Source organism: Gallinula chloropus (genome assembly GCF_964237585.1).
Source record: "Gallinula chloropus genome assembly, chromosome: 2".
NCBI classification, from domain to species: Eukaryota; Metazoa; Chordata; class Aves; order Gruiformes; family Rallidae; genus Gallinula; species Gallinula chloropus.
In genome coordinates, this window is record NC_140086.1 from 90,764,645 (window position 1) to 90,908,823 (window position 144,179).

At 41.2% G+C, this 144,179-nt stretch overlaps 2 protein-coding genes across 9 annotated transcripts; one reads left to right on the forward strand and one right to left on the reverse strand.

Moving 5' to 3' along the window:
* The first annotated feature begins 38,747 nt into the window (after nucleotides 1-38,747).
* PRP4K (pre-mRNA processing factor kinase PRP4K) lies at nucleotides 38,748-64,242 on the forward strand. Of its 5 annotated transcripts, none has more exons than XR_014618159.1 (19): nucleotides 38,770-38,822; nucleotides 42,763-43,956; nucleotides 46,945-47,118; nucleotides 47,348-47,503; nucleotides 48,213-48,294; nucleotides 49,939-50,149; nucleotides 52,649-52,722; nucleotides 54,172-54,262; nucleotides 54,633-54,780; nucleotides 55,943-56,080; nucleotides 57,192-57,345; nucleotides 58,268-58,382; nucleotides 58,906-59,057; nucleotides 59,534-59,620; nucleotides 60,282-61,062; nucleotides 61,577-61,622; nucleotides 62,143-62,228; nucleotides 63,046-63,091; nucleotides 64,067-64,242. XR_014618159.1 is itself a non-coding variant. In XM_084280050.1 (15 exons), the coding sequence occupies exons 1-15, from the start codon at nucleotides 38,785-38,787 to the stop codon at nucleotides 60,483-60,485; spliced, it is 3,018 nt and encodes a 1,005-aa protein (XP_084136176.1). In that variant the 5' UTR covers nucleotides 38,770-38,784; the 3' UTR covers nucleotides 60,486-61,828. The 5 variants fall into 5 exon arrangements, 1 of the variants encoding a protein (XP_084136176.1); XR_014618160.1 differs by having other exon boundaries at nucleotides 60,282-60,559; nucleotides 60,928-61,622; XR_014618158.1 differs by having other exon boundaries at nucleotides 38,748-38,822; nucleotides 60,282-61,622.
* Nucleotides 64,243-75,852: 11,610 nt separating this feature from the next.
* ECI2 (enoyl-CoA delta isomerase 2) lies at nucleotides 75,853-110,020 on the reverse strand (the record flags this gene model as incomplete). 4 transcript variants are annotated; one of them, XM_084280524.1, is made up of 11 exons in its annotated part: nucleotides 75,853-76,403; nucleotides 77,225-77,368; nucleotides 79,391-79,480; nucleotides 82,287-82,407; nucleotides 83,932-84,034; nucleotides 84,721-84,790; nucleotides 85,552-85,743; nucleotides 87,372-87,470; nucleotides 90,240-90,402; nucleotides 95,914-95,969; nucleotides 109,850-110,012. In XM_084280524.1, the coding sequence occupies 10 exons, from the start codon at nucleotides 95,922-95,924 to the stop codon at nucleotides 76,248-76,250; spliced, it is 1,149 nt and encodes a 382-aa protein (XP_084136650.1). In that variant the 3' UTR covers nucleotides 75,853-76,247. The 4 variants fall into 4 exon arrangements, with proteins under 4 accessions (XP_084136650.1, XP_084136649.1, XP_084136651.1 ...); XM_084280523.1 differs by lacking the exon at nucleotides 95,914-95,969 and having other exon boundaries at nucleotides 109,959-110,020; XM_084280525.1 differs by lacking the exon at nucleotides 95,914-95,969.
* Nucleotides 110,021-144,179: the final 34,159 nt, after the last annotated feature.

Sequence of the window (144,179 nt, forward strand, 5' to 3'; positions counted from 1 at the left end):
ACTCACTGGTAATACTCAGGTGCAAGCCTGGAGTTTTCAAATATTAAAGCCCTTTCCACAATACAGGTATGGAGTTGTAACACCTTCTACAAAGCCCAATCGACATAATTGGAATTTGTTTTTTTAAAGTGTACAGACCTCCCTCACTCTCTGGAAGTCCACTTGTTCTTCCTGGAAGCCTCCTGTGATGAGCATGCCGATCAGTTCACTGGCGATGGGCTGGTCAGCAACAAAACAGGTGCCAAACCACAGTGGATGTGCCATACCAAATGACTGCAAAATCCCTTTCCATTGGTTCTCACAAGAGACCCCGTAATAGCAAACAGAACTAACCTGAAGGGTAAAATCCAAATTCATTCCCCCTCAAAGGATGTAGGATAATTCTAAAGAAAATTCTTTCTAAAACATAGCATAGGTTACGTAAACTTTGGACCAGCAAGAGGAGCTCATAATCTTGGTCCCACTTATCCCAAATGTTGTTAGCTGGGATGCTTTCCTACGAACAATTTGGACATGCAATGGGTGAGCTGTGGGAGTCAGTCTGGAAGAAGTTCACTTTTCTTGTCTGCTCTTCCTGGATGACACTGGAGAATGCTCCCCACTTCGCTGGATCAGGCCCTAGGATCATTTACTGTATTACACTAAAACTAATTGCTGAGGCTCATTTTCCATCCTTTTGCATTCATGTCATTAAAAATGGGTTTCAGTGTCCCAGATGTGCTGCAGAGCAACAGAGCCTCAAAGTTTCCCTACCAAGGGCAGTTGCTCCGACGCAGCTCTTCCCAGCAGCACTGACTGCTGCAGTTTTCCTGCTGGTACTTTGCTTCACTAGTTCTCCCCCCTCCCACTGCAGATCACACATATAGAAACTTCTTTCTCTTGCCTTTTAGCTCTAGAGGGTTTTTTCCTTCTCTCTTGAATTTTTTCTCTGCAATGCCTTAATCTGGCAACATATTCAGGGAGATGCCATAAGAAGTCAGTGTGAAGGGCCAGAATTAAAAAACTTATCTTAGGCAATAAGAGATATTAAAAATTCAGAGGCTGTTTTATTGCACATTTCAGCAGAAGCCTCGTTTAAGTTTTACTAGTTACTAGCAACAGTCATCAGATGCATGCCCTTGCCGAAGAGTAAGAATCATTACGACCTATCCGATAAGGATTTATGTTACATTGACGGTAATATAACAAATCCCAGACACATGCAGACCATACTTGGAGGGGAGGGATGTGAATCCTTCCAGGCACGCATATAAACCAGAGATTAGTGCTAGTGTGCACATAAGAACAAATTTGTCTCACTTTCCCCATTCTGCCATCCGTATCAGCGCCTAGGTTGTCCAAAACTGACACAAATTATAGAGCAGAAGAGTTATAACTCTCTAAGAATCTCTGTGCTGGAAGCATTACTGCAAATCATGTTGCCAAAATAAAGCAAAAAGCTATAAAAAAGTTAGATTTTCTTATTTTTCTCTAAGAGAGCAGCTTGCTTATTTAATATTATTATTCTTAGCCCTGTTTATTATTCATTTCTCGAACCCTATTTATTTTTAACTAGGAAAAGATCACCAGTACTTTTTTCCAGACAAGCAGAAATGCTCCATAAATAAGGATGGGGAGGGAGAAGAGAACTCTGTTAGATGTGAAGCATCTGCTGTTCCCAGGAAGGTATGTGGTTTTGGGATGGGGTTCACAGAAAAGCTCCAAAAACCCTGGGAGTCAGGTTGCAGGGTAAGCATCTATATCCAGATGAGATGCAAGTATTGCTTCTCCTTCATCATTCAAAACCAAACACTGTTATGCTTTTAAATCCCTGCAAACTATTTCTACTTTCTTTGGTATTATACATCATGTATTTTGGTAACTGGACAACAACCACCTTTGAAAAAAACAAGAAATCCACTGGGTTATGATTAAAATATAGATAACTTTTTAAAAAAACTATTTTGTTTCCACGTTGCGCTAGCAAGGGAGGACTAATTACAGCTTCACAAATGCCTTGACTCATGGGTTGATTTTGGCAGCCCTAACCTGTCTCCCACAGTTTGCTGAAAACTTAGATCCCCTGTTTGCCTAAAGCCTGCTATTTATTAACTGCTGTGATAAAGAACTCGGGTCTTCAAAGGTCTGTATCTGATTTATACTGATAGGACCTTTTGGTGGAGCAACTATGTCAACTTATGCAGCCAGCAGAGCACCCCTGCTGTGGATGTAACTTAACAGCAGCATCACCATTGTATCTGGCAACCCTTCTGAAAGCCACCCTATAAGAATATAGTAGTTACACTGGTGTAACTGCATTTGTTTTGGGAGATTTTCCTAGTGCAGCTCCAGTAGCCAGAGACCCCACCTTTTCACTCCCCTGGCTGAAGACTGCTGTGCCAACAGAAAGCTGTGACATAGATCTTGCTGCAGCTGACCCTGCCACGTGGTTCTCCAAAGGGATTTTGTTCATGCCACACAGGACAGCTCTATTTACAGCAGGTAAAGGGATTTATAAATAGCCACCCTAACTAGACACCATCACTTACTAGAAAGGGAACTGTTGCTCCTTAGAAGTTGCCCAAACACTCCAGTAGAGACAATCGACCTCTTCCCCAGTGCAAGCCCACTAATTTCTTTGGACATGACCCAAATTTATACCAATGCAAGTACAGAAGACAACTTGGCTTTAAATCAAATGCTGCTGCAACATCCAACTCTGAACTACTTCTCATTATTGTGAATGGGATGGGTGGTTGGCAGCTGGACCTCCGTTACATCTTCATCTGAAGACGTGCTGGGTTTTTTACTTAAATTCTCCAAGTGTTTAGGATCTTTGCCTGATGCTAATGAAGACAAATTTCTCTGCAGTTGCCATATCATTTAGAATTAAAGATTACAAGGGAAATGTTGCATCAACATTTCTTTCTACTGTCGTGATTGCTACCAGTTGCAGCCCTGACATCAAAACCCATACTGGTGTACAGTAGAGAGCACGAGTCATACAGCACAACACAGTGCCATCTCTCACAGCACCAAGGCTCCTCCTGGCACCACTGTGCTTCTCACTGTCTTGGTAGACCCGTCAGTGACAAAGTTTGGGGTACACATTAGTTTCTTCTAATTCTGTGGGCTTCCTACTACTTCTGTCAAATGTGCGCAGTACTAGGATCAAATTGGTCCCTTACATGTGCTGTCAGCATTGAGGAAACCAGGAAGCCACATGCCCCTCATGCTTCCCAGCCTTAGCAGTTCCCAGGTTTATTTTTTCAGTGGTTGCTGCATGGAAAGGTGTTTAAATTGTTGTCTCCTTTGCTGGATGGCAGCCAGCACGACACACAATTTCAGGCAGGTTTGATGTGTGAAAGCACTTCATGAGAAGAAAATTTTTTAAAAAAAGAAGGACATTACTTATTTCAAATGGCTTAATACTTTCTGCTTTTTAGCAACTGACATTGTAACTGAACCCAGGAGATTGTACATCAGAAGGCAAAGCCAAAGCCAAAGCCACCTTCTGATGTGGACGTGCACGTCATTCTCTACCAAGCACACGCAGCACAGCACCAGAGCAACATCACAGCCTGAAACAAGTAGAGAAAGATCACAAGGGTGAAAGATGGGTGTGGGGATGGGAAGGTAGGTGATGAAGGGCATAGAACTACACTTCTGAGTGATTTGCTTCAGCATTTGACTGAGTTGTCATTGCCTTACTCATGCCTGAGTCACAGCAGGGCTTGTTTGTTTTTATCCCTGTTCCGATTTAGGGCATCCCATAAGAGACAGTAGGGTTTGTGAAAAGAGTGAGATTATATGACTATCCTATGGAGCTTTACCAATCCAGGTGTATAGAGCCACTCGGTAAGGTCATCCAAATTGCAAAGCTGGAACAAGATGCCTTTAAAAGATCTGTGGCTTTTTACCTGATGAGGAGAAAAACCGCAGCCTTCCAGCAAACCTACCTGAGGATGACCCGGCTCACTCACCACTTGCATGCCTTTTCTATCACACAGCTCTGAGGCATCAACAGCTGGGTCTCTGCAACCAGCACTTTTACTCAAACTCCACTCCTGATCTCAAACTCCTCTCCCAGCCACAAAGCAGTTGGGCATTTCTCCCCAAAACTTCAAATGCTGTTAATGGCTCCCCCAAGCAGCCAGCAGTGAAGTACAGAAATGGAGCTCCTGGATAGAGCAAGACATTTGCTGTTCACTCAGGATTTCTCTACAGGAAGAAGAAACAGTGAAGAAGCATCAGCCTTAGTTAACATGTCGAAGAATCCCTTGCCTAGAGAAGATACAGGGAATGCGTTTTTCACCTTGATTTCTGCCAGTGCACATTACCTCACCCCACCCTCCTTATGCAATCTGGACAAGACCTGAGACACTCCTATCCCAGGTCAAGCACACAATTGTAGAGTTAGATTTTAAATGACTTAAATTGGGAAACAGAGTAAAATGTAGTTTTAAGAGTAAATTAAAATTAACTTTTCATTAGTTTAAATATTAACATTCAAGCAAAATAGCAGAGGGCTGTTTCCACCTTCTAGAGCAAGTTTACATTGTCCAGCAACACGGGCAGACAGCATTTCACCTGGAACACAGGCAATATACCTTACAGCCAGAATTTCCTCAGTTAAACTGCACTCAAACAGCTGACTTAACACTTAGGCTCATGTTTCTGGCACTGCATCCCTACCCAACCACCACCAGCAACCTTCTATCAGACTTTATAGCTCTAGAAAAGAGAGAAATCAGCCAGAACTTGCTGGCATCCAAACTGATACCAGGTTACAAGGAGATATCGTCGGTGTGGTCTCTGTGTTTTCAGTCAGACAGGAGTCCCACGAAACCCACAGGCCATCTGAACACATCTTCAGTGAAGAGTCCTTCATTCCCTTTTCACTAAAGAGCACCTGCAGAACCACAACATCTGATTTGATTGCTCCCATTATTATTTTCCTTCACCATTAGTGTGATAGTCTAAAAACATATTTTTTGAGAACCCTAGGGGGAAACCATGTGGTTCTAACCCACAGTCACGTGCTAGATTTAATGTAAACATGTTCTTAAGACCAGGCTTTTCTTGAACTTAGTATCACTTCTAAGGTGTCAGGAACAGTTCATGGAGGGTCTCACCTAAAACACAAGGTTAACAGATGTCACAGAGAAGTGTTCCTTTTGCTTCTAGCTGCTTAAAAGCTCTGAAGACAGCACACTCTCTAAAAAAGCATTTTCAAAAGAAGCACCAAGAAGAGAAAGAGGAGCTCTAAGTGCAAATGCAAACATACATCAAAATATAGAAAACAGGTCTAGAATTTGTGGTGAGAATTAGAAGATGATTTTAAGGGAGGAGAGAATCCGAACTCCAGAGCAGCTTTCCATTATGTTGGGAAAATGACAACTCTCAAAATGTAATTTGATAAATTAGTCAGAATTCATTTAACTCTTGGGAGAGCAGGGATGAAACTCAATGACCCAAAAGATCCTATGCAGTCCTTTATTTCAGAAGCGATCATTCAGTGATGATTTTCGCTGACCATATTAGAACTTAATTGCATACATAGTTTAATATATTAATGATGCCCACTCCTTCACATCAGGAGTGTCTTCCTAGTATGTCTTGCATGAGATGGGCAAGAAGAGACATTGGCTTCACTCCTACATGACTTTTAAAGGATAGAGGAAGAGTACATTTCTTCTATGTAGGACTCCTGCCAGCAGTTCTGGAAGCTGGAGCTGTTGTCCTTATGCTTAGCAATACAGATACACAACACCGCTTCATTTCACTGGAAGGAACATATGGTCTGTCTAGCATGTGCTTGAACCACTGCCATTTCATTCTAGCCTGGCTGTTTTGTAACAACAAAAGAATCTGATTTTCAAACCATCCATTTTGTCAGTAGCGTTGTCTTAAACCCACACAGCTCATCACCCGGCTAGAGGCACAGCTGTAGCCAGACAAGTTTAACTTTGCCCTGCAGCAGCACACACACACACACCACACACACAAAATGACCTGCCAGCACATAATCACTGAATGCCTAAGGTTAAAATGTTTCTAAAAAAAAAAAAAAGCCCCTAGTAAAGTCTGCATAATTAATGTTTAGCCATGAGGTGAAATGATTAACTTGTATTTATCGATCACCATCGAGACTAAAGATTAAGTGTATCACTGTGTCTGCACGGCACAGTCATCACTCCATGAGCAAGAGGGTTCAGCAGTCAATAAGATGATGCTCTCATGTGTCAGGGGCAAGCAAACAAAACTCTTCCAAGTATTTACCCAAGAAAAACACAATCGGATGAGTAGGATGTTACAGCGAGGTGGGTGTTGGCCTCTAGTAATAAGACAATGGGAAACGGTCTCAAGTTGTACCAGGGGAGGTTCAGATTGGATATTATGAGAAGTTTCCTCACTGAAAGTGTGGTGAAGCATTGGAACAGGCTGTCCAGGGAGGTGGTGGAGTCACCACCCCTGGAGCTGCTCAAAAACCAGGCAGATGACTATTCAGGAGGTAGTTTAGTGGTTATGGTGGTGTAGGGCTAAGGGTTGACTTGATGATCTTGAAGGTCTTTTCCAACCTTATTAATCCAATGTTCTATGACTCTAGGAAAAAAAGACAAACTGTAAACTTAGCCACATTTACTATTGTAATTAATCAAGAAATAATTACTACTTCAGAGAGCATTTTTTAAAGAGGAAAGTCTGGTCAAACACATGTTCTTTATGCTTATGGTTTTAAATCTTCCATGATGTTAGTTTGCCAGACAAGTTAACATAAATGGACAGCCCTGATGCTTTCCCTCTGCAGGGCAAGAAGTTGAATCAATTGGGATCACTAATCACATAAAAAACACACCATAGAATGAAACAGCTGGCAATAATAAATTTAAATTGATTTTCAGAGAGAGAAAAAGGGAAATGTTGTTATAGGCCAACATCTCCGTGAATGCACACACTGCTTGGCTTTGAGCAGGGCATTTGAGGATCTCAAAGGAACAGCATGGTTCAACAAATGCTTGCTAATGAATGCGGGAGTCATAAATGGAAAACTAAAGATAAATATTATAAAGATGCAACTTCATAAATTAGCTGGTTTTACAGCTTGTACTGTACTAGCATCTTCACAGTCACACTGGAAAAAAACCCCAGTTAATGTTGCACATAGGAAACAGGATATTGCTTTCTTTCTGCAGGTTCTGCACCAGCCAGAAAGGATACTGCTGACAGAATCTGACAAGTAATTTATAAATTGCTTTTTTGACCATACTGGTTGCAACTACAGAGTGAAGAGAAAAGCCAGAGTAATATGAAGTCTAGAGAAAATGACCTACCAACAGAGGTCTACAGAGTTCAATGTGCCTCATTTATCAAAAATGAAATTGAGAATGATCCAATTATGGCACACACATATTCATAGTGAAAAACCGCTAGTCTCAGAGGGTTGTCTAACCTAGCAGAGGAATGCCTTGCAAGAATCAATAGTGAAAAATTAAAACTAAAAATAACAACACAAATTTAGAAATAAAATAAGAAACATTTTGACTGTGATGCATTGCTGAGAGAGACTGTGAACAGAAGCAATACATTTCTTTTTAGGTTTAAAGTGATACAGTATTTTCATAAAACACAAGCCACCTCTTGTCTTATGAGAGCTGGCACACAGAAGTTCTGTGGAAGGGAGTACAGGGAATGGCTGAGGCAGAACTGACACAGGCGCCTTTCTGTACTTTTTGGGGCCAACCATACTTGGAAATCAGTCATTTCTCAATACTCTAACACATCACCACACCCCTCACTCTAAATTTGCTGCCAAGTTTCCTATGAAAATAAAACACGTGTCTTTGTGCTCTACATAGACATGGGTCTGTTCACTGCTTTTCAGTAAACCTGGAACCCACTGGCCAATTTTAACCAACTTCAACAGAAAGGTAGGGCATGTAGAAAATGCTAAACCCTTAAATAATTTCTGTGAAAACAGACAAAAGACAGAGGATCTGGCCACAGCATGAGACACAAGAGAATCACAAGGTTGGAAAAGACCTTTAAGTCCAACCATTCCCATCCTATGCTAAACCTAAGTACCTGATCTACCCATTTTTTAAATACATATCAACATGGAAGGAGGAGAAACACACATATATGCATGCTGGAAAGAAGGCTTCATCAGTTTTGCTGTTCAAGGAATTTCTTAAGTGAGAATACTATGAAAGCAGTTTGGTGCCATGGGTACTGCTAGTTTATCTTCTGAGCTCAATGGGGTCTGTACGCTACCTGAGAGATGTTATTCTGATGATCTCTTTTGGCCTTAAAAGCTAGTGTGTTACTTTTTCTTCAAATCTGTCATATAGTAAGGGCTCTTTCACCGATCTTTGTCTGAGGAACTCTCTAAAACATAGCAGAAAAAAGCCAACGTGATGGACAATAAAGCTGTTCTTAATTCCACATTCAGCTGTGGGGACTGTTTGTTTTTAAATACCATTGCAATTTTCAGACAGATCCCCAAAAGGAGCCTTAATAACCAGTCTGAGCATTGACAGCATTTCATCTTGCTGAAAATCTAACTTGGAAGGAGATCACTCTGCAGATCCAGTCACAACATCAGGTTCGCAGAGACTTGAGGTGCTGGCTGTCCAAGTGCCTCATTTGAGATGGAATCTGTGACTTCTTGGGCTACTAAAGCTTGGAAAAATTAAAAACACTTCTGGCTGAAAGAAAATCCCAAATTAATACAGGATCAGGTTGGGAAGATTCAGTAACAGCGAGCATGACCCCTTTTAGCAGGCTGGGGAGGAAAGCCATTGCCTGCAGACATAGTGCATGAAACCCTGGCTACACATTGAATAACATGACTGGTACCAGCACTTAACCATATTTGTCATCTACAGGAAGGAAAGCACAATAGAAGGAAGGGCATGTAAAGTACATCCTTAGGAAGCAGGTTTTTGCCTTAAGAGATTTCCCCAAATCTTCTACAGGCCATATTTGTCTCCGTTCTACTAGAGATGGTTTGTTAAATGACCTGCTTCTGCCTGTTCCTCCAGCAGTGACTAAGGTAGGTTTAATTGCATCCCGCAAAAGGCATTGCTGCATTGCTCACTTTCTGTTAAGGAAAGAGAAATTAAAGCTGCCACATGAAAATGGAGCTGCTGCACTTCCACACAGCAGCTGGCAAGCCAAGAGACAGCATTCCAATCTCCAAGACATCACTTCCCAAATTCAGAAAACAATCAAACGCCCTGAGCCAGTTGCACCAACTATCACCAAGGAAGGGAGGCTTTCTTAGCATGTAAAAAGATTATGTTAGGTTGTTGTTTCCTTGTATTTGAACAGACAGTAACGAAATAAACAGCAATGCAGCCGTTTACCCTTGCATGGCATGTTCTAACACAGGACACACCCACTCCTAAAAACTAGGAGCCAAAGAGAGATGCTGTCTCACAGCAAGTGTCATTAGCAAAAATCTAGTAACAACTCCCCGAGCAAACTCACTCTGGGCAAGAGCTGCCAGTGCACAAAGTCCCAGTGGCAGGGTCACCGGACAGACAGACGGGACAAGGAGCCACGATTTCTTGCCAAGTCATACTGGCAAGAAGAACAAAACTCAGGCCAAAGTACTCCTCATGACACGGATTCCTTTCCCTGGGGATAAGAATTATGAATAATTATAGCAGCAGACTGTTCTCCAGCAGGACTTGAATCAACAAAGCTCCGAGCCCCACCTTTAAAGAGAAAAATTCCTCTGCTCCTGCTAGCAGCTATTAATCAGTAGAATTCAGACCAGAATAAATTAACAGCAATTAGATGCAGTCAGCACTTTCAGCAACAGCTTATAGGCATACCTTTGAATATGCCTGGTTAGGAAGGCAAAGGGAGCTTCCTTCTCCCTGGGCCGTGGCAGCACGTCACTGCTGTGTGACAGTGTTACTCACTGGGTGTGGAGCCATCAAGGCAATGACCCAAAGAACGCTGAACATCAGTTCACAGCGTGGAAGTTTCACCTACCCCTTGTCTGTCAGTTCATGTTTACTTGCCATCTCTTGGCACTTCTTCTGGTTCTGAGAGTCCACCAGCAGCTGCTTAGTGTGAAAATAATCAATAGATTGTAAATGAGGAAACATAATCCATAAATGGTTTAGGGACATTTTCTGCTGACGCTGCTGCTCTGTGTATTCCTGTTGGCCTTTTATTTTTCCTGTTATACACAGAATCACCCTTGAAAAGAGGAATGTCAAGTAAAAAAAACGATTTCAGTTTTCAATAAACTTGAAAAACTATTTGAGATGCTTTCAAGCAATGCAATCCAAGAATGTATATGTATATCTGCAAGTCCTGAGAGACCCCCCTGCCCCATAGAGACCCCCCTGCCCCACAGAGACCCCTGATAAAAATAAATAATAGTAAAACAATGCACTACCTTGCAGGATGTAGAGTTAATGCTTTAACTATCGGTTCTGCAACAAAAATAATGTTTGAGCAATTCCATCTGAGGCAGATTTCTCCTTGCTATCTTCTTAGTTTTATTAGCTATATGAATTTGGTTTCAAGAAGAAAGGAAGTTACCTTTTTTTTTTTTACTACTGTCCTAAGGACAGGTGTATTTGAAAAGACTGATGTATGAGGCAGAACTATTTTTCCCTGTCTGACTTCTGCCCCGGCTCACTTTGCAACCTCAGTGAAGGAAAAAAATTGGAAAAACCTCTTCTGCTTGATGGTATCCCTCAACACTCCTAAAGAAAGGGCCCTGATCTACACAATACAGGATTTAATACATTCTACACAGAATGATGAGACCTAATCCCTGTTCCATTTAAACACAGATTTAACTACTCTCAGGATCAGAAATTAGCAGCCTGATCTCCTCACCCATCAACAACACTTTCATAGGAGCACCTGACAAACCCCATTTCTCAAATGTCTGACCCTTTTCCGCTCCCCTGGGTAACTCCTGTGCAAAGGAGGAGTAGATACCACCACTGCCGTGTGGTATCTACGCACATGCAAATGAATTAAAGTAGAAGCACCAGTGCTTTCCATGGTTGTACTTTGTCACAGCTAACTCCAGCCACCAATCAAGCAGGTAAAAGTTCATGAGTGAATCACAACTAGTTTGGGGGACATAGATCTGAAGATTAGAGGTGAAACTCACTCCTACACTCTGCTTTGCCTCCTAACTAGGAGGATCCCTGCTTGATGTCAGCATGATCTGGATTGGACTCTGTCTGAGGCACCTAGCTCACATCTACCTCAATACTTACCTGGGCTGGGACACAGGATTACTCTAAGCACTCAAAGCATGGGGCCTAGTCTTCCTACAGCATCATTTGAAATCAGCTTCCTGACTGGGGGGTGATACGGTGTGTGTCCTTTACTGTTTTACTACCTATGAGCTACTAAAAAAAAGACCATGCAGGGGGTTGGGGTGGTGTGTATCCTTTACTAGTTTACTATCTATAAGCTACTAAAAAAACCCGTGCAAAATTCATCCTGATACTGTAAAATGAGTTTAGAACAAGATTGGTGAACACACACAAATGGAAATGATCCAAATTCAAGCAAAAATAAATCTATCTCAAAGTAAAGTAATAGCCTACACACAGGTTTGTACGCACACAGTTATGCACCACTTTGGTAACTGTCAGACACCTTTACTAACGTTGGTAGGGTGTTATGCTTAGAAGAGGTCTTAAGGTCTGGATTTAAACCAATTTAATTAAAATAGTACAAAAAGTTGTGCTCATCCTCTTAGATGAGATTAGTCTTCCGGCTTCATGAATTAGGTATCAGTTTAGCTCTAGTAATTGCACATGCAAGCCTAAACCTGTGGCTAACATGAGGCACTGTGTGATTAATCCTATGGAAGTATGGGAAGAAATGTGTATATTTTTTTACCTGCTTGCAAACTCATCCCCTACTAGCAGCTAAATTTACTTTCAGTAGGTACACGATCCCATCAACATTGACCAAGAGAAATGGATTCTACGACTCTCAACATCAATGGGCACCCAGTCTTGTAATAGTGTTTTAGGCAACTTTCACAATATATGGTGATAGAAATTCCCAGGTGATTAGCTGGAGATTACATTTGTCTTAATTTATAGGAAGGAACTCACTAGTGCAGGTATTACTAATAAAAACATCCAACCACAAATTTGGGGACTGTGTTCAGCAGTAAGCAGAATCTGCCCCTTAGAGTTTATAGTGAAATCAACCAGCCTGTAGAGTCTGATATTTCCATGCACAGATTCCAATTAAAATATGCCTTATTTATAGCAACAGAACCTTTGCCTGAATATAACAAGACAAAGAGTCCTTTGTCAATTCTTGTCCCTAACTTGTATGGAGGCTGCACTTTGTGGAATGACGGCTCTACGAAGCGCCTCTCTTGACGTCAAGAGGAAGCAAGGAGGAGGGAGAATGTGAGGGGCAGTTCTTGAGAGGAAGCACAGTTCATTTAATACCTTTGTAACAGTCACATGGAAAACAGCTTTCCCTTGGACACACACCATTGTTTACTGGCTTTACACAGAAAGAAAAGAAAGCACACGAACCCAAGGTGTTCCTAGAAAAATTGTGCTTGGAGCCCAAAGCAGACTTGGAAGATTTGCAAGATATGTGACAGCTGAACTAGATCTAACTATATGACATATTAATGATAGCTGTACATAATAGCTATTTTAAGACTTCCATTAATAGCTACTCCTGAATGACCAGGGTGTGTGAATTTTTGCTAAAAGGCTCATATTCAAAGATGCCTTACACAATAAACAAGAACCATGTCAAAATTATTACTTTCTGTATTTAAACTTTGTTCCTTTTCTAGAGAGTGAGAAAGTAGCTCTGATACTCTGTCTCATTCATATTGAAAGATCACTTATAAGGATGTACCAAAATCCTTCACTTTACTGCAGAATAACTGTACTGCCTCAAGCTAATATATAGAACAGATTAGAATGTGGCTCTATAAATCATACCTTATATGCATAAAACCTGCTATCAGCAGTCAGTCTTCAATAAAGCAGCTAAAGCTTAAGATTTCTGTCTCCCTCACAATAGGCTGATAAATACATTAAAAAAAAAACCAAAACACTGATTTTATATTCAAAACCCCATTCCTAATAAACTCATCAAGCCTATTTTACAGCCTGCACTAACAACAGTGAGGGGAAAAAAAAAACAAGAAAAACACCTCACATCACATTAAAAATTCCAGTGGGCAGGCAGCTGCACCATGCTACGCCTGCAGCTCTGCAACCCCAAGCTGTATGTTCTCTTGCCTGTTCTCAAATGCTGAGGTTGAACTTGGTGCTCAGGCAGAAGATGCAAAAACAGGACAGAATGCTGCCAGAAGTAATCTCTAGTAATTACTAGTAATTTAGTAAGTGGTACAGACTGACCTTCACAACATTATTGAATAAATTCCCCAGAAAAGTAGGTACTAGATTGCTTACACCACAATTGTCAAGGTGACATCAAAATGAAAGCTCAGTTCGCTTACCAACTATTAGAAGTCCCCTCGTGCTTTTTGCAAGATTGGGACTGTTGATCTGAGTTTTGGCTGAATTCCAGTTTGGTTAATTGAATTCCACATATCTACAAACCCTCTGCAGTTCCCATCTTTTGCTACTGCTAAATGCTATTAAACAATCCACACATTAAGCCAATGTCCTCTGGGCCTGACATCAACGAGGATCAAAATATTTCCCCAGACGCAAAGTTAGTGAAAAGCCTCTGGAATCCCTCAGAGTAAAGTACTGCCATTGTCACAAGTGAGTACTCACTACTCAAGCAATTTCAAGTTAAAGGACCATCAGGCTGTTGTACAAACAAGTTACAATGCCGCAATGCAAACTGTAGTAAGGAAAGAACAGAAATACTAATGGGAAATATTTATGTGCTCAGTTGCAAATGTTCAATTACACTTCCAGATAAAGAACTGTTTCACAATGCATTTCCAACCTTTTCTCTTCTAACTGTGCAACAGGAAGATGAGGTCTGTGATGTTCATTAGTGCCTAATAGCATAAGCATTTTCTTCTCTGAAAAAAGTTTCCCCTTAGTTCCTTAATAAAGATTCTACCCACAGTTTGCCAGTAGCTACTCTCCACGTAACTCTTTTATTAACATTTTCCTTTAAATGAAGAGATTACAACTCACCTGAAGGGAAACTTTTATCCCATTGAAGTAGTATATTCTTTACAACTGTGTTTAAGAGGACAGTGGAAGCATGGCTTCAGTAACTATTTGTTTCTCTCTGGTAGGAAGTTGTGATATTAAGTTTTTTATTTTTAGTAAAAGCTACATTTCCTGAGTAACATTTGCAGCTAATAACAGACTCCACAAAACCACTCCAAGCGTGAAGTCTTCAGGCAAATCCAGTCCTCTAAGAACACAAAATTAGACAGCACTCCATTCTTCCAATTTATTTTGTTTTCTAAAGTGAGCAATTTCTATTTGGCTAAATAAGGGACACATGTATTTAATCATGGAAGTTTCATGTCAAATTTATTAGATGTCATATTTCAATAGTTTCTATTTTTATTTTGACATGGGATTATCTTATGACATGACACATTCTGTTTTAAAAATAATCATGAAGAATTTTAATGAAGCTTTTTAACCATATTGAGTACTACAACATCAGTAGATATTTTGCACTATTTACTGCTTTATATAGAAACCTGTATTAAAAGTGAGACATGTAATACAAATACCACCTGTAGGGTTCACTGTCAGCTTTGATACATTTCAAGAAGTTCTGCCCTGAAATATCAAACTCTTCATTTTTAAGCAAGCAGAATATCCCAGCATGAGGTAAACAGAACAAAATCCAACATGTCCACCCTTTGTGCAACACAAACCTCCATGTTCCTCTCCGCACACTGGAGTTACCACCTGTACTGTAATGCACACAGAGCATTTTAGGAAGTCAGTTCCAAGTGCTTTTACTTGCCACATAAGGACCATTTCTTCTCTTCTTCCAGATACCCCTGGATTTCAGCACAGAAGTCTGATAATGCCAACAGCTTCACTTGCTGGGGTGATCTGGTGGAAGTTTAAGCATGAAAAGCCTAATATTCCACAGGAAGTGATTTGAGGGTAAAGGTGGTCTGGGAACTGGTCAGTGAGGTTCCTGAACTCTGGTGGTATGTTTTTGGAGAAGCTACTCATCAGGGGAAGAATAGCAGCAAGAAAACTACAAATGCCTCACCAGTGTGATGTCAGCGTATGCGAAGATCCAAGCTCTTCTTACGAATGCTGAAAAAAAGCAAACAAAGCCATATCAGACATTAGTCCCATCAGTGGCAGTAAGCACTGCATGAACACAGGCAGTCAGTCTCTAGCTGGAATGTTCACAAATCCAAACTAGCCAAACAGTAGGTCAGGAGATGAGCTGTCCCTAGTGAGATCTCATGGCTCTGCCCAGTGGCAGAGCTGGACCAGAACACAGGTCTCCTGACTGCTAGCCTACAGCTAGCTGTATTCCCAGGTGAAAGTTTCTAGACCTACTATACAAGCAAGATTATAATTTCTGCCTTTTTTTCCCCCTACCACTGGAGTAATTTGTGGATTTTGTACTACATCTGCAGTAATATTTCTGGTTTAGTGTCAACTGTACACCTGTGGGTAAATCTATTTTTTAAAAATAAAGCCTCTGTACAGGCAATCAAAATCTAAACTCCTACAAGCACAGGTATCCCAATTTACTTTTTAGTCCTAATAGGACCTATGCATTTACATCCTTAGGACAGAGTTGCACTAGCACACAGCCACACACACCAGAGATGTGCACAACTGCATGAGCATGTGTACCTGGATGCAATTCCAGCTCAGTGTAGTGAAAGCTGCAAAGTAGACTGAATACACGGAAAAGCTTTGGTCTTGCATTTGTCATTTCATTTTACCTATTTTGCACTATGACACATGGATGTACCCTCAAAATAAAGAACTTAACTGTAACACAAATACTGTCAAGGATTCCTTCAATATTAAAATGTGAGGTCTGCTACATACTAACCATGGGTCTAAATCCTTGCCTGAGACAGTGGAATTATCAACTGATCTTAATCAAAATGTCATTGCTTTAAAATTCCAGGAATAATAATTTATAATGTAAACTTCTCTGAATTTACTGTTTCCCTTACACAGATACTGAGGATCTGTTTATTTCGCCAACAACTATTTGCAGTCCTACGAGCTAGGAAATTAAAACAATCACCTACAGTAGTATTTATACCACGTAGTGTTAGCCAACAGGCCTATCTTCTAGACTTCCTCTGTAAAGTTACCTGCAGGCAGGCAGTAAGTAACCCTAGCGGGGATGTATTAGCCCACGCACTGAAGTAATGTCTCACGTGAAATTAAGATGTATTGTGTGAACACTCATCAGTCTCCATCAAGTGCAGGAAGGGATCCACAGAGAGGTCATACTAAACAACTAAGCTGACTAAAATGAATGCTTAGATTTGGCAATGTATACACTAAATGAGTTTAAAAACCTCGAGCTTGGTGCTGCAAATATTTAAGGATTTTCTGTATTTGGGGTTGTGGTGCTTAGTTGCTGGTGTTACATGAGTGCAACAACCAAAAGACTAGACTTGATCTTAAGGTATGCTTTTCTGATTAAGCATACTTGTATCTCCCCTCAAAATAAACAAAACCAATGTAATTGGTTGATCTGGCACGTAGGAGAATATTTTACTACACAGGCATAGAAAAACTTGTGGTTTCAAACAAAGATTTACAAAAAAGATTAAATATTTTCCCATACATTCTTATTAAAGCAGCACAAAACTCTCACTACCTCTATTATCATCAGGAATGCACAGCTTTCAGAAAACCCTCTTGCAGTCTTTGACAGCAAATCTACCAAAACTGTGAACCTGTCGGATGCTGTGCCATCAGCAGCAGTCATCTGAATCTTCCGAGTCACTAAGCAAGGGCAGATCTCAAGCAAATTCACATCTCCTCTTCTACACAGCTCTAAGCTCTTGATAAGACAAAAGCCTTAGAACAAAAAACCCTCTACCTGTGGTAAACAGCCCAGTTACATACAAATTTTAAGTCCTGAGTTCGTTATGCATTCACACACATAAATATATACACATACCAATACACAGAGAGATGCACTTAAAAATTAAATTTCACTGTAATCCTGAATTTCAGTGAGCAGTTGTCCCTGCAGACTTCACTATATTGTTTTTTTTTTTTTTTTTATTCTGGTAAACTCAAAGCCCAATAATGAGCCTGAATAATGAAACTCTTCTCTAATTGAATATATCACTAACCAGTATGTATTTGTTCCCCAAGTAAATCAGAATACCAGAAAAGTTTAGAGATGACACTTTTCCTGAATATTTTATCACAGCAGTTATGCCATCCTTACTCTTGCTTACACTCACATCTGTGTGCTCATGTGTGATTTCTATCCTTTACACTGCACTTTTGAATACAGCCTGCTGAATCAAGTCAATGAGTTCTCTGTAGGTGCAAAGTACATGCTTCGGGACTGGAAAAGGGTTGGGTTTGCTTGGGTGGTTTTTTTTTTTCCTTTCTTTTTTTTTCTTCTTTAGTATTCCTACATTTCATTTTGTTCTTCATACAGTTTCAGAAATAGACTGTGTAACATTCCAGCATACTTAAAAATCTTAAAACCATTACAGACCTTAAATAGCTTACTTAAAGGAAAAAAAACAAAAACAAAAACAAAAAACCACCCTAACTGTATTTACCCAGTTCAGGCAAACTGTTTCACAAGTGGACATTTCAACCACCCAAACTATTTAGAGGTTTGGAATGTGATACAGGCATTTGTAGTTACCACTGTGCAGACAGGAACAAAATGCATTTTAAGGGCAGATTTTATACACAAGACAAGAATATTTTCAGACAACGTTATCAGTTACTCTTACAAATACTGGTTAAAACATTCACTTCCTGATCTCACAGGCGCTCGTTACATAATGTTTTTGACTTACTAAGGAGCAATTATTATTAACTGCAAATGAAACTGGTTCCAGAGCAGAAATTAAGCATGCAAGTGTTTATATTATGATGGTTAACATGCATCTAACAGGGCAAAGCAGGCTGGTGGAATGAGGCACACTGTTAATCTGCAAGCAACAAATTCTTTCATCCCTTTAAGAAGGGCTGACTTGTTACACATAAACAAAAAAGTATATACTTGAAAAGTGGTGCTGCAAAATACCATGACAGGTATTACAGAGTAGTTTATTGGGAAAAAAAAAAAAAAAGAAAAAAAGGAAAAAAAAAGAAGTTTCTTAGTAGTACAAGGCAATGACACCCTCCTGTCATTCTTGGCTGTATCCTATTACTAAAGCTTATCTGATAGGAGAGAAAACTGGGTTTCTTGTGTCCACTACAGTAATGCACACATAGTAGTAGGCAACCAATATCCCACTCTATCGTCTGGAGTTCACCACTAACATTTCCCTCAATTTTTCCAACCACTGTTCTCCTGCTCATGTATTAGGACATAGATGATCCCTCCTAGATAGTAAATATCTGCAAACAAATACCTGTTTAAGTGACCATTTTATTAATGTCCTTTACTTTTTTGTTAAAACACTTGGATAACATCTACAATTCTGCATTTTTACACAGCTGCCACAAAAATAAAAGCTTTTTTTCCTCTATTATTTCATTACCAGATACTGAAAAGCTCTCTGTGAAGGAGGAACTTACTTTAAGTTCAAGGTATCTTATCACTTTTGATAATTTGCAGATTTCAATTCTGGAATCAAAAGATTAGCTTTGTGATCAGAATTATCTTTATCATGACAGATAAAGAAACAGAGCAAGTTAAGCTTTCTTCCATGCAAGTAACTAAAAAAAACCTAATCAAGCCATCTCTCCACCTACCACTGCATACCTCAAGAAGTGACTTGTGGACATTAGCTTATCTTAGTTTAAACCATTCAAGCTTAAAAAAACCCAACCAAAGTAAGCAGTGCATCATTTAACATACAGAGTTTAAACACACGATAATTTAACATTTAAACAGCCTCTAAGGCTGCCAAGTACGTATTTTCAACAGGTACTTCAGCTTTACCAAGACTGGCTGATGCTCCCACTCATCACATGACAGCTCTGCCAACACTGCAACATGAAAGGGGTTCGCACTGTTAGAAATGGGATCGTTTCCCCAATCGGCGGGGGCAGGGGGTGCCATCAGAACACCACAAGCAAAGCTACAGACACAGTCAGTGAAAAAGCAGCACCCTACACCTAATGCAGCAAATTAAGATATACACAGTTAGTGAATGAAGACATTTTTGGTTTTATACAAGTCACTACTATCTATCCCAGTATCCCTTCACACAGAGACAGATACTCTCACCTCCTGCTGGGTACGTTTGCATTTATCACAGTAGCGTTCTGCACATCTTCCAGCACAATCTATGCAGCAGTACTTATGTACAGAAAGAGCTGTAAAGATGGGGCAGAAAACAATCCCTTCAAACAAAAAAAAAATCTTCATAGAGCCAAGCTCCCAAGAGGAACATACTGAAATGTTTGATTTGGACTTTATCAATGGGTAGGGGTGCTGACCGTGAAGTGTGGGGGTTTGTTGATGTTGTTTTGCCAAATCCACCAAATTTAAAGAATTTCCTTGACAGGTTATTTATACTTACCAACTGTGTGAACAGGGTCAGCATTTGCAGGGCCTCTCATAAGCACGTGTTCTAAAGTGCTGCTGCAGAGAGCTTGCATCCATGGAGACATAAGGGCAGACCTCATATTTGACAGGCTTCTCACCGATCAGGACATGGAAAGAGCATGAAGGATGTGCTGTCTTCCATGGGAACACAAAGCCTGTGTGGGAAATTCAAAAGAGCATCAGTGGATTATCATTTACAGAACATCCTCAGAGCCACAGCTCATCTTTCACATGATGGTGTTGCTAATGAAGCATGATGTTATCTCACATAATGGTCTAGGCAGCTAAAGGTTACAGTCTGTTCTACCAGTAGACCTACTGCATCTAAATTCAGCTTCCACCATAAGTCTAGTCAAGAAAAAAACAAGAATCATTTCTAAATTTAGTTTTGGTCTTTTTTTCTGATTCTAAGTTCAAAGGGCCAACTTTCAGGGTACTCTATGTCACCTATTAAATACAAATTCCCTCCGAAAGGGGAAAGGTAGCAGAACAGGAAATTTTTGAGAGGCAAAAGGAAATGACATTAAGGGAAAGTAGTTTTAACTTAATGAAGAAAACACACAAAGAACTTTCTGTAAAGACAGCAGGGACAACATCTAGGTCACAAATACAAGGGAAAACAATGGCTTTCAATAACAAAATAACTAAGGAGTACATTCCTAAAGGACTACCCTCCCTGTTCATCTGCATTCACACCATTTCTAATTGACAGTATTAATATTTTTCTGATGTACTAGAATTCTGAAATATTAGCCTTACAGTGGAGAATATGAAATGAACCCAACCAGAAAGAAGTCACCGACTAACAAAAAAAGAGAAACAGAATCAGAGAACAGTGAATCTTCAGAGGAACCTCTGGAGGCCATTTGGTCCAACCCCCAGACAGACAAACCTATTTTCATTTTTGTAGCCAAATATAAAAACATAAACCAAACAAATGAATGCATTTGACTTAAATAAACATATTTTAAGAATCTAAGTCATAACACCAACCCTTGTATAGTAATAATTCTCCTCCAGACATTTCACACCAACATTATTAGATGTAACTCTCCAGCTCCAGTTTATTATTAGTGTAATCTTTTAAGCATTATTGCAGAGGATATCACATTATGTGATCACAGAACAGGCAGTGTGATGTGGAAATCTAAGGGGATTTTTTATGTTTACCACCAGTTGTCGAGGGGAAGCAACAGGAAGAAGCTGATGACATTTGCAGGAGTTGTCATCAATGGCTTGATAGGTAGATAACAAATTACATTTTCATAGGTTAATAAACACATTCTTTAAACTATTAAAACTCATTAAGTATGTTTGCTATAGGTCAGCTGAACAACATAGAATAGGAGACAGCTCTGGATTTGCAATCCTTCATCTAGACAGTGACATATTTGTTCATTTTTTTGCAAAAATTTAATTTATTTTGCATGGGATTGGTCACTTGCCTACTGAACAGTGACCAGTCATGCTGCCTAGCCAGCCTCCTAGATGCTGGTTCTCTCTCCTTTGGGTATAACTCTCCTCTTCCTGTACTTTTTGAAGCCCTGTCAGTTGCCTTCTACATAAGCTAAGAATGTTTAACAGAGCAAATGTCTGTCTTTGAAGACAGCACACTTGCTACCACAGAGATTGAGAGCCATCTGTCCCTGCAGCACGAGATGTCTATCAGCCTCCTTCACACCTATGCTTCCTGCCAGACATCTGCCTACTCTCCTCCACCGCTACGTGTGACGCCATGGCTCCAGCCCTGCAGGATGGAGCACCACCCACGTTGCTCAGCTGCCGGAGCGCCGCGCTCCTGCCAAGCCACTGAGAATGTATTTCATTTCTCCAACTCACTGAAAAGTTAATTGTGCCAGTAGGGACAAGGGTGGATATTCCCCACTCACTAGGCTGCCATATCCTATAGGACAAGTTCTCCACAAGCTGATTTATCTAAGTATTATCAGAAGCAGTTAATTGGCTCCCTACTGACCTGTCCAGCAACTCACTGCACGCAACTCCAGCAGGTTTCAGAAGGCCATTAACACCACATCACAGTTCCCATCCCATTCATTCAGTTAAACTTATTATCTAATCCTGTAAAATGCTTCGTTTGCAAATAAGGAGAAAGGCTTCACTTGTTAAATACCAACAAGATGGAACAGATCCAACAGTTCCAGGCAGACAGTGATGCAAAGTACGCTCTTCTGTGTAAATTCAGAATTTCTAATGAAAGTGCCCTTTTTTGGCAGACTGATGGACTTAATACAACCATGGCAACACAAAGTCTATGTAAACAAATCACTTGACCACGACAAAAAGAATTCCAGAGCATCAGTCACAGGGAGGCTGGGCCTTTGATAGAGGTTCAACATTAAACTTTAGAACAGAGAACTGAAGCAGAAAGCTTTCCAGAAAATGAAAGTGAACGCAGCCAAGGTGGACAAACAAAAATCTATTATATTAAAAATCCTGAAACACAGCAGTATGTGCAAGTCAATGTAAAAAATTTTGAGCAGACATTCACATTCTTCCCTGGCCATGGATTACGAGAACTGAACAAAAAAAGAAAACCCCAGCCTATGAACTGGCTGAAGCCCACATCCATCTCCACGAGCAAAGGCATCCATCTCCGTTAATGAGCCAAGGTCAGAAGCTGTCCTCATCCTTGCAGTATGACATCCTTTATATAGGAGTCTTCTGAATATAGATTCTAAACCAGGATTTCCATAAATATACCTGTATTCAGGAAGGCAGATCAAACATATCCTTAAAGATCAATATCCCCTCAATGCCACAAGAAACATTTAGCTTAAAAATCTTCCTGTTTTGTTAAATCAGGAGCAGAGTGTTTGGGTTTTGGATAGTCAACACAAGAGGAGAGCTACTATCAATAGCTTAAAAAAATATAATAATCCTTGTTCTCTAGAAATCCCTTTCACAGCACAAAAGCAGCTCTCCTACACAGCATTCAATATCCAACTGCACAGTAGCACGTTTTGTCCCCAAGCAGTTTATCTAAGTGGTAGCAAAGACGATACACATGTAATCCACCTGTATGCATTAACATACGCTGTGTCAGAGTAGGCCTTGAGCCTTGTTTTGTACTCACAGTGCTGGCAGGAAAAGGCTTTGATGCCAGCATGAGCTCCCATGTGTTTCTGCAGAGCTTCCTGTCGGAAAGGAAATGAGCCTTGTCACAGCTGGAAAATCATCATCTATTCTTCCCGTATAACTGGTCTGAAGGGATGACATTGCTCAGTTACTGTGTTAATTGAGGCTTTTAATGCCTTTTATCACGAGTGTTTAAAGCTATTAGTTAGGAAAGATTGATATCGTTATGGGAGAGGTGAGAGCACAAAGACTCCTATCAGAACTGTCTAAAATCAAGTACTTCAGTTATTATCTTTTGACTATTTATTTATATTCCCAGAATGACACACTTTGCTATGGGGAGTAATTTACTGGCAGCCAATACTGAGAAATGGAACATGATTATATTGGATTGTTGATGTTTGATGTTTGAATAGTACACCTAAATGCAAATGTTTTTGTCCAGATGAAGATGACAGCTTCTACTTCCTCAACAGCATGAAGTGCTACTCTTTCAGGCCAGCAGGTAAAATTTATTTAGAAGAAAAAAATGCATTATGAAAATTGTATGTGTGCTTATTCACAAAGCAAGGATTCCTATGGAACAAAATTGTAAGATATCTGAAGAGACCTACACAGATCTGCTGTCCCAAATTCTTTCATTTTCCAGATTCTTCCACATGCCACACTTAGAATACCTCAAAACCACCCAGCACTATGTCTTAAGCACTTAAAACTCCTCAAAACTCAGCAACAAGGAAGCACTGGTTGTTCACAAATTTGCAAAAAAGTCTACAATGCTGCAAAGTCACAGCTGCAACACATAATAATTTCGAAGGGAGAAATAGAAATAAAAGAATGAGTTGAAAATCTTTTTCCTGTGGAAGTCAACGAAAACAGGTGTAAATGGCACTTCCAGCTCTATCCAAATTATTGATCAGCACTCAGCAAAAGGAAGCAATGCCTTTTTGAATCATACCTGTAAATAATTAATTAGTAGGTAAATACTACTTCAAGTACATGCACTACACTTACATGTTAGATTACTCGTTCATTACACTGCATTACTCGTTCTTTAAACGCTGTACAATGAAAACATGGCTATTTTCATGACACAGATGTGAAGGTAATTAAAGTCCTGCTATTTTGAAAACAAAAGTATTTTAGAAAACAACAAAATTAGTTTTTATTGTACTCAAGACTTCTACTGGTAGGAGTTCCTGGTAATTCTGAACTAAGGGTGAATCATACAGCTGTTACTTACTGCAACATTAAGTATTCAAAACAAGAAAGACACAAAAGGAGATTTAATCCTCAATTATTTGTGTGGATTCACACTTTCTTGCACCAGAGAAATAAACTTTACCATGCTCAAAGAATAAAAGACCTGAACTTGCATGAGGGAACTTAAGTACTCCAGGGAGTCACTGAAGTGTCCAATGCATACAAGGTGTGAAAGCCAAAACAATGATCTTGGTAGAAATAAGGGTCTGTATAGAAAAATCTGAGTTTTAAAGAGCAGGCATCAAAATTAAAGCCAACTCTGAAAGGCAAGCTGTGCCATTCTGAAAAACTCTTCCCCAAACATCTGTGATGTTTCAAGAGGAGAAACTATCATCAAAAAATCCTGTCAAATAGCTACATTCTATACTCCTACAGGACATTTTTTTACAGCTATGAAGCTGACACCAAAAATACAAGGACTAATTTTTGTAATAGCTTTGTGAATCCACAGTACAAGTACAGCAGTTCAAAGACATAACCATGCCAATTCACAAACTAGGAAAGTCATCTTCATTACTATTTCTACTCATTGAAATCAGAATTAAACCCACAATTTTTACATAAAGGACATGCCTTTCATATTGACCTAAGAGAATGATCTTCCTTTGTTAGGAGATTAAAAGCACACGTAATAGCTTTAAATGCAGATGTCACAATTTTGACATGCAGTCCTTGTGGTGCAAACTCCCCACAAATACCCATGTGTTCTTTCTTCTTTAAGGAGAAAAGAAAACAAGACACTGTTGCTAGGGCTCGTGGTTGAATCTTCTAAGGTAAAGGAGCAAAAGTCCAAAGGAATGTGTAATTGTAATATGGGTGATTTAACCTTTCATCCTTCAGATGTAAACAAGGTGTGTTTGAGACAGTGGGAAATTCTGACCAAATTAAGACCAAAGGGCCCTGAGAACTCTTGATTAAATTTTAGATTCCATAAAGGTCCCAAATGCATTACAGCACTTATGATTTTAATGAAAGAGACAGGAAAGACTATCAGTAAATCAGTCTCATTCTTCCCAGTTAGTTTTTGAACACTATCTGTAGCTGATCCTTACAGATAACACTATGCTATTCCCTTCTTTGTAGGAGCCATTGGATCAAACTCAGCAACTGAAAAGGTGAGACTGCCCTCTTGCTGTGGCTTCTTGCTAGCTACTTGGTCTGCAATTCAAACAGAATTATGGTCAAATGCTTTCAAGAAATTCACTACGGTCGGTATTAATCAGCATTTTCCCATACAGTAATAAAAATAATACTTCAAATCAGTAATATGGTATGCCTCCATAAAGTTTAGGTTATAAAACTGTGCTTTGTTGGTGAAATAAGACAATAAAATTTGGTTATGCTGTTTAGCATCACTAGTATTCCCTGTGAATTGAGACCTGCACTGTCAGCAGAATGCACTGTCAGCAGAATGCACAAGCCATTCTTGCACATAAACACATTAATACTTGAATTTAGAAAATCACTGTATTTAGTGAGTTTTCTGTTTTGTTTTCTGATGAGAAAACACACCCATGAAAACATTATTTTGAATCGTAATATTACATCAATTTAACTTGAAATATAGAAAATAAATATTTGAAAGATGTGTGTGAGACATAGGTGATGTTATCTAATAATGGCATGGTGTTTTATCCTTTAAAATAGCACATACCTAATGCCAACAGTCCTAAAAACCTTAAACCTTCCTATAGAACTGCCTTTTTTTATAAACTTGAAATTGTTTTTACTAACTCAGTTCTACTGCCTAATTTCGACAAGATTAAGGCTTCCAGTACATACATTCCAGCTATCCTCGTAGGTAAATTACGTAGAAATCATCGTTTGAAACTCAAGCCACCTGTGCACTGAGGTTTACAGGCAAAGAGGAACACTAAGAAAGAGTTTGAGAAGTACTGAGCAGTGTGATGCTGTCCATCTGCTGCCCCCCTCTGGGAAAACCAAACCAACCCAGCAGGGCAGCCAGCACAGCAGTTTGCAGTACCGCTACCCACACTTCTCTAGTAATTCAACCTGGCGACAGCAGATCTTTTCCAGTTTAAAGGATTTTTAGTCCCCTCCCCCCCTCCAAGTTTTAATTTTAAAGTATCGATAGACAGTAAAATATATTTCCACAAAACGAGTCCGTTAATCTAATTGCTGGTTTGCTTAGTTTGCCCTTCAAAGAGGCTGCAAGAAAGAAACAGCGTTAACATGAAGTTTGCTTTGCTGTACAGACTGTACGGCAAACCTCAGGTCAGAAGGAGGCATGAAAACTTCAAGTGGTTTCTCACAGTAATTACAAGCATCTTTCCAGGGAAAGCTCCAGAGAACCAGTCTGTAAATACTCCTTTTATTTCTGAAACAGAGAGGTAAGGCTTTCATCAGATAATGACACATTCCACATAACCTCTGACTAAATTTGGGTTGCCGTGCTCCCCTGCTCCAAAAATAACCGTTGTAATGACACAGAAGTGTAAAGTGCTTAACCTTATAATTCTTTGTACTTTCTTTAAAACTGAGGCAAGTTGTTTCAAAATACCTCGTGGAGCAGAGTGCCTAACTGCTTTGTGAAACTTTAATGACTGAACTGCACTTTGACTATGACAAGGCTTGTTAGCTACCTACTTCGTTTAAACAAGAAACCCCAAAGAACAGGCAGATGCTTATATGACAGGTACAGCATCAACACCTTGGTCCATTCCCTATGTGCTAGCAAAGCAGGTAGTAATAAGGCTTTTGACTACTCAAACCCAAATTCTTTTCTTTCTTTTACTACAGCAGCTTCAGCAAGCTACATGTATTTATTTCTTTCCATGTGAGCAATAACAACTTCATACCAGGAAATTCAGATTCAGTATACACAAGTACTCCAGTCCTAGGAATCCAAAGGGCAAAACAGCTCTTTGGGGAAACAAAAAACCCAAACAGCTTCAACAACTTTAACTAATTAGATAGTAATACACAACTTTTAAAGTCAGAAAGTTATTGATCTACTTAAACTGAAGGTATCTCTTTTGAATGTGTTTTCTGACAATGTAACTGATGTGTGACCATAAACAACAGCAACAACAACAAAAAAAAACATCCTCAAAAACAAGCCCACACACTTAGAAGAAACATAGAGAAACAGAATGTAGGCTAATTTCTCTCTTGAATGCTAGAAAAGCTACTGTTAGAATATTGCACGATGTGAATTCATTGATGGGTGGCTACAAGAGATCACTATCTTCTATATGAAAGAAAAAATTCTTTTATGAATAACAGGAACAGATGAAATGCCTTCTCAAGTTCTCTTGGGAAGAGAGGATGTACTCGAGGTCAAAGTCTTAGTGTTGACTCTTACCACTGCAGATAAGTGGAATTTTGCATCAACTGATAAAACTGGTGCTTCAATAAACATGCAGCCATGACTGCAAAGGCAGCTGTACACTGTCACAGCTGCTTCACCGTTTATAAGCAGAATTCCAAGAAGTCTCACAGCACATCTCTTGGCTCTTCAAAGAGGACTTCTCAGTAGATCTCCTTTGTTACTCCTTCTAACAAAAATATAAAAGAAAAACTTCAGAAACACCTTCTGTTCAGCATCTGCTTACTTCATTCAAAAGACTACTACTACCACAAACTAAGATGAAGACAGCTATTTGAATAGGGCACCTTTAACTTTTTTGGGGCTATCTGTAGGTAACTCTCTTGTAAAAATAAAGTAGTGAATCAGTCACTAGATGTGCCACATTATCAACTGCTCTGCAGTGAAGAGCTACACAAGTACTTGCAGGATAACAAACAAGTACTTGCAGGATAACAAACAAGTACTTGCAGGATAACAAACAAAATGCAAGTTTTGCTGTAATATGGGTCATAACTTGAATCCTTCTTTCTAGCTGCTTTTGTGGTTGAGCACACAGGATTTCTTCAGCCTTCTTTCTTCTCTTCCATTTGTTTTTCACTTGCTCCTCTCCCACCATGTCATAGATCTGTTTCTGATGCCCATTCATCTGGTATCTGGTTTTGAGTACTTGACCCCAAAATGAAGACAGGAGGACTACGGAAGTTTTCAGATTTTCCCAAATGTTCTTTCAACTCTGCTCTAGATAGTTTATTTCTTAATTGGCAAACTAATTCAAAAAGAAACCTGAAATACAGTATCAAAGAGACTTAAGAATTTGATATAAGATACTATCAAGTGAAAGACAAAGTTGCAGAGGGACTTTTGAGAGAGTTCAGTCATCATAATTCAGTCCACTAGCAGAAGAAAAACCTTGCCAAACATTCCATGTTATATTTGTGAACACAAACATGCAAAGTAAAAAAAAAAATTGCTTCCTGAAAAAGCTAGACAAGACATTTGTTTGGGGGAGGGGGGTTGTTTTGGGTTTCTTTGTTGTTGCTTGCTTTTTAAACTGTAGGGCAGAATTAGATTCAAGTTGTTAAATATAGGTAATGCCGAGTAAGGAACTGTTCTACGCTACTTTTGCACATATTGCAAATAAAACAAATAGGCAGATGACTTTCAGCAATGTTTAACTGCTACTCACACCCACCCGAGAAGCACAGATTATCATTCTTGAATGTACACTATAAAATTGCCACAGTGCTGCTCAGTACAAAGTGAAAAGTAAAGTGAAATAAGCACAAGTCAGAATAAGGAAAAAGATGCATTTGGAAAGCCACTACTGTGTGTGGCACACTTATCAGCACAATAAATATATCCCTGTTAAAAGTTACAAAGCAGGAAGGGGAAACATGATTTAAGAAATTTCATTTGGCCTGAATCCCTTTGGCTTACTACATACAATGTATTTATCATACAAATGTTTTATCTAATAATGCAAACTTTAGTTGTATTTTCTATGTTTCCTCAGCTAAACTTCCAATATATGTATATTATTCTAGGCACATATATTATACACGTAGATAAAGAACAAACAACTTATTGACACAGCTATTACAATGCAAGGAACTGATTTATTTTTATGTTAGGAATATTGTTTCCTTTGTTATACTGCTGTTAAAACAGCATAAAATTCTAATTACATCACTAGGACTAGTATCAAGGTCAGTGAAATCACAGCCATTTCCAACCTAAAATATAAACTTTAAAAATGCAGTGCTGCATGCACTTAAAATATATAGCATATTTTGTAAAACTAGGAAAAGATGTAAGCCCATTAGATGATTGAGAAGATATCCAGTATTGGTTTAAGAGTGTGCTGGTTTTGGCTGTGATGGTGTTAGTTTTCTTCATAGTAGCTAGTATGGGACTATGGAGTGGATTTGTGCCAAAAACAGCACTGGTAATACAGAGATGTGTCTGCTGCTCACACACTCCCACCAGAAAGTGGGCTGGAGTGCACAAGGAGTTGGGAGGGGACACAGCTGGGACAGCTGACCCAACTGACCCAAGGGATAGTCCATACTTTATGACATCATGCTCAGCATGTAAAAGTGGGGGAAGGAGTGTGATGGTGTTTGTTTTCCCAAGGCACTGTTATGTGCCGTGGAGCCCTGCTTTCCTGGAGATGGCTGAACACCTGCCTGCCCGAGGGAAGCAGTGAATGAATTCCTTGTCCCACTTTGTGTGTGTGGCTTTTGGTTTATCTGTTAAACCATCTTTATCTCAACCACCGAGTTTTTTCACTTTTACTCTTCTGATTTTCTCCCCACCGGGGCTGGGGGAGTGGGGGGTGGCGGCGAGCAAGTGGCTGTGTGGTACTTGGCTGCTGGCTGGGGTTAAACCATGACACAGAGCAAGGAGAGTACTTACATCACAGCAAATATAATTTGGCACAGATTTATTTAATTTCCTCCATTTGTTTCATCCTGACATGGCTTGCATGAGACTGCTTGTGTACAAGAGAATTATTTCAGCAACAAAGTACCGAAACATGTTGTTAATTGTTACATAAACAAATCAATCTCAAAACAGTTGCACCAGCTCTGGAGGTGATTTGTAAAATCCATCAATGTAAGCAATATGTATCAAATGCTCCCCACAAGGGTTTGGTAAAGACATTTCAACACAATGCTGTTCACAGGAAGGGAAAAATAAAATAGTTTTCCTCACCCAATGTCATCATACCTTATTTACTAAATTGCTGATTCCTTTTAAGATGATGGCACAGCAAGCATCGGATACAGAGCTTCTAGTGACTGGAGGAGGAGGGAGGATAAACTGCCAACTTTATGACCATCTACAGAGAAAAAAATAAAATTAAAACATCTTATGCTTTTTTTGAGATGGTATACACAAGACATTATTATGAATAAACACTCACCCAACCCTCCATTCAGTGTACACCAGCTCCAGGCTTCTGTGTAGCTGAGTGGTCAATACATCACCACCACAGAATATGTTGGGATGTCATGATGGAGCTGAAGGTGGTCACCCTAAAGAGTCTGGGTGTCCATAAGACCTAAGGGAGAAATAAATGAACTTTTATATATCAATGTACTATATGGTCTCACAGCCTAGTAACTAAGAACATACATCACATACTGCTGAAGTGGATGGCAGTTTCATTAATTTATTTTAGTATAAGGTACTTTCTCAACATATTTCCCTAAAAACAAAATAAATCCTGTATAAAAAAAAATAAAATCAAAATCCCAGCCCATTAAGGTTGCTGTCAAGAAATAAAAATTAGGAATTGCCAAAATTAAAGCTGCATTGGTAACCTTACTTTTGTTGCTTTTTGTTTATATACTCTATGCTCATTGAACAAAGTTCTAGTGAAGCACTACCCATTCTACACAGTGAATTTTTAAAGGATCATGTGAGAGAGAAAAATATAGTCGTCAGACAACTGAAAACTGTGGAAGTGTACCCACACAGAGAGAGGAATGCTTGGCTTTGCAATCTTTGTTGTGTATTTGGGGGGGGTTGTTTTTGTTTTTTTTTAAACATGCTTAACATGTTTTAGGCTTTGTTTTTTAAAACAAAATACCTAAGAAGTTAAAACAAATTCCTGATTTCACAACAGGGATTACATTTGGGCCAACTGGCATTGCTGAAACCCTTAGATACACCAGAAACCTCTGATGCTTGAATCAATTGCCTTTTGGGTAATGACAGCAACAGTAAGCAGAAGCAATTGTACACCCTCTTATACTAATGCTGGCTCATGTATGTGAAACTAAATCCTTTCTGTCTAGTTCAGGCCACCCTGCTGCCCAAGTTATTTCCATTCTTTGAGATTCCCCACTTTATTTTATTCCCTGCCAACTATGCCCTGTCCCACTAGCAGTTCTCCTAAGGTGCTAAATTCCACCTGAGTTCATCTTCTCATGTCCTCTAGCAACTTCTCACAGGCTTTCCAGCCACACTGGTCTTTAATATCCAACTTTTAAAGTTTTGTATGAAAGAATTAAAAACCTTTGCAGCCAGGTACCAAAGAAACCTGGCAAGTTTTCTCAGCTCCTGTCCTTGTCTCCCTAAAACAGTCACAATTAAGTTTCCTCCAGTAAGGTATCTTCAGCATTTGCTGCAAAGAGGCCAGAGCTCAGCAGACTTTTGCATCAGGAGTGCAATTTTCATCTATTCTAACAGAAGACACCATCTTTGCTGCAAGCCATGGAATACTAGGGCTTTTAAAAAGAAAAGGTATCCACAGCCTTACTGGTTCCACTTGGAATCATTAAGAACAGAAAGTTTTCCCCAAATGCATTCCAGAAAATTGCTTGAATCATTTTGGTTGATCTGTCTTCAAAGGAAACGTATCAGTTGGAGGCAAATAACCAACATTTGAAAAATTCACCTAATACAGTTTAAACAAACAAAGAAAAAATGCAGACAGGTGAGCAAGAGAAAACAGTAACTTCTAAATAAGCAGCAACATCACTAACAAAGCAGAGATGCTGTTCAGTCTTTGCAGCACCCGCAAGAGCAGAGCACTCCAGGAAAAGGCAGATTTTTCTGTGCCCTTTGACATTTGTTTTCTTTTGCTTCTGTAAACATGGGAAAGGAACAGTACTTCACTATTTAAAAAGAAAAGGGCTAGACCGACAGTTGTAAGGTGTAGTGTGATCAGGCAGGCAACTAAAAAAAGTAGCATCATTTGCCTTGGTTAAATTTGTAGTTGGCCATGCAGATGAAATCTTGTTTTTATACCAACAGACTGCCCACCACCACTTCTAGCATTAAACAGTCTTTAAATTCAAAAATAATTTTTATTCACACAAAGAGGCAGGAAAAGATAATATCTTAGCCTTATCCTAACATTAGCACATAACACTAGCAACTACCCAATTTATCTAAACACTACACACATTAAATATCTTGTTCACAGGAAGGGAAAAATACTACACACATTAAATATCTTGTTTTTCAAATCCAGAATTCATTGTAAAGTAATCTGAAAATAATCTTATTTCCATCGTGTCATTTATTTAAGGGAATAGTGCCTTCTAATCTAGAAAGAAAAAGTGTCTCTCATAGATTCTACACAGGGCCCTCCTTTGCATGCAGCTTCTACCCACTAATTATATCCTCCTTGGTACCATCTGCTGTCTTGGCACTGGACTGCACATTTCTTTGGTTGCTTCAGATCCGTGAGCACCTAATTGTACCTGATGTAGTTACAAGTATTTAGTCTCACCCATATCTCCTAAGACACTTCTTTAAGGTGCAGTGTCCTCATCTACAGCGTGCCCATCCTAACTCAGCCACCCAAATACACTCTTTGTTGCCATTACTTACTATTGAGTGCAACAGTACAAAACGCAGACCCATAGGTGAGTTCAGTTTCTGAGGAAAAGCAAACCAAGTATCTTCATACCTGTGGTTATTTGTAACAAAGCAGAGATGCTTTGTTAGTGAAAAACATGCAGTGTGGTTTTATTAACACTAAATACGAATCAAGCAGTTAAAATACAGAAGTGAGAGAGATCAGCAGGTATGTGTCCACCCCATTTCTGATTTCAGAGGAAGTGGTGTTCCTTAACACAATCTTGGGGAAAGTATATTAATTAGCATGAAGAGAAACTGCTGATAGAGATGTACAGCCTCTACCACTATTAAAAAACAAATCACAAAATCAAATTTGATGGCGTAAGCACGCACAGCTCTCGCCCCTCCTTTTGTTCAGCCCACAAGGGGCAAAGATGGATAGAGACCTTTGAAAGTTGCTTTAGGGTTTAAGAAATATTGAAGTTATCTGTAAGTATTGCTCATTTGAAGCAACTAAAGCACATACATACTGATTGACAGGCTGCTATATGTTCCCTCATCAGATTCACCCTGCTTCAATTAAGAGTAACCAAAGACAGCAGTCAGACCAGGGACAAGTCTCTCCACACAGTTCTGTTCTAACCACAAGTCTTTGTACAAGGACTTTTTAAGTCAAGGTCTGAGGAACTGGAACCACTACCAGTATGAACTGTAGTGACTGCTTCTGAAATCATTAAATGTTCAAAAACAAATCAGAGACCAAAATCTTGGCCAAAAAAAAGACCTAAATTGTAGACTGAGCCTGCCTGGCTGTCACTCAGAGTACTATGATTCTGGCATTATTCCAGTCATATTGCCACAAAGCTAAAGCCAGAAAAGCTTCAGACATGAGGCATTCCTCCTCTTTGACATTTTAAGCAGTACAGTATCCCCTCCCCTCCCCTCCCACCCCCATAAAGGATCCAGCTTGATAACAACCGGAAAAAAAGCAATAGAGCTGAGAGGCAATAAGGAGCATTCCTTGTGTGAAACAAGAATCTCTGCCTCTTGCAGATGGAAATAAAGTGCTCTCTGTGTAAGATGAGCAAGACTGAAAAATGAAGATAAGCTTACTACTACTAGCTTAAAGAATTTCCTTTTAAACAAACAGACAACTGGTTATCTAACCAAACAATGATCAATTGCCAAAACAGGCTCCTCAAACTCAAATCCACCTAAAGTATATTTGGGTCATGTCCTGCATACAGATTCCCTGCACTGTCATTGCTGTCTTTTCTCCTCTACTCAGCTGTGAGCTCAGTGCAGCTGCCACATCCCACTTCCACCAACCAACCTTTGAAGATGAGGATCCTAATTTAGTGCCTTCAAGCCAGCCCCTAATCCTCTTCCTCCCCTCAAACCACAGTTTTAACCTATCTTAATGAATTGTAAAGCTTTATTTCATCAATTAGAACAAATTTACTTGTACGTACACTTGCATTAAGCAAACATTTACCACTGGGAAATTCACCTCCACTCTAAATGTTTTAATTCTGTCTGCTTCTATAATCAGAAATCCAGCACATGTTCATGTTTACAAAGCATTTGCCACACTTTATAAACTAAGCAGCTAAAAACATAGACAACTACTGAAGCTAGGGGAGAATAAAAAACTAAAAAAAAAAAACCTAACCCAAAAAATCCACCCACATTTGGAAAAAAACATCTTCCAAGCCTCTTACATTCATTACATGAATGCAGTCTTGAAACTGTAACCATGGCTGCATGGATGCTGCATGGATGCTTGTAAGCCTTGATCCATTCCCTAGCTGTATTAAAAGCCACAGTTTGTGATAATACCTTGAAATCAGATTAAATGAATTCATTTCAGATACAAGAAATTTATGGTAATAACTGTTTAACATTGAGAAAAGTTCAAACAACTCCTATGTAGTTTTAGAGTGTTTTGTACTTATTTAAGACTGAATTTGGTTGAAAAGCAAATTATTTCAGAAGATCAATTATTAATTACAAAGACACAATTTGACCACGGGGACTTTGGCAGCAGAAGTAAGGTTAGCTTATTTCTAAGGATACCAAATGCACTCCCCTCCTGCAATGTCAAACCAGAACAAGAAACCCCAGGAGAACAACCAGTTCTCAGAGATCTCAAACCACAAATTAAAATGAGTTAGCAAAATATATACTGGCAGTGGAGCCATTGTGATGTGAATTATGGGGCATATGAAAAATATTGAAGGAACAAATACTTAGGAAAGACCAAAATCCCCAAGCTTCCAAGGGTTATTTTTAGTGGTGAGATGCAATACACTTGTCCATTTTCTTTGAAGCATAACTAATAACACTCTAAATTTGGTCTGGAGAGACCATGGTCAGAGGTTGTGGATTTTGCATAGCAGATTTCTTTTTATTGGGAAATGCAATTACCAACACTAAGGTTTTCCTATAATGGTTATAATATAAAATCACTCAACTTTGGAGCAACTTCTAGGCTCCTTTTTAAGGTTTAAGATTTAAGGACCAAAATTACAACAGGCAGCACAATCAGTCTGATAGCTCTTCTGTCTCTTTATCCCTGATGGGGATGGTATACAGTCACTAGACAGCCTAAGGAAATACAGACAACTGTTTTAATTTAGGTACGAGAACAAGAAGCATCACATACAAGAATCTCGCAGCATGACAAACTGATAGCTTTGTCCTAAGTAAGAAATTAAGAAGACACTTCAGTATACTCCACAAAAGTATTTTAGCAGTTTGTACAACTTTTTCCACTAAGCAGTTGGGCTTTCTGGTAGGTTAAAAGTTATAACAAGCATACTGTAGCAAATAATGTCAGAAATTACAGCTGAAATCTCAACATTTAGTTAAACACAAGCTTCATGCTAAGAACCTGCAGTTAAAACTTAATTTAAAAAAAAAATACCCCCACAGCAAGCAGAAAGGCTTGCATACTCATTGTAATAGCTCCACAGGCATATTAAATTGGCAGACAACAGTTCTTTGTAATGTTACAGTAAAACTTCCTTTAATGGAATGAAACTCTGAAAAACACTAGCAAGCTGAAGACTTCTCACAGTTTCATTAATGTTTCTCCTCCACCTTAAAGATGTGTAGAAACGAGCATGGTGTTAAACAGGTTAAAAGGTTTCCTTTGCTCACATTTATCATAAAAATGAAAATAATATTCAAAACAAATGTAAAATATTTACACTTCTGTAGTACTACCAATAGTTTAAAAAGTTACTAAGTATTTAACCAACTTAATTTTAGCTTCCTGTTGAAAAAAAATAAGTAAATTTTCTGTATACATTAACATAACAGTGAATGGTAAATTATAATCTTCAAAATCTTTTGCCCCCAGACACGATGGAAATTGTCAGAGGTATCCCAGCAAACCTAATCCCAGGTTGTTTTCCCATTGCAGTTGCAAGGGAGATAGATTTAGCTGTCCATGTGGTCTCCTTCCCAACCTCCTAGAGAAAAAGCAGCAGCCTTGTTGTCAGCTTAGAGTCGCATACAATTAAGCAGTGACACTGTATGTTGTGAAGCAAGTAATATACTAATTTTGCTTCTACTTCTGAAAATGATCAGGTTTTTAGTTACTTTTTGCGCAGAAATTCTGCAACAACATTCTGTGAAAATTCTACATCCTGTCCTTTTAAACAATAAAAACTCAAAATTTACCCTAAAGATAAAGACTTCAGAACATATGATCTAATCTAAACCCTTCAAAACCTACACCACAGCACAGATGCAGTGCTCAACCTGGCTACAATCACAGGAAGCCCTGTTATTCCACATTCCCCAATGCTCCTAGCACCTCTCGTTTTCTTACCTGACACCACACCTCCAGAACACTGTCAAAAGCCATCTTATTTTATATAAATTACCTGATTTTGCACAAGCCTTGCTGACCAACCAGAACAGAGTCAGTAATTCAATCCAGACAGCATGAATTTGGTCTACTGTAGCAGCCCTAGATACCTTGCTAAAATCAAGTCAGTCAACCACTGCAAGCAAGCAACCAATCACTGCAATGTTGAATGGTTAATCAGGAAAACACAGAGACTACCTTTTTATACAGATCTTGGAATATTTTACCCATAGACTTGAAGGCAAGCTCTAAATGCATGGCTTTATTAAAGGCAAAACACATGTCATTAACACAAACACTTTTATGCTTTTCCCCTCCTTGCTTACATAAAGTACTATTAACAACTAAAGTCATGTGCACATAGAACTTTACAGATGAGGCAACCGAATGAGAATAAAAAAATAAATTTTCACTTACTGCTAAAATCACTGTGTGGGCATTTTAAACTTGTTCTGGTAACAGCAAGCTATGTCAAGATTTCTTACCTGCTCAGTCTTCAAAGATGAAGAATACACTGTGTGATGAAAAAGACGAGGCTTCCTCTGAGAGTTTTGAGGTGCAAGCATCTTTAAGACAATGAGCTAACTCTTTACCACAGTCACATTTAGTTTTCTTCTGAGTTTTGTAAATTTTACACCTTAATTCAGCTTTAGGGGGATTTATCTCTCCAGCTAAGGTCTGGGTTCTAATGCTGGAAACCAGGCAGAGGCCAGAATGCATAAACTGCGTGCCTTCTTCATCTTTGCTCTTGGAATAAAGGGAAATCAGACAGAATAGAGCTCCTCAAGCTGCAATTTGAGCTGCTGCTTCTCCAGACAAGGTGTTCACAGGAGTGAGAAACACGAGGACAACTGATTGCTTGGGCTCATGTCACAACAGTGATGACTCATACATTGAAGCATCTGATACACAGGTAATTAGATAGGCAATTTCCGCCAGATTTTCTTTGTTGTCTTCGTTTCTTCGGTTAGCTTCATCTCCCAAACCGTGCATCTCATTTTCATCTCAGTCAATTTCAGGACAGCCTGAAATTTGACACGCTGTATCTGTTCTGTGCATGTGAGGCAGGTGGGTCCTGATCTGACCTCCGATGTTGCTTGCGAAGCGGCAGAGCTTGCACCTGTACACCTCCACCAGAACCCTTTCCACCAGGCTGGCAGCCTGGGCTTCAAAACCTTCAGCCGTGGCAGCATGCAACTAAGACGTTGCAATTTTGTTGCAGCAATGCAGGTTCACTGAAATACCAATATATTGGTACTTGCACTGAAGTTCATTTATCTGCCAGAGGTAAATCTACAAAAAAGAAACCAAAACAAAAACACCCAACAGTTAAAATCTGCTTTCTGATTTCAAACATCTTTTATCAAAACTCAGAGCCACAATGAAATCCAGACTCAGATTCCAGTCACAGGGATGTCTGTAGACCCTTTAGACTACCTGAAAGGAGTGAGGATTTTGCTGGGTGAAAAATCATGCCGTGAGCTATTACTCAAATCTCCCGTGGAAATTAGTTACGACCTACAGGTTAATCACACTGCACCATTCGTGCGTTAAGCGTGGAACAGCTCCCACTACGAAACGGGCGGCATTAATCCTGAGGCAAAGGCCGCTGGCTAAAAAGCGGCACCGCTAATACACCGCGGCCTCGGCTCTGCAGCCACGTACCGGGTACAGCCCCGCTAGCGGCCCGCCGGCCCTTCCCGTACGGCACAGTACAGCCAGCCGGGGTCTGGGAAAGCAAACGACGAGGAACAACGCCTTACAAGACGCGCAAGCTGTCCCTGGAGATGCCGCACCGTAACGCCCGGCAGCCCCTTCTCGGGCTACCGCCCCTCCCGCCGCCGGGCGCCTTCTGAGCCTGAGCGGCGGCCTCATGCCCGCGAGGTTCCCTGAGGGGCCGCGGCCGAGCCACGCCAGGAGACGCAGAGGCACGAACGAGAGTGCCGGGAACGAGCACCGCAGCCTTCGCTCCAGCTCCCTCTCGCCCAGCGAGGGCACCAGATCGCCGCCTCACCACCGGCTCAGCTCGGCTACCGCCCCGCCGCGCTCCCGGCACCGCATCCCGCCAGCACCCCGTGGGGGAGTGGGCGGAGCTCCCACCCCGCTCCTTACCCAGGCCGCGGGTTTCACTTCCGGCGGCCCGTTGCCCCCGCCTCAACCCGCCCTCCCCACGGCGCCTCCGTGCGCCTGCGCCGCGGCCCCGCGTCTCCCCAGCGGCAGCGAAGGAGTTTGGAAGTTCAAAATGGCCGCCGCGGCGGAGCCCGAGCTGCGAGCGCCCGAGTAAGAGATCAGCTGGGAGGCTCCTGGCGCTGGTGCCTCGGGGAGGCGGGAGGCGGAGGGGAAGCGCGGGCGAAGGGAAGCGGGGAGGGCGAGAAGCGGCCCGGGGGAGGGTTGGCGAGGGCAGGAGGAAGGAGATGGGGGAAGGTGGCCGCTCCGGGAAAGAGGGGTTGCTGTAGGAGCCGCTCGCCGGCCGCCCCGCCGTGAGGCGGCCCGGCGAGGCCGGGGCCCTGGAGCCTGCTGCCGCCGGCTGGGGGCTGGAGGGGGAGAGGCGGGGGTGGCGCGCGCAGGAGGCCGCGGTCTGTGCGCGCGCGAGCCGGCCCGCCGAGGGTGGGGGGAGGGGAAGCGGAGCCGGGACCTGCGGGCGCGTGTCCTCAGTTCCGCGTGCGCCTTCCCGTCTCGGGGTGGGGATGGGGGGGGGGCAGGGGGGAGCTCCGGCGCTGCCCTCCCCGCTCCTGCCCCAACACCTCCCGCCCCTCCCCGGGGAATCGGCTTTGCCTCGGGGCGGGGGGTCTGAAGGGGGGGGTGGGGAATCCTCTTCCTCCGCGTGGTTGCGAGGCCGCTTCCTTCCCGGGCCGGGCGGGCGCCCGGCGGCGCGCTGAGCTGGGGCATCCCTGAGAGCGAAGCCGGGCCGGCGCTCCCCGGGATGCGCGTTCCTCACACGTACCCACCCCCCCAGCCCCCGCAAGGCCGCGGCTCTCTGTCCGAGCAGGGTCGGGACGTGGGACGGGGAGGGGGGGGGGAAGCCGGGCCGGAGCAGCGGGTGCCTCGGGGCTGCCCGCCCTGCGGCGAGCCCACCTCCCCACGAGTCCCGGGCGCTCTCGCGTCATGAAAAAGTGCCTGCGCTGGTGGAAGCAAAAAAGCGATTTGTTGCCGCCAGCCCCTCCTTCCAGCCCTTCGAAATGACTGGCAAGTCCCGGCTCCCGCTGGGAAGCGAAGATCGAGCCTGCCGCCTTCCCGCCGGACCGGGGATCCGGGGGTGTATTTTCCTGGCACCCTGGTTAGCGTCGTCGTGAGATTTAGGTTTGTCGATGCCCACGAACACTTTCCTCTCTGGAACTTTTGCCCGGAGTTGACAACCTCATGTTTACTTTATTGCTACTCTTCAGTATACAAACACTTTAGCTGTATGCACTGTTATTTTTCTTCCCCTTTGAAAATAGTGGTTTGAGCCTTCTTTTGTTGTTATCAATCCTGGGAATAGAAAACAGGTGAGGAAAAGCAGCAGATGTACAGGTGAACCATGCAAAACTTGTGGGCACACAGTGCCTATTTAGTGTTGTCTGGAAAGACATCACTAATAAGGTAAAAACTGGCAGTAGTAAGGCTGGTTGTAGGAAAAGATAAGTGAAATCTCTTAAACCTTCATGAACGTCCTATCATTCTTCTGGAATTCAGAAGTAAGAAAAAGCGGGACCTACAACAAGATTATGTTGTGGTTGCTCCCTAATTAAAGCCGCTAGGATCTAAACATGCCGTTACCTACCAGCCTCATCACTTTCTGAAATCTTCTTTAAATGCTACTCACCCATGTAATTACACCTCTGAAGCATTTAAATGAAGTAAAAGCTTCGCTGTGTTTTGATGGAATTACCTGAAACAAACCTTCCTGTACGTGAGTAAGCTCTGAAATAGTTAATAGTAATTTCGTAGGTGAGCTACAAATGCAAAGAGAGCTGGCACTCCTGTGAGCAGTCTGTAGTGGGCTGAGATGCTGCTCTGGTGCTGTGTCTCGTCTGGTACCTCCGCTACCAGCTTGCTTTTGCGGACTGTCAGGGGAGGTTATTATGTAACATCAAAATACACACGATAACAGAGTAATTTCCCTGTAGATTTCACTATCACACTGCTGTTAAGAAAAGGAAGACCTAATCTGGAGCAGCTGGAATGGATGTGATTGTTTTTGTTGTTCCATAGAATTTTTTTGTAATGTATTGAAGTACCATTAATGTGTTGTCAGGGGCTTATGTACAACATTCTGTATCCCACTAAAAGAGCTCTTGAAAGATGCATAGTTCCTGTAAAATTTGCCACGTGACATTTTTTTTGCCCTTTATCTAACTTACACCACTGACTCGATGTCTTAATCCACTGCTCTGGATTGCAAATCCAAGTTGAAAAAGTTTTATGTTAGTAGTTTTTCCTGCTTTTTCTTGTCTTTTTTGCCAACTGCGGCATTGAGCAAGCTAATTTTAAGGCAGTTTGTCCTCTCTCTCTCTGATACTCTGTTTCCATAATGGTGTGGAGCATCAGGAGGAAGCAATTAAGAACACCCGTATTTCGTCATGCTTTTGAATAGGCAGAAGTAGTGGGGAAGATGTAGAGGAAAAAGTGTACAGCATCCTAACTTAAGTCTCAAACAGTCTGTTCCTTTAGGAAGTTTCTCACTTTGGCACAGTAAGGTGTGAATGGCTTTAGCGCTGCAGAAAACTTTATATTACTTACTAGCACCAGAGTTGGCATTATCTCAAGCAGGAGAGAGTAACTGTGCACTGTTTGAAGATGCTGCCTTTAATTAGGAAGACACAAGTCAATTTTATAGTCAAGTACTATCCTTTAGACCTGCCTTAGAATACCTTCAATATATTTATTCTATCAGATCGTTAATTGTATTCTTCAGAAACATCTGTCATACGGAGCTGATAGGGTGTGGAAGGTAACTGCATCTCTGTGTACATCCCCCTGCCATACCTGACAGTTGTGTGTAAGGAATTTATTTATCAATGAATGAGGCTTGGGACTCAGGAAGAGCTATATTTAAGTTGTTGAAGTGTGTGTTAGTGAACTCCAAAACTGTGGCTTAGATGGGTACCTATATTTGGCAACAGATTTCAAAAGGCAAATATCTGTCTTGCCACAGACAGTAACTTAAGTGATGTTCTGAAGGAGATCAGGAGCTATTTGTTAAGATCTGTTGAAAAATAATGGTTTTCAACATTAAGAAAGATAAGTGAATGCATAATGTCAGGGCTGAATTTTTTCATTTTTGAGGTGAAGCAGTCACTATTTAAATTGCTCATTCCTGTGACTAGCTAATTTTTTTTTTTTAAGAAACACCGTGCATTATCACAGAATCACAGAATTGTAGGGGTTGGAAGGGACCTCGAGAGATCATCGGGTCCAACCCCCCTGCCAAAGCAGCTCCCTAGCTCTTATTGCATAGATAAGCATCCATTATTATTTTCATAACCTACTGTACTTATTTTCTGCTTTTTTAGCCAATGCCATTTTACAGATCTAAAATGACAGCTTTTTTTCTTGGGAAGTTGGTAGTCTTGTATACTATTAGAAAGCTTCTCTGACATCTAAATTCCTTAATCCTGTTCCTTAGTAGTATTCCCTGTACCACATAACATAAACACATGATAAGAACCATTCTTGATTTTTCTAACAGGTTGTGTACACTTGGTGAAAAAGTGAAGTGTAGTGAAGAGAACCAGTTGATTCTGCATAAGATTTTGCAAGACAAGTTTCATTAGGTGGTCAGCGTCATCCCTTCAAATAAGTTTTGATCTTTAGAGCACAACTGTGTCCTGCCACTTGAAAATACTTTTAAAAGTATTGGATTAGGCATCGGAGTGGAGCAGAAGCTAAGATAGATGATGGAGTGACAGGGTGCATAAATATTCAGCATTGTATACTATTAACAGATCTTGTCAGTATTGAACCTAGGAGCATAACCATTTCTTTCACCCAGGTGATTTGTTTTGTTAGTGTATTTGCTGTATCTTTCTTCCCTGGTAATTTTTTGTTATCATAGCTGTATGTTCCTGAGGAAGTGTATCTGCTGCTATAACTTAGTTACATTAGTTGTACGTTTTTAGTTCTCCCAGAGGTAGGTAATTAAATGCCAGTTAGTTTCTATCATAAAAGAGACTGTCAACACAAGATTAAGGACCGCAGCGAGTGGGTAGTGCTGATCTGTAGTTCTTATGTTTTGCAGGGCTGAGGATGCGGATGCGTCTGAGAAAAGCGTAAATGAAGAAAATGGGGAAGTATCAGAGGCAGACCAACCTCAGAACAAGCACAGCAGACACAAAAAGAAGAAACACAAACACCGAAGTAAACACAAGAAACATAAACATTCTTCAGAAGAAGATAAGGACAAAAAACATAAACACAGACACAAACATAAGAAACATAAACGGAAAGAGGTAGCCAATGCCTCTGACAAGGAAGATGGACCAGCTAAAAGAACTAAAATTGATTTTTTAGCTCCTCTGGAAGACTTGGAGAAACAAAGAGCATTACTGAAAGCTGAACTTGAGAATGAATTAATGGAAGGAAAGGTCCAGTCTGGGATGGGATTAATATTGCAGGGTTATGAGTCAGGATCTGAAGAAGAGGGGGAGATTAATGAAAAAGTACGAAATGGAACGAGACCTACAGCTAAGTCAAACACTAAGGGGAAATTAGAACCTGTGGACAATAAAACTAGTTCCAAGAAAGCAAGTAAGAGTGAATCAAAAGAAAGGACTAGGCACAGATCTGACAAAAAGAAAGGCAAGGTGGCAGTCGATGGAATCAAAGAGAAGACAGCTAGAAGCAAGTCAAAAGAGAGGAGGAAATCCAAAAGTCCTTACAAGAGAAGCAAGTCTCAAGATCAGACAAGGAAGTCTAGGTCTCCAATGCTTAAAAGGCGATCTCAGGAGAAAAACAGAAAGTCAAAATCTCCCCCAGAGGACAGAAATAAGGCTGATGATAAAAATAAATCAAGAGATCGCAGAAAGTCTCCAGTTGTAAATGAAAACAAAAGCAGAGATCGTGGCAGAAAATCTAAATCTCCAACAGAACTAAGAAGCAAATCCAAAGATAGAAGATCACGGTCCAAAGATAGGAAACCTAGGAGATCAGAGACTGACAAAGAAAAAAAGCCAATTAAATCTCCTTCTAAGGATGCTTCTTCAGGGAAAGAAAACAGGTCCCCTAGACGACCTGGCCGTAGCCCAAAAGGAAGAAGCTTATCTCCCAAACCACGTGAGAGGTCAAGAAGAAGCAGATCCCCTCTTTTTAATGATCGTAGATCTAAACAGAGTAAATCCCCCTCTCGAACCCGCTCTCCAGTTAGAAGAGTGAGGAGTAGGTCTGCAGAAAGGAAGAGAAGGGAATCAGAAAGGAGGCGTCTCTCTTCTCCCAGGTAATTTAAAGATGTCATGAACCTTTGGAAAAACACTATAGGATGAACTGTCTTCTAGTTCTGTGTTGGTTTTGTTTTTTCATTTTGAAAATAGCTATTTAGAGAGGTAATCAGATTACGCATTGTGTTATGAGCCTACTCTGTAAATTTTCTTTTTTTTAAAGAAAAATACTCCCCCCAGCTGTCAGACGTGCAAATTTGGCTTTGGTTGTTGAAGTGCGGAGTTATTTGCTGGAAAAACATTGTTATTATATTACTATATCACTTTATTATTACTGGGAAAACATTTCGTAGCTTAGGGTCTCCTTTTTGTCGCTTGGTTGGATTCAGAATTTGGCTTCTATTTTGTTTCTTGGTTAACAGTTCTGTTGCTTCCAGGAATTTCTGTGGAGTCCTTGCTAGCCTTACATACCAACATTGGCTAAAAGTGGGTAACTAACCCCTTTTTCCTGCTCAAAAAAATCCCTAATGGTAAAGTCGGAATGTGTGAATGTAAGCAAATCTTTTATATCAAGGTGTTCTTCTCACAATGATTTTTTTCTTCTTTAAATACTTCATATTTTTCATTTGGTAGAGGTATGGTAATGTTGCTTCATTATCGACCTGTTGTGCCTCATTACTGTATTTTGCATACGCTTAAAGGAGAGAGACTGAAATATTTTTGTTGTCTTTTTAGTCTTGATGTTTTTAAAAAAGACAGTTTAGCCTATGGAAGTAGTAACCTTGCGATTGACTACAAAACATGAGGCAATAATTACTGGCATCCGCTCTGAAGCTGATAGGCCTGGCTTGGGCAGTAGTTCCCAAGCAGAGAGCAATACAAGTGTATACGTTTTTGGAAGTTAATTCGTTAAATGTAAGAAGTTCACCAGACAGCAGAGTTCAGCATTGCTTTTGGATAATGAGTAATTTAAAATGTTCTAACACGGGTCTTAGTTTCACCCAGTCTGAGATTTAAGAACAAAGAAGTATGACTTGAAATCTGTGTGCTGGAACCACAAAGGGATCTGGCTGGGTGAATAAGATCCTAGTAACTGTAGAAGTCCGTCTGCCTGTATTACAGAAGGTTACTCTGGTTGCAGTTACGTGGTGTCTTCTGCAGGCGTATTATCGGCTTATTATTTGTGTGCGCTACTGCTCAGCGGTACCGCAGGTGCTTTGGAGGGTGGCCCCAGTGCTGGTAATCAGATTAAGCAAGTATTGTGAACCGTAGGGGTTTGTCTGGCTGCTTCCTGGTGAAGCAGGGAGGTGTCGGCGCAGCCGCCCCGTTTCTTTGACACAGTGTTTGGCTTTTTTTTTCTGTGGCATTTTGCATCCTTCAGTTTTCGTTTCTCACGGCAGTTTGCATTGCCATGGCACTGCAGCCAGTTTGAATTAGTTGCCTAGACACTGTTTCAGGTGATGCATGTGTTGAGGATTTTGCTCTCAGATTTATACTTCTGTAACACCACGTGAGTGGGGGACTAGTAAGAAATGCTTTCTGCTGGAAATGTTTGCACATCAGCAGGAATAACTTGTGGGACATCCTGAACAAATTCTAGCTGTGTTGGATTTTTAATTACCTGTAATTACTGAGGCTGTCAGAGAATTTTGGAAGCTTTAATGAACAGTTTTAACCAAAAATTCCTAGTACTGTTATTTTTCACGTCTGTTGCCAGCATTCAGTCCTGTAAGATACTTCTGAGGTCTTTGACTGAAGTAACTCATATGAGATTAATATGAATTCTTAATCAGCTTCTAAGTTTTATCTCTGTTTTAATTTTTTAGAATTACTTTGATTTGCTTTTGGCAGTACAGTTGCTTTGTTAGCTGGGAAACCTGCAACTGTCAGTTTATCCTGTGACTTTTTATCTAATACTGTTCACAAGAACATAATGTAAATTAAGTGGATTAAAGGGCTGAGCCTGCTCCAGCATTTGAGTCTACACTAATTTCTTGCAGAAACTGCCAGTGCTTCTGCATTTGCATAAAGTTTCCTTCTGTCCTGCTCTCTACTGTTTTATATGAGTTCAGGTACCTGCAGCTGATGTAACAGCGATGGAGGGTGGGGTAAATAATCTTTCAGACCCAGGAGATTTTATTCATTGATGAGAGATAAGACCTGAAAAAACTTGTCCCAATTTGGTTAAAAAAAAAAAAGGGATGTGGGGGAGGGGAGAAAATACAGTAGCAGCATTACGGTTTTTAATTTGAACAAAGGTGTGAAAATATTTTCCAAGAGTTTCAGTTGCAACCTCATTAGAATAATTGTTAAATATTTTAAACTTTTGTCCTTATCCAGTCTTTGATTGAAGTCTTTCTATCATGGAATACGATTAAGCTTTTTAATTTGTTATGTCAAGGATTTGTTTCCCTTGAAAAATTGTGAATCTGTGTAGACAATAATGAACAAAGTTTGAATAGTGTCACACTTGAATATTCGTTTTTATAATCTGAGGAAATGTTAGCTTGCATGTTAATTAAGAATTTTAGTTTTCAGCTGTTGTATTAGAATATGTGAAATGTTGAAGCTGTTCAGTTCTGGTGCCCAAAATGAAATAGACATTAAAATCATTGCTGTGGAGTAGCATGGTCTGAAACCTCAATACTGTGTTGTAAAGTTGCTAGGAAGATTCTCAAGAATCAGTTTGGGGGGGGCTCATTTGTTGATTAAATGCTTTCTCTGATAGAGATGAAAACAAATCGCTATTTAAGCATGAGCTTTGTTTTAAAACCTCACAGAGCTTTCTGGTGGTATTTAACAAGCTCTGTTTCCAGAGTTAACCTGAACGAGACCAATATATGGGCACATGTTTCCCAGGGTGGGCAGACACACACACAAGAAGGGCAGCCAGCTCTGCTGCATACTGATCCATCCCTCCCCCAGAAGCCCCTCTGGTCCTTCCCTCACCTGCAGTTAAGATTTTAAAGCGAGCTTTTAGAGGGAATTGTGATTTTTGTTTTCAGCTCGCTTCTGGTTTTACTACCCTTCCCTTCCTCTCTTTTAAGAACGCGGACCAGAGATGATCTTTTGTCTCGACGCGAGAGATCGAAAGATGTCAGCCCGCCCAGTAGGTGGTCCCCATCCAGAAGAAGGTCTCGGTCTCCCATTAGAAGGAGGTCTCGTTCACCCCTTCGACGCAGCCGATCTCCAAGAAGGCGGAGTAGGTCTCCTCGGAGGAGGTACAGGCGCACTGGATTTTTTTTCATGTGTTTTGTAAAATATTACTGAAGAATAAGGATTGCTATATGCTTGTGTAAAAAGACAATGCTATTTCTGTCCACATTTAGAAAAGTTGAATCCATTTCGTCCTCCATGAATTCATTGTCACTTTATAACTTTATGGTTTATGAATAGGTTTTTCTACTTTTCCTAAAAAAAAACCCCTCAAACCCCTCTTATTGTTACCAGGGATAGAGGCCGAAGAAGTAGATCTCGCCTTCGAAGGAGGTCCAGGTCACGTGGTGGCCATAGGCGTAGGAGTAGAAGCAAAGTTAAAGAAGACAAATTTAAAGGTAGTCTTTCTGAGGGTATGAAAGCTGAACAGGAGTCTTCATCGGATGAAAAGTAAGAATTTCTAAATTGTGCTTGTTATCTAAAAAGTACAGATCATTTATCTTGATTATGTTGGTTTTGGGTTGTCACCTAAAACGTTTATCATGTTTTAGTACTTATGATCTTGTCAAATTACTGTTATGGGTGACCTGGAAACCTTTGCAGTAGGTAAGGAAAATCAAGATCCATAAGCTACTGGGCAGAACTGAGGGTGTGATATGTTTTTTGGTTTCTAAATTCAACTTGATCTTGTGACAATATTTGGTCTGCTTCCTCAAGGTTATCGCTTGAGGAAAAGCTGTAACAGCTGAAAGGATTAATTGCTATCTACAGATTGTTTTTGTATTTGTTAAACATCTACTTAATCCAACTGCATAAGAGTATGCATTCTTAATCAACTTATCAAGGAAGCATGATGCTGGGATGAAAATGAATAAGGTTTTTTTGTTGCTGTTTTCTCTTTAAAAGCAGTTACTGTTAATTTTTTACAGTTAAAAATTAAATGCTCAAATTCCTGATGAGGTACCAAAATGTACATTTTCTCTGTAAAGAGATGGAGATACACACACTGGGATTTGTACACCCTTGCTTTCTCAGTGCGTCAAACAGCTGTTATTTAGTAGATCGTGTGTGTTCTGCACCACAGACGTGCATTTGGTAAAATTCAATAAGATAACCTTATGTTTATGATGTTATACATAAAGTAATGATGTTTTTATAGTCTTGAAGACTTTGATTTGGAAGAAGAGGATGAAGAAGCAGAGATAAGGCAAAGAAGATTACAGCGGCAAGCAATTGTTCAGGTACACAGTTATATTATGTGGCTTACAGAAACTAATTTTGTCTTTTTAGTGTAAAATGTTGTGATAAAGGAATGGTCTTAGCCTATTACTACATTATGATAGTAAGTACTATTAACTGTATTTTTTCCAATTACTTTATTGTACACTTCTATTGCAACAGCATTGCTTTTAAGACTGAAGCAACTCTTCTATGAGTCATTTTTGTGCCATGGTTATGTTCTCTGTGGTTCTCTCATCATAAAAATGTTCTTCAGTTACCTTAATCTGTAGGTTTTCCTTGTGGTTGTATCGATATCATAGTGTCAATATAGTTTTTTTACATATCATTTAACCTAACTGGTCAGTTTCAAGTAGCAGCAGTCCTCCTTCATTTCCAAAACTTCATAAAGCCACTGACATGGGTTCCATCTTTGGGAAAGTAAAGAATACATTGTTACACATGCGAGTTCCCATGAACAACTTATCCCTGGTAAGAGGGTAACAGTAGTGACACGTAGTAAGTGATTGAGACCCCTGAAAAGGAGCCGTGGCCAAAGGGGATGCGATTCTACAGCACAAACTTTTTTTAAAGTTGGAATTTGTCACACAGTTAGGACATAGTAAGCAAAGTGCTGTAGCATATATACTTAATATTTAGTTATAAAAACACCACAAAATCACAGACTGGTTTGGGTTGGAAGGGACCTCAGAGGTCATCCAGTTCCAACTTCCCTGCTATGGACAGGGACACCCTTCACTAGACCCGGTTGCCCAAAGCCCACCAGTTATATTGGATTGCTTGTTTTAAACAGCACTAAAAATACTCTTCACCAGTTGGCTTTTATACAAAGTCCCTTGTAAAATCCTTCAGAACTATGACTGAGCAAAGCCATATAAACAAAATGATTTTTAAAGACTGGTTTCACCTGTTGTTGGTCCATGCAGGAAGCAAATTCCAGGGGTCACTCCCTAAATGAGAAAACTTAGCTTGTACTACTGAATAGTTCAGCCTTCATAACTGAGTGATATCAGCATTTATTCAGTTTGACTTTTTTTTTTAACTTTTGGGAGAGGAAGTGACATTTGTATTATGTCATGGTACTTCAGTTAAAAATTATGTTGTCTTAAACGTTACAAGGTGCTGTCTTGAACTAATAATGCCTCTGAATTTTTGCAGCAGGAATGAATGAACAAACAGGATTTCCAATTCAAACAAAATAACCCTGAATCTAAAGCCTACTTTTCTGTACCATAACACTAAAAAAAAAAAGGAAAAGATTCTAGCATTTTTTCCTTAAAGACTTTATTTCACTTCTCTTGTGCCAGAATGGCTTAATACTAAACCTTTTGGTACTGAGATTTTGTCACGTGCAAGAAAATAGTTAGTCTTCAATAAAAATAGGTTTTTACAGACCTGTAAAAGCTTAAAGGGACATGCATGAATCTTTCAGTCTTCTTTTATGGTCTGGGCTGTGATGCACCACAGGAAAAAGAGTTTTCAAAAGCAGCATCCCATTCTGCAAATCATCTGTTGCCATTAGAGATGTAGGTGATCGGAAAGCAAAGGTTAAGGTCTAGCAGAAACTATTGAAAGAGTGAGTATAAACATGTTTAAATGGTGATAAGCTGTGATGGTGAGACTCTTACAGTTACGTTTCTTTTCAGAAATACAAAGGCCAGACAGAAGACAGCAATATATCCGTGCCATCTGAGCCAAGCAGTCCTCAGAGCAGTACGCGCAGTCGCTCGAACTCGCCGGATGACATCCTGGAGAGAGTGGCCGCTGATGTGAAGGAGTACGAGCGGGAAAACGTGGACACCTTTGAGGCATCGGTGAAAGCCAAGCACAACCTCATGACAGTTGAACAGAACAACGGTAAGAATCTGACACCTGGCTGTGTGGTGCAATTTATGAAAGCTCAGCTCTTAACCAGGGCGCTTCAGGAGAAGCGGTTTGCTTAGTTTCCTTGTATACTTCCAGACTTGGCAGTAGCTTGGCTCTTTAGACAGAATTTGAGAATGTTTCCTAGAATGTTAACAGTAATTATAACGTTATAACAGCTTGCTCGTTAAGGAATACATGTTCTCTGTATTTCTAATAATTCTTAGCACAATTCACGCTATAAATTTGGAAGACCAAATAACGCTATCTGCCTTTATAGTTAAGAGTTACCCTTTTTAACTTCCAAATTTTTCCTTTCATGTACGTGTGTTTGCTTTCTTAGAAACCTAGTGTAGTCTTAGTCTTTATTTTGGGGTGGGTTGGAAGCTGTGCCCCTTACCTTCCTTCATCTGGTCAAAGCCAATGTGTTAGAAGAATATAGGTGGGTCTGTAATAATTTAGGATGGTTTAGGCTTTTGAGAGTCATTGGCAGTACGGCCATTTTGGTGGCATAACCTCTTGCCAAAGCAATGTCTACTTCCTCCCTCCTCTTCTTCCTTGCACGTAATCAGTTGCTTGTGCAGTTGTACAGCAGTACTGAAGAGAAATAAGTCTTGGTGTACAACCTGCCTTGTGCCGCTGCGGCAAAGGAACACAGAGTATCTCACGGTGCACCCTGTAATATAGAAAATCTGAAATCTGCCTTTTTTTCTTTTTTTTCGTTGTGAAAGTGGGTTACTGCACCTCCTCCAAGTAGTGAAAAGGTGTGACTAGTTGCTGTGTGGACATACTTGGATGAGTTTTAACTACTTGAGTTTCTCTTTACGGTTTAATTGCAACAGCACAGGCTGTTTAACAAGGGCTGTGAAACCTGCCCAGCCCCTCAGGAAATGGTTGGACAGTTAGCTCCTGTTTCGTGCCATGCGTTAGATGTATCCTCAGGGGCTAAATATGCTATGTTCTAGTGGATGCTTCTCTTCAAACTAATAAAACTGCATCTCTTTGGGACTGGTATACTGCTCTGTAGTTTATCCTGGAGTTTCCTTGGTTTTGGACTGTTCCCAGTGTTTTTGGATTGTTCTGCTGCAGTGTAGGTGGAAACAACTCTCATGCACTTTATTTGCATGCCACAAGTTTAGACTTAGTCTTCATATGCTTAACACAGTATCACTTTTCTCATTTGTCAGAGGCGCTTACTGCCTTCTGATTTTGTCCACTGAAGTATATGAAAATATAACTATGTGACTCCATGGACATGAAGCTACAAGAAAGGTTTGTTTTTAAGAATAGATCAGTTACATGCATATCTGAGAATTTTCATATATTGCTGGATTTTGATTTAGAGGTGGTTGGCTATAACAGATGGAACCACTGGATCCATCTTTCTTTGCAAAAGCTTTTGTTTGTATATCCTGACCTCCTATAGTGGCAGGATAGAAAGTTGCTATGGAGCTACTTTAACTCAAAGTAGCCCAGTGAAAGTGTCAGTAACTGGAACCAAGAAAATTCAAGGAAGTTGCAGGAGGGTCTGTATCTTGAAACAGTGACATAACCTGCCTCCTCATGGTGGCAGCTGACAGGTCTGTACCTCAAAACAGTGGTGTCAGCATGATGGGTGAGAGTTTTCAATGCTGTCAGGAGATTTCAGTCAAGTTCCTTTGTCTGAAAGTGGTCGTCTATATGCATCGAGAGACCTCAAGCACCTGAGGTTAACAGCTGCTTTTTCTCCATGGTTTAATGTGCTCCAGGCAGTATCTGTGATTCCCGTGCTCACGTGAAGGGGTGTTACCCTAATGTGTGTTATGAAATAGTTTGAAGTTTACTTGCTTTCACTAATGCATACTTAATTTATATTTTTGTTTGCTTTTATCTTATCAACCAAGTAAAATGTCTTTGGGACTTTAAAGATGAATAAAAGGTGAGAAAGGGATAATCTTGCCTGCATTAAAAATGTTTCTCTTTAATGTAATAGTTAACATTGTCTGTGACTGAAAGCCACACATAACATACTTTTTGACAGGGTTGAAGAAAACATTTTCCAAACAAACAAACAACTTCTGGGCTTTGTAACTTTGTTTTTTAGTAAAATACCTGTGATTAGCAGAAAAGCCTGAACTTGTATATTGAAAATATGTCTATATTTTTAAAATATATGCACACAGTCATTTTATATTTCTATTTATACATATATATAGTGATTACCTGTAGGGATTATGTAAGTATGTACTTTTTGCTTTCTCCTGTGTGAATTGAGAGCTACTAATTTTTCAAGGTTGTGTAAATTTTTTTGAGTGCTTTGAAGAACTTGCCCAGTCTGATTTTTGTATTTCTAGAATGTAAAATGGTGTTTGCTAGAAGTATCAGTAGAACTACTTGTTTGCCAACATACTGAGCATGGATTATATTGTAAAGATCCCAAGTCATTAATTTTACTCGTAACAGAACTATTAGTTTGTCTCTTCCATGTTGAGTAATCTAAATTTCATTTTAAAGGTTCATCTCAGAAGAAACTGCTAGCTCCTGATATGTTCACTGAATCAGATGATATGTTCGCTGCATACTTTGATGTAGGTAATTCTTTGAGATGAAATGTATGGTTTGGGGTTTTTTTTGCTTGAGTTTGGACTTTTCTAGGGATTTGCTGTTGCTTGAAGTTTGTGGGAACTTTTGATTAGTGAAAAGCACATGTAACTGAGTGGATAATATGTTCTGAGTCTTTCGATCAGCTGAGGCAGACAGTCATTCTTAATTTATACTTTAGTGAAAGAAAAACTGCTGAAACTAGTGGGAGTTGAATTAGAGTAATTAGGGAATTTTTCTGTGTTTAGAATAGGACCTATAATGGCACAAGGTAAGAAACTTATAAATAAGTTATGTTTTATGCTAACGTTACCGTGCTGCACACTCCTAAGTGTGTGCTTTTTTCAGAGATTCGTGATTAAAAAATATCTGTGTAAGATATTTTACTCAGCTAATGATCACGTGCTGGAGTAACGTGATGGCTGGCTTGGTGGCGGTGTAGTTTGTTGTTTGGTTTGGGTTTTTATGAAGAGATGCATTTCCTGTTTTTACTTTCGCTCTGTTGCAGCAGCTTTTCTGTAAATGTGCTGAAGTGGCAGTTCAGTGACTGGTTTTGAGATTGTATTTACTGGTCTCAGTAAATCTACCATGTTGTTGCTGATGCACAACACTGAGAAATAAATCAAGACAACAATTTTGTTGTTGACTTAAATCTACAGATAATTTGGTTAATTTTGGTTTATGGCAGACGTTATCTGTTAGTTACAACAAGCATTGATGACAAACAGCTGCCATGGTGTCACTCTAGTAATAATAATCAAAAAAACTCAAAAGTCCTTTGACTTGGAAGAATTGAAGGATAGTGGGGTGGGGTGATGTGTGCTTTTAATATTTGACAGTTACACATAGGGATTTAAATAGCTTGTAAGTGAACAGTTCTCCCTTCCAGAAACTTTTTCCAGTTGAAGATACTATTTGGTAATCATAGATTTGAATTTGCAGTGTTTTGGCAAATCTGTTAAGAGATGTCAACAGCAATTGTAGTAATTTTATGATCATAAATATAATAGTAGGAAATCTGTGAAGGGGCATTGAATGAACAGAAATTCAAGGCTTGAACGGTTACACTTTCCCCATGAATTGCTAAACAGGATTACTGCAAACACACTGTAAGTAAAAAGTCTTGTTCAGAAGGTCCAACATGTGCATTCTAACATGACTTGGACAAATTTCTTCTGGGCATTAATTGAAATTTTACCTGTTTATGCTTAATAATAGTTCTGTTGGTTGTTCACATCCTCTTTCCTTGCATCAGTCTTTAGAGACCACTATGTAAATAATATTTTGTGCTCAGTAGTTTCTGTCTCCTACAAGATAAGTGTGTTTGTACTGTGGAGCAGGAACAGTGTTCCAGTAGGAAAACGGGGCTTTGGGTAGGTAAACAAGGAGAAACATAGAGCACACCAGCAAAGCTGTTGCCTTTCTTTTCCTTTCAGAGTGCTCGTCTGCGGGCTGCTGGGTTTGGAAAAGACTTCAAAGAAAACCCCAATCTCAGGGATAACTGGACGGATGCAGAAGGCTATTACCGTAAGTTGCGTTTGTTGCTTGGCCAGGACAGCTAGAGTGAGGGTGCTGAACGGAGAAGACCCTTGTGTAAAAAAGTCCAACAACATTTTTGTAGTGTAAATGTACCCCAGTGCCCTCACTGAGCCTGTAATGTTAACAGTTGACACGGGTGTGCAGGTTTTAACCCCAGTTAAACCTCACTTCAACATCCCAGTTTGTTCCCCGTAAATTCCACAAAGCTCACTGGTACAAAACATTGTATGCTAGGGAATTAAGTGACTCTAGCATTCATCCTGTGTTTCTGAACTAGACAGAATGGGGTTTTTTTCATTAAAAGTTTCCTTCTCTATGTCACTCATACCTCTTTAAATTGCTTGATTTTATCCCTCAGGTGTTAACATAGGTGAAGTTCTAGATAAACGTTACAATGTCTATGGTTACACTGGTCAGGGAGTCTTCAGTAACGTAGTGCGAGCCAGGGACATGGCAAGAGCAAACCAAGAAGTAGCGGTTAAAATCATCAGGAACAACGAACTTATGTAAGTAACATTTTTGTTTAATAATAAAGCATATGTGACAGCAGCTTTACACCATGTGATTTGAATCTCCCTTTGTTTCAAGCGAAGTAACAGATTACAGCTGTGATTCCTGCCTTTTCTGCTAATATCAGCCAGATTATGGGGAACGCTTGAGGACTCTGTATCCACACTTCTTTACAGCTATCACAGGAGAAGGGTACTTGCATTTTCATCAGGCACTTCCTCGTTTGCAAAACTGCAGGGAACACCAGTAGCAAGAGGCAAGGTTACAGTTAATTATGAGGCCTGTCCAGACCTAAAATTCTTGAGATGGGAGTCATGGACTATAAAAAAAGTTGGTTTATGGACCGAATAAGTTTGTCAGGCTATGGGTTGGATCCTAATTGATCATCTGTGACTTAGAAAAATACCTCTGTACGCTAATTATTTTGGTATATTCTCTATATGTTTGCATGTAGATAAAAGGGCTGGGACTCTTCCTGATGAAATTTTTTTAAAAAAGGAGGTTCTTTCAGAAGGAATGAATTATGATCTATGTGAGGGCTTGTCTAATCTTCACCTTAGTATTTTTCCAGTCATGTGTTATGTTCTCTTCCATTAAAGACAACTTAAAATCTGTCTTTTCCACTTACTTTTACCTTGAAAGTTTTAAAAGTTGTCTTGCTTGTGTGTAACTGGGTTATTTTGAGTTATATGAATAGGTAACTAGAAAAGTTACTTTAAGGAGGAAGGGTGATAAGCTGTTTCACTTTGGAATGTAATTTTGATAGCAACTTTGGGTATGTATTTGATAGTCAGTTTAGCTTAACCACATATATTATTTTTAAAATTTTAAGTATTTCTTTTTAAATTAAGTTTCTAAGATGAGTGATGTTTGAAACTAAAGTGTTGTCTTACAGGAGAAAATCTAATTTTAACTTTACATGCAACCAGAAGGGAGGAAGAAGAGATAAGTAGGTTAAAGGACAGTGAAATGAAAGAATTAAACTTACCCAATGTGTAGCCATGGACTGCAAGCCACTATTTTTTTTTTAAAGCAGTGGAAGGTTGAGTAAGGTGCTTCTCATTTCCTGATGATTATGGCCATGCAAGAGAATGACTAGATTAAAAAGGTACTAGAATGTCACTGGTTTGTTTACTAATAATATTGCTTTGTTTCCAGGCAAAAAACTGGCCTAAAAGAACTGGAATTTTTGAAGAAGCTTAACGATGCAGATCCTGATGACAAGTTTCATTGCCTAAGATTGTTCAGGCATTTCTACCACAAACAGCATCTCTGTCTGGTATTTGAGCCACTCAGGTAAGGCGACAAATATTTCTCTGTAAAAAGTAAAGTGCTACTGAGGGTTCGTTACCCTTCTGTTCTTGGTCATTGTTTTGATACCTTGTTCTGTTGCCAAGACTCAAGAATGCAAGGAGCTCTTTGGGTTTTTTGTTTTGTTTAAAATATTATCTGGAGGCACAAATCCACAGACTACTAACTATTTTTAATTTACTTAAAGCATCATTCTGAACTTTGGACAATTTCTGAAACAGAGTACAATGTGCTATTAAAAGATGGTTCATCTCCCCAGTGCTGCTTCTGTACGTGTCACAATAGTTTGAATAGTTTGAACAATTCTTTCTTTTATGGGTTTGGATTAAGATTGCATTCCCATAGAGGAATCTGTTATACATACAACAACTGTCTAAGGAAAAAAATTCTTGGTGCTTTGTTGCTCTCACTCTTCCCTTTAACTAGTTAGGCTCTTTTGACAGGCTAATTATACATACTGTTTTAGGATAGATCTGTATATATTAGTTCCTATTCCTGCTTATAGACAGCAGATGTTCATATCCTAAAGTTTTGCATATATGTAATATTTTAGTTTTTGCCGTATTTGTGGTGAAGATACTGAAATGCTGAAGCACAGCAGGTTTTATGAAATTACCATTATATTTTAGTTCATAAACCATACAACAAACTGTTTTCTTGTGCTGCACTATCTTTTTGTAACACACATGTACATTATTTATATCACTGATGGTTTTGTCCCAAAACTGTGGCCTGTATCTGCTTGTATCTTCTGTGTACTTCCCTTTATATTTATTTCTTCAGAAAATTCATACAGTGCCATTGTTGAGAAAGTGCTGTTCACGTGCAAATAAAGCCTGTCGACTTAAGCTTGATTAAAAATGTGTTCCAAACCAAGTAAGTCCAGTCCAATAAGTATAGGACAGAGCTTTGTTGACCAGCACTTCAGTTTTGTTGCTTTAGCGAACCGGTCGGGATGTGTGTTAAGTGAAATGTTGCTTTTCTCTAAAAATGTCTGGAGTGAACTGACTTCTTCAAGTTTGTCTCACAATTTAGGAGGTTGCTGTATGTTTCCTTGTTAAGTTCTTTCCTATTCTTTCTCTCCTTTCTTTAATAGCATGAATTTACGAGAGGTGTTGAAAAAGTATGGGAAAGATGTTGGACTCCATATTAAGGCTGTGCGATCCTACAGCCAGCAGTTGTTCCTGGCTTTAAAGCTTCTCAAAAGGTGCAATATCCTACATGCAGATATTAAACCAGATAATATTTTGGTGAGTAATAAATAATTGGAATTTTATTTTGCACAGTCTGTAATGGAAAATTAGGTATTTGAAATTAACCTAATTTTGTTAATTTAGGTGAAGTCAATATTTACTTTTAACTCAAAATATTAAGGGTTCGTGTTTTGATCTAAAATGCTATCACGATGCAAATAGTATGTAAGAAATACAATACAGCATCTTAATAAAATCTTTTTAGTACATCCAGTTGTGTCTTTTTAGAAAGCAGGTCTTCCAAAGTAAGTATACTTTCTTAGGAGAAATCTTTGAACTTTTTCCATCAATAGTTGCTTTCTGCAGAACGGAAGTGGTTTGAGTCTGAAGATTTTGGGGTTTGTGTGTGATAATAATTGGAAAGGGCCTTAATGCTCTCTCTTTTTTTCTTTCTTGTTACCATTAAACATTTGGGCTAGCAGAGCAAGAGCAGTGCAGCAGAGGACTCAAACATGTTTCCTTTGGTGTTCTTGGTGGTCTTCCCTGTGAAAAGCTCAGGTTTTTACTGTATCTGAAATGTTCACTACTTGCTGTAGCAGCACTAAATTGATGTGTCAGAGAGGCGAGTAATACACTGTTCTGAGTGACAGTCTGGGTACTGGAGCTGGAGGCCTAAAGACATATAGTTTCAGTATCTGGAATGGAATCCAGGTCCAGGAAGGATATTTTGGTAAGGGAAAATAGCATGTGAAGCTGATCTTATTTGTATTTCCTAGGATCTGAAGCCCTGAACTGTCACTTGCAATTTCAGCAGGCTTTGCAATTTCTTTAGAACACAGAGCGGAAGGACTGAAATATGGGAAGAACCTTCCAGTTTAGAGGCTGAATGTTTTTCTTGTCTCTGGCTTAAATTTGTTGTTCCTCTTGGTAATTCTGGCTACAAATAGCGCTAATGGGTATTTACTTTTTTGATTTTCAGGTAAACGAGTCTAAAACAATACTAAAGCTTTGCGATTTCGGATCAGCTTCACACGTTGCAGATAACGACATCACACCGTATCTAGTTAGTAGATTTTATCGAGCTCCAGAAATCAGTAAGTACATTTGGGTTGGCTACTTGTGCAGTAAGCAGTAGCAGCAAGGATGTGCCAGTGTTAGCAGATGAGAATTTGACTTGCATTTACTTGTTTGGTCTTAGCAAAACATCACTCTGGAGATGTGATGGCAGTCAAAAACTGAGACTTTGAAAGCATGCTTGTGTGACTACTCTTCATATATGTTGGTGGTCAGCTCAGTGAGGACAGGGAGAAGGCATTCTGATTGTTTGTAGTTATGTTTTAATTTAGAGGTATTGTTCTGGCTTCTTGTTTCTTTCTGAACTTAATTTAATTCATGCTGATCTGTTTGGGTGCTAGCTACAAACTTCCCCCTCTCTTAAATAAGGATACTCATAATTAAAAGGTTTGCATCCTTCTTTTATGGTGGCTTCTTATTCCTGAGAGGAAGAGCACAAATATAGTTTACAAATCAGATTTTTTTTTTCATCTGTCTGGTTTTCTAGTATTAAGTCATGTGAGGCTGCTTTATATGGAATTAACTGTAATTGCTTTGTTTCAGTTATAGGAAAAATCTATGACTATGGTATAGATATGTGGTCTGTAGGCTGCACGTTATACGAACTTTATACAGGAAAAATACTCTTTCCTGGCAAAACCAATAACCATATGTTGAAACTAGCCATGGATCTCAAAGGAAAGATGCCAAACAAGGTAAGAAAAATAAGTATATGATGTTTAATAAGTATCTGAACCTGCTGTAATGAACAGGAGAAAGCACTTGCTTTTTTTTCCTCCCTGAATTCTATTTCTTATCATATGCATCGTCTCTTAACAGCAAGTAAATAATTAGACATCTCTCTGACTGTATAATTAATACTGATTTAAAATCTTACTAAGTGAAAGTGTACAGCTTCTTTTTCATAGACTAAGTATAAAGTGAAGGCTAAGCACTGACCTGAAAAAAATTAAAATACGTAAGTCACTGGAAGATACCGTGTCCCTTTTCAGCTGGTTTGAAGTGTATTTTTTTAATTCAGTCTGGACTTCTCCTACTGTCCTTTTGCTACGTTTTTCATTAGTATTCAGTTATTCATGTTGCAGTAAGTTAGTAGACGTTGATGCTAATTGTGGCATTTGTAAGACACAGAGAACTTGCCTGAAACTCTTCCCTCTCCCTCGTTTTCCAGATGATTCGAAAAGGTGTGTTCAAAGATCAGCACTTTGATCAAAACCTCAACTTTATGTATATAGAAGTAGATAAAGTGACCGAAAGGGTAAGTCCTTCTCATGCTGGCTAACCTCGTGCTTTTTTCCAAGCTTTCCTGCTCTTGCTGGCCTTTCAGAGATGTCCTGGCATCTTAATTAAAAACAAGACTTTGCAAACTATCAGAATGTCCTTTTGCGGCAGCGCGGACAAGTCACGTGCTTATAACCTGGCCACAGAGGGCTTTTTCCTGCGATTTGGGAACTGTTAAAAGAGAAAGCAAAGTTTAATCGTGGTAGGTATGCAGGCTGTTCCCACCTAATCTGTCCTCAGATTCCTAATGAAAGAAATCCTGCCTTCGTTTTGGAGAGGGGTGTCCGACTCGAGCATGACATGCTTGTGCTGTAGGAGCTCGCTGATACTTTCAGCATCGTTTTAACGAGCTGTAGTTATCAAGAATCACAGAATTAGTGATCACGTGGGGGAACTTTCCCCGTGGTGCTCCCTTGTTAGCTGGTACATCAGGTTCCCTGTGCCACTGCCTGGGCAGAAGAGGCAGCCTGGCCTGGCCTGCCCCCCCACGGCCTTGTTTCCGCTCTTTTCCTCTGCCTGTGTGCGGGCTTAGGAGGCCGTGTGACGGCCCCTCACGCTGCGAGGGGCCTTGCTGGTCAGGATATAGGGGTTCTGTGCCTCACTTCTGTCCTACAAGGTTGCCGTTTTTGTATTTGTAGGAGAAAGTTACTGTTATGAGCACCATTAATCCAACCAAGGACCTGTTAGCAGATTTGATTGGGTGCCAACGACTCCCTGAAGACCAGCGTAAAAAAGTGCACCAACTAAAGGACTTGTTGGACCAGATTCTAATGTTAGACCCAGCTAAACGGATTAGCATCAACCAGGCTCTGCAGCACGCCTTCATCCAGGAAAAAATTTAAACCAGATGAAGAAGTTCAAAGGGTTTGAGTAATTAAGATACAAAGACTGAAGAAATTTCACAGCAGTTATTAATGTATATAAACATAAATATTTCCCCTGCAAAGTTGAGGAAGAAATGATACATTTGAATTAACATCAAGGCTGATATTTCTTTTTAGAAATGTTAGAGTAATTCTGTTTTGTGTCTTATGTGAAAATTTTCACTGTAGAACTGTTTTAATTGCCAAGACTGCACAGAAGTACAATGCTAATGTATATGGTTGCAGTTCGTATATATTATAAAGAGAAAAAAAAAAAAGCCTCTGTTATAAAAAAAAAAGAAAGAAAAGGAAAAAAAAAGCAGTAATACTGGGTGGTTGATTTGTTTTTAGCAGACTTGGCTTCATTTTTGTCTTTGAAAAATGGCCAGCATAAATGCTGTTTATATTCACATTTTCCTAGGTGTGTGTGTGCAGGCCACAGCAGCATGCCCTTGGTGTAGTCAGTGCCGAAGGGGGTCTGTTCCTTCTTGAGCCTGCCCGCAGGGATGGTCTCCTCTTTTAAAGCAGGTTGTGTACAACTTTCAGTACACTGAAGGTAAGCTAACCCATCAACATCACCGGTGTTTAAGCTGTTATTTTACTGGAACAACTGACAAGCGAGAGACAATAGCGTTGTGGCAGAATTCCCTGCATGTTTGATAAGTGATCTTGTTTTCTTTTCTGGCATTGCAACCGTGGCATAGTTACAGCTTCTGTTCTGTTCATCACATTTAAAACTCCCAGCGAGCGCACTTGATGGATAGAGCGCCTTCAGTGTACTGTTTCTTATTCCTTTCGTTTTTTTTAATCAACTTGCTATAGACTTTGTATACATTTTGTTAAATACGATTCACTATGACATAGAACCGATACTTACAGGAGAGTTTTCATTTAGTAATTACATACCCTGGACTCGCATTCGAAAGACCTTATATCTAAAGGATAGATAGACGACATAATGAGATTTTTAACTATTTGTATGTCATTTTGAAAGTGTACTGCTTTATGCTAAAAGTGTTTCGTTTGTTCATTGTTTTCATTATTTGTGATCATGTTGTCTTTCAATGCAGGCATAAACCTTCCACTCTTGAACAAAGCAGCTGCTTTTTAAAAGCGGTAATTGCTTCTTTACCTTTTATTTCTTTTGTAAATGAAGCTTTTCTTTAAGAAATGTGACTTTAAAGTGTTGTCTCTTGCATAAAACAGTTGACACTTACTTATTGTAAAGTGAAGATTGTTCTGCTGCATGTAAAGTGGACCATGCAGATTTCTGTATGTTTTCAGTATGCATCATTAGATAATAAAGTCTTTTGTGAACAAGGCATTCGTAGCCATTTTTAAAAGAATTTGTCTTCAGTGATGGTAAATCAGGTAATTTGTAAGAACCACCCCTGCATTTCTTATTAATCGTTTAATTAAAGGGATTGTTAAACGTTATGATCTTTGGGAGAGCCATAGGCTACGTTAATTAGATACGTAATTATCGCTGCTAAAGCAAAAAAGAAAAACCCCCTACAGATAATGTCTGTCTGCTTTCATTGTAATGAAATTATTCCTGTAGGACATGGGATTAAATTCAGGCTTTGACTAATGTTTGTGCTGTTTTTCTCACTTTTCCTTTTGATGGTGCTGAAAGAGAAAAAGGAAAGCGAGTCACAGGCCACTCAACGCCTACTCCATGGGTCTGATTTGCTGAGACACCAACTTCACCTTCCTAACAAGGTTATTTCTGAGAGCATGTGTAGATAAACATTTAGCAACCAGTTAAAACAGCTAGAGACATTCGAGTTGGTTAGTACAGCGCGAGGAAACCCGAATCAGAGCTTTCAGGTCCATGCTGCAGTTTAAATGTTCTCTCTGACAGTATTAAGAAGTTCACCTCTTGGTTGTTATTTAAGATACTCTGAAAAGCTGTTGAAACCACACCGGTTTCACGTACTTATTTATAAATACCTCTTTGAACTAAGAAGGGTTTTTGTGTCCATCTAGGTACATAATGGCAACAGTCATGCACTCTTAGTGCGCTCAAGAATGGAAAGATGAGGCAAAGCAGTCATTCTGCTGGTGGGGAGTACCCCACCGAGGAGATGTAATGAACTAACTACGCAAACGAGCGGGAGATGGGTGGTTTTGTACGCCTATTTGGAGCCTGCAGCCTGTCTCTTCTCAATTTATACTGTCAAATTCTTAATAAAAAGTAATCTCTCCTTATAGCTGTGTGCTAAGGTATCCTGTTCGTAAAGGAAATAATAATAGCTTTCACGGGTAATGAAATACTAGTTGCTGGCTAGTTAAATGCAGACAGTACTTTTACAGCATAGGCAGTGCTTCTGAGGGCAGTTTTACACAGATGTAGTAATAGCTTATTTGTTCTGTTGCTTTGTAGTTTATTCCTAAAATAGGAATATAAAGACAATGAAATGAGTCGGTGATGCAGAAACAGAGCAGTAGAAAAGATGCCCCTTAATGCCTACAGAACTGTTGTAAGCTATTCTGAAGAAGCATAAAGTTGCTCGTTTACTTGTTCTTTGTGTTGTAGGTGCAGCTCAAAAGAAGATGATGGCTACCAGAAGACATGAACAAAGGTTTCTGTCCTATAAAAGATACGAAAAATACTCTTCGTGTAGTTCTGCCTTAATCTTTTGGTTTCCAGCATTCCAATTGGTTAGCATGGCTGCCCTGCTGCTAGCTCCTGGCACGTACTTGCTGTGTTGGAATCTGTCACATAGATGTGCTTGTTCCAATTCTTGTTGGAGAGGGGCTTTTACCGTGACTAAATGTAGGTAAATAAGTGTTACTGTTTGGAAGCTGTTCTCTTAGAAAGATAGAGTGATCAGCACAAAACTGGTGAGATTTAGGGAAAAACTCTGCTGTTCTCTCTGTTAAAGTACGTGCATTTTAATTAGTAAATATCAAAGCAGGCAGTGTGCTTTTTCCTTTAACTTCAGCAGATTCATTATTTCTTTTACTTCTGTCAGACTTTACTGTTGGTACAGAGACCACCTGACCAGTCTTAGTCAAAACAAAGAATGTATCAGTCCTCTGCCTTGTATCAGCTGAAGCTGATACTTCTTGCTGGTAACAGGAGGAAAGCTTTAGTTCTGGCTTCCAAAGCCTGGCGATCTGAGGACTTTTTGCCACTGTTAAGGAACCCAGTGGAACCTGTTAAGCCCCTGGTCTGCGCTTGGTGCAGACAGAGCAGCTGCACGACAGGGTTTTCATGTTGACTGTTTCTCAAGCCATCTCAGAGGGAGGGCAATTTACCTGTTCCTCCCACTGGTGAAGATGTAATTTGGATCTCCACCCAGGGTCCCATGTGTTTGGCTAAAGCTGCAGCCCTAATTTGTGTCCTTCTCCCTTGTGGTGTTGGGGAGCTTCCCATTTCATGTACTTAGCTTGCCCAGCGTTCAGGAAAAAAACCAGATGCCCATGCAGTTAGAGCAGGTTTTTCTTACCTCAGTCTATAGCACTAAACCTTAAAGACTGTTTAGGAGTTTTTGCTAGAATGTCGTGCTCCCTTTGAAACCTGTTTAATAATAGTGCTTTATCTCCACACGTAGGGTAAGTGGCACCAAACCTCTGAAGAGCCTTTGGGTGTGTGTTGACCCGTACAGCGAAGGCAGAGCGGTCCGTGATGCTGCTGGAGGCAGAGCCCTGCGCAACAGCCTGCGTCAAGCTGTGACCCGGGCGGAGGATGGTGGGAGGTGGCAGTTGCTGGCAATGAATAAAGCGTGATTAAAACTTACTGCATCCTGTCTTCTGTTGTGTTTACCTGTCCTGCTGCCCGGCTGCTCAAGGTAGGGACAGTTGTTTAATACGCTCAACCCCACAGCTCTTTGAAAGAGGCTGCTTCGGTGCCGGGGGCGCGAAGGAAGCTGTGAAAAGAGTCAGCTGGAATGTGCATGGAAGGGAGCTGTTCTCTTGTTCAGTTGCCTCCTGGTTTTAGAAGCCCTGTGAGGGGCTTCTAAAAGGATTCATGTGCATTTCACTTGGATTTCCTTTCGTTTTTAATCTTCAGGTCCTAGCCTGTGGGAGCTGGGGGTGAAATCACTTTGTATCACAGTGAAGGGAACCCAGATACATCTACAGCTCCACCTTTGTAAGAAAGGGCAGAGGTGGGACAAGTGGGAGCAGCAATATGGTGAAGTGGGACAGGGTGTGAATTTCACATCAAATCATTAATCGAAGCACAGCTATGAAACCCATCCCTAGGCTGTCATGTCTTGGTTTGCTCATCCAACTACTTAACTAAAATGGAATTCAAACTTGTGACAAATACTTTCTCGAAACGAAAAACCTGTCTGGCCCTTCCACAGCACACCTTTTGAACAGTTGTTATTTCCTCACAAACACTGATTTTGACGATTGGAGCCCAAGTCTTTCTTTGAAGTGTAGGTATCAGCTAATTATTCACAAAATTGTGAAATGATATGAATATTTATGAAGATGCAGCCTGTGGTTTCCCTTGATGACCTAGAGGACAGAGTGGGCAAAGGACTGCTGTGAGTTGAAGGGGTTTGTACCATTTGTACAGGTTCATTTACTACCAGCATTGATTTTCACGCTCCGTTCCTTGCAAGGAGTGAGGTTTTGGTGCTAAATGTCACTGTTACTTTTAAGTCCTGTACCTCATTATTACCAAATATCGAGCCCTTGATTGGACTGAGGGAAAGAATATTCTTCCTGTGGTTTATTGAATTAGAGCTGAGCTCCAGCACAGAACAGTAATGTCTTCAGCACTGTTCTAAGAGAGCAGCAGAGCTGACACCCCAGATCTTTGACAGAAAATCAGTCTCTTCTGCAGATGCTGCTGACTGGCTTTGAGGCATCACACTTGGCCAGCTGTGAACTTATGCTTTCTGCTCCTACACCTTGTCCTCAAATGGTGAAGCTGAACTTCACCTGGTACATACTAAAAGGAGCTGTACCTGATCTAAAAGCACCTAAGCACTCAGATTAGCTGACTGACTGTCTCCTGTGTCAGATCTCGTCCTAAAAACATTACCTGAATGTGCTACTTGGGGTTAGGCAAGCCCTACTCCTGGCTGCAGCCTTTCCCTGGGAAGGAGACAAGGTCTCCTTGACTAAAGCTGAGCTGACTTCATTCTGTGCTCACCTCCTGTGTCTGCTAGAGGGCTGGAGACACGGGGCATTCCATGCACAGCGTTACAAAGCATTCAGACTGGAGTTGATACACAGACAGATCAGGCCAGCTGGCTGCATCCAGTCAGGCCACCCTTCCCTTCAGCCTCTGGAATGAAGATTTCTTGCAACAGCTGAGCCAGCAATCACAACTCCCTTCAATGGTCTGCATGCAGGAAGGTGGCAGTTCAGTCACTTTCTGGGAGCTTTTCAGCTAAATCCAAAGCACACACACTACCTACCCCTCTTCTGCCCCTGGGGAGGCTTAAAAAGTAAACCTGGCAGAGCAAATTGGGGCGGGGAGTTCCCTGCCTCTTTTACAGAGTGTCCAGGCAGGGCAGGAAAGTGGGGATGTCCCAGCCTGACCCAAATTTAATGTCTAGATGGTTAAAGCTAACAGACCAAAGCCCCTCCTATTTTCAATCTATTTCTGTTCAGAAAGATGTGGTAAAAAACAAACCAGCTGTGCTCACGTGATGAGGCCGAATGATGCCTGGAGCCACGTGCTTTTTTCTTATGGATCTTCTGCTTTAAAAATAATCCAGAAGTTCTCTTACCATGGGGTTAATTATGCAGTAATTGCCTTGAAGAGCAATTGAAGACATCTCAAGGAAGACCTGCATGCCTGAAGCAACAGGTGAGTTTTTCTGGGGGAGGCTCTGGAATGCAGATGGAACTGGAGACAGTCTAAACCCATTCTTTTCAGAAACATCCCTCTTACAGACAAAAAGATGAAATAAAGTATGTAATTACCTCATAAAAGTTTAAGGGGGTTTGCTTGGAATAGTCATCGTAGTCGGCCTTATTTATGCTAAGTCATTCAGTTGTAATTAACAACCAGTCTGCTTTATGAATATTTGGAGAAAAGCCGTAATTGTGGGGAGGATAATGCCTTTGGAGGACAGCTCTGTGCCGGCTCGTTTTGTAATAAAGATGTCTTAGAAGATGGCTCAAGATCCTGGCACATGAAATCAACGCAATCTGATTATTTATAACAGCTCTGTTCAATTCTGATGAGGTATTGAGCCAGCAGTGTGCCCAGGTGCCCAAGAAAGCCAACAGCATCCTGGCCTGTATCAGAAACAGCGTGGCCAGCAGGCCCAGGGAAGTGACTGTGCCCCTGTACTCAGCATTGGTGAGGCTGCACCTCGAGTGCTGGGTCCAGTTTTGGGCCCCTCACTACAGGAAAGACATGGAGGTCCTGGAGTGAGTCCAGAGAAGGGCAACTAGGCTGGTGAAAGGGGCTGGAGCACAAGTCCTTTGAGGAGCAGCTGAGGGAACTGGGGGTGTTTAACCTGCAGAAAAGGAGGCTGAGGGGAGACTATCATGCTCTACAGCTACCTGAAAGGAAGTTGCAGCCAGGTGGGTGTTGGTCTCTTCTCCCAAATAACAAGTGATAAGACTAGTGGAAATGGCCTCAAGCTGTGCCAGGAGGTTTAGATTGGATATTGGGAAAAATGTCTTCACTGAAAGGGTTGCCAAGCACTGGAACAGGCTGCCCAGGGAAATGGTTGAGTCACCATCCCTGGAGCTACTTAAAGATGTGTAGATGTGGCACTTAGGGACATGGTTTAGTGGTAGACTTACCAGTGCTAGGTTAATGGTTGGACTATGATCTTAAAGGTCTTTTACAACCTAAATGATTCTGTGATCTATTACACTATTGCTTCTAAACAGCAAGAAAACACTGACTGATGTTCCAAACTATACAAAGCTGGTAATATTGAATGAGACTCCGTCACAAGTAGGAATTCAAGAAATTCCTGTTTTCCAGTATTTCAGCTTCACCGGGGCAAGCAACAGACTGCACCTTCCTGACAAGAGAAAAACACTGCTGAACTCTTCTGGACTGCATGTTGTTCATATACAAAGATGAAAGAATTGGTGGTGGGGGGTATAGAAAGAATTGGGAGGGGGCTGCATTTGGTGACCCAACTCTGAAGGTGCCCCACTAGCCAAATAAAAGCTTGGGTCAGCAGCAGAGCAAGAGGAAGCACTCCTCACAGGTGTATGTTGGAGTGTTACCTTCTAGGTGCCTTAGAGCCCTCCGCAGCATCGCGTGGTGGATGCTCTTCATGTCCCTCGTGGCTGACCCAGCGGCAGGTTGGTGTCCCACTACCTGCCTGCTTGTCATGCTGCACAGGGATACATCCTCTGCTGCAGACAGCAGCTCTGTGGGTAGAGCATTGGGGTTCTTTTTCATGATTAAAAGCTGTCTGAAGACAGGGAGGAGAAGACAGCCCTGCCTGGCTGATGGGAGGACTTTGAAGAAACAGGTTGATGGCTGACAACCATCAGGAGAGAAGACTCGTGAGGTGTTGATCTTCTCCTGGAATGGAGGCAGGTGCTGCATCCCTTCTGTTTCCAGTAAATGAGAGAACAGTTTGACATCAGAGCTTTCTGGGGACAGATCAGATCCTTACTTGTGGTTATCCCGCTTCTAGAACTAGTGCCTTTTGTAAAGGCTAATGAATGGCAGGGGAGGGAGGAGAGAGGAATACTTCGTGTTTCATGTCCGGATGTTAGTTCCTCTGTTGATTTCTATTGCCTATGGCATTAACTTCCAATCCATGCTTTTGAAATATTTAGGCAAACCATTGATCATCTTTTCATTCTCAGGGAGGGTACCCTCACTGCTACATGCTGGCTACGATGAGTTAGACAGAACAGCTTCATTTCTAGTATTGGAAAAATATCCCGGTCTCCCATTGTCCAGCAGCTGACTGTTGGTGTCTGCTGAAGATCAGGATGGGATGTTGTTCAATATTCATGTGTGGCAGAAGGCCCTTTCTGTGCTGCTCCTACTGGTTTCCCTGCATCTTTCCAGTTGACCCTCCAGTTGTGACTTAATCTAGGTCACGTTTCCTGGCATCGTTTAGGGCAGCTGCTGAGCTGAACAGCACAGAAACCTTTCTGCATGTGACTGGAGGAAATCAGATCAGCTCCATACTGTTTGTCTTTGACAAATACAGACTTTGTTCTGGTGTCTCTTCCTGCTGCACAGCAGGGGGGGAGATTCCCCAGAAACTCTCCCCACCAACTTGATGGGCTTAACTGCAGCTTCTGCTCCTTCTCCAGCAGTAGCAGCCCTTGATAAAAAGCCCCTTAGCATTCTCTCCTTGCATCTTAAAAGGGGTGCAGAGCCACACATTTTCAGAAGATCAGGGCTAGGATCAGTCAACTTTTGCCCTTTGGTTCCTCTGGTACTTCTTTTTTTTTAATTTAAATGAAGTTTTTAAACTTTACTCAAGTCTAATGACTTCAAATGCCAAAAAGCTTTCAGCAGTGCTGAGAGGCAGCAAAAATATCTCTTCAATCACTGCGAATTGTAACAACTTACTAAACGTTCTGTATGTTGTTACAAACCCCATGGAGTTTCTGTAAGTGCTTTAACTTCAATTATTTATTTTTTATATCAGTGCAAATCTTTTCCCAATTTTAAAACTAACTTTCGTATCAACAGGCAAAGAATTCCTTACTTCATGTTTGTGGGAGTAGTTCCACTACTTCTATCTAAAATGCCAGGTAAGGATACATTTGCAATAGATATTTGATTGGCTGGAAAAATACAAAACCCCAGGCATCACAAAAAGCTGATTAAGGTGAATATGCACTATCACAAGGGACACAAGCTGGAGGTGACATCAGTCTATTTACACACACAATTAGGGGAAACAAGGTAAGTGAATTATTCACAGTTCAGGTTGAAGCTCCCATGTGTTAGATGTGAGGCGTAATGAATCTTGTTTGTAATCAAAAGTGCTGACATGGTTCTTAATAGTTCAAGGGTCTTGAGTAAACTGGGAGAGAAAGCCCAATACCAATAAAAACAGGCCCTCTCTCTGTTGTATACTACTCCTTTAGTAATAAAAAACAGCATCAGAGGATACAGAGCATCTAGTGAAGAAATTGCACTAATAACAGAGTTAATGAGTTGTGTACTTAGACATCAACAGGCGTCCTCAGGGTGTGACTACAGGGAGAAATAACATGCTCTGCAAGAGAATAAAGGCTTTTACTTGAGTGTGCTGTTTGCTACTTCCCCAGGGCCTCTCCTTACCTTCAATGGAAACAAATTTACATCCATGGATGGAAGCCCTTTGAGCGTTCCCATTGGAAAACTATGTGTAGAAATACATGTTGATAATTACCTGTTGGTATTTAATTCTGCAGAGTGCTAACATGCCTTTGCATGCATTGCCCTCACCTGTTCAGCCTGGCTGGCTGGCTGTGACACTAAGTGCTCAATTTAATTTGAGATACTTATTAAAACCATGTTTTACCTGCCCACAGCAAATTGGCCTTCATTACGTGTCTTCTTCCAGGCATGAGGAGTTCTTTCCTTGCTGGTATCATTAGCCAGCTAAAATAAGGAAACCAGTTTTGTTGAAACATCAATGAGCAAGCACAAGGAACACAACATAAAAGGTAGAGCTAATTCATTTGGCCACCAAAGCCCACCTGTTTTGTGCTACCTTTATGTTCAGATAAATCTGTCCCCAAATTTGGTAAGAGTTCTGCTGGAAGCCTGCAAGAGTCCTGAAAAGAACAAACCCATGTGGGGCACAGAGCCTGTGGAAACCCTTTTTCACAGCTCATCACTTTGACTCTTTTTCTTTGATCTTTCACTACAGGAGTTTTAACCTGCTGTCTGTTCCAGTGAGCTGAACTTTGCTTTCAGTAACACAGTTCAAATGTTGCAGCTGCAGTTGAACAACTGGGGATTTTAGGCAGGGGGAACTTCTATAAAACCACTGACTGTAGTCGGAGCAGAGGGGCGTGCTTTTTGGAGGCCACGTGAAGAGAGGGCTACAGGCCGGGCAAATCTTCTGCCTTTTACACTAGACTGGCTGTCCTAACAAAGGATATGACCTCTTGCTACAAACCTTGTTTTGTTTCTATTCTTAGCATGCTGTAGCTCCAGGTGAATGTAAACCACAGGCTCAGGAAAAGCGCTGGTTTGTGAGGTGCTCGTGACAGCCTGGTAGGCACTGAGAACCTCAGTGTCGCTGTTCAGACAGACAGATGACATGTACAAGAGGTCCTGTGCTCAAGCAAAAAGAACAAACGAATGTGATTTATTTGTGTATCCTCACTTTGATACACTTCTACTATATGTGTGTCCATTTACTACTGGCTTCTCAGGTATATGCTAACATACGGTGGGCTGACTTTTTTAACTTCTCTACCAAGGTTTAGCTTTTCCCCAGGTTCCTTCATCTGCAGTCAGCAAATTCCTTTAAATTGTTTTACTTCTCCAGATGTTGTACACTTTCTCATGGGTACACTTTGATAACCTCAAGGCCTAGCTCTGTAGTCTCAATCAAAGAGTCAAGGGATCTGCCATAGTCCCCCACACCTCATCAGTGTCCTACTGGCTTTCAATTCGACCTTCGGATGGCAAGGAGAGGAGATCTGGGGAGGATCTGTGTGCTTTCTAGCAGAAAAGGAACAAAACCAACCCTTTTGATACAGGTGATAGCAACTGCCTGATGTGTTACTGCTGAGTTTTCAGTCATACAGGTTTATATTTGAATTCCAACAACAAAGACAACGTAACAATCACCATCTTAGCCGTTATGCTCCATCCCTCTGCAAGCCCCAAACTGACTGCCTAGCAAAACTCTGTGGGCTTTGCTGCCAGCTCTGGTCACTGTCATCCTGTGCTGCGCAGGTCTGGGGAGAAGCTGCTGACCTCCTCTCACAGGTGTGTTACCCCTGCATGGATGAACAAAAGCAGTGTCACATTACATGTGCTATACAACCTGCATTCAACTGTGCTCATCTTGTTTGTATTGAATGGCTGTGGTGGTTTGGCCCTGGCTGGAGGCCAGAACCTCACCGAAGTTACTCTATCACTCCCCTTTTCAGCTGGATAGGGGAAAAAATATCTATTGAGATGCTCAGGAGTCAAGATAAGGACAGGGAGAGATCACTCTGCAATCAGTGTCACAGGCAAAACAGACTCAGCACAGAATAAGGGAAAGAAAACTCTTAATTTATTACACTACACACACCCAGTGAAAGTGTGTGTAGGGCACATTCCTCACACCCTTCCCCTGTTGCACTGTGGGGGTCCCACCCACAGGAGCCAGTCCTCCATGAACACCTCCAATGTGAGTCCTTTCCCATGGGGCTGCAGCTCTTCACCAGCTGCCCCAGTGTGGGTCACCTCTATGGAGTGCCCATCTTCAGGCTCAGACTGCTCCAGCCTGGTCCCCCATGGAGTAACAAGTTCCCCAGCAAACCTGCTCCAGTGAGGGCCTCTCTCCACAGGCTGCAGGTCCTGCCTGGAGCTTGTTCCAAAAAGGGTCACAGCACCTGCCATCTGTCTTCACTTGCTCCAGCGTGGGGCCTCTCCACAGGCTGCAGGTGGGGCCTCTGCTCCTCATCATCTTCCATGGGCTGCAGGGGACAATCTGCTCCACCATGGGTTTCTCCACTGGCTGCAGGGGCATCTTTCTCTCCAGCATCTGGAGTGCCTCCCCTTGCCCCTTCACTGACCTTGGTGCCTGCACAGCTCCTTACGTCTTCTCACTCTCTTCTCTGGTGGCAAAAAGCAGTTGCTTGTGGTTTTTTACTTCTCAAATGTGATCCCCAGAGGTTCTGTGACCATCACTGATGGGCTCTGCCTTGGTCAACAACAATTCCAGCCCTGAGCCGGATGGTATTTGCTCTGTTGATCCTAAGGGAAGCTTCTAGCTGCTTCTTGCAGAAGCCACTGCTTCAGCTCCAGCCCTTGTCCCCCCCAGCACCCCACCACACAAAACTACACCGATGGAGAAGTGCCATTTGGTTTGTTCCCTCTCCACCAGGCTTTAGACATCGTGTTCTAGACCTATTCCACATATTGACATTTCCCCTGTTACAGGCAACATGGAGCACGTTTTAAAGTTTGCTCAGCTGCAAATCAGAGGAAAACTAATCCTCCAGGAACATTTTGGTGAATGTAAATATTTTGCTGAGTTACTACAAGAAGATAACACAGCATGCATGGTTGTCTGTCCCTATGTGTCTAGGAAGGGCCATAGACAAAGGAAACCTTTGAAGGCTGGCCATGGTTTAGAGGTTTTTGTCATAAATTCTAAGCTGTTTAAGAAAACGAGAAGTCCATGTTTCGATACGAGATTTACCACGTTACCCTCATGGATGCCTTCGTGCCCAGATGAAACAAGGGAGAGGCACTTTAACACAGCAGAGTTGTTATGGGGTATTTACAATGGAGCCATCAATTTGGTGTTGGAAACATAAAAGCCATCATAGTGCAGCCTGAAAATGCCAAAGCGTTTATGGTGAAAATACTGAGTACCTGAGCAGTGTTTCACCATTCCCTCATGTGCAGAGGTCTGGGGTTTTGACAAACTTTGGATTTCTAACTGCTGGCCTCAAATCTGCTTTTAGTCAAAACAGGTGCTGCATTATCAGTAACTAGAATGGATGTCATCAGTGAATGTTGAAGGTCTTACACTAGGTGTAAGCTGAGAACACCTTATTTTCTGAAACTAAGTGCATATATCTTGCCATTGGTATTTCTCCATGATCTGTTTGAGCATTTAGCTGTGACTGGAAACAAACACGGAGCCAGATTATTAAGCACACGTATAATTATGCTACGTGTGACCTGAATGCTATTGCATGTTGGCCCCCTGCGTTAGCACGATGGACACCAACCAACAAAGATACCTTGAAGGGAACACAAAGACCATTCAGGAACATTTGATGTAGTCCTCACAATCCAATTAAAATAAATATAATTAAGAAGTGATGTATTTCAGAAGACATTATCACAAGTTGCTAATCTGTTGTAAACAGAAATTGTTTGAAGAGACTCCTCGGACTTGTTTTGTTGTTCTTAATATCAGATACATATAAAATGTGTAAAACTTACTAAAGTTGCTGCTCAATCATCAGAAACAAATATTTTGTGAACAAAAAAAGTTCTAAATGATCTGAGATGATGATTTAACTTTTCAAAAAGGTAACTGCAAACACCCAGGAGTTCCATTCCCCAGAAGCAGTATTGTTTAATTCTCATTACTCAGACTCAGAACAGGAGAAAAAAATAATTTCAACAGAACTAAATCAATACAGAACCAGCAACGGTTCATGTCCCATCACTGTAAGTGGTGTACTGGCATCTACTGGTCAAGGAAGCCCCATTTCTGCTATTTTATCTACCAACGTATCACCAATGGGTGAATTTTCCCTTGAGGAAGCAACCACACACACACACACAAAATACACTTGATGACAGAGCTCATGTGCTACTCAATCTACTAAATGTTATTGCTGATAAAGAGCTTTCAAAAGACCAAACAACTGATTATCCCCAGCTATGCCCACAATAACCACCACAGCGCCACAGAAACCCCACAGAAAGCGTTTTGGGCTCTTGGGGGGGGGGGGGGAGAATAAAAGAAAAAAATAGAGAAAAAGCAAACACATCACAAAAGCCTCACCAAAACAGTCACTTTTCCCTCTCAGGTCCTGAAGGTGCACCCCTGTGCTGCCACAAGCCCAGGGCCACAGCTCTTGGCCTCCTCCTCACCCCACACAACTCCTCTAACTTTGCAGCCAGCACTGGGTCTCACACCTTGGGTTGTCCCGACAAGGCCTGCCCAAAGCCAGTGGGACCCCTCTGCTTCTGCGTGGCTCCTTCTCAGCAGCCCAATGGCTGCCCTGTCCGCAGAGGGTGGAATGACAGAGGCTGTTACCTCCTGGTGGCCCTGATCCTGCCAAACCTGCCAGCAGCACTTGCCTCCATCCTGGATCTCTGCCTCAGCCACTCCCCTCAGCGCTTCTCCTGCCACCATCCTCTGGGCCTCAGCCACTCCCAGTCTCAGCCCTGCACCAGCCCCACAGCCTTGTGTCCTTTTTCCCACTGACATGCCTTGGGGACGGCGGCCATAACCCCTCTCCAGGCACTGGGAGAGAAGGTGGAAGAGCCCAACTGTCCCAGGCTGTTTCACATCTCCTGGACAAGTGCCCTCCCCAGCCCTTTTACATGTTGTTTCATGGTAACAGGGCATCACTTTGTTTTCCCTCTCACTCCTGCCAGTAGTGTCCAAGGCTGGTTTCAGTTCTCCCTGGCAGATTTATTCTCTCCTTCCCCCTTGTACCTCTCCAGTGCTTCACTCTCACAGCTTCCATCAGCCCTGGTTCCACCATCCCACACATGGCAGCAGCCTTGCTCTTGCTGGAAATGCTGCGTGGCAGTGTTGGCTCTCACAGAGGGTTAAGGAAGGCCCTAAATAAATGGGATGCACAGAAGTGTAACTGCTGTCCCATAGCTCGCTTTCCCTCTGGCCACATTGCTCTCTGCCCTTCTCAGTAGCTAAGCCCCAAGGGCAGGCAGCAGCGCTGCCACTGCTGAGCAGCCATCCGTGCTGCCAGAGTGCAGGTGACTTCCCAGCACAGCACCTCAAGTCTTGGCCAAGGGACATCAGCAGCACCCACAGCCACCCATTTCTGGCATCTCACTGCTCTGCTCCAGCAGCACCCAGCCCTGTCCTGTGCCCCTGTGCTCTGGCACTTGCATTCAGATGAGAGAACACAGCTCACCTCAACCTCTGCTGCACCTACGCCAGCCTCCCTCTGCCTCACCCATATGTGCCCACTGCACCCTGATTCTATGTACAGGGCCAGGACCAGAGCACCTGCTGCTGCCTTTTGGGTTTCTCACCATCAACAGTCTTGAGATCAGTGACTCCAGCACTGAAATTAAAGATATTTTGTCTGCTTGCTGTACAACTAGCTCCTGGTCACTGGGAGGCTTTTCTTGATGAGTAACTGCTGCTTCTCCATGATTTCTTTTCATTGGCATGAGCTAAATACCTACCTACTTCCAGCAGCCTGATCCTATCCTCAGCGGTGCCTGGTACGCTCTCTAGCCAAAGACATCCACCAGTGGACAAATTTTCTCTTTAAAAATAATTATTTTGTTAATTTAACTGCAAAATGGCTACAATAAAAGATCATACCATCTTGAACAGGATTTTTCACAGGAAAAAGGGCAAAATGAAGCAATTAATGGAAAAATAGATTTAAGATTAGAACCATAAAGCTCACAACAAACACCTTTGAGAATCTTCAAGTTAGCCAAGTGAATACTTTTTGTAGCACCATTACACATTAGTGCACCTTCAGGATCTACTTTCCCTCTCACAGAGGGTGTTTAACAGAAGGAATAATAATCAGCACAACAGTAATTAAACAGGTGTATTTATTTTTTCAGTAACAAAGTATTTCTTTCCCCCCCCATGAACAGAAAGAATCACTTGTAAGACATGTACTGAAGAGCTATCAGAACACACGGTTACTGAGTCTGTTGCTTCTAGTGGAAGAGAACCTGCTTCAGTAACAACCAGAAACATCACTGCTGCCTACAGAGTAACCAACCTTTTTCCCCCAACCTACATTTCCATAACGAATCCAAGGCACATAACACTGCATTCATTCTGTGAATCAGCTTTAACCCAGTACTCAGAACAGAAATACCCACATCAAAAGGCGTAAGAATTAGTCTTTGACAAGAAAGTTCATTAAGGATGAGGGCAGATTAAGCTATTGCCAGAAGGTGAATTATTGTACTAGTGAAGGTTAGAGTTTTGATTTCCTCTGAAAGAAGCTGACGATGGCATTTACACACTCATCAGACAGCCACCTCTCCTTCAGGACTTCACACTCTTTATTGTTGACCTCATGGAGCTTCTCCTTTTCCATACTTCGCATCAGTTGCTTTGACACTGCCAAGGACTGGAAGAGAAAGAGCAGAATGTCAGGAAGTTATGCTTTCTACACCTTGATTTCAGAAAATAGTGTGACACACAGGCTGGAATTCAGAGTTGCATTAACATCGTACTTTTTAGTCACCTTTTTGCTGGAAGTAATTTTTGCATTTAATTACTAAGACTGCAACTAAGATGGAGGAGACTCACAGAAGTGAAACAGCAGCCTGCTAAATGCTCACAATCAGGGGAGATGGGCATTAAGCAGTGAAACCTGTTCAACTGTCTGCAGTGCCAAATGCAACCTACGTTACCAGCAGTTGGCACGAGTGTCTTCTCCTTGTCCAACGTAACCTAATTCCATCGTGACTCAAGTAGTTTTGCAAAGCCAGTTTTGGAAGTAGTTTTTGAACTAGTTTTCAAAGTAGTTTTGACCCTGGGAGCAGGATGACTGGATTTAGCAAGAAGTAAAGCCACCAAGCGTCGTCCTGAGCACTCTCAGTACAACTGATACTGTAGAACCAGCAGTGAGGCTCTTCACTATGGCCAAATTAAAAAATTCAAAGAGAAGGCATCCAAGGCACACAGGAGACTGCAAGGGGATTCATTAGTTTGTACAGCTTTTCAACACTGAATGTCTGCATACAGTGCACTGTCTTGGATTCAGCAGGGTAGAAGAGAGCTATCTGCTTCACAGTAGCAGAGGGACAGATCTGTGTTTGAAGGAAAGCATCCTGAGTCTTGTTATTTCAATCAAGGATGAAGTGAAACCAAGGAACAGGACAGGTTTGGCAGGAGGACTGGGAATATTACAGGCTTACAACGTGGAGGAACACTGAAAATACTGACATTTTTGGGGAGGCTTGCATAAGCTTCTAATCTTTCCCAAACTTCTTTCTGAAAAGACCGTTCAGGGAAGACCTCAGTCACAAGTCCCCAGGCACAGGCTTCTGCTGCAGTCAGCTTTTTATTGAAAAGCAAAATCTCATTTGCCTATAGAAAGAAAAGGAGAAAGTGTGAGTCAACGGGACACAAATCTGACAGAAAAGGGACAAGTTTCCAGGTCACATTTATTTTATTCTTGGTTGTTAGTGTCTGCCCTCTAAAGAGGGCACAGAATCAGAACAGATGAGGTTGGAAGGGACCTCCAGATACTGCCTAGCTTGAACCCTCTGCTCAAGCAGGGTCAGCTGCAGTAAGCTTCCCACGACTCTATTCTGTTGGGTTTTGATTATCTCCAAGCATGAAGACTTCTCCAAGGATAAAGACTTCACAGCATGTCTGCACAATCTGTTCCCACATTTTACCACACACTCTGTAAAATTATTTTTGTTACTTTCAGGTGGAATTTTCTGTTTCAATTTTGATACCTTTCCTCTTGGCACCACTGACAAGCCTCTGTCTTCTTTACACCCTCCTATTAGGTATTTATAAACACTGGTATGATTCCCCAAACCTCTTCTGCTCCAGGAAAAACAGTCCCTGCTCTCTTAGCCCCTTCTCATATGTAATATGCTCCAGTACCTTAATCATCTCTGTAGCTCTTTGCTGGGCCTAGCCTAGTATGCCTGTGACTCTCTTGTGGAGCTCTGACCCAAACACAGCACTCCACTGTGGTGTCACCAGTGTTGAGCAGAAGGGACTAATCACTCCCCTCAACTTGCTAGGAATGCTTTGCCTAATGCAACCCAGGGCACCATCCATCTCCTTTGCTGTAAGACTGCACTGCTGGCTCATGGAGAGCTTCTTGACACCAGGACACACAGGTCCATCTCTGCAAAGCTGCTTTCCAGCCAGTAAGCCACCAGTAGGCACCGGTGCATAGGATAACTTCGTTCCAGCTACAGGACTTTGCCTCATACATGCTGAAGTCTATGAGATTCCCCAATCTCAAAGGGAGACTCTCCAATCTCAAAGCCTGCTCAGTCCCTTTGAACAGCAATGCATCTGACACATCAACGTGCCCCTCAGTTTTGTATCATCTGCTGGTAGCATACGCAGTCCCAGCATCTGGGCCAGAATGAAGAGGTTCAAGTATCAACCCTGGGTTTACACCACTAGCAACTGGCTTCCAAGACCTACTGTTCACCAAGAGTCTATGTCTATGTGTCTTTTTAAGCAGAGTTCCAACACTGTCACCTGAAATTACCTCATTCTAAATTTGTTTGTTCACTTCCTGCAGTGACTCCAAGATTCCTAGAACCTGGGCTGATAGGTTTTCTCTCACTGAACAGGCTACCCTTGGATGCTTACGAAGCACCTGCTCTACCCCTTACAGATTTAATCTGTGCTCAACAAAAATACATTACATTAACACAGTAAATAACATCAGAGAAGTGTTTGAAGCTACCTATATTTTTTCTGTGGGACATCAAAAAAGCAGAAAGGGAATTATGCCATTCTGAGAAGTAAAAAAGTAGATTCTGCCATCTCTAATTTACTATAATTTAGTGTCTTTATTTCTGCAGTAGACAGAGAAAAATCAAAGTATGGACAGAAAACCAACACATATTAGAACAAAATAGATAAAAGTCTGGAAGTAAATACATTTAAAAATGTCTTCACATTCACACTTGCAGGAATGAGTGAACACAAGTTTCCCACAGGGCTGACAAAACCCACTGTAACACTTGCTCCCTTGCCCGATAAAGGCAGCCTACCATGACATTTTTTAAGACTGCTCTTATTTGGTTAGGGGTTTTTTTTTAATCCTTCTTTACATCATTCCCTCCCACAGCTGGAAGAAAGATACCACCTTTTGCTGTACAGAAATTGTCTCAAGAAGGTGGAGGAAGCCACAAGCAAGACAATTTTCATCAGCATCACAGCATGGCCTTAGAAGTGGTCTTCATTCTCATGGTGCCACTGTCAATAAATTCCTTGATCTTTGTTTCACAGGATGTGAACAGCAGCTTTCTTTGAGGACTCCTGATGTGACTCCACTTGCTCTTACATGTGAAGGACACCAACATGCAAACATCAGGTGACCCCCACATACAGTGCAGATGTTCTTACCTTGGCTACGCCCATGATTTTTGGAAACAGGTAAGAGGAACATCCTTCTGGGCTCTGTCCCAGTTGGCTAAACGGGCTGTGAAATGTGGCCTGGGGAAAAGAAAAAAAGAAGACAACAAAACCAAACATCACAACAGAGCATGGGACTAAACTTCGAGTATTCACTTCTCATTTTAAATCTTCTACTGTATCAGAGTTCACCAGAAATACATTTCAGCTGTCACCTTCATAGGCTGGTAACACTGCTTCATCCTCTCAATGCACCCAAGAGGTGACTTTGTCTGTATAATTCAATTCTCTTGTAAGAGCCCTACTGATGAAGTTAACCTTAATTGAATATAGAACTTAAGAGAAACTAATTTGCATGTGCAAAATCATTACAGAAAGGAGGTTCATCCACATCTGCCCTAACAGTTATCAAATGCATAGCCCAAATAACTCAAGCAGTAAAGTGTGCTTTCTGAGAGCACACTACATTTATTCTGCTCCTTAGAAAGTCAAGTCACTGGATCTTCTTTCCTCATATTTTATGCAAAGAACCTGTGGCAGAAACACATCATGAGGTCATTAAGAACACCCAAACTGCAGGCTAGAACTGAATGACAGAGTTCTGTGTTTTGACAGCTCTCATCAGCTTTAAGCAAGGAAGAAAAACTGCTGGCCTTTGTTTCCATTTAAGACTAGGAAGTGATGCGCAGAGAGCGGGCGTGTTGTCAGTGCAGCGCTCACTCTGGCAGAGGGCACCCATCCCTTGCCGGGTTGCCGATGGCCATGACAGATCATGACAGATCAACAGACTTCCTGGCAAGGAGGAGACACTTGTATCATTGTAAGAAAAGATTAGACAACATCTCCCAGGACACAGGCTAGTGCCATTATAGCTGTGCTTCAGCAAGGGGAGATGAACTACACCAGGGCTCCAAACTGGTGCCCCAGGAACTGGAGCAAAATCCAGTGCAGAAGGCAATGTTAAGTGAGCACCCAAAATGCTGATGTGTTGCCAGACTGGGCAGTGTCCCATAGATGTGGTTGGTAGTGATCTGCTCTGGGAATACCTGGCTGAGAATAAAAGAGAGCCTGGACAGAGCAAAAACTGGCCACTCCTGGATTAAGGATTCAATGCCTAAAGCACATCAACCCTACTGAAGAGCGTGACACTAAGTAGTAACTTGGGTGAGAATGACATTACTGCACAGGAGCTCACAACCCTGGAAGGAAAGAATAGAGAACAATCTCCTTTGAGAAGGTGTCAATAAACTTGAAGTTAACAGGAAAGTTCTCATGAAGACTAATCTAAATGAAAAGCTAAGGTAGACCCTACACAAATCCTCAAAGAACTATTACCAAGGGCACAAGGCAAAGCGGTTCCAGTGCAGGTAGGAACGTACTAACAGATTGTCTGAACTTAATTATAAGCTTCAACCAAACCTCAACTAAACCTATACTACTTACTGCCACAGGAGAAATAATGCCAAGAGGGGAAGTGATTAGAATTCAAAATAGTCTTAATAAGGTGGAGAGGTGTGAGTAAGAAGATGCTATTTGGCATGAATAACTTGGTATAAAGTACACAATAGGGACAGCTGCTTAACTGGCAATTCTCCAGTGAAGGATCCAGGTATTGTAGCAGGTCACAAGTATGTAAAAAATTAAGTAACATTGTGGGAGGTCAAAACAGAACCATGGTCTGCCAAGCATGGAGAAGTTGCTCTGCTCTACTTCACATGGGTAAGAGAGGAGTTGGAGCAACGTGCCTAGTTTGTACCATTATGCTTAAAGAGAGAGAACAACTGGAAGGAGTCCAGAGGAATGTGACAGCAGACCTAAAAGCACTTGAAGATAAACTGAATGAATTACAGCTGTTTAGCTCAAAATCTAGATGAGATCAAGAGAGTGGATGCAAACCTGAGCTATATCTGACAGCCTACGTGCACTGATGGCTAAGCACACTTATGCCTATTGTAAGCGAGGATGAAAATAATCTGTTCTTTAAATTCAGGAGCAAGAAACAATAGGTTCACCCTGCAGAAAAAAAAAATAGAAATCAGGTGGGAGGGGAGGAAGAGGGAGAACCAAACCTTTTTTTAGTAAGAGGAGAGATCTGGGGACAGGAATAGACTGAATAAATGATGCACATTACACAAGCCTCTGTCAGGAGTGACATGGTCAGAACTGATCCTGTTATGGGGCAAGGAGGAGGAGCTGGTTCTTTGCAGCTCAATTCTTTTAAGTCTCACAATGACAAACTCAATCCAGCAAGGACCTCAAGGAAAAATCCAACATGGTGCCAAAGCAGGAATCAAAGTACCACCCAACCATCATAGACATTTCTACAAGTACAACCTTGCCTAAGCCTTGGACTAAGTTCTCTGTCCATTTAATAGAGCAGAACATAAAAAAATAACCCATATAATGGGATTCCGTGCTATGCCTTCATATAGCTTTTGGTTATATTTGTATTTGACAAGTTACCTTAAAAGCAAGCTTAAGCTGAATAAACCAAAGGTTTTCCCAAGTTACCTTGGAACACAGATTGGCTATGTCAGTTACTGCAATTCCATTACAAAACAATCTTTTGCTCCCCTTCCCATACCTGACAGGGGCCTTGAAGCCATCATTTCACATCAGCTACTCTTTACTGACCAAAACAGCAAAAATCTCTCATCTGGTGTCAGTAACTCGATAACCTTAACAACAGCAGGGAAGCTCCATGCACACGAACCACTGGCTGATGAACCCCAGCGCTAGTAATTAATATCGGTTTTCCTTGATGTGATACAAAACAAGTTCTTTCTACTCCTGTGTTCTTTTCTGTCAGCTTAGCCCAGAGCAAATAACATTTGCTAGAGAAAGAGGATTAAAGACTGCCTTGGGATCAGCTACAGAACGTACTTACCCTGTCAGAGGCGTACACAATGTCACACAACCCAAGGACGGTTACGCAGATTCCGATAGCCGGGCCATTTACCACTGCGATCAGTGGTTTAGGAAAATCAATGAAGTGACCCACAAACTCTCTAGAGAGAAGGAAAAACAGAATGTAAGAGACACAGCCTAATCTTTTAATCAAATATAGACAACCTTCAAGATACTTCACACCAAAACCCACAAGCCAGTTTCTATGTACTGTGCGCCTCGGTCCCTCTCTCAAGTGAGTTCTGACAAAGAAAATAAGAACTAGTTGAAATACCTGTGTTTCCTTACCAAGAAACCAACACATACATGGCAGCACAGCTTTCCTAGCTCCTGCAATCAAGCTATGGAAGCGCTGTCCTCTTCAGGTACAGCTACTGAATACAGCTCACTAACAAGGACAGACTTCTGCCCTGCCTGTCTATCTGCCTATGCATCCATCCCAACTCCACTGATGGGATATCCATTCCCTTCAGCTGCTTCTGTTGTGCCGCGAAGCTCCAGCAGGCACCAAAATTCCACAGAAACCCCTATTGCTGCTCTGCCTGGGTTTGAGAAACAGTGTTTTGTGTCATCTGACAGCTACTTCTCCATCCAAGAGGTGCAACAAACATTCTCATTTCAAAGGCAGAGAGTGCTGTAAAAGCGCTACTTCTCTGGCACCTCTGTGTGTCAGCTGTAAGGAAGCACTGCAAGATACAGACCACAAAGTACACAGGAGACTATGCAGTGTGTGGAACACCCCACAGAACACTGCAGGCTGAAGGGCTTGCCAGGCACCACTGAGTAACACCTCTGCAGCAGATTCGGACTGGGTGATTATGCCTCTGCAGGGGCAGCTGTCACCCTCAGACAGCTTGCCTAAGTGAGAACTGCAAACAGAAGTACTTCACTTGCAGCTCTTCTTCAAAATACAAATCAAAAGCATTGTTTGCTTTTCTGAGTAATTTAGGTTTTCCATCAATGACAAGTGCTGGAGGAAGCAATCCAACTTGCACGCGTAGCTCAGATGCAATCACCACATACAGAAGTAAAAAGTAAGATAAAATCTGCTTAAATAGGGAAGAAACTAACATGTTTGCAAAAAAATACCCCCATTTCAGCCACTGTGCCAGATGATGACCCTGATCTCCTTGGTCTTAGAAAACAAATTTAAGAGGTAGATTCAGACTCAAAGATGCAACCAAGAAATCAGAATTCCTGAATAGCTTCAACGAGTTCATTACATAGAAGTCAGAAGGTATTCTGGAATGTCCTGACACTGTTTGATACCAAAAAACCTCACAATGTTTTCATTGCAGCTTACAAACTATACAGTCAAAATCATGCTTGTCTCATTATATCTGCATGTACTTTGGGGACTAAAAAAAGAGATTCTTTAGCATCACCACACTTAAGATTTATAATACTCATCTCCTTTCCTCATTTATTTCACACAATTGATACTACTTATCTCACATGATCTTTGTGTTTATGCACATGGTGAGTCCTTAAGACAGAGTCATCTCAGTGGATGTATCACAGCATAACTGGGTGAGTCCCTGCCTTTTGTATTTTCTAACAATGCCTCCAAATTAAATTTTACCCATTAGAGTAACTTATACATATATGAAAACAAGATGTTTTACTTGAGTAATACTGCTCCATCTTTTGCCATCTTCTCCATTTCACCAGGTTGGACATTAGTAAAATTATTCAGATCATTTCCACTACTGTAGTAGTCTCCATTTCCTGCAGAGAGAACACATGAATAAGTGCACCAACGATTTCTGAGGAGGTCAGAGAAGTTTCCATTTATTACATTTACAGAAGGATTTAATTCTAAGTGTCTAACACTACTAAGTGATTAGAGGGATTGTCTCAAAGTATACACACTACCTTAAAGGACATCTACACTTAAAAATTAATTTTGACTGACAATGCAAAAGCCAAAGAATATTAAATTTGAAAGATCTGAGGGGGGCATTTCTTTTTTATGTAAGTGTCAGATAAAGAAAAAATAAAATTCTTCCCCCTCCACACACGCTCAAGTTTTCTTCTGCCAATTCACAATCATTCACACAGTAAGACATGAGAAACTTTTAAGCAGGAAAATCAAAAATTGAGTAAACCCACACCAATGAACTTTAAAAGCAGTAGTGAAGGTGCTGCAGACCAGATATGTCAGCTGCTCAAAAGTAATAAAGCCCTTAGGGGTATTCCATGTCTATCTTCTCATCTTAGAAAGACATTTTGATGTAAGAGCCATCTTGCTAAAGAATTTGAAACACTACCTTGGAAGAAAAAAAATCTTGGAGAAAGAATTTCCCCACTTGCACGATTCTATCCTACTCTAAATACAGGTAGATAGCTCATGTCAGTACAGTGCTTTGGCACAGCACGAAACAAATCTAGGCAAGGCGTATGAAGTGTGGTACCAGTAATAACTGCTATGGTAGAATCGTCTTTTCCAGCTTCTTCAAGTGCTTTGATAATTTCTCTGTACATCTGCATAAAAGGAAGAGCAACAAAGTACAAATGTGATGCTGCAAAAGACCATAAAAAGGAGATTCACACTGACAACATGGAACCTGAGACACAGGTTTACTATGATCCCTTGAAGTGTGGAAACAGACCCTCCTGCATCCACAGTAAATAAGGTATTACATGGGAGGTATTTCTGGCCATAAAGACATATACTTGCAATACTCAAGACTTCCAATGCATACCTAAAAGACAAAATAAAGCCCTTTGGAAAACAGACATTAACCAGAAACAGATGGCTGTAAGACCTGAGAAGTAGGTTAAGTGGGCAAAACAATATATTTTAAAGAATTAGCAGCAGTGGGGTGAAGCCTCTGTTCTGGTATCTTTGCTGTTGTGACATACACACAACACTACTGAGCCAAGAGCAGGCCACACACACACTCTGTGATACAGTCAAGCCCTGTATCCACACAACAGGCTGCTCTTCCTGCAGTTTGCCATTTTAGTTTAGTGCAGACTGGAATCCTGCAGTAGCTTTGAAAGAAACCAAGAGACACAGAAAAGCCCAATCTGTAAAATTTTAGCTGGATGGTTTTATTTTTTACTGGATATTTATTCCTTAGGTTGTCACTAGAGTCGAGATACTGAGCCCTCATAAAATGCAGACCACCACACTTCAGTCAGTTCTGCTAAACCTGTAGCAAGGATTCTTTAAAAAACTTCAGCAGTTTACCCAGGAAAGAAAAAAACCCCCATGAATCCTCCCAAATGTAGTTCTTTACCTTATGGTTGATGGCGTTTTTCCTGTCAGGTCGGTTGAACATTATCTTTGTGATATTGTTTTTGGTGGTAACTAGTATTGTTTCATAGCCCTGATGTGCGCTCTCTTCTGGGGAAGCATCTTTCTTTTGGTCAGCAGATTCTGCAGAGACCAAACTTGAGACAAGTTCAGCATAGTTCTGTTTGGCATTATCCTGTAATGAAAGGAAAGAAAAGAAGAAGAAATTTTTAAAAAAGCCACAGGAGACTATCAAAAGCTGAAATGGAAATCAGTTTGTTATGCTATTCATAAAATGGGTCCACAGTCCAGGGGGAGCACTGTGCTTCAAGGCAAAAAAGAAAACCAAAACAACAACATACCCCTAATTAGGAAGTATTCTAATTAGGATGAGAATGTGAACATGCTGTCTTTAAACACTGCAGATGACACTTAAAGTCATCTGGAGAACAGTAGCAAAGGCTCTGTAAAATAAAAGTGCGTAGGTGCTGGAACGACATTTACTTTGTTGCAGAGGTGCTCCCATACACACTTAAGATGACCAGAGAGACCTTTGCCATATGCCCAACGTTTACACATTTACATGGATCCTTTGTTTCTGCTTTCCAGTCAGACATTTCTCCAACAAAACAGAAGCTTTTATTTTAGAACACATGTTGCTGAAAACAAGAGTGCTAAAATGGGTCAATGGCATTTTAAAATTGCTTGAAGACACCAGTTTTTATTTAGCACAAGCATGACATGCAAAAGCCTAAACAATCCTACCTCCCTATTTACACAGTAAGCAGCGATTTAAAAGAATTGTCAAAGTTCTTCTCTGTTACAACCAATTTTCTTGAAAGGATAATATACTTTGAACGATTCTACAATCCATAATCTGTAGCACATGAAATTGCCAATTCCCTCTCCACCTTAACTTCAAGAGCAGATCCTTTGCCTTAAGTCTGTCTTGGCTATTCCTTAAAAAAAAAGCCAAAAAACCCAAAACACCCCCCAAAAAACCCACCAACAAACCAAGCCCTCTCCAAAACACCAAAACAAAAAGCCCACAAACAAAACCACCCCAAAACCTAACACACACACCAAAAAGCCCAAAGCAGCACAAGAGTAAGTTTTGCTCATGAAATTAGGCAAGCATGTGTTCTTTTAAAAGAAGAATGCAAAACACCTCTCCGCATTAAGTAGCATCTTTGACTGACCTCAGAAACTACTCCTAAGCATCAGTGACACAGCTGGTTTGTAAAGCTTATGTTTTATTCACTTCATAACACCTGAAAAACCTGACAGCTGTAAGCGGCGTCAGACTTACCGCAGCCTGCGTGGAAAAAGAACACCTACGGATCTTTGCATCTATATTCTTTCTGCCTGCTTCACCTGAAGTAAAGACTTCCCTAAAGGCTATGAAAGGTATTAATGATGTCAAGATATAGTGAGAAAGAATGAAGAGGAGATCTTAATACAGCAGTTCTATTTTTTTAGTCAGTGCAAAAAGAGACTGACTTTCTAAAATGAGAAAGTTTCCAATATGTTGGATTCACAAATTTGCTCTTTGTTGTAAGAATCGAGAAGCTCAATCCATCTTTCTTAAAGGGAAGAGCAGAAGAGAACATAGTGTGAAAGACACTATTTTTATTCAAAGTCAACATGTATGTAAAACATCTTACACAGGTACAAATTGGTAGTAGTAACATAGAACTAGGCTTATTTTGGAACCTGTAGCAGAGTCACTCAACTAGTGTTGACATCAGCCATTCACTTACAGACCAGACATTTCAAGGTAGTGTAATCTACAAAGATTTTAAGTGAAATTATAAGTATTGTCACCTGAGACAAATTGCCAAGAGAATTCCATGCATCCCACTTGGCTTTCTTGACAAAGTCCAGCATACCTGGTTTTGGAGCATTGCAGGGACCTTCAGTAGCCTGAAAACAAAGAGAAACAAAAGCTTATTTAAACAGTTCAGATGCTTTGGTAGAGAAGATGATGACTTAAGAATATTTACCTAATTGGGAAACAGAATTCAGCCCTAAGTCTGAAGGATTACCTAGTCATTGGGCAATATTCAGGCAGTTGACATACCGTGATGTTTTCAGTTCTGCTATTTCCTAATATCTGGTGCTGGGCTTACAGAAGCACCTAACCAATACAAGTATCCAAGATATCCATGCATGTCAAGTTCTATCTCAAAAATTGTTGAAGTTTTATACTTAAAAAGAAAGTTAAAGGTTTGTAAGGGAGTGATTGGTAGAACCCACTCTTCAACAGTCCAATCTGTCCAGTGAAAAAGTCCAATGGAGAGTGGAGGCTGACATTGGACTATCGGGGCCTGCATATAGTGGACTATACTGACAGCATATGAAGGGGCTTGAGCCACTTTGGAAGTGACTGGAATTGAAACCCAGCTCCTCCTGGCAGCCTGACTGCTGTTACTGGGCTGGATGTTGAGAGGAAAGGCCCCTTCTACACCCCATGCCACCGATGCTACGTGGAATAAGTGGGTTGCACTTAACAGGCATCAGGCTCGAATAGGAAACCCCAATCGCCCAGGAATCCTGGAAGTGATCACAGACTGGCCAGAAAAGCAAAGATTTTGGAATGTCACTAAAGGACGAGGTGACACAGGGTGAAGAGGCCCCACTGTATAATGAACTGCCAGAAAATGGGAAAAAAAAAAGCCCTGTTCAATGATGGATTCTGTCCCATCGTTGCCAAACATCGGAGGTGGAAGGCTGCTGTGTAGAGTCCTACACGACAGGTTGCAGCTGCCGCCGAAGGAGAAGGTGAATCTAGCCAGTCTGCAGAGGTAAACCTCATCCAGCTGGCTTTAAACATTGCCAAATGAGAAAGTGGCTGAATTTGTACATCTGTACTGACCCATGGATGGTGGCCAGTGCCCTGTGGGGGTGATTGCAGAAATGGAAACAAAGCAACTGGCAACACAGAGGCAAACCCATCTAGGCTGCTCCACTGTGGCAAGACACCTCTGCCCAGTCAGAGAACCTAACTGTAAAAGTACATCATACCCAAGAGCTGAGCCACTGAAGAACACCAAAACAACCAGCAGGTCGATCAGGCTGCTAAGATTTAAGTGGCTCAAGTAGACCTCAGTTGGCAATGTAAGGGCGAATTATTTATAGCTCGCTGGGCCCATAACACCTCAGGCCATCAAGGAAGAGATATTACATACAGATGGGCTCGTGACTGAGGGGTGGATTTGACCATGAACACTATCTCACAGGTCACACATGAATGTGAGACACGTGCCTCGACCAAGCAAGCCAAGCAGTTAAAGCCTCTGTGGCATGGAGGACGATGGCTGCAGTACAAACAGGGAGAGGCCTGGCAGATCGATTCCAACCCTCTCCCGCAGACAGGCCAAGGCAAGCGCTACGTGCTCACAATGGTAGAAGCAACTGCTGGCTGGCTAGAAACCTATCCTGTGCCCCATGCCACTGCCTGGAACACCATCCTGGGTCTTGAGAAGAAAGTCCTCTGGCGACATGGCACTCCAGAAAGAACAGAGTCAGATAATGGAACCCATTTCTGGAATAATCTCCTAGACACCTGGGCCAAAGAACACGGCACTGAATGGGTATATCATACACCCTCCCTCGCACCAGCCTCCAGGAAAATTGAGAGGTACAACGGGCTGATAAAAGCTACTCTTAAAGCAATGGGTGGTGGAACCCTAAAAAACTGGGATATGCATTTAGCCAAAGCCACGTGGCTAATTAATTCCAGGGGATCTACCAATCGAGCTGGCCCTGCCCAATCAAAACTCCCATGGACTGTAGAGGGGGATAAAGTCCCTGTAATGCACATGAAAAACCTGCTGGGGAGTATGAATGAAGTATTCTGTCATCATTTTTCCTGAAGAAAAATACAGTACCAGAGAGAACTATTCTAAGTAGAAGGTAAGAAAGAAAGAAAGAATGCATTTATGAGCTCGTTATTATGAATTAGTAAAACTACCTGGAACAGTCAGCTGTCTAAGTTTTTAATTAAAGCAGCAATCAATTGCCTTTTTCAATATAACAAGCCACAATCTCTACTGACCCTGCAGCCAGCCTTGATCTACAGACACTTCCCAAAATACCAGTATAAACCCCACTGAGAACTTGCAGCTACTTCTACAAAGGTTTCTTTCCATAACGTAGTAAAGAATAACTTTCACTTTAAGTGTCGAGGAACAGTTCCTTGAATTTAGGAAAAGAGACAGAACCAAAAAACCTGTAAAAACCACAAAGAAAGAAAAAGCTCCAGAAATCAACCTTCAAATGTCAACACTGTTATATTAAAGGTCCAGCTGAGTGTCTGGAGATACAAGAAGTTTAAGAGGAAGCATGAGGTATGTCCATTTTTCCCAGGCATACATAAGCCATTTTCCACAGCTACATCAATATATGCTGTAATTATGGAAGGCATCATACAATTGATATAAACTTGGTCTATTTCTTCAAATAAAGGTTTCTATTTAAAGCATCATTTATAAGATGAAACGGGTTTGGCTTCCCTCAGAATTCAGCCAGGGTTTGCAGGGCTGGCAGTTCAAAAACAGGATTTGAGCCCTTGACCTAAGAGCTTGTTCAGACACAGTAAATTTGCACAACCCCTGTTTTAAGTAAACACTTTACAGTTCCATCCCCTTGCATTACAAATGGCCCTTACACAAAACAGTCAGGCAAGCCTACCTGCTTAAACAAAGCATAGAGCTTCAACTTCACTTCATTCCCAGGATCCTTTTTCAAAAGCTTCAGTTGTTCTTGAGCCTTTTCAAAGTCTTTCTGGCTGACTTGCATGGCGGCTGCAGTCATGTGCAGGTGAACTGCTGGAATGCAAACAGCTTGAGCTGACCTGTTGGTAAACAGAAGAAAATCCCACTGCTTGGTTTCTGTGTAAGACTAGAGGAGAAACAGAGAGGCTGGTTTTGAAAGACACTTAAAAGTACATGTAAAACACTAAGTATTTGTACTTGCACAGAGTAAAAACACCACCAACAACAACAACTAAATGCAAGATATCAAGAATGACAAGAAAGTTGCTTTAGAAGTTTGCTGTAGTTGCAACATAATTAAACTTCAGGGAGTGTGACATTATTTCTCTCTAGTATGTAAAGTCCTAACTTTAATGCTACCAGATGACAAAGAATCTATTTAGTAATATACCAAATGATGATCATATATAGACCACTAAATGGCAGTAGTGGTAAACTAATGTTTTGCTGTTTGTGGAATAAGTCAGATCCCTACAGGTCCTGTCCCTGAGAAACGAATAAGAAACACTGGAGATTGTTATTAATTGTAGGCTCACTTCAACAGAGTTTGGAATCAAACGCCAAGGAGTCTAAGAATTTTGTCTTATATTTCAACAGGGCAAAATCATGTTGTCTCAACTTACTTTGGTTAAGCTGCAATACATCTTAAGTATTTTTATTTTTTTTCATGATAGCAGTTTATATATCATCCTTCCTTCTCTATTTTAGTAAAAAGAGTATAAAAAACCCCCAGCTTTCCCCAGTCTAACTTAGACACAGCTGTCATGTTAGATCATCATATATGGTAGATTTTACAGTCATATTTGAAATACTACCTCAAATGCAGACTGATAGAGTATTTAATAATTATTTCCATGTGTTAACATTTCAGTTACAGAACCATCATTTAAAATTCATGCCTAACAAAATGGCAGAGTTTTCCTACTCAATGAAAATTGTAGAGAAATTCTGCCTACTTTGAAAACTTCCTCACTGCTCTTGTTTTCTAAGTAACATTTATTTTCTATTGCATGCCTAAAAAGTTGCAGGCAGGAAGCGTCAAGGATACCAATGGTGTCCAGTGGATTTTATTACTCTTTTATTCCATGCAGAAAGAAACTTTTAGTTGTCTTGTAAAAATGTTTGTGAGATCTACTGGTTTTATGCTCTCTTCCAGCCCTTCTATATTAATAAAAATCTACGTTCCTGGTATATTTGTGTTACCAAGTTTGAACGACAGAAACAAAAAAGAGTATTTTCTGTTACAAAAAGAAATTCTTTCAAAACCAAAGAATTCCAGAACCTGCTTCAAAATTATGCTTGCAAAAAGAAATCCATCTGAATAATACAAAATAGAATAGGCTATCCAAAAAGGCTGCAAGAATAGAAGGTCTTCTGACTTAATAACAGTCTGTAGCTGATCAGTTTAACATAGCAGTGCACCCAGACAGATGTGGGCTAACGAACATTCACACTGATGGGGTCAGAAGACTCCGACAGCGTTTAACAAGTTTAGCCCTTATCCAAACTGGGAGGCTATTTAGCCAACTTGGGGGCTTCACCTCCAGCATCAATAAAAGCCCTCAGAAAGAGTGTACCTGAACAATGAAGGCCTGCCTAGCAAGAAATGTGATGGTTGGAGGACACCTGGGGCATAGCGATCATGAGATGATAGAATTCTCAGTTCTAGGAGAGGTGAGGATGGCACTAAAGAGAATGTGCACCTTGGACTTTCATAGGACTATTCAGAAGGCTGGCTGATAAAGTTCCATGGGAGTCAGTCCTTAAGGGCAAAGGAGCCCAGGAGTGATGGATGCTCTTCAAGAGGGAAATCCTGGCAGCACAAGAACAGGCTTTCCCCATGTGTCAGAAAAGGAGCTGGTGAGGGAGAAAACCAGCTTGGCTGAGCAGTGAGATCTGGGTGGACATCAGAAAAGAGGAAAGTCTATGAGCTTTGGAAGAAGGGGCAGGCATCTCAGGAGGACTACAGGGATGAAGTAAGATCTTGTAGAGAGAAAATCAGAAGGGCTAAAGCCCAATTAGAACTGAGATTGACCAATTCTGTGAAAGATATTAAAAAAATCTTTCTACAGATACATCAACAGCGAGAGGGCCAAGGACAATCTCCAGCTCTTACTGCATGCAGGCAGAACATTAGTGAGAAAGGATGAGGACAAGGCTGAGGTACTCAATTCCTTCTTTTCCTCAGTCTTTAATGTTAAGGTGAGAGAGCTGGCTGACAGGGACAGATAGCAGAACAAAACTCCCATGATCCATGAGGAAATGTTTAGAGACCTACTAGGCCAATTAGACATTTGCAAATCCATGGGGCTGGACACCCGAGGGTATTGAGGGAGCTGGCAGATTTGCTTGCCAAACCCCTTCCCATGATCTATCAGCAATCCTGGCAGACTGGGGAAGTTCCACTCGACTGGAGGCTGGCAGATGTTACACTCATTTACAAGAAGGGTCAGAAGGAGGATCCAGGAAACTACAGGCCTGTCAGTCTGACCCCAGTGACAGGGAAGATCACAGAATGGGTCATCTTGAGTGCTATCACCCAGCACATGCACGACAACCAAGTGATCAGGCCTAGTCAACATGGGTTTACGAAAGGCAGGCCCTACCAAACTAACCTGGTCACCTTCTATGACAAGGTGACTCGCCTAGTAGACAAGGAAAAGGCTGTGGATGTGGTGTGTCTTGACTTCTGCCAAGCCTTTGACACCAGTTCTCACAGCATTCTGCTTCAGAAGCTGGCTACCACTGGCCTAGACAGGCACAGCCTCTGCTGGGTGAAAAACTGTCTGGATGGCCGGGCCCACAGGGTTGTGGTAAATGGAGCTAAATCCAGCTGGACGCCGGTCACAAGTGTTGCTCCCCAGGGCTCACTGCTGGGTCCAGTTCTGTTCAGCATCTTTATCAATGACCTGGATGAAGGGATTGAATGCTCCCTCAGTCACAAGAAAGACATCAGGGTCCTGGAGCGAGTCCAGAGAAGGGCAACCAGGCTGGTGAAAGGGCTGGAGAGCAAACCTTATGTGGAGCAGCTGAGGGAACTGGGGGTGTTTAACCTGGAGAAGAGGAGGCTGAGGGGAGACCTTATCACCACCTACAACTACCTGAAAGGAGGTTGTAGAGGGGTGAGTATTGTTCTCTTCCCCCAAGCACCAGGTGATAGGATGAGGGGGAATGGCCTCAAGCTGTGCCAGGGCAGGTTCAGATTAGACATTAGGAAAAAATTCTTCACTGAAAGGCACTGGAACAGGCTGCCCTGGGAGGTGGTTGTGCCATCAATGCCAGATGTATTTAAAAGACAGGTAGATGAAGTGCTCAGGGATATGGTTTAGTAGAAGTCTTTTCCAACATAATGACTCTGTGATTCTGTAAACTGATGCAGGTATTTTTTTAATACCAAGCTTCTGTCATTAATTTGGCTTGGAGTCACAGAACAGGATGCTCACTTTGAGATCCTATCCCCAAATATGTTCTTAAAGTCACATTTACAGGAAGAAGAAAATGAGAATGCAGTAAGATTAGTGGTTTCTTTGGTTTTGCTTTTTCCCCCTCCAATTCTGCTAGCCATCTCTGAACTACTTAAATGCTGCTGTCCTCATGATGATCTGTGTATCTGGTACAAGTATTCTGCCAGTCTAAAAAGTGGATTCAATGTTTAAAAATGGAGATTTAGGTTTACAACATGTTTGACAATCTGAACTTCACTCCAGCTTGGCTACAGTCACTGCTATAAATAGGCTTTAGGGATCTCTTTTAAATACAATTTGATAGTGACCACAAATTTACAAGAGTCAAGGATGAGCAGCTGGGAAGAGGGGAATGACATAGAGGCCAGCCTGAAGGTATGCACATGTATTCAAAGTTAAGGGTTTTTGGCATTTTGCAGGTCACAAGTTCTCTTCTTTACTAAAAGTCTCGCTGGTGAAAAGTAGAATGATCTTTTGCTAAGTTCAGACTTGGAGCTACTTTCCTTTGCTGTTTGGTTATATCCACTCTTATTTCTTAGCTACAAAAATGTCTGGGTAAAATACATTAACTATCCACTTCAAATATTCCATCTTTCATTCTTCTTACCTCCTTACCAACTGCTTTCTAAATAGGAGATTGTGCAACTGAACTGTTTGTTAAAGTTTATGAAAAAAGGCCTCTCTTCTTTAGCTCTTCCTTGCTGCTGGCAGCTCATTTCTCTGCAGGATATCTATGATTCACTCCTTTCTCCCTGCCTTCTGATCTCAGAGAACATTAACTATACCTCAGCAATGATCACCAGCTCTCAACATGCTAAGGCTAAGCTGACTGCTACAATTTCTCTATTAAAATCACAAAGGATGAAAATGTAAAGGAAAAATTAAGTTACTTCACAAATTATTCATCTTGGGCAGGACCTCATTCTTCAGAAAGATACATGAATAGTAGAAGCAGAGCTCCTTGACCCCAGGGAGATCACAAGGAGATGATGAGTCTCCACCTGCCAGCACACAGCACAGCACTGCTGTCTCTGAGACCACACACTGATGCTGTGCCACAATCCCAAAGACAGAGGAGCAGGAAAGGCTGCTGTAGCCCACTATAGGGAGCGTTTGCTCCTTTGCTGTGACACTGAATCCTTATTACTCCATAACCAAGCAAATCCATGCCTTGCTTTAGCGGCCCCACTAAAACCACACAAGGTTTTGCAGAAACCATGAAAGGCAGTCAGAGAGCTTGGAACCTGATATACAAACTACTGGTGTCCAACCTGCACCTGTCTCAATCCAAGCAGAAAGAGAAGCCTGGGAAAGGCAATCAAAACATCCTCTGTACTCCCTACTCCCTCTCTTCTCACCTACCTGCTCCAACAAGCCAAATGATTTCCTTTGCAAAGCTTCCACTCTTGATTGCCCTGCACCCTGAACGCAATCAGCTGCCACTGCCACGAATTACCTTTGTTGTCCTGGCACCCATGGAAGAGCAGTGAGGGCCCAGCAACCTCTCCAAGCCAGGTAAAAAGCCAGCTTGCACCAGAGGGAGAGAAGCAAAAGTCACAAGCTGGCAGAGCAGCCACAAAGTCCACAACAAATGCCTGTGCAGTCCTGCAAGATCGCTCACTTGGTACTTTGCAAGCTGTACACTCTGAAAAGAGAAATACATCCCAGGCATCACTGCCTGCACCTGCAGCACCCAGGCTGACAATCATTTCCTATTTATTCCCTTGCCTTGGACATCTCTCTTCCCCTTCAGTGATTCTGGGTACCTTGCAAGCCCATTCTATTCATTCTGCCTATTCAAACACACATCTCTTTCTCCTGATAACCATTCATACACAAGGCTCTTATGATTTTAAAAGTCAATTACACTGAAAGTAGTTTCTCACTGTTCAGCAAGGGCTGCAAAGCCTGTTAAAGCCAGTGCTGCTCCTTACAGGGTAGCTCTGTCACTTGCATAAGGACCTGTATAGAGTTAAAAATGCCAACATTTTATGAGGTGTTGACTGCTCACCTTCTAACTTTTAAAGCAACTTCTCAGTTTCCTCATCAAGAGTAAACAGAAGCTGAAAGATCTCTTTTGCATAGGAAACATCAGACATGCTCAGGAAAGGAAAGGGATGGATATACCTGAACTCCATCTTCCATTTACTTAATAAAGGTTTTCTTTCAAACCTTAGTAGATCCTGGGGAAATAAAGCACAGACAAAAGCAGTTACAAAGCCTATTAGGATTAAAAGCAGCGGGTGGTGCTAGAAACACGTGGGTTAAACTCCCGACAGAGGAAAACGCTCATTTCACATTACTGGAACTAGCTTTGGAGAGATAAAGGGGGGAAAAAGAATAGGAAGTGTTATCAGGCAGAAATAAGCAGTACATTAAACTGTCACTCGGGTGAATCCAGGCGCATACTTTTAATAGAAGACGTGGGTATCTATTGTAGATTACGTGTAACACTCCAGATAACGCAGGTGCCATCTCTTCATTGCCATGATCGCTGTCGTGAGGCGCTGCGCTCTTCTGCGACGCACTTTCCACACACGGCACAGCCAACAGCAGGGGAACCACCCCCTGACATTTCACACAGACCTGCTACTACAGCACCACAAGGGGGTAATATTTCTGCTTGTGTTCTTTCCATCTTAAGAGAAAATTAAACAAAATGCTGGTTTTCTGCTGTTACTGTAAAAAGTTGCATGGCTTGGTTTGTTTGGGTTGTTTTTTTTTTAGTTAGGACATAAAGCAACCAGTCCACACAAACTTCAAGACGCTAAGTGTGCTCTTATATCCCAGAACAAGCTTCTGATTTCATACCTCTCCAGAGTCCCTTCAAAGAAGGGATAGCACATGTTGTCCCACCCATCCCATCTCTATTTTCATGGCGCCAGCCAGAGCCTCAACTGTTCCACAAATTTCAGGGGCACAGAACTTATCCCAAGCGCTTCACCAGGTCTGCTGTGGCACCAGCAACCACTGCTCTGAGAGGCTGCTCCACACTCAGCCTGGGGAGCAATCAAATAAGACCTCCTCACTCCCTGTCCTCCTGCTGTTGGGACACACATACATCTGCAGGAGAGGAACCATGTGCCCTCCTCCCTTGTGGGGTGAGTGGGGTAAGTCTCTGCCTGCTGCAGCCTGGCCATGGAGTATTCCTGCTCCAGCTGGAGTCTCAGGCTTCAGTCCCTCTTTCTGTAGCATTCTTCCCATTTTTATCCTCCCTCGAAATTATCCTGACTTTTCTCCATGGAGGAGAAGGGGGTGCAAAGAAAGAATGGCAACCTTTGATGATTAGTTCAGTGACATGAAGGGACGCTAGAGCCGCACTGGTGGGCAAGGGTGCCACCACTGGCAGCTGCAGTAACTGTTTACAAAATGAGGTGTGTGAGGGGAATAGAAGCCAGTATTTAAACTGTATCTGTGAGAAAAATAAAGGGACCATCTAGAAAAAGACTTCAACTCAAGTCACTGACTTCTCTCATTTCCCCCCTGCAAGATTTGATAGTAGAATCTCTAAAAAGATGGTTAAATAAATGAAGAAGAAAGGTTGATACCAAATAACAACAAGCAAAGCATTAGCAGTGCCAGTGTTTCATAGCTTTCTCTAACTAGGAAAATAAAGTTACTGTTTTCCATATTCATGTGCAGTATTTTCTGCATGCAACACATTTAAAGTCATACTTCACTTTATATTGCTGAGCAAGGAGGAGATACTGTGTCATTAGTACAGAAATCATTACAAATTTTAATCTGCAGGTTGCCCAAATCACGACTCATCATGCCATTGGTTGTATACTACTGAATCCAAAGCTCTACTTACCTAGGCAATAACACAGCACTAAGGATTCATACATTTTTTCACATAGCCCAAGCACTTACACAGCAACATAAAGAGACTTCCCCATACAGCTGAAGATGGAGAGGACTGATGTCAAATTTCTGCCATGCCTCTCAGTCCTCCAGTTCTTCTCTCCATATGAGCTAAGTAGAGCTGAGCTGGGAAAAGAAGAGGGACCTGACAGCGCTAAAGCAAACTGAGCAGCCTGGGGTGTGTTTGCAGCAGTCAATATTCCCCTTTTGTTTCTGAAGGGGAAAAAAAAAGTAGCATGTGGGGGGTGGATAGTTAATTCATATAGAAATTCTAAGCAGGAGTTCTTCTGGCTGCAGCAGCAGGGCAACCCTCTCTTTCTTTATGCCATCACATTACAGGTTTCTCCCAAAGAACTCCAATCATTTGACTGTACACACCATTTCTTGTCATATGCTCTTTTCAGGTTTTTACTTCTCCTTCCCCTCCACACCCCAAAATATTGTTTCTCATGAGTATCTATCAAATGAATGTGCCTGTTGCAGTATCTTGTCAGACTTTTAGGTGGAATGCAGTATCCCTGTAAGTTGTACTGACAGAGTTTCTTACAAATAGGAGTTGCATAGAAGGCAGTGACAGTGTCATACTAAAGACACCTCAGCTTGTCAGTTCTTACACTAATAAAGTCAAATTACTTCAGCTGTTAATTTCTAGTCCTGTCCTTTCAGGTTTCTTCTTTTATACTGGGAAATGGGGAGTAACTATATTTGACACACAAACTTTGACTCCTGTCATCTTGAAAAAGCCAACATCTGCTTCCAACCATCCCACATGAAAACTTTAAAATCCCCTCATTTGTATGCACCTTTTACAAGATCCTCTGCCATTAATTAAAACTAAAACAAGTCAGAACAAAGGCAGCTGGAATTCAATCTTCATTCAGAAGATAGTGAAGCAGAGACTGCCTCTACCAATTTTTTCCTGTTCAAATTTCAGTAACTGGTGCATTTTCTAATATCAAGCAGCTACAAACCAAGAAAACACAGTTAAATAATTGAGTTGCTCCTTCAAGTTAAAACCAAATGCCCACAGTTTTCATGACAGCAACCTTTACACCTCACAACCAGTCAACTGACCCGCTGTAAGTACTGCGTGGAAAGCAGTCTGTGCTTTCCCCCACATGAGATCACAGGCTCATTCTTCTGTTAAGCCCTGCATCCCTATCACCTGCTAATATGCACAGTGGCAGTAGGTTAGTAGTAATCCAAGTCAGTAGGTTGCAGTGGGTTAACACCATCTTAGCAGCCAGAGTAACTTTACTTCTTTGTGCAGCAAGAACCAACAGACACATCCGCCCCTTCAGTAAAGGGGTGCTACCGTTCACCGAGCTCCTGCAGAGATCAGAACCACCCCTCAGATTAGAAGCCAGCAGCCTCAGAAAGTCCTGTCAGAACCAAGGTTACTCTCTAGGAATCAATACATTTGCTTCACTTGGGGAAATAACAGAGCATTATTAACCAAGGTGATAACATGGAGATGTTGATGACTCAGTAGACAGAACGCCAGTTTTCCTAAAAACATAAGAAAATAGCGATCCCACCCTGTTCCACCAAGATGATCCCTGGCAGCACCCCCTTGTAGTGTATCTAGCATGGAGTAGCTAAAATGTGTTGCTATCCAGTAACAGGGATGCTTCCAGTGTTCTGGTACTTCCAATACATGTAGCTAGCAGAAGAGATCAGCGCAGATACTCCATAACCAATTCACTTATTGATACCTTAATAACCAGAAAGAAAACTCAAATCTTTTCCTCCTCTACATTAAAACATTTTAATAGTTGTTTTAAACACAAGTTTGGTGTACAAATCCTTATCAGCTTTTACCATTTTATACTCCTACGCTGTTTTGACATACAAAGCCCAGAAGATAATGATGTGTCTGTTGGCAAATTGAAGTGCTGAATCACTGTTGTTTACTGGAAGTGGCTCAGCTGTGCCTGATAGGGTTTGCGGGGGTTTTCTCCCCCTAATATTAAAGAATAGCTAAAAATCAAAAGATTCAGATTACCCTTCACTGAGATCTGAAATGGTCTGCTCTTTGTGCTCTATACAGGCAGCTAATATTCTCTCATCACAGCTGCTGGGAAGGAAACTGGGATCATGTCCTGAAATCTCTGCAACAGCTCTCTCTTTCCAGCAGACTTCAGTTCACCAGACATGAGAGTATTTCCTGTACATGCTCAGTCCATGTAAGACATTTCTGCAAGCAGGAAGATTTACAGACAGACATCCTCTGAAACACATTCAAAATTTATAAACATGAACGTTAGCAGAAAAAAAACACAGCTGTGATGCACATACAAGTGACGTGCTGAGAATCACTCAAAGTTTTTGGCACTATTTGGAGAGCAAACTCGAGTAGGTTCCTTATGCAGCCTTATCCAAGTTGACGTCAACAGAGCAGATATGAACAAATCCTCAAAATAATTTTGGTGCTGATGGAGAAAGAAAAAAACCCATTTCTACTTGGCTTCCAGGGACAAATCCTGCTGACTGTATGGAAAGCAAGGAAATGCATACTTTGATGTTAATGGCTTTTGGCTGAGGTCGGTAGGTTTCTGACAAGGATACAACCAGCTGCTGGAGCTCCCATCGGCATTAGAAAACCCACCAACACTCCTGCTAGTTCAGCTAAACCAGTAAAAGACAGCAAACAACTTGTCTGATGCTTACTTTCGCTCCTGAATCCAAGACACCTAGTTACAATGAGGATGGACACAAAGAATACTGACCAATCCATATCCATATTTGCCAACAGCTTACCCAGTCCAAATCCAGAATTCTTTCAGATAATTTAGAAGAAAGAAAATTAGATGTAAACACAAGAGCACACTGCTCTTGGTTTTGGCACTATTTCCAGTATCCACAATCAGAAAAACTTACAGATCTCCTGTAAAGGCCCAGGCCAATTAACTCATAAAAATCTGGTGGTGACTTGGGCTTTGAGCTGAAGTTCTCACATACAGGCAAGACTTGTAGATTCTGCTGTGACACAAATGTGTTTGCATCTGCTCTATGAGTAACGTTACTGAAAAGTTTTACCAGTTTCTAACTGGTAACTTTCTCTTCAGATAACCTCTCTCATACACCTTTCTCTTACCTTTAACAGAGAAACAGACGTGACACACTACTAAGCCTTGTGTATGAAGTAAAGCACTGGGAACGTTTGTCACTTAGAAATTAGTTACACGTGTTCCAAGGGACTTCAAGTCATGTCTTACAAAAATATGGTAAAAAGCTTCAATCACAGCATTCAGACACTGCACCTAGAGCAGCAGCTCCCAAGACAAAGGTCAGAGGCTCCTGCTGGATTGTGGCAGTTATCAGTGGGGATGCAACACGTGCAGTCAAATCGGCTCCTGCTATCGTTGTAGAGATTAAGAACAACTACTGGCCTGGGAAAGCAGCTGGCAACCCAAATAACTTCCCCAGTATAAAAGTGTTGTTTTATTTGACATCTTACTGGCTATTAAGAAAAAAACAAAACCCCCACAAAACCAACCAGAAAGATTATTTTGTTTCAGGAACAGGCTTGCTGTACTGATATGTTTGAAGCAGTAAGCATTTTACAAGCACATTCATTGTGGTGTAAAATGACAGCATATTTGATATAAAAATTTTTACTCAGTTTTAATGTTTGGCTTCTAAATGACCAAATTAGTCAAGAATTAATGTGCATTCTACAAGTTATGTACCTCTTAAACCAGGAGCCGCTTTTTTGGAGGGCCCAAGAGCCAGAAAAGAATCCATATAACACAATCTAATTGTCAATAAATCATTTTTATTCCAAATTGAAAATGGAATCCCCTTTATTCAGCACTGGTGAGGCAGATTACTGTCTCTGGTCCTTAGTTCCCCAGTAAGAGACACACAGACACATGGGAAATAGTCCAGCAAAAGGCCATGGGGTTGATTAAAGGACTGGAGCATCTTGCATACAGAGAGAGGCTGACAGAGCTGAGACTGTTCAGCCTACAGAAGAGCAGGCTTAGGGGGATCTTATAATATACCCTCCAAAGGGAGGGTTATAAGGAAGACAGAGCCAGGCTCTTTCCAGTAGTGCCCAGTGAGGAGATCAGAGGCAATGGGCTCAAGCTGAAACACAGCAGGTTCCCCTTGAACATGAAGAAAAACTTTCTTACTGTGAGGGTGACCGAGCACTGGCAAAGGTTGCCCAGGACAGCCCTGGGCAACCAGCTCTAGCTAACCCTGCTTGAGTAGTGGGGTTGAACCAGATGGCCTGCAGACACCCTTTCACACCTCAACCAGTCTGTGAAAAATACACATTCAATCTACTAGCTACATTGAAGCAGTACACAAGCAGCCCACTAGCTTTAACAGTTCCTCTCTAGAATAGACTTTAAAGCTATAGCTCTTCCAGCCTTCAAGCAAAAGCCTTCAGAGTCTGTTTCAGGGGAGGAATTGGAATTATCTGTTCTAGGACACTCAGGAAATAAGACTACATTTGCTATTAAACTGTGACTGTTTAAATTCTCAGCTGGCAGGCTCTCTGTAAGTCAATCTACATTCAAGGACAAAAACAGGACTGGGAGGAATGTGCACATCCAGCCAGGAAGTCCTCTCAATTTGCAGGATTGTAACTGGAAAAAAAAAAAAAACCCAACCACTGACTGCCTGAATTTGTAAAGATCTTTCACAGAGCAAAGTACACCGTGAAGTCCTTGAGACCACACCACATGCTAGAAGCAAAGTTCCCCTCTCTGCCCTTGCTTGGACTTTCACAAACCAGGCTAGGATTAAGGGTGGATGCACATGCCCTCTGACACAAGGAATGAAGTTCATCTGCAAGGTACCCTAGCTATGGACAAAATACATGAAATACCAAGAACTACATCAGGACCTGGCTTCTTTCTCCAAACTAACCTTATTTTTGCAGAGCAATAAGATTACTGAGCAAAAAGAGGAAGATGATAAAAAAATGCAGGGAGAAAGGAAAGCAGAGGGGACAAAAACTTCCCCTCTGTGGAGTCAGATGCCAACAGCAGACAGCACTTTTGCAAGCAGGCTACAAGGACTACACCATATTCAGATAGCAGGAAGTTTGGGGGCATTCAGTTTGTTTGTGTTTAAATGTGGCTTCATGCTACCACGGTCAAAAGGCAACTATGACCTATGTGGTCAGATAGCACTAAGGGCAAAACTGTGTTTACTTGTTCCTAAACAAGCACGATAATTCCCATTTAGTCTTCAATTAAAATAGACTTCATTCACTGACTGCATCACAGAAGTTTCCACCTGGAGTACTCTATATTATCAGGAAAAAATGGTAGCTTTCATACAGACAACATCACAACAACGTAACAAAACATTACACAAGTTTTCTCTGCATTTCAGCACAAATGAAATCTGTCAACCTACCAAATGTACTGCTATCTCGTGCTGTTATCCTTTCTGTAGGTGTTTACGTCAACATGAAAAGACAGTAGCTTATGAACAAAATAATGAAGTTACTAGCTCACTGACAATGCTTGTGGTCTCCTCTCTGTGGCCAGCTAATCTGCATTACTTAACACTTCTCATATTAAAAGCACTAGCTGACAAAATACTACTCTGACAATTTTAAGAATGATTTTTGTCTTCAATGTATTTTCTTTAATAATGGTTACAATGATAAAATACTACCACTAGGTTAATTTAAAAACAAGGGTATCGGCAAATTACAAGGTTGCTACATGTTAATCACTGCCAGACCTCTCCAAAGCCAAACAAGTAGCACCACTTACACAGTGACCTGGAGGGAGTTTGATGTAAGACAAAAGCCTTAACCAGAACCCCTTCCAAGAGAGCTTTTGTTTCCTCTTATCTAGTGGAGCATCTAGCACTGAGTTACTTGGCAATGTTTTCTGTGAAAAAAAGGATGGTTTATCAAGACCTTTAATAACTTAGCTCATGGTTTTTGCTGGAGTTTACTGATTACAGTCTAAATATTATTATAATGAACTTCAAGGGAACCTGAAAAAAGGTTTACTGTAATCAGTGGGCTCATCACAATAGAAACACTCAATCATTTATTACATCGGAATAATGAAGAAACACCCCATCTGAACTGAATATCAATATATAATAGTTCTAGATCATTTCACATTGATCAACATTTAAATTACTCTTCTAAAATAGAACAGCCAGGAAATAGAATATTTCTGATCTTTTTCTCCTAAGCTGAATACAACAATAAAGTGAAAAAAAATAGAGAAGACTGATGTGACTGGTTCAGTTTACTGTATGTGTTTGCTCTAGTGACAACCACCAATGAAACCTCTGGCAGCTTCTTTGGCATTACTATAGATGGAGGTGACCTGTAAACACGGTTCATTACAGTACATTCAGTCTGCCCATCGAGCCCAGGTAGAACGTCATGTTTTGCACTATGAATTCTGAATTTCTGACATTCAAGCGTTTCTTACTTCTTCATACCTGCATTGTCCCAAAACTTCTGCTAGAAATAAACAGAATAACTTCCATCCTAATGAGGGCTGCTATGCAGGTATGGGAGCTTGCTCTCTTCACCGGATCGCAGCTGCAGACTGAACATAATTTGCACAGGGTGAGAAATACAAGGGAAGAGAAAAGTAAGTAGCTTAGAATGATGCTAGTGTATTCTCTACCACAGCAAAAGCTTAAAATTAATTCTTAGCACCATATTAAATTAAAAGAAAGAAAAACCAATAAAAAAACCTCAACCTAAACACTTAAAAATGAATTTGCATTCTCCTTGAGGAACTCAAAACTAACTTCTGATGGGGAGAGTAATCTTAAAAAGCAAGGGCAGAAAGAACCCGTGGTTTCTCATATCAAGTGGGAGCTACCAGAGAGAGCCCACTGGAGACAAGGGCTTTTCCAGCCCAGCAAAATTCAGCGACAAAAACCTGTAGTTAACTACCACTTCATTTGCATTCATATTGTCAGATCCTTTTGAACTCACCAGCAAAGCTGCTACAGAACCACCTAGCGATCACTGACTTACACAGACAAAGCCGGCAAGGTCAGGCTGACTTCAACCAGCAGCTGCTTCAAAGCAAATTACCTACAACAGAGCGCTGGGTTCCAGGCCAATCCATTTTCCCAACTTCCAGACACCTTGGCTTGACACTAGCTGTGAACTGTCGCGCCCAGCTCCGTTACATACAGTTGGGAAGCTTGCTGCTCTGGATTTGGTTTTGCTGATTTTAACTGCTGCACATATTTCTGTGCAGAACAGTTTAAGAGGGTGCTTAAACATGGACATAAATTTAAGATGCTTTTCTGGACAACTGTTAAATCATTTCACCATTACCTTTTGTCTTTTACATCGATTTGGTAAACCAAAACATCGTAACTCATGCAATTAACAGTGGTATTTGCAGAAAAAGCTTCCCATTAAGAGATTTAATTCTTCATTTTCCATTGGTTAGTTAGGCTCAATATTCAAAAGACAGTGAATGAGCTTAATCTAATGGCTATGTTTCAGAATCCCAATCCTTGAAGAAAAAGGGAAAGTTAAGATTCATCAGTGGTATGAAGACCCTTTTTCTGAAAGGCTGAAAGTTACCTTACAGCCACAATGTTAGGGGAAGCTGATTTTATCAGTATTTTGCAAAAAGTTATCACAAAAGTCAAATCAGGGGAGGTTTCAAGAAAGGAAAGAAGTAATTTATTTTTTTTAAATATAAATGACGAGAAAATTAGTACTACTTAAAAAGGGAGATACAATGAGCTCTCTAAATTTTTTATTGACCTGCACCAAGACAGAAGAGTCTAGCCTGGGGGAAGGGGAGGAGGGAGGGAACATTTAACATCAAGGCAGTTATGTGCTCTGCTTGCTTTTCTGGTAGGCAGGCAAGATTCAGTGGCCCACGCCTAGTCAAAGGCTGGGCAAGACAACATGGCTCACAAGCATCAACTAGAGCTAGAGGTCTGACCTACCAGAGGGTAGCAAAGCTATCTTGAGCAGGAGGAACAGAGTACCCGAGACGTACAGGATCCAGTGTAAGCCAAGGAGAGCTGATAAACAGGAATCTGACATAGAAAAAAACAAATTTGGCTGGCTGATAGGGAATAGCAAACAGCTGAGCAAGGTAAAGCTCGTACAGCCTGAGACACAGCACAGAGAGGCATGACTTAAGAGACTCTGAAACCAGAAGACAAGAGCCCAGGTCAGACAGCAACAGGGAGTACAAAGCATACTTCTCAGGCCTCCCTGGAGTAGGCTCAGGGTATGCACTTTGTGCTGTGAGTCACACACAACCCTGTACATGGACACATTTCCTATGTCAATGTGCCAGGATGCATTCCCACCCAACTGCTAGCGGGTGGGAAAGTTGGTGGGCAGATACTCAGGAGGCTGCAGGTGTCCAGTAGCCTATGCCGTGCTCAGAGAGGGAAACCACATCCAATTCAGGCAAGACCTAACATCTGGGAAAAAGTTTCAGGCATAAAAGCCATTTCTACTGCCAGCTCTGGAGGTTTCGGTACAGACCCAAATGAAGACTCAGGAGCTTTAGCAAACAGTTTTCAGGATTTACAGTCTGATCTATCACTTGAGCACAACACAACAAAAATCCAGTCCTTGTAAAAGGGGATCTGTGACAATAGGAGAGAGAGAGAGAGAAGGCAAGTTAACTGCTGCAATACAGAAAGAGGGTTTGGCGGCAGGAAAGCGGGTGGGAAGTGAAGAGGCAATAGTGTCCTTTTTGCTCAGCCAGCATGACAGCATCAGAACAAAGCTACTAAAACTTGCAGCTGTCTGAACAGGATTGACAGAAAGGACTAGGCATTTCCCACTAAAGGGATACAAGGCTGATTAGCTCCTCGTTGCCAAACCTGGAAAAAAAGAAACAGGACAGAAGAAAAGATACCACTGAACTTACCAGTCTTCTCCAGGATGATAGTAGCCTCAAAGAGGCTACTCGTCTCAAAGACAGACAGAACTTACAGAGAGACAAGGCTTACATTTGCTGCGACTGTGCTGACATCTGCAATTACTTCCAAGTGCAGGAAACTTTACTGCATAGATGTCATAGCAGAAAACTGTGCTTCCAGCCTCCTCACATACTAAAAACAAGCAAACAAAACCCTGAGAAGCAGTTGATAGACCATTAACAGCAATAAAGAAGTATTTTCAGGGAAGGACCTAAAACACTGAGCCTCTTCTCATCAAGAGAGGCTCCAGAGCACAGCCATTCAATGATGCCAGAAATAATCTCTCAGCTGCAAGAGATCAGTTCTTCATCCACCCTCAGTGGAGGAATTTCCTCATAACAGACACCGTTCCAGGTCAAAGACAACCCTCCAGCCTTTTCCCAGGGTCCTACATCTGGCTGGCTTAGTAGGAGGGAAAGCAGAAAAGAGCTACAAGGTCTGTACTTGGAAGCAGGAAAAGGAGCCAATGCTTTGCCATAAATCTATCAAGAGGCCCTTGATACAACCACCAAAGAATGCAGCTTCACTACCAAGTAAAGGATAAGCAATTCAGGGAGCAGGTTCAATTAGTTCCCAGACAGAATCAGAAAAGGGCTGCAGAGACTGAGTAAGGACTATTGCACATTGTGCTGGGACTTAATCGCACCTGAGCTCCTGCCATGTGGGTGGGCTGTAAACACACCAATGTCTTGTGAGATGATGCAGGGAAACCAAGAAGAGATTAGGGACACTGCTCAAAAGCCAGCATGGAAGTAAACTTGAGCCCTCAAAACTGCTGCCTTCCAAGCTGAAAAGCTGATACTCCAGTAAAGACAGATTTATTGTAAGCAGGAAGTATTCCAGGCACAGGCAAAGACCAACAAGGCTACAGCTTAAGAGGAAATTAACCGTTTTTCCACTTTATTTGAAGACCAGTATTTAACAGCACTTCTCTGAAAAAGGCTCATCAGAGCTGCTAATAAAGGTTGATCTTACAAGATCCGACCTCCTTTAGGAGAACTGCCTAGATAACCATCCCACTCTTGGAGCAAGTCTCTAAGTTGATGCCAACTCCACTGCCCAATGTGTGGCACAGAGCTGCCTTTGCACACAGGCATGAGACCCCCTCTGGATTACATAAAATCAGGAGACCTCCTCCAGCCACTGATAGGTGTTCAGTGCAGGGATAATAACACAACCAGCCTGAAGGAAACCCCCAAAACAAGGATAGAGTGGATCCAGGTTTCCCAGCAGCAAGTGTTGTGCTCCCAGTGTTCTGGGGTGCTGCAAAGAGGAGGTACAGCCTGCATCACAGCAGCGAGTTGTGGGGCCTCTGGTGTCAAACAGCTGAATACAAAGACTGTCTAATGCCTACAGCCCCAGCGGGCCCCGTCCCAAAGTGCATTTCTTTCAGTGTTCCCCTTAGACAAAAATCAAGCTGAGAAAAATAACATACTGTAATGGGACAGGACAAGAAGCAGACACGTGGGAGAAGTGCCTGTGGAACTCGCATCTCCACACCCAGAAGGATGAGGAATGTCCTGCTTAGGGGAAAAGAAAAAAATCAAAACAACAAAAAAGACAGACCAAAACCACAAAAAATATTCTTGCATTTTGTCCTTACATTAGTATGAGAGTCTTCCTCCCCAAGGGCTCCAAGGATATGCCTTTTTTTTTTTTTGAGTTTGGACTGAAAAAATCTTCCTAAACTCTTTGGCAAGGCTACTGGTCTCTTTGATATAATTCTGCGAGTATACTTTTGATACAGAAAATAAAGCTGACCTGTCTGATATTCCACCATTGCAAAAACTGCACCATTTTCCTGTATTATATCTGATTACATATAACAACATTAACCTGTTATTAATATTGATTTATGACCTTATTTCACTTAGAGAATCTTGCTGTTTTGAAAACATCTGACTCCACTAGCCTAATGATGTCCAGCAGGCCAGTCTTTCATGAGCTTTCCAATTTAGATTCATTTTCCCTCCCTCTTACTCTAGCAACTTAGCTGTATTAAGTGAATACTATTAAATGAATACTTGCCTAAAGAGTTATTTTTTTGAAATGAGGGCAGAAGTCATGCTGATCACACAATTCACATTCTCTTTGTTTCTCCCTGTATCTTAAGATGTTCATGCACATACTTCAAATAATTTCTCACAAAGCTTTTGGAGAAAAATATTATCATTTAATGCATAAATTACTAGAGTTTTCTGGTCAAGATGCATTCATACCTAATGGAGATACTTGGATCAAAGCATTTCACTTACGAAAGCATGCACCGTAACAGTTGAATTTGTATGTCATTAACAATCAGAGTATCACAGGTCTTTAATCTACTGGTACGATGATGCCCATTTCATTATTCTATTTGGGAACTTCCTTACCAAGTATATGTAACACACCGAATGCTAGCTTTTCTTTGAGTATTTACTGAGCTAATTTTGATAGGAAGAGGAATTCCTCAAATTTATGTTATTTATCCATAAGCAATTTTACGGTGGAATCTCCAATTTAACAATTTCCAATAAAAATGTCAACCCTACAATTCTATTTGCAAGTCAAGCCATCCTTTCTGCTTCCCACAGCCCAACTAATGCTGCACTGTTGCCCACAACACTTCACTTGGAAAAACAGCTTAAAAGTTATGAAGTTATATAAAAGTTATGAAGGCACCGTGGGAGATAGCAGACCACTGTTTGGAAAGCCGGAGCAGTCTTAGCAAGGAGCCTTAACTAACTGATCACACAGTTAAGCCTGGTTTTGTGCAACTAATGAAAAAAACAACCAAGAAACACAGAATGACAGTCTTCTCCGTGTTCATGTATGGTTTCAGATGCCTTACTCCCTGCTTAGCCCAATAGTTGGTGCTTAAACGACTGCCCCAGGAGGCAGAAACATGACAGAGAAAAGCATCAAAGCAGGTTTCCCTCTCCCCCAGCCTGTACAAGCACTTAAAAAGCAGGCGGGACGGCTGGAAGGGTCTGTCTCGCTTCAGGATGAAAGCAGTGTGCCCGTCCTACGCATAAACCACGCAGGTATGGGCCACACAGAGAATGCAGAGACAGGAGGGCACCCAGCTTCCACGCCAGGCCCCGGCCAGAGGGAGCTGGGGCTGCCCAGGCCTGAGGCAACGACCGGTCCTCCCGCCGTCCCACGCACGGCGCTCACACCCCCGGCCCCACCGCTGCCCCCAGCCTCTCTCTGCTCCTCTGTGAAGGGACCGTGCGGGGCAGACCCAGAGGAGCAGGGCGGAGGGATGGGGAAGGCCACCCTGAGCCCGCTGCCGGCCACTCACCCCAGGAGCGCGGCAGGGAGACAGCGGCTCGCGGAGCGGTCCTTCCCCAGACCAGGACGGCGCCAAAGACCCCGGCCGCAGGGACGGTGGGCAGGCGATCGGCGCTCACCTTGCTTCAAAGAGAGACCGCCAGCACAACCGCCGGACGAAGGTCAGGGCCTGGGCCGCCATAACGGGGGAGGGGGGGAAGTGAGGGCAGGAGGAGGAGACGGCAAATCCCGCCCCACTGGAGCCACCGCCACACCCTCGACTGAGGAGGCGGCAGCCGCCCGGTCCCTCCCCGGGAAGTGCACCGCCTCCAGCGCCGTGAAGAGGGCGGCCTGCGGGCGGTGGCGTCTCTGGGGAGCCGCTGGGGGACGTTGGGGATGGACTTGGCGGGGACTTTGTGGCGGCGGTCGTGTGGGTCTGCGCCGGCGGGGGAGGCCGGGCGGCAGATCCCCAGCCCGCTCCCGTCGCTGCGGGCAAAGCGCAGCGCTGTGAGGCAGCGCGCTGAAGCTGCCCCTTAGGAAACGCGCTTGAGGGGGAGGAAATGAAACGGGAGGACGTGAGGAGCTGACGGGCGGCCGAAGTCGCCGGAGCAGGCTGTGGGAGAGGAAGGGACTTGAAACCGGCACCCCTCCGCGGGCAGCAGGCACAGGCCCGGCTCGGTCCCCAAAAAGTGCCTTGTAGCGTACACCACCTCGTTCATGGGGGACTTCACTTGAGTTCCCTTTCTCTTTTGGCAGGCTCGGTACCTCTTAAAGACATCCCAGCCGTTGTTTTTCCTCTCGAATCACCTGGCGGGCCGCTGAGCAGCCCAGTGTCCGTCCCTCAGTAGGGCTGGCGCTGGGAGAAGGCGGGATAATCGTGTCTGCCCCACCTAACTATAAATAGCAATAAATCATACATAAATATACATAATAAATTAGACGTTACTTGTACACAACACAAAACACAACATACATTATATCATAAATTCTATATTTAGGAAAAAATGCTATTTATTGCTAAGCTTTTACTCCTTCAGCTGCAGGTTCTCAAGGTGTATTTAATTTTTCATTGCTAACATTATCAGCTCTGGGAAAAATGTTTCTGTGTTTGGTCAGGTGCTGGGAAGATCTTCACAATTCGGGTACTGGGCTCAGTAAAGCACATTCGATAAAATCACCTTTTAGTCCTGTTTGGTTTTATTTCCTTTCCCCCAAAGTAAATGTATTTAAGAGTTTGCGTTCCCCCTCAAGGATAAATGTTTGAAAGCTGTTAACGAACTGTGGGGTTTTCCTTTCTTAAATGTTTAATGACAGTTTTCCAAAGATGTAGATAAATGATAGAGACTAGCAATGAGGGCAGCACTTTTTTTTCCTCATGCTGTCAAGGTCATGACATGGGACCCTGGTCAAATCACACATAGCTAGCTTTTTCTAACATAGCTGTGGATTTCAAATATGGATGTTTCTCCTTGAACTTGATACACCTTGAATTTTTCTTATGGTTACAGATCCAAAAGTCACATTTGTCAATTTCAGACACAACTTTTACTGGTTTGCACCTCTAGCTGACCTACTTAAAATAGGTATTTATTTGCATTTTAGCCTCCTGGTGACAGTTTTCTTCTCTGCTACATAGGGTTGTGAGGTGAAATTAATTCACATTTGTAGAAGACTTTGAAAACAGCTTCCCAAAAATGTTGTAGTAAATGCTATTGTTGATTCCTTATCTGTACTTGGCCTGAATCAAGCCAAACACATGGCTTTTAAGTAGATACCTGGTTAGAGACAGTATTGTGCATGTGTAAAACCAAACCATGGGCTAAAATTTGCTCTGAGAGATAGGAATGAGCCTTCCTGTGAATAAGAAAATCTGTCTCTAAAATGCTAGCATTTGTTTTGTCAAATAATAACACGTTTGTTACTGAAAACTTATGCACACAGCAGTTTTCGAATTGTAGTTTGAAAAGGCCAGAAAAAATCATTACATTTCTGTAATGAACATCAGTTGAAAGTTTACTGTAGTAGTATTGTTAGCACTAATGTAATGAATCTAGAGAGGAGTCCCTAGAGAACTCATTTGGTAAGTTGTCTCAGATTCATTGTTTGACAGACAAGTCCCTAAAGACAATGTCCTCTCTAGCATTGTATTGTTAATGGTAAAATGAAGGATTTTTCCTGACTGCTTTTTTATCCTTGTGTAAAATTCTTGTATTCTTTCTTTTAGTTCAAAATAGTCCAGCTTCACATTTTGTGCTACTGTCTAGAAGCTGCATGAAAAAGCGAATTCTCGTTGCCTTTAAATTATTACCTTCTTGAAAACATAAAAGCTTTTATATATTCGCTCAGCTGAAGATAATTAACAGTACTGAAAGAGACTCATTAGACCCAGCTCACCCATTTCAATTCCAAGGCAAAACAGTCTCTGCAGTATGCTTTCTGTTGCCTGTATGCAGGTGGATACAAAACACAGCTTTATTTGGGAGTTTCCTTCTCACCCAATACCATTTGCAGAAAGTTTTGCTGTTAAGTATCTGAGATTAAATATCTTAGACTTTATTTTCCTTTATTTCTTTCTATTGAATTTTTATTCAGTAGGCCTGCCTTTTTAATGATGTCACACTGGAACTTTCTGGGGTCGAGTGAACATTTTCCTTTTTTACCTGAAGAGAGCAAAAAGACATCTCAGGGTTCAGTCAAGGATGGATTGTATGCTGCAAGAATTAAAGACAGACACTAGCAATACTCAGTGCTCATTGGAGAGGGTCATAGAGAAATAGTAACTGCAGCAACATCTTTTTCTCATCACCTCGCTAAGAAACATATTACAATCCATTTATTGTGTCTACATGAGTGCAATTTGCTGTGTGTGTCTGTCTCTGGAAGCCTGCATCTCCAGATGTCCTCCTTCCTTTTTCCTTCTCTCTTTTTTTCTTCTTGTCTTCCTTTCAGCTACTTAAGCTACTTGGGATTCATCTGACTCCTCAGGTGAGCTAGAACATTTAAAAAGCATGTTGGGAACTGCATGTCACATAAACACCTTTCTGTTCTATTGGTGGTGGTGCTGTTTCCTTACATGCATTACTTATTTTCTTAGCATGGTTTTAACTGTTTCTTTTTTGCAGTATATTTTTACTTGTGGAAGTGGAATCTTGGGGCAGCAAAGTCACATATAGGATGGGATTTAAGTGTGGCTCATTTACAAACTTTTGTTCTTGCTCTTCCTGTCATAACTATAAGCTACATGTATGTTGGAGAAACTATTGTGCCACTATTATGGAACACAAAATCTTGCAGTAAGTTTTCAGACTGCTGTTTCCTGATGTTTTTTAGTTGCAGAACGAGTGGTTTGGCTGTTGTAATCTATTTCTATGTACTATGTGTTTCAGCGTTCTTTGACATGCTGATACAAGCCTGAACAAACAGAGCTTTGCATAACTTCATGGTGGAAAGGAGGAATGGTTCTGACATCATGGCAGATGATTCAGTTACATCGAGGTGATCACTGTATCATCTGCAACTCCAGTTTCTTCAGGATTGCAAAATACTCTACAATCTGACCAGCACAATCATCTTTTTTTTTCCCCCTGTAATGAAAATTCATCTATCTTTGCAATGATTTCTTCAGTCTTTAGGTTGAGTGTTTCCCAGTTTCTCCCATAGATTTTCTGAAATATGTCTTCTGTAGTGTTACTGTACTGAAATCAGTATTAAGGAGCTGAATATTTGTCATCCTTTACCATGACAAGGCAGCTGTTCTCTCTTTGATAGAAATTGTTTATCCAGGAAGCAGATGTGTCGGGTACTTTATTATTCAGGATTTGATTTCCATGGCAAATGGTTTTGCATTATCACTACAGGGAACTTTAATACATATTTAACAGAAAGTTATCTTGATGATTTATTCACCTTCCCCTCAAAAATCAGTCCAATAAATCCTGCAGGACTTACTTGTGTGATGACATTATCACATTTTTTGCATTGATGATGACAAGCCATTTCAGACATGTGGGATAGGGGGTTTCATAGTTTTGCTGCTACACTGTAGGAAATGACAGCCTTAGCAAAGGGCATTGATCCCTGACATCTTTGTAAGCCTGGTTTTGGAAACCTCTGTTTATGTGGTCCATGTTCTTACCTCAGCATGAAAGGTATGCTCAGTTCCTAACACCCAGGAAGAAATTAGACTTGGACCCATTTACTTGAGCAGAGATTTTTATCAACAGAGAAATAGAAACATGAGTCTAATCAGCAGCTAACTAATTACATAGTGCTCTGCTTTTCTTGGCTGGATTGCGGGTTCATTCTCAGGCAACCAGTGATTCTGGAGGAGTTGCCTTTCTGCACCATTGTCCTTAGTTCAGATCTAAAGTACTAAGTTCTTAGTCCACAATTCTCATTAATTACCTCTACCCACCAACGGTGCGTGCCTTGAGCTGCTGTGTCTTCTCACACTCTGCAATATTGCTCCATCCAAAACCATCCTTGCTACTCCAAATCATTGCAGTTCTTTTGCCATGAATGCAAATCAGTTTACCCCATTGAGCTGTAGACTATCCTTCCCTAATAAAAACATAATCTCTTCTATCTTGAATTACAAATCTCCCCAAAACTCCTGGCATTCAATTGGACAACACCTATTTTTATTAAGATCATAGGAGCTGGGCGCAAGTTTAGGCCTACCTCCTGAAAATGTTCATGAATGAGGATCTGAAGGGCTAAGCCTCAAGTGCTGTAATTATTTAGGCACTTTGCCACCATTGAAGGACTTGCCTCAAGTATGCCATAAAGTTAGCTGTCACAATGCATTTTCATTGCTTAGTCCTCCTCCCTGAATGCTCCACTGTCTCAATATTTTCTCAGTATTTCGCTGTACAGTCTTCCCAATCCCTTTACAGTACAGCTACAGGAGGTGTCTCTGTTGTGCAGGGTCTAGTACAATTTTCCTTAGGTAGAACAAGGGCAGATTCCTATTTACTTTGGTCATTCACCATTTGCTTCCTGTATTCAGAAACAGGAGAAGGCTGTATACTCTGTAGTCCCAATAACTCTAGTGCTTTTTATCACCAGCTCTAAGCTGCTCTTACAAGTCATTTTTGCATGTTTAGATAAACTATTTGGTAATCTTGTTTTGAGGCTTCTCTCTGTAACTAGTGTGTTGGTGTTCAGAAGTTGCTGTGCTTTCCTCAGCAGGTTGCTCAGTGTATTGACTGAAACATTTAAACTGTGTAAGAATATTATCCTTAAGATATTTAACCATAGTAGAAACAAAAGTGCAATTACAAATAAGGGTGGTTTTTTTTCTCAGTGAATAACATGCCAAACAACCTTAAAGAGATTTTGTAGAGGTTTACCTGGAAATGAGCAAATCTATATATTCGGCTTTTGAAAGACTGATATGTTTTAAAGTATGTGGTAGATTTGCCACTCCTGTTAACAATCTTGGAATACGTACATTCTCATCCTGCTGTTCTGAAGTGCTACAATTATATGGGAAAGGTTACATATCATATCCTCCTTGCCAATGCTGGCAAGATATCCACTTAAAATAATCTGTGAAAGGCAGGAAATGAGAAACTATTATTTGAATGCATCAAAAGTGGTATGTTGGGTTGCATCATTTTTTCACACTAAGAGCACCTGGGAAAGAAACGTTGTTGGCAGGAGTAACCACATCTCCTGATGTGGTTACAGGAGTCTTATTTTACATATGAATCAACTAACAACAGAATTGTTGTTAATTAAAGGCATTGAAATCTTCCTAAGCTGGAGTCCTTTTTAGTTTCCTGAACCATTAAATGGTGCAGGTGTTGGCTGTGAGCTCATCAGACTCTTCTGCCAAAGAACTGCACTCCTACTTTTTCTACTTACACTTTAAAAAATAAAAAAATGTATTTTGGGCCATCATTTCGCAGTTTAAACTTTAAGCCAGTGTAAGCAAACACTGCTACTGAAAAGAGCAGTCTTTCTGTTTTCCTCAGTCCCTCCCAGCTCACTCCCATGCCTTCTTTTCTGCTGACGCGGCTGTTTTCAGGGCCAGGCATTGAACCGGCTCGGGGAATTGACCCGAGTTACAATTAACCAGGCAAAACCAAGTAAGTAAATGACTAAAGGTTAATTGTGATCCAGATCAAACCCCTGATCCTTTTCATCACACAAGTGAGTGCATGCTCGTGTCACTGCCGAGGAGGGAGATGTAAGGGAGCCTGACAGGCAGTAGGATTGCTTCTTTCAGCGGCAGTGCTTTGTTGCGTCAGCTTATGACATTAAAGCATTAATGTGTTGCCTCTGAGGGATTTGTTTTGCTTTCTGTCACAGCATCTGAGGGATTTGGTACGCTTTCTGTCTTGGGCTGTTTATATTGCTAAAATGTGTTACTCTCATATTACAGAAAGTGTCTCTATAAGTAGGTATAAATGGGGCTGTTAGCTTTGCTCCTCTAGGAAGTGAGTTATGAAGCGGTAGTAATGTGCATCTATTAGTATGTTAAAACCAAAGTTAACCGAGCGGTAGAGGAAGATATTAAGTCCCTACACATTTTCTCCAGGCTGACAGGGGAAAGTAAACTACTAATGGTCCCAGTAAGCAAAAGATTGCATCACAAGCTTCACCCTCCATCAAATAATTGTCATAGCAAGTGCTTTTCTCATGCGTGGGATTCTCTGGGCCTTGATGTATTGTAAGTGACAGAAATCCCTACTTCTGCTTGTTTGTGTTCACCCTTGCAGAGCCTGTGGTACTGCGCCAACACCAGTATTTGTGAGGGCATTCAGTGAACCAGATCAGAGAACTGATCCAGTTAAAAAATAACCCACCCAAGAAAACCCATCAGCTGGACCATCAGTTTCCCATTTTGATTTACTCTCTCCACAAAAACAGTGGAGGTGACACAGCACAGAGCACAGTGACTATTCAAGACAGCATGATTGCTGAAACATTTGTTTTTTTACTACATCCCTTTGTCTAGTTAGACTTAGTTCCTTCACTAGGTTAGCGTATCATCACACTTTCCCTGAGGTGACAACTGGGGTAAATCTATGCCTGGCTTTAGTAACATGAACATCAGTGAGAAAAGTATCAGCTACCTAATGACTCCTACCAAGCTGCTGATCTCAGTGCAGCATAAACTCAGAGCAGTCAAACCATTTAAGACCTGGGTTTACCACTCATGGAATGCACCTCCTACAACTTCAACACTTCAGCAATCCCAGTTTGGCCCAGTGAGCACCCAGACTTCTGGCTGTATGTGCTGTCTTTTGGTTGATCAGTGTGTAATTTGCTTTGCAAGCTGGCTGTTGTGCAGGACCATTCTCCTTGTCAAGGGCAGAGGTTTCTTTCAGGCTGGTCTCAATCACACTGCAAGTTCCCAAAATACTTCAGCATGAACTTAATATATCCGTTTGCTAAGGGAGGATATTTTGTCTGATTTTCTTCATCTAGGGAAATTCTGTTCAAGTATAGGCAAAATTCTCCTCAAAAGTTCCCTCATGGATCCCCTTAAGATAATAATGTCCTCCTCATTTCAGGGCTGCAGGACCCCTTTCTATCTCTCTCTGTATCAGCTTTTAGGGGGTTATAAGTAATTACATTGTCTCCTAACAAAGTTTAACTGTTGGCATTCTTTCAAGCTGTAACTTTGCAGCCTAGCAAAATGTGTCTGTGTTGCTTTAACCTTTAGTGTATGTATGCCACTATTGCCTCTTCTGCCCCCAAATCTGATGGACAATTACTCATCTAGATCTGTTACAACGCTTTCCTGCAGTTTCTCACCTTTCCTGACTTAAGACTTGGGTAATATCTTCAGAGAGTTAATCTGCAGTGAAAAAACAGCAGTTTTAAATAAACTATAAAATCATGTCACTTCATTAAACAGGTTTCATACTGCTTTGGTGATTATTTGCTGATATCTACGTTGCACATCCACAACCTTTAATCTCTGTGCTTCTGTCTAGGATACCTCCAGGATATTAGTCTTCCTTGAGAGTATCTCTGCTGCTTTCTGTAGAAAATTTTTTGGTTAAACTAGGTAGCCAAAGTAATCACAAGCAATGTCTGTGAAAAACAGCAATTAATAGTTTGAGCTATTTTGGATATTTCAATTCTTTTTTTTTTTTTCAGAAAGAATGTTTGTCAGAATGTTTTGGGCTCATCTCCTGCAGTGCAGCTTACTGGAATCCAGCCAGTTTGGTATTTATTCCTTAGAAATGCTCTTGAATGGTAGTGAATTTCTGGTTAAGGAATATATTTATTTTTAATGAGAACTGGCATTCCAGATGGCACTTTGTGCTTGTCCTTTTTTTACTTCTTAGGATTTAGGTGATTTGTAATTACTCCTTGATTTATTCAGATGCGTGCTTAAATTGTCCCTTATGGTCAATACATATGCATGGTTTAGTTTTCATTTAGCACAGAACCGCTCTGAATTTCTCAAAGGGACTATAAGGGGCATTCATCTTTTCTGGAGGGTTGTTAGACCCCAGTTTTGTTTCTTCCTTGTTTAACACTCATCTTGTAGTAGCACGAGTCGTAGGGCTGCTCCCCGTGGTGATAGGTTTTGGACCGACACAAGACAAGAAGACATTCCTTGTCAAAAGGAATAAGGGTTACAGTGCCTTATAAGACTGTAAATCAGAAGGCAACATACAGATATGACTGAGTGAGACAAGACATAGCAGTGACAACACTGGTCAAAGGAGCAGGCAGTCCTCTCAGCATGTCAAGTACTTCATGTTTGTCAGGTACAAAACTGAGTATTCAAAAGCTTCTATTTCATAAGTTTTGTAGCTTCAATTTATTTCACAGTGAGAACCAGATCCCCGCTGGTGATGATACTAGGAAAGGTTCATAAAACAATGGTTCTGAGGAAGTGGTGGTAGATATGGATGAGCTGTCACACATTTTTTAACCAGATGGAAAAAATGCAAACCAAACAAAATAAATTCTAGATGCTGATCCTCTAAGGCTTTCTCAGTGGAAAAGCATCTGTAACCACAGTCACAGTGGCATACAAGTCCATGTACGTGCTGATAGGTTTGTCATCTGAAAGCAGCACACACCTGGGTTTCATTTTATTTCAGAGATTTATACCTCAAAAGGATTGAGTTACCTCCTACTGTTGCCCAACGTTTAATTTCCCATGCACTTGTACAAGAGAAAAAGATCTCAGAAGGATGATATTAAAATTTATCTGCTGTTCAGAGAGCTGCCTACAGCTCATTGGCATTCCTAAGTTTAGGGGAATGCTTCCCGTCTCATTCCTCTCTAGAGTTGACACAGGGGTTGTAGACGAGATCACCCTCCAAGGAGGGAAGGTGTCCATAGGATTCCCTCAACGGGGAAGGGGAATCCCCCTTCATTTCTGAAGATGTACACATCTTCGTTTCTCAAGACAAGCTTTCAAGAGCTTCTGTTTCTTTTAGCATAGGAAGGGCAGGGAAGGGGATAAAGCAGGAAAAGGAAGCCTTGCCCATCTTTTACACATACCTACAGGTGAAAGCACCCAGCCAGGCCCTGAGAGACTTCAGTTCAAGCTCTTACAAAAGAGCCTTAAATTTATTTTAGCATTGCTTTACTAGTTTTCTGCAGTTTCCACAGCACCTAGGGCATGCACAGTCTGTCCACTTCCATTGATTTTCATGGCAATAGATTTAGCATAGGGCGGACAGAACAGAGAACTGAGCAACTTTGTGTCTTCAGAGAGCTGCAAACGTGTTTTGAGCTGTCCTCTCAGCCTTGGCTTCCTGAAGCTCCTTGCCGTCAATGGGTGGCTGGGTTCTGCAGGCTGGGTTCTGCCTGTGGCTACTGCCCTGGCTCCTGCTGCTGATTCCTGCTGTACCTGTGACAAATTAAATTAGCCACGGCTGGGCTGGCTGGAGGCCATGGCAACAAGTCATCAGGCAGTAATAGCCAGTTCAGATTTGGCCTGGGTTGCAAGTCATTGTTTTCCTTCCAGGTAAGGATTTCTGCGTTTATTTTAAACAACCAAAATTGTCACTAGATCTTGCTTAAGCTTTTTTTCCATTGGAAGTCACAACTCTTTCTTTTTGATTGTAGTTTTGCTGTATAGCTCATAATTTCCAACTGATTAATTTTCCTAAGTCATCAGTTCTGTAAGGTATGGAACTGTAACATGCTTTCTATTTTTGCTGATCTCAGTGGGACTGTTCAGCTGAACAAAATAAAAAGCATGTGTGCTGGCATCATAGCAGCCTTGGTATAGATTTATTTAAGTGTTGATTTACAATCATGTTCTCTCATTCTTATAGTTTATATTGATATCAATATTTTCTGTATATTTAACCAAAAGTGTAAGAATTACTCTCTAGTGTAGGGATAATTGATCTTCCCATGAATGCATCATACATCAAACTCGTCATATAGCTCAGAGCTAGAAAACAGGTGTCAGCAAACTAGGGAAAGAAGGAATTTTAGCAGTAAAGCACAACTGGGTTGTAGATAAGTGGAGCAGGATGTTCAGCTTAGGAACCAGTGTAGTTTGGAGACTGGCTCCTACTAATTCATGTCCTCCCACAGCCCAGAGCTTAGATGACCAAGCAAACTCCAGGTCACCACAAGCCTGTTGACAAGCATGTGATGTAGGTTCATGTCAGGAGCTGTGCTTGAACCACTTGCAAAGTTCAGTTGTCAGAGGCTGGTCATTCCTCTTTAGGTGTGAGCCAGTGATTTTTTTAGGTGTTGATGATGTCCTTGGAAGCCACCCTAATGCATAAAATTTTTCCTTTTTCTTCTTTGCATTGCTTTAAGACAAGTTTAGTTTTGGAATGTGATTTCAGTCAGTATCTATTAAAAGGACATTTTAAAAAGAGGAACAGAATTTGTAAGGACAGAGATAAATATGGTATATTCTTTTGGCATGCTTTTCCTAAGGAGTCTTAGAATTTTTAAGTTTGGAAGGGACCTCTGGAGATCATCTAGTCCAAGTGCCCTGCAGGGTAAATTTAGAGTAGGTTTCTCAGCATCCACTTGAGTTATGAAAAGTCTCCCAGGATGGTGACTCCATAACGTCTCTGGGCAGCCTGTGCCAGTGTTTGACCGCTGTTGTAGTAAAAAAGTTTTCTCTTATACTTAAATAGAATTTCCTGTATTTCAATTTGTGCCCATTGCTGCTTGTGCTGTCACTGAGAAGGGCCTCACTCCGTTGTCTTTACATCCTCTATCAGGTATTTACACACCTTGGTAAGACCCCCCTGAGTCCCGATCCCTTAATCATCTTGAATAGTGGGCCCTCTCCAGCATGTCCATGTCTCTTTTCTACTGGGGAGTCCAAATGTGTCTCATCTGTGCTGTAGTGGGTAAGAATAATTTCCCTCAAGCTACTGGCAACACTTTTTCTAATGCAGCCCAGGATGCTATTGGCTGCCTTTGCCACAGGGTCCCATCCGTGGCTCATGGACAGTTTGTTTCCACCAGGAACCCCAGGTCCTTTCCTGCAAAGCTTCTTTCCAGCCACTTAGCCTCCAGCCTGCTGTGGTTCATGGTCCCAGGTGTAGCACCATGTTGAAGCTCCTAAGATTCCTGTCTGCCTGTTGCCCCAGCCTGTCAAAGTCTTTCTGACTGGCAGCACAAGCCTCTGGTGTATCAGTTGTTCCTCACAGTTTTGTGTTATCTGCAAACTCGCCGAGGGTGTGCTCAGTCCTGTCATCCAGGTTTAAACGGTACAGGTCTCCGTACCGGTCCTAGGGATGCACTGCTAGTGACTGGCCTCCAGGTATGCCTTGTGCAGCTGATCACAACTGTTTGACCCCAGCACTTCAAGCAGTTTTCATTCTACTTCACCATCCCCTTATACAGTCTGCACTTTATCAGTTTCTGTATGAGGATGTTAGAGGAGACAGTGTTAAAAGCCTTGACTGTCGTCAAGATAAATGACGTGCACTGCTCTTTCCTCATCCACTGACCTGATAACTCCTGCTGGATTTATTCACAGTAGGAACGATGTGTGCCAGTGGCAAAGATATGCAGAAGAACATTGTGACATTGAGTGACTGGATGATAAAAAGGTAAATGGATTCAGTCCAGATAAATGTTAAATGATATAAGTATGAGGAAGAAAATAGTTATTTTTAATAGGGATGCCAAAGTGTTTATTTCTACTCAGGGTCAAAATTTGAGTTATAATGGAGTTATAATAGTTCCATGCTAACATCAGTGTTGTGCTGAATAGCAATTAGAACAGCAGACTCTGTGCATCCTTACTCCACATCTGTATGAAATGGATTGAAATGCCTCGATATCATAAGCATCTTACAAGGTTAAGTTGAAGTATACCTGCTATCTAGATGCTTTGATACTTGGGGTACTTTGCTCTGAACTGATGTGGTATTTTGTGTAACTAATCGGACTGATTTCTTTCATTTGTTTTAAAACTATCCTTTTTATTTTTTTAATTGGCTTGAAAAGCAGTTTATATAAAGGATTCTATTAGTCATTAGGATAATAGCAGTACTCGGTCAAAATTTTCAAGTCTCAATATTAAATACCTGGTCTTCTTTCGCATTCTCTTAAGTAATTACTCTCTTTTCTTCCTGTAGGTTTTTCTGCCCTTTATCTTTTCTCCTTTTCTCAAATTGCTCTTTACTCTCTTGCACTTTCCTCTCCCCCTGCCCCAGCCTCAGGCTTTCCCCCATGTCACTAGTTGTTTTACATCAATTCAGACAATAATAATCTAAGACAGAGTAATCCACATGGTGGAGAAGCTTTCCTTAGTGGGGAGTGTTTATGCAAATGCCTTTTCCCAATTACATTTTAGAATGTTTTGGTATTGGTGCAAATCTCTGGCAGCTAAAATCATGGAGAAAACCTTTAAATCATGAAGTAATTATAATGGCAACCCAGGCATTTACCTGCATTTATCCATTTGACAAGGACCTGACCTTCCATTGCTACTTTCCTTGTTATTGCTTGAAAGCTCCACAAATGAAATCACAGGGATCTCATGACTAAAAATGAAGAGAGAACCTGGGCTTCAGCTTGATTCCAGAGTGATCTGTAATTCTGTAGTATACAGTGGATGCCCTTTCATTGTCCAGCTCTAAAACCTGCTTTTAGTCGTGTGTGGAGAATGTTTTCCAGCTATGTGTCTTAGCATTGGACTGTTACATATTCTGAAGATGCAGAGCCATAGTATGCCTCTCAGAAGATTTCAGCAGATTATTAAGGTCTTTGGAGACCTTAAATATATCTTTTGCAGATTTTGGATTTATTCTGGCAATACACAAAGAAAATGGAGTGTTAGTTTATTGAAAGAGTGTATGGTGTATTCAGCTATACTCATGACAGCAGCTTTTTTAATGACAGCTCCTATTCATATGAGGACCTAGAGACCCTCAGCATAACTGATGAAAGCTATTAGCAAAACATCTCAGTGCTCCAAATTACCCTGCCTATTATATCACTGAAAGCAACTTTGTAAAGTTCCTGCAATTAAAATGAAACTTCATTATTGACTGAACGTCCTGGGATGATGCATTTGAACAACATGTCATGTTTGGAAATAGGGATTTCTTTTGCAAAGTAAAATGCAGTCCTAAAGAGGCATATGATGGAATTAGACCAAGCTATTTGCTATTTCTAGCAAATAGGTGTCCAGATCGTACCAGTCACTAGCACCAGTTGTCATGCTGGTAGACAGCAGCATGCAGTAGAGAAACAAAATGGATCAACAGACCTGAAGAATGAACTGATGGTCGTACATTAGGAGGAAGAGAATGAGAAGGAAAAGTCAGGACACAGAAATGTCAGCAAATGAGTGAAGTATCTGATTCAGGAGAGAAGAAAGATGCTGACACACAGAAAATAGGTTGAAAAGAAGAAAGATATAATAGAATAATAATTTATATGCTTATCTCCTGTTAATTGGTGAAAAAAATATGGTAATTTTCTCATCATTTTCTGCTTCATAAAGAAATGTGTCATTAATCTGAGAGGAAGAAAGTTGTAGTATGTTGTAGTTACAGTAGTTGAAATATGATTTGCCTTTAAAATGTTTTTTTATCAGTGCTCCTTTGAATAGTGTGTTCACAGTACACTTTTAGAGGTTTACATCTCAGTAACTAACTAGTAAAGCTGCTGTAAAATGGAGCAGGAAGTAACATAAAATTCCATAGTCTTCAGACAAAATTCTTGAGTAATTTCTCCTCTGGGATTTAAAACTAATGTGCACACTAAATTTTTGGAAGACATTATAAAGTAATATATGCTAATCCACATTCCATGTTTCTCTGCAGAGAGCAGAGCTGGTTTAGAATGGGCTTTGGCTTGTGGTCGACTTGTCTGCTTGAAAAACCCTCTACCTCCCATACAGAAGGGACCTATGCAAACACACACAAGTGTGTGACTATGCATGAATCTCAGTGCTAAGAGTTGGCTCCACTCATCCTACATTTGGGAGAAGAAGTAGAAGCTGGAAATAATTTCCAGCTCTTCTTTTTTAGTGACCTCGAAAGTGTTTTTTAAAAGAATAGAAACTGCATTGCATAATTTTAGGAGACAGAAGTCTAACATAGCCTTTGATTTTCCAGCCGTGCTAAGTGTTCTGTTGGTAAGTGTCGCTGTAAGCAGTTGGCTGAAATACTTGTTTCCAGTACTGGCTGGGTCTGGAGCAAATGCTTGCTGCTTGTGCCTTCATAGATAGGTTTTCCGGGAATTGTCTGCTTTAGTTTACGAGGCACTTTACAGCTCCTCCTGGTGGTAAAGCAACGACAAATGAGGACAAGGAAGATGATAAGCCTTTGTAATCAAATACAGTACGTACACACACACACACACACAGAGAAGTGAAATTATGCATAATCTGTCAAATCCTTAAACTGAGTATGGAGAAATAAGATTGTTTTATATGCTTGTTTCCCTGTAGACTAGCTTTCAGATTGCAAGATGCAGGGCTGAATGCAACCCTACTAAGTAAATGAAGCGAGGTCAGAAACATCAGCAGTCAATAACATGTGAAATATAAATTCTAGTGATGCTTTCTGAAAATATCTCTCATATCATATCTTTCTGAAAATATGCCCATATTTTATAACTAAACCCAGTATATTCTTGGAGAAAGGCCACTAGATGTACTATAAGTTAATTATAAGGAATTAAACGTAATTTTGATTCAACCTACTAATTCTCCTCCCACCAATCCACCTCAAAATGATCTTTAACACCCTTTACTTCACTGGTCTTTGAACAGTGTAAGTTTATAGCTAATACAGCTCTATGTTCTCGGTTAGTTGCTGCAAGCCAGCTAGTTAGTTGTCTGCAACTGGTACCGTGGTCCAATACTGCAGAAGTCTCCCAAATCCAGCTTCACCTTTGCATAAAACACAAGCTGGTATAGGCAGCTTTTGCACAGCAGGAGCTGTCTGGAGTGAAATAGCAGCTTTCTGGAGCAGAAGAATTGCTAATGCCTTTCACTAATATCAGTTGCTGCACTTTCAGGGGTTTACAGTTGACATGTGAATTCTTGCAAATTCTGAAACCGAGCTGGGAAAACTCCCGACTTGCTCAAGTTCTGAAGATGTCTGCTGATAAAATAACCTTGTTTGCAAAAACTATGGTGGTTTGGTTTTTCCCCAGCAGTGCTGATGCAAGTTGTGAATAGAAACCCTGCGAAGGCCTATCTCTGTTTTGCAAGTAGTGATTCCAAGGAAGCGTACTCTCTTATTAAACTTTGGTTTGGCTTTTCTCACACTCCCTCCTTTTCTGCTATGCTGTGTAGGATTTCACTGTTCTACTCCCCTGCTTTGAGTACAGGGGCATTTGTGTCTTCAGAAATGACTGACTTGTTTGTATCTATTGAGAGGAAAAGAACAGGAGTGCATCTCTCCTCCACAGGTAATTACAGGAGTTAGGCTTCTTCACAGTGATCCTTGGCTAACTTAAAGCAAGCATGCTTATGCTTGCAATACCTTTTAAAGTATTCTTTTGGTCAAGCATTTGATGAAATTCATTCTATTGATGAAACTATGCAAAAAACCCCATTCATCTGTCATATTGTGATCTGCAGCTGTGCTCTTAAACCGAACACTTTCGTAAGTCTCTGTTGTACCTGTCAGCACATTTTATTACTGTGCCCCAGCACGTATGGATTACTACATCAGTTCTAGGTTTTTGGATGGTTTTGCTTTGCCAGTGACCAGGCACTTTCCACAAACTGTGCAAATTACTCTTACCAGTGTTTGCTCTTTGGCTCAGACTTATGCCAGCAATAATACCAACCTGGCTTGGGGCTGCTTTTAGCACAACTTGCATTCTTTGTTGATTCTTTTCCTTAAGTTGCATCATTCTGTTTTTTCAGTCACAATCTATAGAAATTGAGCCTATTGAGGGGGGAATAGAGCAGTTCTCAGAGCAAAAATAGGACATGAGAGAAATACTTAACATGGTCCAAAGAAAGCTGTCTTGTTTGACCTTATTTCCTGAGATCTCTGCACACTCACTTTTCTTTCAGATGAGATCCAAAAACATTTAAAGTTCTAGTAGATATATTACTATGATATTTCTCTTTGTTGTGTTTTTTTTTTTTTTTTTTTTTTAATTTTAATTTTTTTTTCTTCAAGGGAGATCTGGAAGCTGTCTTCTCTTTGCTCTTAGGAAACATATGGTGGGACTAGTTTCACAGGCTGGCAGCTGCCTGATCAGCTTGCTGGATCTTCGGTATTTTGAGCAGGATTGCAACATCCTCTTGATCTCTGAATCCTAGGCCTCTCTCATCTGCAAGAGTTTGGATTCAAGTGGTTATCCAAATGTCTGTATACAAGTGTTCTGGTGTTCAGCAATTCTGTGATACCTAGTCCTCTCATAAAACTAACCTCTGCAGTCTGGGGAGCAGCATTTACCACTGGGATTAAGGGAGCACTTTCAAAAGGGCTTTAAAATACAATCAATCACAACAAAATTTTTCTATCTCAAAATGTATGTAGGCAACTGGATGGCTAACTGGCAAAGGTATTGTATGTACATCATAGACAAATAGGTATCATAGGTAGTTCAGCTTGTCTGGTCCTTTGTGCCCTGATTCTCTGATCCTTTAGTAATTACATGTGTAGCATCCAGTTAATTTTGTTAGATGCCTGTACTCATATGGACATAGTGGGCATTATACTGAAGAAAAACATACAAAAATTTAGTAGGCTTCCATTACTACTTCCATCTCATGGGTAAGCAAAGAATGATTCAATAAATGTATGATTTGTGAAAATGAGTAAGTCTTGAAGATGGTGTTAAATTTTTTTGGTAGATGTCATCACCAGTACTACTGATGGGTTTAAACACCCACTTGAAGTACATAAGTCAATGAAGTAATTAATCTTTTGTGGGTTTTTGTGCCTTGAAGCATTTGTTTCTTGTCCAACAAAAGAAACATTCTGCCTCTCTATTGTTGTTTTGCATGAATTTGTTTCTCACCTCTTTGATTTTTTTTCCTAGCTGGAATTATAGCTTCCTTGCTTTTTTGGCACAATAGTATTTGAACACTTTTGCACCAAGAACAGGGGTGCAGCACTTTATTGAATCTGTTTTATTTAAGTCTAGTTCAGCTGTTCAGGCAACATGTGAATCTACAATATGACCAGAGATCTTGGGAGCTCTTAAGAGTATCTCTTAAATTAATGCTTTGGAGTAACACTAGGTGGACACCTGGATCTTCTGAAGCTGTGTGAATTTTATGTTACATGTTCTCATTTAGAATGGCATGCACTAGATTTTACTTCATTGCTACTATCATACCTTTGGCACTTATCTTCAAACATGCATCCAGTGTCACTGTAAACTGCATCAATTACTTGGTAGTATCACGGAAATAATTGCAGTAGCAGTAGTGCAGGAACAGCGCTGAGTTTGCTGCACTCAATGTTGACTTCAGTGACCATCTTGGAGAAGGTGCTCAGATGGAAAAGCCACCCTGTATACCAGAAGCCTCACCCCTCTAAACAGCCTTGGCACCGCTGGTGTCTAAGGGACTTGATGTTGGCTGGGGAAAGGCAGCACAGACTTCGGTCTTGCATGATGTTCTGGCGTGGCCGGTACTGATGGGGTCAGGTAGAAAACTGTCGCTTCATTAGTCTCTTTCCCCTTGTGAGTCCTCAGCTGAACTATGCAGAGTGCTGCAATGTAGTAGAGGTGTGAGGGGCTCTATTCTCAGTGTAAAACACATGAGAAAAATCTGCCTTGTAAGAGGATGCACAAGAATCCTTTGCAGTTTGCAGGATCCCTTAAAAATGAGCTCCAATTATATAACTGTTTCTTTACCACATGTAGTGAAAGGAAGTTATGTCTTAAAATGAAATGGTTATTACAAGCATCTTGGGAAAACTAGCAGACTTGGGAACAAATTATTAAACAATGAAAGAAACGAACTCGGAGAGACAAACCTTGAATGTTTTGCATGGGCAGGCTGTAAGAGCTTTACAGCTGCACTGCAGACATAATGCTAGTTCCTTAGTTCTACAGTCTTTGATAGAATTGTATGGTGTAAGGTAAGTGTGATGAATTTGCTTCAGGAGTTTGTTGCAGACACATTTAATATGGTTTACAGGCCTAAATAGCTGAAATTTGAACAGATTCATGCATCAGAAACAGAGGTTTCAGATCATGAGAGATTCTCTCAAGAAAAATTCACACAGAGTACCAATTTTTGTGCAACCAAGGCTTCAAAAATGGCCAATTTTTAGCTTTGCAGTTGCATAAAAGTGTTGGGAATTTATTCACATAGCACCACCACAGTGAAACAGTCCTGACATACAGGCCATGAAATAGAGTCATTCATCAGGATTCCAGAAACCATGTGCTACAGACTACATAGCTGCAGAGTCAGTTCTTAAACGCTGCAGCTGTTGGGATGAGAGTACTTGTCAGTAATGAATTGTCCAAAAAACATGAGTCAGGTGTCAGGTGGTTGGACCACCTCTCTGTTGATGTGCATATTGTAATCCGCTGAAGCAAGAGGTATACATTTTATTGCCTCTCCCCAGCAGGTAATGGCATTTTAGGCAGCACTTAATAAGCTTTGCAAGGGACTCAGCAGCTGATTGTAGAAGAAACAGTGCGTGCAGCTGTGAGAATGGGAAGTGAAGCCTTTAGAGACAAACTGGTTTTGCTTTCGTCACCATCCATGAAACGTGCAACTTCACTTGTGAGGAGTGTGTAATTTTTTTAAAGGTGATTTTGATTCTACCTGACTGTGTGTGACATTGAAGGTGTGATGAAACACCCGTGTTCTGGTGTTCCAAAGCTTTAAAAAATAAAGCATAACCTTTCTCTAGGCTTGAGTGTATATCATAGCTTAAGTACAAAATATGCCAGTTCTTCAGTGGCATATAAGAAGAGCTCTTTTCCACTCTCATGGGGAACAATATCAAGTTATTTCCGTTCTGTTTTTCTGTTATTTTTGAACAAAACCACTTACTGTAACAAGGATAATTTCGCTCTCTCTGGCAACAGCAACCCATAACTTGGTCATCTTTTTGTGCCTCTGCGCCTCATCAAAAAGCTAATTATATCTGTAGGTTACATATTGGGCAGTATTTATGGTTCACACATTTGGACATTATTTGGAACAATTGTCTGCTCACTGTAGCAGAAACCACTCTCTTGGGGAATATGTGTATATGGGAATATGTGTATCTCACTACAAGAAAGACATCAAGATCCTGGAGCGAGTCCAGAGAAGGGCAACCAGGCTGGTGAAAGGGCTGGAGAGCAAACCTTACGAGGAGTGGCTGAGGGAACTGGGGTTGTTTAGCCTGGAGAAGAGGAGGCTGAGGGGAGACCTTATCACCGATGAGGGGGAATGGCCTCAAGCTGCACCAGGGCAGGTTCAGATTAGACATTAGGAAAAAGTTCTTCACTGAAAGGGTTTTCGGGCACTGGAACAGGATGCCCAGGGATGTGGTTGAGTCACCGTCCCTGGAAGTATTTAAAAGACGGGTAGATGAGGTGCTCAGGGATGTGGTTTAGTAACGGACAGGTATGTTTGGACTTGATGATCTCAAAGGTCTTTTTCAACCTTGTGATTCTGTATGGAGCAGTTTCTGGAATTTGGCTGAGCTGGGTAAAAGGGGTCTAAAATTTCACCTATAGACATACAAATTTTTTTTTAAAAATGCATAAACATGTTGCTTAATATTATGGTGCAGCTTAGGACGCTCATTCCTCATTGTGCTGGGTGCTGTCCAAAAAAACTCCACCACAAAACAATGAAAAAAAGACTTTTCTGCCACAAAGAGCTTACAATTAAGAGACAAAAGGGTGGAGAAAGACAGTGAAGCATAAAGAAATAAACAGCTGCCTCTGAATTCATGGGAGACTGGTACAGTTGTCGTTGCTGGGCATTTAAAAGAAAGCGGATAAGAGCACAGCTTCAAAATCCCCCGGTGACCTATTCTGTAATGAATAAATGTATTTATGTGGTATGACAGGATTGATAACTGTATCTTGTACAAGCTGATATAAATTCCCCTAAATCATTAAATCCATCCATACACACAGAACAGCCTTTGCCATTTCTTACATTTTTTAGGAAGGAAAAGAAAATAAAAACATTTAATGCTGCACGATGAACCTTCCTCTGCAAGCATTTTGAGTTCTGGGACCTCAGCCATATGGAAATGGCCTCTACTATGTGTGTTACAGAACTGAGAATTTCAGCCCTTTGAATGCTATGATCTGAGATGATGTAGTTTGTTGGTAAGATCAATGTCAGCCTTGTACCTAGTGACCATGACACAGTGATGTTCAAGGTTCTGAGGGGGAGAGTAGGCAAAAAGCAGGGAACAGGCCCTGGATTTACAAGAGCAGACTTCGGCATATACAGGGAGCTGGTAGGTGGGATTCTGTAGAAGGCAGCACTGAAGGGCAGAGGAGCTCAAGAGAGCTGACTCCTTGAGAAGATTTTGTCCTTAAGGACTGAAGAGTTGTCCATACCAGGAGTCAGGAAAATGAGTACACGTATCACAAGACTTACTTAACCAAATATAGAATACATGATTAAGCTCCAGTGCAAAAAGGACACATATAAGATGCAGAAGCAAGAACAGACTACAAAGAATGTATATAGAAGTTGCCCAGATTGCCATGGGTGGTAGTAAGCAAAGGTTCAGCTAGACCTGAGACTGACAGTAAACATCAAGGGCACATTTAGCAGTAAAAGAACAAATGAGGAAAATGTAGGTCCATGGATAACTGGACTGAGTAAATTAGTGGCAGCAGATGCAGCTAAGACTGAGCTACTCAACAGCACTTCCAGGGTCTGGAGACAAGTTCAGGCAGGAAAAGAACTACTAGTAGTGGAGGAGGTTCAAGTCAGGGTTCACATGAGAAATCTCAACCTGTGCAAATTCAAGGGACCAGATGGGTCAACCTTACTTACATATTAAGGAAATTATGGCCCACGTCTTCTTGGAAGCTAGTTCTCAGCACATGGAGGAGAAGGTCACTGAGAACAGACAGTGTGGACTTTCTAAGGGATGTTCTTGGCCAACCTGATACATTATATTGAAATGACTAGTTCTAAGGATGAGAAAGAAGCAGTGGAAGTTGTTTAATTTTATTAGGGTCACAAGGTTTCACACAGCATCCTTCTGCCCAGGCTGGGGTGTTATAGTCTAGGTGGTAGAAAAAATACTGATTATAACAGTTTCAGTTTATTCTTCAGTTGACTTTTGGAAGTTTCCAGTAGTGTAGCCTCTATAAATGCTTTAATACCATCCCATATTCCAGTTGTTCCTAACACTACAATTAACATCAGGGTATTAATTTTTTTCAGTGAATGTTCCTTTTCAGATGTAATGATATGAAATAACTTACTCTGTCCTGACTAACATGTCATCCACTTTCGTCATTGAGTTTCCAACTGTAGTGTTGATTTATCGATCCTGGATAAATAAATAATAAATAAATAAGTCCTCAGAGTTATAAAGAGTAGTGATGTGGCATAAACAGCAGTTAGACTCTTACCTTCTGAGGTTATTCCTTCTTACACCAGTTTTTCCACTGATGCAGTACGACTGATTTCGACACCTTGATCCTGACATATGCAAGTCTGTGTCATCTCCGTAGGCAGAGTCCCCTCCCTGCTGTTTCTGAAAGTCCTCACTGCAGAGAAGTGTCAACCAAACATCTTGGAGTACATAACACTGGTGTCACAAACAGATGATTCTACAGCCAAACCAGCTTGGCGGGGAGCTTCATAAGCAATGGTCTTAATTGGGCTGGCCACTGGAGTTCTCACTGATTTTTAATGCAGGACTACAAATACCTATGAGTGCTTAAACTTTTCTTCATACTCACTGGCACGATTCATTGCATGTTTCCTTTTATCTAGTTAATAAATGCATCTGACAATTTATTTCACTTTGCAGTTTTCCTTGATCTTAATTCACACGTAGCATAAAAGAACAAAATAGTAATCAATATCTTCGTAAGGCTGGTTATAAATTAAGATTGGCTGACTTAAATTTTAGTGTACCATATACAGTCATTTGAGCATTATAGAATAGGACTGGTTTTTGAAGAAAACTGTTCTCTTGTGGCGGTTCTTCACTATAAAGAAAACACAATATTCATATAATTCACAAATGCCTCTTTAAATGGCTTCAACTTTAAAGGGTTATCACATTTCATTTTCAATGTGAACTGTAACAGCATCCATGTTCACAAATGTCAGCACGAATTTGTCTCCTAAATTAATTTAATTATCTAAATATCAAAAATAATTTCACACCTGCAACTCTTATCTAATTCACAAAAGGCAACGTAATTATCCTGGCCTCAGTCTTCCAAACAAACTGTGCCTACTGAGTGCAGATTCCCAGTGTTTCTCTTAGTCCTCCTTTTCTTAACAGCTGTGGAGGCTATAAAATGATGTTCCTTTAACACCTGAAAAATGTGTTTAAAAAATACCCATATCACAGCACTCAAAGGAAAGAATACCATCTCAAAGTACATGAGTACCCTGGTTGAAAAAAAAAAAAACAGTTGGCAGACAGAACAAAAATTGTACTGATTTTTTTCTGCATCCTGAAAGACCAAATGCAGAGATGTATCACATCACTGTCATAATGTATCATTTTAATTGTGGTGCTCAACAATGATGTGGTACTGTTATGACTGCACTATAAAAGGCTTTTCTGGTACCTTCCTATTTTTAACTTTGCCTGACATTTGAAGAAAAACACCCCAACATTTTTAATAAAGTAAAAGTGAAATGAAGTTCTTGCCTATTTTGGTTTTATCTTAAGATTTTTGAGGAGGGAGGAAGGGAAGTATAAGAACTGGATTTAATTAGGTAAAAGGGCTGCTTAAACAAGAATGAAATAAACATTTTGGTTTATCTGCCTTTATTATCAACAAGCAAGCACTGAGTTTTAAATAAGGGAAAGGCACATGCCTGTTCCTGGTCTTGTCCCAAGAAAAATGGGTATGAGTTGGCCATCAATAGAATAATCTGGCAGTTCGCAGGAATGCCTGAGAGAGGCACTTGATGTTCCATCTAGGCCTGTGTTTCTCTGCTAAGGGAGATGAGATGTTACTGTCCTCTTTCTGTCTTGAAAAAAGGTGCTCCCCCTCCCTCCCTCCCTCCCTCCCTCCCTTCCTTCCTTCCTTCCTTCCTTCCTTGAGCCGCTCTGCTGCTCTGGCTGGTGCAGTAGGAACTTGCGAACTTGCCCTTCCTACCTCAAACTATCTCAACTGTTATGCAAAGGAGCAAATCACAAGGGAAAGCAGCTACCTCTGAACCCACTGTGGGTGGCTTGACATTTTACTGAAGGACTTCAAAAATCTTATTCCATGCAGGAAGACCTTTTTAAGCAGAAGCAGTACTTATTTTTCCTGAAAACTGTTAGAATTTTGAGGCTTGAGAAGAGTGTTAAAGCCTTTATAAGGAGTCTGAGATGCAGTAAAATGAGGCTGGATACATGAATAATTAAGATCTGTAGTGGGAGGAGATGCTAAAAAAGCTGTGGAACTTGTGTTGCAAATAGACTGATATAGGGACAGTCCTATTTTCTCCTGAATTCTCATAAAGTTTTCTGGAAAAAAATACTGTTGTCAGCTGACTACTGCTGTGACGGTACAAATGCTGTTTCAAAATCCATCTGTATCTGTCTCAGAGCAGTACCCACAGCTTGCCTGTATCACTGGTAACAACACAGCAATCTCCAAACCAGTCCCCTGAGCCACTCTCTCTGTAGGCTGTAGCTCAGTCTAGAATACAGATAATACTTGAGATGTGGAAACAGTGTGGCTGCACCAGGCTATTTTTGCTGTCTTTAGTGACCTTTGGCTCAGGTTCTTGCGGAGCAAAGTTTAAAAATGTCCTTCTTTAATTTCTTTATTCACCCTCCAAGTTTTCTGTAAAAGTATTGAGGTTTTTCCCATGACAGTAGCAATTGCCACTTCCTGAAACAAGGAAGGCTAAATGCAAACTGATGATGTTCATAAAAAGTAGGGTTTGGCCACTTTTACAGCAGATGATGGAGCTGTGTCTGATAGGCAAGAAGGAAGGGATAGTATAAGGGATGGGTAAAAGGGAATCCAGATCAGCCCTCCTCGTGGTGATGAGGCATAAATCTGGGCTCAGCTGCTTTGTATTTTATTTTAGTCAAGATTCCTCCAGACACTCACCTTTGACTGTCAGTAACACAGTATTTATGGAGGTTGAAGGTGCTCTGAGTTGTAACAGAGGTCACAGACCTGAGGGATGTTCTGTTTTTTTCAAGGCTGGAACAGTTCCAGGGAAGTAACCTCCTTGTGTTTACAACAGCTTCCTCCTGCTGTAGCTGTGACCTGGTAGGCTGGGCTGTCCTCCACTTGCATATTGCAAAGATCATCTGATCTTTCCTGCATGACATCAAGGCTGGCTAAGGAATGTGTGAAATGTGATGCCTGTTATGACACTTATGAACTGTCCTTGGCAGCTTCTCTAAGTGCTGTGTAATTTCTACGTACCTCTGAGGGAAAAGAGTAAAAGAGAGAGAGAATAAGACAGATTGGTTTCTTTTTTCTGCCAGGATTTCTAGGAAGAAAAGTGTAATATGAATCAAAGGGGGGAAAATTTATTTTAAATAAAAGTTGCGAAGAGGTTGATACTGGACTAGAAAGGACTTACTGTGGCCTTGCCTACTCATTTTACACTGCCTCCAGTTGAATTAGACATCACTGGTGCTGGTAGAAACGTAATCAGGGCCAAGATCTTGAGAGCCAGCAGACTTTATTATAAATAATCCCATGGTTTTAATCAGATTACTTTGTTGTTTAGCTTTCCAGGAGTATTAATATTTTTGGATAAATTTAAGGCCAAATTCTTTGACTTCCTCAGTTCTTTGACTTGCCCTTAACTCCAGAAGGATTACATAAATGTGACTAAACAGAACCTGGCTTGAACTCAGCTCAGCTATTGAAGTCTGTAATAATTGTATTTGATATGAATAGTTTTTATGAACAAATCATAGAGTAATTTGTGCCCTTCCATTCTTTTTGAGCAAGTGAGAAAACAGAATATTGGAAATGTTGAAGTATTTGTGCCTTCCCTTAAGTCAATTTCAGATACATTTAAAGTGTATTAAACACAAGTACTTCTTCAAATGCATGCCATTTTGTCTCCCCAACCATTAGTTGGCAGTGAATGCCTTCAACAAAAACATCGTGAATGTCAGTTACTAAAAGTCAAGTGTACTAATGGTTTGTTTATAAACTACAGGACTAATTTGAGAGGACATTGTTCTGAAAACAAACTTCACAGGCTGGAACAAATCTCCTACCTATAATTTCAAAACCTAGTGTTTAATAATAAGGAGGTGACTTCAGTCAGTCCCTTGAGTATTTCTAAATAAAATCCATAGCCTTGTATAGAATCCAAAATTCAATACTCACCAGTTTTACTGGAAATATTGCTCTGCTAGCTGAAGTTTAGTTGTTTGTTTTGATGAAACCCCACTTAACATTAATAAATTTGGTGATAAGATATTGTTGGCATGGGTAAAAACATATAGTTACATTTTAAGGGAACTCTTGGAAACTGCTGTGTTTAGTAAGTGTGTTGTTTGACCATTTGTATTTCTACTTAATATTTACTTATAAGAGAACAAACCAGTAACCAGTAGCATTGTTTCCAGTCTTGATCTAGTCATGCTCCTGATAGATGCCATACACTTGCTTAGATGTGCTTCATTTTGTCCTGATTACATTTTTGTTGAAATCAATGGATATTAGTGGGTTCAGCAACTGCTTTTGACAGTCCTTTGAACAGATCTTAAAACTCATTGCACAGGCTTGGCAATCTGTATTTTACAGAATATGTATTATCAGTGCACCACAAAATTGGTGTTATTGCTTTTTCTGGGCAGTTTGCAGTTGCGTTGGTTTTGCTGTTAGTGGTACATTGCAGGAGCCTTTTATTTGCGTTTCTGATTATCATTCCTGAATGAATGAGTTCAAATTGTAAACAAGATATGAAAATTAGGGGAATGCTATTTTGTAGTTAAAGGAAACTCAATTCCAGTAGAACCCAGCATGGAACAGATGCTTTCAGTCAGGCAGTGCTTTGTGTCCAAGCTTTTTCTCGTCAATAAGAGCATCGGTGTGCACCAGAGATACAAGATCAGCAAGCAGACCTAAAATTAGCTATGAATGCAATACCTTTCATCCACAGTGCCCTCCGCAGTAGCCTGCCACCAGCCTCAACTCATCAGATGGTATTTGTTGTAAGTGTTATTGTAGATAATTGTATCTGGCTTGAAGGAGGTCTTTGGGAGGAGGTGCATACACTTCAAGGTTTTCTGAATGCATATAGCAGAGAGGAGCTGCTAATCTGATGCACACAGTGTGGCTTTTTCAGGAGAGCGTAGGGCAGAAACAAAGCCTACAAGCAAAACTTGCAGAGCTCCAGCACCAACAAACAGCCCTACACAAAGTAATAGACTACAAGCCCTTGTATGTGCAGGACAGAAGCTGATGAGGTATGAGCCAGATGCCCAACGCCATCTGCCAGGAATCTCTCATACAGTTGCTTTCTATTCAGTCATGGTAGAGACTAGCAGGATACGTGAGGTATCTTTTGGGGTTGTTTGCTTGGTTCTGTTTTTTTCTTTTTAAATGCTGTATACTTCTCTAGGAATAATAAACAGTATTTGCAGACAAATTATTTTCTAGTTTAAAAAAAAAACCTACCACAATTTTATAAAAGAGTTTTCTTTCCCAACACTTACATTAGCATTTGAATTAACATCTCAGAATACTATTCACATATTTAAGGAAACAGAAAGATGGCAATTTCATATTTGTATATTCAGTATACATTCTTAGACAAATATGCTTAGTCACTTGAGCTGGAAATAAAGAAGTTAAAAGAACCAAACAGGATGACCTGACTTGCACAGCACGGTGCCAACTCATATTTAGAAAAGTTTCAGGACATCTGAAGTTATCCAAAAGACAGGAGCAGAAAATATTCTGACAAGTGAGAAAAGCAAAGGGAAAGCAACAATTGCCATCTTGCTTCTGGAACAGAAACACATCATATCAGTGCATGAAATCAGTGAATTAGGCACCTAAATTGCATATTAAAAATTTGAGAGATCTGATACATTTTTTATGAGTCTATCTATCCATCAATGAGTCTTTATGAGTCTACACACCTATCTGTTCCATCCTGGAATTCTAAGTTTATATCCAGGGAGGCCATTTGCTAGAAATCAGAAATGTCTCCTGATTTGTGGCTCTAAGTACTTTAATGCACCCTACCTTATGACAGTTCCCTGAGATCCCGGTAACAACTGGCTTTGGGGGTTACTTCTCAAAAAAACTACGCAGATTTGTTGCTTGCTCTGAAGTGTCCAGGTTGATGAACAGCATATAAATTGAGGTCGATATCCTTTTTTACATATGGGATATGTGTTGTTATGTTTGTTTATGCAGTTACTGTGTATGCTTTCTAGTGGCACCAGTCAGTAGCATTATACTAGGACTGGGCCCATCTCCAGCCTGGAGGCTCTATAGCCAAGACTATGTCCTGCTGCCAGCAGTGAGTTGGTTGTGCCTTGGTTGTTGATGCAGATGGTAAGCAGTACCGGTACATGGATTGATGCTTTAGAAACATTGCTAGAAAATGGCTGCCCTTTGGACACTGAGCAGTTTGAGCTAGTTTTCCACCCATACAAGCCATATCTTCACAGATAGGCCAAAAAATGCTCTGGGAGACTGACAAAAGCCTGAAAAAAGTCAAGGTAAATGACATCCACTTCCATTCTCTTGATTCCTGATTCAGTCATTTCATAGCCTTTGTCTCCTTCATGTGTCCAGAAATTATGTTCAGGAAGTTTTGCTACCTTTTTTTCTCAGTGACTGAGGTGAGACTGACCAGCCTATAGCACCCTATATCTTTCTTAATCAAGTGATGCTTGCCAAAAAACTTCCTGTCATGACTGCTCTACTTACTGCACATCAGAAAAGACTGTCTATGTTGGAGTTCATCCTGCGTGATCAGCCATTCTTCTGTTCTCTCTCTTGATAGGAGGCACAGGAGATACTATTTTGACTGTAGTCCTATTAAAATCGATGGGACTGTTAACATGCTTAAAATTGGACAGGATATTAAATGTGTGTCCAGTTGAGGTGATGAAGGGCTCTGTTCTCATTTCTAACTAGCAGCAAAACAGGCATTAGATAAAAGATAGCATAGCTAAATGGCTAATTTTGTATCTCAGTTACAGGAGCCAGAAGAAAACCAAACCCAAATGGTTGCCAGGTTTTGATGAAAATTGATCTTTGGAGCCAGGCTTTGTTCCTTAGGTCAGTTCCTAATCAAGAGACCAATTGGTTCGTACTTCATTTTTGAAAGATACTGCAGTGGGAAAATTAGTTTTAAGCTGTTTCAGACAATCCACTAAGCTTTCCCTAACTGGATTATTTGTGTCAGTGGGAGTCTGGCCTTCTTGAATTCATACAGCCAATATTTCACCCCAAGAAATTTCAGTGGGAATAGTACAAGCTTTTATCCCATCTAATTCCAAATTTAATGCATTCTGCTTCTAATTGCTGATGATACTTCCTGAAGCTGCTAAATGCTTCAAGAGCAAATATTTATAGCTGCATGAAGCTCCTGAATGTTCATAAAAAGATCAGCAATACTCTGTAGCAAAGAAGAGAAGACTTATTTAATGTTATAAAATCTCATTCTTTCAAGACTTCAGGGAATAAAAAGAACATGCAAATGAAGGAGCCCCTAACTGATAAGGGAAACACGTATACTATCAAGGATGAACACTTTGTATCTTTTGCATGCAGTGTCTTTAAAGTATATTCACTCATTGGTCTTCTCCCTGGGTGCTGCCTAATGAGTGTGGAATTAAAATGCCATCAGAAATTTTTGTTTGTGGCTGGTTTGCTTTTTCATTCTGCTTCCTATATTGGTCACAGCTTTCACACTCGAGTACCTTTTATCTTCAAAGGAAACATTCCCTGAACCTTATGTTTTGGAGCTTTGCCATTGGTGAAATTGTTTCCATCTTTCCTGGATTTGATCAAACTTGTTTGGCAAGAAACATTTGGTTTATGTACTTACCCCAGTCATTTCAGCTTAGTAGATCTTTCTCCTCTTTTTTGTGACTTCTCTTTGGCATATTGCAGAAGTTTCTGTTGCAGAGCCCTGCACGGTGATAGCGATTGTTTCCTAGACAAGAGGTCTTTCTCAAACTTACTTCTTCCAGGTTCTATTGTGTGAGCAGAGATGTTTTGGGACTTAACTGCAAAATGACATAGCTTAAATGTATATTTTTCAATACAGGAGCCAAAGATGAGGAGTTTTACACATTCTGCATCAGGTCAAACCTGCTAGAAATGTTGGTTTTCTTCTAAACCTGAAACTGTTTTAAGTTTACCTGATTATCTTGAATGCTGTCACAGGGAATGACAGATTCTTTCAGCCATATTGAAATCCTTGCTCATTATTTTGATTATCTCCAAATTTAAAGCGGGACATCAGTTTTATACCTAGGATGGTGTATGTCTTTATTATTGCTGTCATTTACAAAGCATATTTTTTAACAAGTCTTGCAAAAAGGCGCTTCTCCTTGAAAACTTTCACCTACTTCTGGAATAATGCTGTTTTGAGCAGTTAAGATTACAAAAGCCTTATTCCCAAATCTGTACTCTCAACTTTTATGGCTTTACTGTATTTTATTCCACTTTAGTTATCTGTAACACAGTGGGAAGAGTCTTGCCAGACAGCTGATTCGTTGTCAAGTAAAACACTTTTCCTGGAAAAAAAATTAACAAAACAAAATTATACTCTAAATTTCTGGCTGACTTTGTCATGCAGTATAGTTCATGCTCTCGCTGGAATTTATGGTGGGTCTCTAATATCTAGTTCCCAGGTTAGCTTTTGCCTGTATACCTACTTCTTTCAAAGAAATTTGGAAGAGTGGGAACCATTTTCCTACATCACATTGCAGAGGATTCAGGTGGCTTTTGTCATCAACCCCCCCCTGAACTTTTGGTAAATATTAATCAGAAATTTTCCAGGAAAATTCCTTCCCCCGCCCAAGAAAATGACCATTCCGTGACTCAAGCCTTTCATTTGATTGAGCCCAAGTTCATCAACCATATTTTTGATGTACCCAGGATGGTGTTTGTCAGACAGAGACATTCAGGGCTCACAGACTCTGCAGCCCCAACCCCTGAGGCTCAGCAGAGCCTTTCCCATGGGGGAGCTGAGCCAGGAGTGTTCTGCTGGGGCTGAAGACCAGGATGGGATTGGAGGCCTCCAGCTGTGGTAATGAGCCGCAGAGCAGCATGAAGTCTCTTCCAGACTTCTTGAGAACTAGATCTTTGTTATTATGCCAAGCTGTGAATCAATGACATGTTCTCATTTGAGAGAAACATCTTTGTTCTACCTTCTCGTTCTTTTCTCCCCTCTCCTCCCTCCCCTCCCATTTTCTTAAGGAAAAGAGGGGTTTAATACAAACCTGACTGAAATCAATATTTCATAATTTTTTTTTTACCAAATCAGAAGCTCAGATTTTTATTTTTTCTTTTTCCCTCAACGTTTACAAACAGTTTTCCAAAGTGTGAAGTTGGCTTTCAGTCTCTCTGCTGGTCTTTCCAGCTCTACAAAAGCAGCTGCAAGAAAACACACTCCAGTTTTAAAAGTGTGCTTTCGAGCCTTCGAGAAAGGTGTTTCCTCCATACTCTTGGTTTGCTAATGAAAGGGGTTTGCGAGAAGCCTTCAACAGAGCAGCTGCAGAGCGCAGCCAGGGCCGCTTTGGGGGCTGGTGTTTGCTGGCAGTCAGACGCCAGGTGCTGAGGGCCACCCCTGTCACTGCGCACGGCAGCGGAGCGGGCAGGCTCACCTGCAGGCCCGCCGGAGCGGGACATCGCAGCCAGCTCCCAGAGACCGTTCCGCGGCACAAGCTTTGCGTCCTCCCTCAGTGCGTTTGGAGGAGGCGGTGCGGTGACGAGCCAAGCAGGAGGCACCTCCGGCAGCAGGTGGAGCTGTACGTTGCGCTTTGCGTGCGTGGCCCGAAGCGGGTCTATGTCGACATCACCGAGTCATCGCAGGCAAATGCCGAAGTGATTTGGAGCTTGGTTTCTGACCCACAAACCCGCATGTAAATGCAGATGACGCCTTTGCCAATGAGGAAGATGCTTGTGGGGCCCTGCTGAAGATAGTTTGTCTCTGAAAGAATGCTTAAAGGAAACAGTGTTGGAAAGACGGTCAAAAGAAGAAACAGAAAGGAGTAATGAAATTGGTGAGGTGTTGCAAAGAGAACTGGGAGAAATGCTCACCAAACGTTTGATTTAGAGACATACAGATCAACACAGTAGCCAGTGCAATAGCCTGGTAAACAAGGTGCTACAAAGTACTCCGTTGAGAGAGATTGAGGGATATATACTTCTGTGGCAGCAGGGGAAGCTTGTCCTACTTCTCCCTCTGAGCTTGTTTGTTTGTACTCTTCTTCAGAGAATTTGTACATTTTTCTTCCCGTAAAGTAGTGCCACTTTGGGTGCAGGCGGTTCTATGCCATCCAAGCCCACCAGCAGATCAACTAGTTGCCTATTATTCCTTTATTACTCCACAGAGTAGCTGCTGTCAAGCGCATGCAAACCACCCCAACCATCTGTCTACTGTTCAGAAATAGCTTCCAGAAGTACTTCCCAATCCTCCTTTCTCTTCTGGTTCATCTGGAAACTTCATTATCAGTAGGTAAAATAGTTTCCAATACAAAAGTTATTTTTTCTTTTGTTTTGGTTTTGATTTCGTTGTCCCTGAAAACTTACTCTTTCCCATTACACTAACACACATTTTTACATCAAAGCAGAACCCGTTATAACACAGCCTCACTACAGATCAAAGTCTATGGCAGTATGATTTTTGTTATGGCTGTGTATAAAGAAAACAGGGAGCAGATTACATAAAGAGGAAAGTTTTAGTGTTAATAAGACAGATCCCATCCTGAGAGGAGTGAATCAGTGCAGCTCTATGGAAGTTAGTGGAGATTTGCTGCCCGTGTACTTCTGTATGAAGTCTGTTCCCTCAAGCAGTGGGCGTTACAGGCTGATCTATTTTATTGCCTTCACCGTGTTATCAAGTTGTCTCCTTGATAAATTAATAATGTGGTTTTTAAAGAGCTAATTGATATTACTATACAAGAGCCACAATTTAATTAGGAATACTGTAATTGCTTCAAGAAAAATTCTAGTTCATGTATTTAAAACATGAACTTAGGAACTATTGTGCTTATAGGATATAAATTTCAAGGTTATGTATTTTTTTATTCAATTTGAACTCTTGTGGGTTTTTTAAAAAGTGCACTATTTCTTTTTCTACTAAATCCATAGTTTTATGTTTCTTTCTTCTTGTTCTTCTTCCCTTTTCCTTGAAGTATTTTTGGTGTTATACTGAGGCCTCCTCAGTCAGACAATGAGACGAAGGCTGATATTGTTGCCCTTTCATTCCTCAGTATCTTTAAAAGATAGAATGCTTTTGATATAAAAGCAAACCAGAAACTCTACTTTTGATTTAAAGGCCTAATTGCAAAAAATTATTCACTGACATAACTTATAGGTTTAATATAGAAGGAGAATTCATGCTTAACATGCATTTAAGTGCCCAAAGCGAGGTGTCAAGATCCATCTTTCACCCATGTTTTGTGAGTTCTCCAGATTAAGTCTCTGCTTTCTAATTGAGACTTCCCTTGTTAACATACAAGGTATTCCCTGATCTAACTTCAGAGCAGATAGCTCTCAAAATAGCTTATACTATTATGCAGAGAGAGTAATTTACTACAGTCACTTACAGTAGTGTGTAAGTGTCAAGGGAGAAGGGAAACATCTTTTGTTTAATTTTGTATTGATAGCCATGGTGGCTGCACTAAAGAAACACAGCCCACTGTAGACTCCCCATCCATACCAAACTAGTCCTGTTGGGCATAACAATGCTTTATAATGGGGCTTCCCAGCAGGCTCCACCATCTGATTAAAATGTTACTGCTGCTCTCTCAGTTATAACATAAATTGGGGAATTCCCCCTTGGTCAGAGTGCCAGAAGCCTTTGTAAATTGTGCTTGACAATTGACCCCATGGAATCGTTCAGCCCGGTTAATCGGAAATGTCAACTTCTGCGCAGCTTTGGAGCGCTTCCTAACGGCACCTTTGTGGTGGGACAAGGCACAGCATCGGTAGCTGGGCTCTGTGTGTGCTGCAGTGGAGTTTATTTGCAGCAAAGGGGCGAAGAGCCTTTTTCTTTGCAAATCGGGAGGGACAGGAAGAGCTTTGGTTTTCACTTGCACTGAACAATGTTAACTACGCACACAGGCGGAATGTCAATGCGCTGAAACAATGCAACGTATACCCAAATCTGTTCATGGCTTCAGCAGTTGGGATGAGACCTGGGGACTGAAACTGCCTGCCTTAATATCACCACATGTAAAATGAACTTGCTTGAAATTGTGCTTTCAATAACATAGTAGAATTAAAGTAATTAAATATTCATTTCCTTATTGTTGGAATGCTTCATGGATTAGTGCGTATGGGAGTTTGGGGAAAAGGTCTTCTTTTTCAAAGAAAAATGTAAGAAAAAGAGAAGAATAAGAGAGGGTTGGATGTCAGCTGGTCTGTGACTAATTCCTAATGTAGCCTTGTCCAACCAGTGTTATCCAATGTCACTTATGTCATCCTTACTGATAGCTTCAGAAAAAAGGCCATAAAAAAGGAGTCGGCATGGGGAATGAACTGTGTTCTTGTGCTTATAAAAAGCAAAGAGGAGGCAATTTCTCAAAGAAGGGAGAGGAGGGAGGGGTAAGGTGTTGAATGACAGTGACATAAAAGGACCTGCTGATATGTTGATATATAAGGTGTTGAAA

Excerpts from the sequence above, each read along its gene's own strand:
- PRP4K (XM_084280050.1), top strand. The coding sequence starts at position 38,785 with ATGGCCGCCGCGGCGGAGCCCGAGCTGCGAGCGCCCGA. Across the intron at positions 43,957-46,944 it reads AGGCGTCTCTCTTCTCCCAG|AACGCGGACCAGAGATGATC; the intron begins GTAATTTAAAGA and ends CTCTCTTTTAAG. Across the intron at positions 59,621-60,281 it reads TAGATAAAGTGACCGAAAGG|GAGAAAGTTACTGTTATGAG; the intron begins GTAAGTCCTTCT and ends TTGTATTTGTAG.